A 144,179-nucleotide genomic window follows, 5' to 3' on the forward strand; every position below is an offset into this window, starting at 1 on the left:
ATTAAATGAATACATCTAATTACATCCTCTCTTGAACATTTTTATTAAAAGTTTATGTATTTAGAGTAGCTTATTATTCAGGCTAGCAATAATTTTTGCCCTTCTTTGTTCTAGTATCCCTGGGAGTGTGACAGTTCTACATGAGATAGTACATCAAGGCTGCAAAGGCATGGGCAGAGGCTGGAGGAAGCTTAGGGTCTTTGAGGGTTCTTGGTATAGGTGCAGAGGCTACAGAACCTTATATAATCCTTGAGGTAATCTCATTAGCCTGGCCACCAGAAACTCCTTGAGATAAGATTCCTGGTCTTGAATTGGCCAAAATGGCCCCAAAGCAGTGAATCATGGCATAGCTTCAAAATCTAAAACCTAGATTGTCACTGCAGAACATAAAGACAATTCTTGCGATAGAGGCAGCCATTCTGTCACCAGAACTTGGAGCTGGGTTGAATACCCACATCGTTCAGGGTCTGGCAGATCTGGGTTATGAACCGGTTATTGTGGAGCAGGGAGAGGATGGAGGAGGTCAGACTGCTGACAGTCATCACATTTACAAAGTTGGACACCTTGGGCACAGTGGCAGATGGCTCTTGACAGGTTCAAGATATTCATCTTTGCAGGATAGGGCAAATGCCTTCCTGTTTCTCATCCCCAGGTGATAGGTTATAACCAAAAAAAACCCCAAAACCAAAATCCAAGCAAGCAAAGAAGAGAGACCAGCAGATCTGATGTTGGTTAAAGCATGTAGCAGACCTTCAGTATTCCAGATTCTTATAGTCCATCATGACAAGGGCTGGGCTCTTTCTAAGAGATGGCACCACCCCTCAAAAGCCGCCTTGATAGCCAGTGTTAGTTCTGCGGAGTTGCTAATGCTGCTAGTGCTGCTGTTCTTGGACCTCCGGTATCAGCTGCACCAGCAGAGAGTGCAGCGTGTTAATTCAGAAGACATTGGTATTGTTCATAAAGAAAAAACACAGGCTGGGTTCGGTGGCAAAGGTGCTTGGCCAGGTTTACTGGCCACAAAGCACAGTACTAGTGCCCTGGCTCAACGGTTACGGGTACACAAACATGTGTATGCTTGTGACAAAGGTACCAGCTCAATCAACATAACAGGATGCTGTCCCCTAGGCTAGCACAAAAATGCCGCTCCTATGGCTAGATTGTCGGGCTCAACGGGTAGTGATCAATGGCCCCATTGATAGATCACTCAACGGGTAGATCACTCAACGGGTAGTGATCAATGGCTCCATGTCTAGTTGGCAGCCGGTATCAAGTGGAGTGCCCCAAGGGTCGGTCCTGGGGCCGGTTTTATTCAATATCTTCATAAATGATCTGGAGGATGGTGTGGATTGCACTCTCAGCAAATTTGCGGATGATACTAAACTGGGAGGAGTGGTAGATACGCTGGAGGGGAGGGATAGGATACAGAAGGACCTAGACCAATTGGAAGATTGGGCCAAAAGGAATCTGATGAGGTTCAATAAGGATAAGTGCAGGGTCCTGCACTTAGGACGGAAGAACCCAATGCACAGCTACAGACTAGGGACCGAATGGCTAGGCAGCAGTTCTGCGGAAAAGGACCTAGGGGTGACAGTGGACGAGAAGCTGGATATGAGTCAGCAGTGTGCCCTTGTTGCCAAGAAGGCCAATGGCATTTTGGGATGTATAAGTAGGGGCATAGCGAGCAGATCGAGGGACGTGATCGTTCCCCTCTATTCGACATTGGTGAGGCCTCATCTGGAGTACTGTGTCCAGTTTTGGGCCCCATACCTCAAGAAGGATGTGGATAAATTGGAGAGAGTCCAGCGAAGGGCAACGAAAATTATTAGGGGACTGGAACACATGACTTATGAGGAGAGGCTGAGGGAGCTGGGATTGTTTAGCCTGCAGAAGAGAAGAATGAGGGGGGATTTGATAGCTGCTTTCAACTACCTGAAAGGGGGTTCCAAAGAGGATGGCTCTAGACTGTTCTCAATGGTAGCAGATGACAGAACGAGGAGTAATGGTCTCAAGTTGCAGTGGGGGAGGTTTAGGTTGGATATTAGGAAAAACTTTTTCACTAAGAGGGTGGTGAAACACTGGAATGAGTTACCTAGGGAGGTGGTAGAATCTCCTTCCTTAGAGGTTTTTAAGGTCAGGCTTGACAAAGCCCTGGCTGGGATGATTTAACTGGGAATTGGTCCTGCTTTGAGCAGGGGGTTGGACTAGATGACCTTCTGGGGTCCCTTCCAACCCTGATATTCTATGATTCTATGATTCTATGACTCAAGAGGGGTTGGGAGCTGATTGGCCATCACCAGGCTACCAGTAGACAATAGTAGTGTGGGCTGCTAGGGAAAGGGGAAGGGGACCCAGACCCTCCCAAGTCTATCCTTCTCCATATTGGAGAGGGGTCCAGACCTGATAATTTTGCATAGATTCAGGTGACAGAGAAAGGACTGGTGATAAGGAGACCAGAGTTGGCAAGGTGACAGAAGCCAGGAGAACTATCCTTTTTCTTGCCAGCATTCGGTCAGGATGGGGATTCCACCTGTACCAGTTCATCTTTAATATCATTATTTAGGCTGATTTAGAAATAACACTGGGTGCGGGGGGGAGGGGCTTATTCAATTTTGTGTCTACCACCAAGTGTCAGAATGTCTAAGGAGACTGCAGTTTGGACATCTTGTTAACCAGTGTGGCGAGAAATACCGCTGGCTTAAGAGCTAGTCTGATGACTCTTCCCACCAATCAGGCAGTCTGATCAATTAGGCAGCCTACTACAGGCCAGCGGTGCTCATAGGTTGCTTGGAGACTGGCTGTGCTGCAGGCCCTGATTCCTGACAGCTCCCACCCTATTTCAGTGGTGATGTGAGTTTTCATAGCTTGTGAAGCTTTGTGAGGAAAGTGTAAAAAACATAAAATATTGTATTTTAAAATGTTTCTTCATAAGTAAAGGCATATATTACAGACCAGATTCTCCTCTCACAAACACTGCTGTAAGTCAGCAATTATTTCACTGATGTCAGAATGTTAGTGGTTTAAAAGTGGTGTACATGAAAGAATAATTGAGCTTCACATCTCTTAATCTTGAAATGCCCTGTTAATTATTTCTGGATAACTTAGATCATCAGAGAGTACCCTTAAAAAAGGCCCAGCTGGAATAAATTGTAGACTCACTTGTCTTCCAACTACATTATAAAAGGAAACAAAAAATGAATAAAATGTAATTTTCAAAGTGTGGTTTTGATTATGCCATTGCGTGTACATTCCTTATTTGGTGGTTTGGTCTAGCAATCGTTGCTGAAGTGTGATGAACACTTTGCGGTAGAAATATCAAGTATCTGCTGCACCCATAGGAGATATTACGATTTAAGGTATAAAGAAAAAAGATTTGATTTTCCAAGTCTGTGAACTTTTGAAATTCAATACACATTGGAATCTATGTATGTACAAGGGCCATTGATTTTATCTTGTTCATTGTTCACAGCCAGTATCAGAAAACCCACTACTGCAAATGCAGTGCCTGATTCTGCTCTCACTTAAAGTCAGGAGGAACTCAACCTAAGTCAAAGAACCTAACTAAAATTATATTGAATAGATATAAATGAGATCAGAATTGGGCTGATAGCCTTTGAAGCAATAAAGATATTGTACTCTCCTCTCTTTCTCCAAAAGACAAAACGAGATGACCAAGACCATCTGCAATCAGGGTTTCTCCTGATCCTGAAGGGACTGTTACTGGTGTTTGGCAAGAGCTTCCAGGTTTGGGTGTCTCCTCCTAATATGGCTAATTAATATTAATTATTTGTTAAATTTTTGTTCACTAAGGACAAATTTTTGAAAGGTGCTTGCTCTCAGCCCATCATAATTTTGCAGGCACTATTTTGCACCTGCAATTAATGTTCTCTAGCCAAAATCTTCTCTTATATAGGCCTTGATTCAACAAATTTTTAGTACACCCATAGTTTTAAGAACATGAATACTCTCTTGACTGTCTAAAAGTGTTATATGAAAGCTAGATATTAAGTACCCTTCTGAACTTGGGCCATAATTATTAATCCTGGGCACAAAGGGGACTTTCTGGAAGACTCTTCAAGAGACCAGCTGAGATATTCCAAGCAGCTGAAGGGACTTAGGTGCCCAATTAATTTCAGTGGGATCTGGGTGCTTAACTTCCTTCAGCTCCTTGGAAAATTCCAGTGACTACATATTGATACACAGCTGCATTCCTGGGACAGCATGTGCACTGGAAGGGAATCTGTAGAGTTGTAAAGCAGAATAAATGGCTCTATATCAGTAATGGGCAATCTGCAGCCCGTCAGGGTAATCCGCTGGTGGGCCCCCAGGCAGTTTGTTTACATTTGTATGGCCGCCCACAGCTCCCAGTGGCCATGATTCGCCATTCCCAGCCAATGGGAGCTGCGGGAAGCGGCGTGGGCCTCAGCGGTTATCCTGACAGGCTGCAGGTTGCCCACCACTGCTCTATACGCTGGAGGTAGCATGAGGGGTAGATCTTCCCCTTCCCATTTAGAGGTGCAGTATTTGCTCTCTAGTGTAACCCTTGGACAAAGAGCCAATGTAAAGGGGCTCCTCCATACCACTCATATCTTCTTTAATGTCAATAGCACTGCTGATGGTATTATGACTCAGGAAGCACAAGCAATGGGATTCTGGCTGTCCCCTGTGCAGGTGTGCAAGGGCTCCCTGCCTCCTCTGTTCCCTTACACACCCTCAGGGAGAGCCAGAAGCTACCTGTGATGATGTTGAAGCCTTGCCAGTAATTCCTCATATGTAAAGATGACTTTTTCCTTAATCTTCAAAGTCTCTTTGCACTCATGCCTACTCCACTGAGATCTGTCTCTGCTCACCATAGCACGCACAGTGTAAATACATAAATAATTTCAATTCCACAGAAGAAATGGAGCACTCCAGGCAGTGCCATTTTCAGATGATAGCTGCACTTCTCAAGTAGATTAAAACACTCAGACTTCAGGTTTAAACGTGACACGCTAGCACACCTGAGATCCCAGGGTAAAAAAAAATGCTATGCAAGAGTTAGCTTTTATTATTATTATTGATTACACAATTACCCAGCATTGCACTACCACAGAGTCCTGCTGCTTTAATCTGGGTAACATTGCAGGCTCATTAGTGTGGCATTCACTCTGTGATGCCGTCCAAAGTTGGTGGTAAGCATGTAATCAGAAAATGATATCTAGTCACAAAGTAGTAAGTGATCCAAAACGATGGGTGGGTGCAAAGCTTTATTATTTGGCTTAAAGGAGACCAGTTATCTTCACAGGTATGTATGTGCAGCTCTCACTGACAGCTGCATGCATCTAAAATTTGTCCCACAAGTTCAAGAGAGAGATCACGTTTCAGGGGCTAAGCACACAAATGAAGTTAAATCATTCATAGAAAGTTAATATTTTAAAGCACTAAGCTTCACAACCACCCTCCCCCATGAGCTGTCAGAGTAAGTATTATTCCCATTTTTCATACTGCAACTGAGAAGTTAAGCAGCTTGCTCAAGGCCACAGCAAATGCCAGTGTCAAAGCCTGGATCTGCTCTTAGGGTACATATATGCAGCACAAAACCAAAACAGAATACAGTATTGAGTCTCAAAGCCCAGTCAGCTGATTCAAGCTAGTCTTGAAAGGCTAAAAATAGCAGTGTACAAGTTCAGGCTTGGGTTAGAGCTCAGGCTCTGAGACCCTCCACCTCACTGGGTTTCAGAGCCTGAGCTCCAGCCTGAGCCCAAACATCTACACTGACATTTTTAGCCCCCTCAAGCCTGAGTCAGTTGATCTGAGACTCGCTGGAGCTGGGTGTGGGTTTTGCTATATAGACACACCCTTAGGGCTGGTCTACATTATGTCATTAGATCGACATTCCCTACATTGCGTCGAATTTATAATGTGCTTGTCTACACTTCAGAGCCCTTCCTGCCGACCTAAAGGGCTTTTAAAATGGATGCCTGTACTCCACCTCAATGAGAGGAGTAGTACTAGATTCGACCTTTCCAGGTTGAATTAGGGGTAATGTAGACACAGAACAGTGTATTTCAACTTGTTTGGCCTCCGGGAGGTGTCCCAGAGTGCTCCAATGTGTCTGCAGTGGACAGCACTTTCAACTCCACTGCACTTCAGCCAGGTAAACAGGAAAAGCCCCAGGAACTTTTGAACTTCATTTCCTGTTTGATCAGCATGGAGAGCTCACTACCACAGTTGTCCATGGCTGCCCAGGTACGCAAATGTGCTCCAGTGTGGAGCATACAGGAGACACTGGATCTGATTGCTGTGTGGGAAGAAGAGTCTGTGCAGGAAGAGCTCTGAATCAGCAGTGCTATGGCATCTGCTCTAGTAACCCAGGCTTAGGCACGAAAATGATTGTTTGCTGTTGCTTTCAGAGAGGGTGGGAGGGAGGGAGGAAGGAAGGAGCCAAGTGCATCATGGAGGGCGGACAATATGTACCCAAAACACCTCACAAAAATGTTTTTGTCCCTTCAGGCATTGGAAGACTAACCCAGAATTTCAATCCGGAGCAGGAACTGTGGGATAGCTGCACACAGTGCATCGCTCCATGAGTCGATGCTACTCATGGTAGTGGAGATGCTCCACTGACGGAATGTACATAGTGAGGACATCCACCATTGATTTTGTAAAATCTGAGGCTACAGGTCTATTTCAATAAATTTGAACTAATTTTATAGTGTAGACAAGCCCTTAGTTACACTGGTGAATCAGTGGAGTTACACTGGATTAACACAAGTGTAACTCTGATCGGACTCTAAACTAGAGCTGGCTGAGAATTTCTGACCAAACTCTTTTTTCAAAACTGACCCATTTTTTCATAAATGTATTGTTTTGACTGAACTTTAGTCAATAAAATTTCTCAGGTGCAGGATGTAATTTCTGGTCAAAATCAGAGAAAGACAGACCGATCAACCACAGAATATCAAGTACCCTGGCAGTTAAGGCATTCACCTGTGATGTAGAAGAGCCAGGCCCATCTATGTTTTGTCTGATTCAAGGCAGTGGTAAGACTCATTTGGAATTCTGTGTAACATTCTGGTCACACACGTTCAGGAAAGATTAATTAAAACTGGAACAGATGCAGAGAAGAGCTACTAGGATGATCAGGGGAACAAATGGCCTAACTGATGGGAGGAGATTGGAAGATCATGGCTTGTTTAGGCTAATAAAAAGATGGCTCAGAAGAAGGGCTGTCATGCGATTAAAAAAATTAATTGCAATTAATCACACTGTAAAATAATAGAATAGCATTTATTTATATATTTTTGGATGTTTTCTACATTTTCAAATATATAATTTCAATTACAACATAGAATACAAAGTGCACACTGCTCAGCTTATATTTATTTTTTATTACAAGTATTTGCACTGTAAAAAACCAAAAATAGTATTTTTCAGTTCATCTAATACAAGTACTGTAGTGTAATCTTTTTATCATGAAAGGTTTCAGAGTAGCAGCCATGTTAGTCTGTATTCGCAAAAAGAAAAGGAGTACTTGTGGCACCTTAGAGACTAACCAATTTATTTGAGCATAAGCTTTCGTGAGCTACAGCTCACTTCATCGAATGTAGCTCACGAAAGCTTATGCTCAAATAAATTTGTTAGTCTCTAAGGTGCCACAAGTACTCCTTTTCTTTTTATCATGAAAGTTGAACTTACAAATGTAGAATTATGTAGAAGTCCACTCAGTCCTACTTCTTGTTCAGCCAATCTCTCAGACAAACAAATTTGTTTAGAGTTGCAGGAGATAATGCTGTCTGTTTCTTGTTTACAATGTTACCTGAAAGTGACATTGAGGATTCTCATGGCATTGTTGTAGTTGGTGTCGCAAGATATTTACTTTCCAGATGTGCTAAAGATTCATATGTCCCTTCATGCTTCAACCACCATTCCAGGGTACATGTGTCCATGCTGATGACGGTTTCTGCTCAATAACAATCCAAAGCAGTGTGGACTGATGATTGTTCATTTTCATTATCTGAGTCAGATCCCAGCAGAAGAAGGTTGATTTTCTTTTTTGGTGGTTTGGATTCTGTAGTTTCTACATCGGAGTGTTGCGATGACTTTTAAGACTTCTTTTAAGACTTCTGAAAGCATGCTCCACACCTCATCCACTTCAAATTCTTAAACCTTGGATTGAGTGCTGTAGCTATCTATAGAAATCTCACGTTGGTACCTTCTTTGCATTTTGTCAAATCTGCAGTGAAAGTGTTCTTAAAATGAACAACATGTGCTGGGTCATCATCCGAGACTGCTATAACATGAAATATATGGCAGAATGTGGGTAAAACAGAGCAGGGGACATACAATTCTCCCCCCAAGGTCGGTCTCAAATTTAATTAACACTTTTTTTCAACCAGTGTCATCAGCATGGAAGCATGTCCTCTGGAATGGTGACCAAAGTATGAAGTGGCATACGAATGTTTAGCATATCTGGCACGTAAATACCTCTCAATGCCATCTACAAAAGTGCCATGCAAATGCTTGTTCTCACTTTCTGGTGACATTATAAATAAGAAGAGGGCAGCATTATCTCCTGTAAATGTAAACAAACTTGTTTGTCTTAGCGATTGGCTGAACAAGAAGTAGTACTGAGTTGACCTGTGGGCTCTGAAGTTTTACATTGTTTTGTTTTTGAGTGCAGTTATGTAACAAAAAAAATTCAAAATTTGTAAGTTGCACTTTCACGACAAAGAGATTGCACTGCACTACTTGTATGAGGTGAATTGAAAAACACAATTTCTTTTATCATTTTTTACAGTGCAAAAATATTTATAATAAAAATAATATACACTTTTATTTCAATTACAACACAAAATACAACATATATGGAAATGTATAAAAACATCCAAAATATTTAAATTTCTATTAGTATTTTATTGTTTAACAGTGCGATTAAAACTGCAATTAAATCGTGATTAATTTTTTTGAGTTAATCACGTGTGTTAACTATGATTAATCGACAGCCCTACTCAGAAGGTATATGATGCAGTGGGGGGGGTAAACACAGTGGAGGGTGAAGAACTGTTTAAACTAAAAGACAATGTTGATACAAGGCCTAAGGGGTTTAAAATGGCCATGAACAAACTCAGACTGCAAACTGGAAGAAGGTTTGTATCCATCAGATGAGTGAGGTTCTGTAACAGCCTCCCAATGGGAGTTGTGGGGGCAAACTACTAAATTAGTTTTTAGATTGAGCTGGACAAATTTATGAGTGTGATTGTATGATGGGGTTGTTTGTGGTGGTAGGGGCCAGGACTCAATAACCCTGGGGCTCACTTCCAGTTTTTGTCTGACATTCCTGAAGCTCATACTTCAAGATTTCAGCTGGCCAGTGGCAAAGGTCAGAAAGGGATTTCCACCTTCCACTTGCCATCTTCCAAGTATTCTGAAAGGGTTTTTTTTAAATCTCCTTCCCCTGAAGCATCAGGGATCACTACCGCTGGAGATGGGAGATTGCGGGAGAGCCACGACTTTGTGGTGGCACTGAGCAGTCTCTCTCTCAGGTGCTTGGCTTCCTGGTTTTTGTTCGCATGCTCAGGGTCTAACTGATCAACATATGTGGTGTCAGGAAGGACTGTCCCCCCAAGTCAGATTGGCAGTGACCTGGGAGTGGGGGGCGGTTCACCTTCCTCTGCTGCATGTGGGTGCAGGTCACTTGTCAGAATTATCTGGATCTCTCTCACTTAATCATTTCCCTGCCATTGTGGGGGCCACAGGCACTGGTGCACCACAGTCCCTCCTATTCTCTGCCTGTGTCACATAATAGTCTAGTATCCTCTACTAGTATGCAATACTTAGGGCCAAGTTCAGTTGTTGTGTTTAGTGTGGGGGTGCTGGTGTTGGTGGTCTGTGGTATACAGGAGGTCAGACTAGATGATCTGGTGGTCCCTTCTGTCCTTAAACTCAATGGCTCTATATAAAGTGTAACCAAAGCTTCTGAAGAACAACAGCACAGTAGCAGTTCTGGTTGCCAGCTTGAAAACAATAGAAATGTTAATGAACAACATCTTCCTTCTAGTCCTTTTTCTTTGAACAAAATGCTGTGATGAATGTGCAGTTGTTACATAATCATCTAAGAATTCTGAGATTAATCAGGTTATGAATATTGTATGGGAACTGATCAGTGAAGTGAAGTTATTGTATCCTGGGTTATGACTTTCCAGTATGAATGCATTCTTCTAGCTTTATTGGGAGCTGTGGAGGGGGAAAAAAAAAAAAGCAGGAGGCAACATGTTCCACAGATAAGAACATCCTGGCATTGAAAGACAGTAGGTGGGAGGAGAGAAGTTATTGACTCCAAGAATCCTATAGCCTATCTCTGGCAAAGAAGCAAACCTTGTTTTGCTAGGCTAGGAGCCTGGAGATGAAAGGACATAGGACAGTTAATAACAAGATTGTAGTTTCATAGCTACATGAATCTCAGTAGCACAGTCTAAAAATGTCATCAGATAAGTGGTTACTATTATAGTTACTAGAGCTGGCTGAAATGAAAATGTGTCCTTTACATCAGTATATTTTGCAGAAAATATATACCATTTTTCATTCAATTTTTTATTTTTGGCAGAATTTGTCAGTTTTCTGATTAAATGAAAACCAAAAATCATTTGCGGTTTTTTGTTTTTAATTTCTCCCCTCTCTCACCCTTTTCCTCTGCCCTTTTTTTGTTCTCACTGGAACGGAGGAATAAGACAATAGTGTTAGAGCTGAAACATACATTTTCAGATAACTCAAAGTTTTCCAGTTTTTTGGCAAACCATGAAAACCAAAATGTTTTACAGTTTTCTGTGAAAATTTTCATTTTGGTCAAAAAAGCTATTCATTGAAAAAATCATTCAACAAAAAAGCTTTAACCAGCTCTGACACTGCTTTTCTATATATCTTTAGCATGTATGTGTGAACTGTTGTAAATCTAGGAAACAAAAAGGCCTAATAAATAATAAATAAAATAATAATAATACCACCTAGTGCTTACATAGCACTTTTCATCTGTATATACCAAAGTGCATTACAAAGGATGTCAGTATCATTATCCCTAGAAGAAGAAAGAAGAAAGTGAGGCAGAAAGCAGTAAAGTGACTTCCTAAGATCACCCAGCTGACCCGCAGAAGAGCCAGGAGTTGAAGCCAGGTCTCCTGAATCCTAGACCTGTGCCCTTTACAATAGGCTTCCCTGCCTAACAATGGTCAGTGTAGGATAGTAGGGTAAAATCCCACTAGCCACCAATTGAACAAATTGTGGGGCAAAAACATCAAAAAGTATTGTGGAATGGGCCTGAGAACTAGAAGCAACATCAACTATACCTATAAAGTTCAGACTAAAAAGTCTGCTGCTCATTTGTGGAGAAGAACACAGAATCAGAATGTGATTTCGAACTGGGGAAGCAGTAATCAGAGTAGCGGCTTTAGCTCAATCAGAAAATTAGTTATGAAGGATTATTATAGTAAAAAGTAGCAATGGACTTTTTCAGACAACATCATTATGACAATTTTAACTTAAGGATGGTGGAATCTTTATCATCAGAAACCTCATTACTCTATTACAAGCCTAAGGTGCTGCGAAGCACCACATGCCACCTATTGTCTACAGGACATCATTGGGGACCTCTGTGAATCCTGCTATCCATTGGCCTCCATTCTATCATAAATTTTCATTTTAATTCTCTTCTCCTTGTGATAGGTGAAGTCCAGTGTTATATTAGTATCCTCTCAGACTTCAAGATATCCATCCCCTTGGTTTGCTTTCTTATCCACTTGCTTGTTCTCTTTCTTTCCACATAGTACATTATTCTATGCTTTGCAGTTCAGCCTTTTTTACCTCCATCTGCTTGCTAAGTGTCCAAGTGTATTCCCCACCTGCCATGGCTGGCAAGTCCACCATTCATCAATAAATAGTCCCCTAATGGACAGAATAGTGAAAATATAACAAGATCAATACCATACTTCCATCCAGTAGTGACATGAGCTGCTGGTATCAAAGCTAGTGAACACCTGGCCAAGACACTGTATGTTTTTCCTTGTCTTTTTCTAAATAAACAAAGGAATACCTTTTTTGAACTACTCCTTCTTTATTGACAGGTTTCAGAGTAGCAGCCGTGTTAGTCTGTATTCGCAAAAAGAAAAGGAGGACTTGTAGCACCTTACACCACGGCATGCATCCGATGAAGTGAGCTGTAGCTCACGAAAGCTCATGCTCAAATAAATTGGTTAGTCTCTAAGGTGCCACAAGTACTCCTTTTCTTTCTTCCTTCTTTATTGCCTTTCTTTCTTTTCTTCATGTTGGATGATTTCTCTTTCATGTTCCGGTACTAATGCCAAAGATTGAGTTGATTGTATATTGTACTTGGTTCTTCAAATCCCTCCTCAAAACTCACTTCTTTCAATTAGCCTTTCATCTTAGATTTTCAGCCCTGCCCCTTTTTACAAATCTAAATTGTTCCCAGTATTAGCTAAAACATGAGAAACTAAAAAGATATATATGTAGCAGTAAGTATTTTTCACAAACTTCACTGTTGTTACAGAGTAGCAGCCATGCTAGTCTGTATCCGCAAAAAGAAAAGGAGGACTTGTGGCACCTTACAGAATAACAATTTATTTGAGCATAAGCTTTCGTGAGCTACAGCTCACTTTATCGGATGCAAGTAGTGGAAAATACAGTGGGGAGATTTTATATACACAGAGAACATGAAACAATGGGTGTTACCATAAACACTGTAACAAGAGTGATCAGGTAAGGTGAGCTATTACCAGCAGGAGAGTGGTGGGGGGGGGGTGGAAACCTTTTGTAGTGATAATCATGGTGGGCCATTTCCAGCAGTTGACAAGAACATCTGGGGGGGTGGGGAGGAGGAATAAACTTGGAGAAATAGTTTTACTTTGTATAATGACATATCCACTCCCAGTCTTTATTCAAGTCTAAGTTAATTGTATCCAGTTTGCAAATTAATTCCAATTCAGCAGTCTCTCCTTGGAGTCTGTTTTTGAAGTTTTTTTGTTGAAGAATTGCCACTTTTAGGTCTGTAATTGAGTGACCAAAGAGATTGAAGTGTTCTCCGACCGGTTTTTGAATGTTATAATTCTTGATGTCTGATTTGTGTCCATTTATTCTTTTACGTAGAGACTGTCCAGTTTGGCCAATGTACATGACAGAGGGGCATTGCTGGCACATGACATATATCACATTTACTTACAGTAGAACAGAAGAATGGCCATACTGGGTCAGACCAATGGTCCATCTAGCCCAGTTTCCTGTCTTCCAACAATGGCCAATGCCAGATGCTTCACAGGGAATGAACACTGCAATCAAAGGACAATCATAAAGTGATACATACCTGTCGTCCAGTCCCAGCACTCAGAGATATGAATGCCGGGTTGCATCTGTGACCATCTTGGCAAATAACCATTGATAGAGCTATCCTCCATGAACTTATCTAATTCTTTTTTTAAATCCCGTTATAGTTTTGGGCGTTCACAACATCATCTGGCAATGAATTCCACAGATTGACTGTATGTTGTGTGAAGTAGTTCTTTCTTATGTTTGTTTTAAACCTGCTGCCTATTAATTTCATTTGGTGACCCCTACTTCTTGTGTTATGACAAGTAAATAACACTTCCTTATTTACTTTCTCCACACTAGTGATAATTTTATAGACTTCTATAATATCCTCCCTTAGTCACCACTTTTCCAAGCTGAAAATACCAGTCTTATTAATCTCTCCTCATATGGAAGCTGTTCCATAGCCCTAATCATTTTTGTTTCCCTTTTCTGTACCTTTTCCAATTCCAATTTATCTTTTTGTGATGAGGTGGCCATATCTGCATGCAGCATTCAAGATGTGGGCATACTATGGATTTATATAGACAATATGATATTTTCTGCCTTATTATCTATCCCTATTCTAATGATTCTCAACATTCTTTTAGCTTTTTTGATGAAAACATCCACTCAATGTGCAGCAGCAGAGAACTATCCACAATGACTCCAATATCTCTTTCTTGAATGGTAAAAGCTTGCAGATTTGTGGTTTCAGGATCGGACTCCTGAGTCATATTAGGATCCATATGTAAATCCGTGGTAGAGCTCATCCTTGAATTGAGGGATCGCCAATCAACCAAAAGCTAATTTAGATGGCATTGTTTTATATGTATAGTAGGATTATGCTTTCCAGTATGCATTACTTTGCATTTATCAGCATTGAATTTCATCTGCCTTTTTGTTGTCCTGACACACAGTTTTGTCAGATCCCTTTGTAACTCTTTACAGTCCATTTTGGATTTAACTATTTTGTAACATCTACAAACTTTGCCACTTCACTGTTTATCCCTTTTTCCAGATCATTTATAAATATGTTGAATAGCACTGACCCCAAAACAGATCCTTGGGGCATCCAGCTATTTACCTCTCTCCACTGTGAACACTGACCATCTATAGATTCCTACCCTTTGTTTCCTATCTTTTAACCACTTTCTGAACCATTAGAGGATCTTCCCTTTTATCCCTGGACTGCTTACTTTTGCTTAAGTGCCTTTGATGATGCACCTTGTCAAAGGCTGCCCTTGGAGCCTTTTGTAAAAATTGGTGTCACATTAGCTATCCTCCAGTCATCTGGCACAGAAGCCAATTTAAGAGATAGGTTACACACTACAGTTAGTAGTTCTGTAATTTCATATTTGAGTTCCTTCAGAATTCTTGGGTGAATATCATCTGGCCCTGGTGACTTATTATTGTTTAATTTATCAGTTTGTTACAAAACCTCCTCTATTGACACCTCGATCTGGGACATTTTCTCAGATTTGTCAGTGAAAAAGAATGGTTCAGATGTGGGAATCTCCATCACAACTTCTGCAGTGAAGACCGATGCGCAGAATTCATTTAGCTTCTCTGTAATGGACTTGTCTTCCTTGAGTGCTCCTTTAGTATCTCAATACTGGCCCCACTGATTGCTTGGCAGGCTTCCTGCTTCTCCTAAACTCTTTAACTTAAAAATTAACATAAAAAACATTTTAAGTCTTTTGTTAGCTGCTTTTCAAGTTCTTTTCTGGCCTGCTTAATTATATTTTTGCACTTCACTTGCCAGAGTTTATTCTTCTTTCTCTTTTCCTCAGTAGGATTTGACTTCCAATTTTTAAAGGATGCCTTTTTGCTTCTAATCATCTCTTTTACTCTGTTGTTTAGCTGCTGTGGCTTTTTTTGGTCCTCATATAATTTTTTAATTTGAGATATACATTTCATTTGAGTTTCTATTATGGTGTTTTTAAAAAGTTTCCATACAGCTTGCAGGTATTTCACTCTTGTGAGTGTTCCTTTTAATTTCAAGCTGCCTCAATTTTGTATAGTTCCCCTTTGTGAATTTAAATGCTACTGTGGTGGGCTTCTTTGGTATTTTTCACCCTACACTGATGGTTAAATTAATTACATTATGGCCACCACTACCGAACAGTTCAGTTATATTCACCTTTTGGACCAGACCCTGTGCTCACTTAGCCTAAATCAATTATTCAGTAGCACTTCTTCCTGCAAGTTGTCCAAATGACTTTAATTGAACTAATCATGGGAGTAAATGCTCAACACAAGCACTGCAGAATATGTTCCTTAGATAGGTTCTTCTGAGCAGGAACTTAATTTCTTCTAAGTGCCAAGTGCACCTATGGTGCTGCGTGAATAACACAGAACTAATAGGGAGATGTGGTCGTTTTTTGAAAATGTCTTCAGCTATTTGGAAAAAAAATCAAACATGACTTTTTAGGTTACTACAAAATTTAAGTTCCCTACAGGTATTCTGGTGGCACCTTCACTAATGTGGCAGGTTGAGTTATACTAGATAAGGGGAACTGTAAAATACAATTCTGACTTCCTCAAATAATACAAGACAAGCAAAGTATCAGACTTTCTCAAACATAGGGTGTAGAATGTAATTACCCCTAAGGCTACTGAAGAAAAATGGGAGGAAAGATTTTCCTTTTAAATTGAAGTCTTGAAGTCAGAAAGCATTTTCTGTGTATGGAAATGTCTTTTAACATAGCTCTGCCAGGTAGAAAATGAACTTTATTTTGAGTGACAGTCTGCTATTTTCTTCTCGGAAATCTTCAGTCTAACTCCATTTCATGGCATGTCGACTCTCTATATGATTACTCCAATATTCAGGTGCAGAGAAGTAAATGTTTCATGAAAGCGATGTCCCTGTCAGTAGTATGCATATCATCTGGCCTCCTGAGCTGTCAGTGAACAGATTGTAGAATTACCATCAGAATACAGGAGCTCATAGCTGCAGGCAGTAAATGGAGAGTCGGTAAGCATATGTCACCAGCATGATATTTTAGCTTCCTATGAATTTGTAAAGTGGAAATAAGCCAGCAATACTGCCGCAACTGCTAACTGTTCTGACTACCCATGTTTCCACATTACACCATATGTTCACAAAATTTGCCACAAAAGGAATAAAAACTGCTTTCCACTTTTCTGAAATATAACATTACTGGATGCTTCAGAGCTGTGTTTGGCTTGATGGAATTTACTTTTTAAGATGGCACAGGGTTTCTATGAAAGTCCACCTAGGAAACTAGGACTAGTTGCCAGCATGGGGGGAGGGAGGATTAGACATCTGGTTCTGTCATGTAGGAAGGAAGGTGCTAGTTATATGTGGGTTTCACAGTCAACTTTTTAATTTGATTCCATATGCAATTTGATAGCCACAGCTGTGTGAATGGATGGACTGCTATCAACATTTGCTATCTGTTTTTGCTCCTACCCTTGGTGAGTTCTGTCTCCCAAATGTTGCAACATTGTTTAGTTACCTTGTTTTTAATTGAAGAGGAGGACTTACGAGAAACAATGGGAGGCTTTTATCTTAAATGTCAGTCCCTCATTTAAAAATATGTAGGTTTTCACTCTTTTTTTTTATTTTTCAATGTATGGGAAAACTGTAATAAAGCAATTTCACCAGACCTTAACCCACTGTAAAACAGGTAAGCAGGTTACCTCATATCACCAGTACATACTATTGTTTGTTATTATTTCACTTTTATATTTCAGTAGTGCCTACAAGCCAACCCAATCAAGGCCCCATTGTGCGAGGTGCTGTACAAACATCTAGAAAGTGACAGTCGCTACTCCCAAGAGATGAAGCGTTGTGCCAGGGGCTATACTGTTAGCAAGTGAGACAATGTCATTTTCTATATGCTGTGTTTTGTCACGAAAGATGAGCCTGAGGTGAAATATGCCCTAGCACAACATACAACTGCTCATTGTCTCTTAGGAGACATGGAATATGACAATGAATGTAATTTTTGTAATAACTCATCCAATAAACAAATTTATGGACATTTCCTTGGCTAAAACCGAATAAATAGGAGCAACCTCAGGTGACCTTCATATTTGGAGGCCTCATACCCAACGCGGATACCTAATGTGAGAAATTAATATAATCTTGGTCAGTTATTACCTCTAATGTCCCATTAGTCCCTGGTCCATAAGAGGCCAGACTTGATTTCCTTCTGGGCATGTTGCAAAAGCCATTTATCTGATAAAGCATTTGGGAACAGTGCACCTATTCTGCCCCTGAATAAAATTATGTTCCTAGGAGGTGAAAAAGCTGTTGGTTTGATTTATTGCCTGGCCAAATTAATTTGTTCCCTGTATGTCACTATTGTAATGCTGCTTGATGATCATTATAGGTCTAATTTTTAGTTTTCCCATGAGAAAGGGTCCCCTGTCCTTTGCAAAACACTCACCTGAGGCCTGACAAACTCACTACACCAAATACAGGTCTTAGTCTTTATGGATAAATATTGTGTAATATTTAAAGTACCTACAAAAAGCTCATAACTTGTCAAGATCCATAATCATCGTGTGATGTATGTATGGGTAATATTTAAGGAATAATTTATGTATATTAAAAGTATGCTTTAGGGACTTGGAGTAAAAATTAGTGATCAGGGAATAACGTGTCTCTCTGATGGTCCATTCAGGCTGGAGGGAGTTCATCACCCCACCCTGGGTAGCCAATGATGCAGTGCAAAGCTTAATTGTAGAGCCTTGCACAATACCAAAACTTTCAATAGAAAGCCATCAGAGGCACCTGCAAACAGTCAAAACCACTTGAAGGTAAAAAAGGAACAGTGCAAGCCAGGGGTTTGCCCTGCCTCTGAATATAAACAAAAGACTGTTTCAGTATAACACAGAGGAGACAGAGTTACTCTGCATCCATTCAGAGGAAATCCCTGAGGAGTAGGGCTGTTTTCATGAATGTTTGGATCCTGGTTCTTGTGAAACCAGCTAGCTCTGCAACTTTGAGGGGGAAAGTCTACTTTATTAGATAGGAAAGTTAACATTAATAAGTGTAGATCCAGGTTTGTGTTTTATGATTTTGTTTTGTATTATAACCAATTGTTTCCATCACTTTCTCTCCTTTCTAGTTAAATCTGTCTTAAATAAACCTACTTTTGTTTTATTATAAGTGCTCACAAGTGCTGTGTAGTTTACAGGAGCTTTGATTTAAGGTACATTGCATCTTGGGGGGCAGAGGATCTGGAATTTCTGTGAGTAGCCACTGTGCGGGGCTGAATATCACAGGGGAACACTTCAACGGGACTCACGGACAGGGGTGCACCTCTTGTAAACCTGCATATGCAAACTGGGTTGGCATAGCCCAGAGGAGAGTGCTTGAGTGGCTGAAAGGCTGGTGGTGTTAAGAGAGTTAACACCCAGCTAGGCACAGGCAAGATTCCCTCATAATAGAGGCAGGAGATAACAAGGTGACTCACAGTCTTGGGTGCCCTAAGAACCATCATAGTACCTAGACCTCTTGTATGGCATTTTATATTGTTGAAATCTAGATACATTAATTATCCTTTAAATCTAGTATATGTTGGCATCCTTTCATCTGGGAGAGATGGTAGAAATTGCAGCCTATCATGTAGATGGTTTGCAATGTTTCATGTGACTGAATAGGCCAATCCGAGATTTTCATGATCTTTGGCAGTTATTGCAAATGTACATATCTTGGTTGGGAGCTGCTTGCTTCCTATGGCTCTTTTCTCTTCATGCTTTAGGAGGCAGCTCCTGTCATGGACTTAGATACCCTGATGGAGACAATGGCACCACTAGTTACGATCACTTGTCAAGATTTCCCATTGGTCAGGATCAATTCCAAATTCCTTCATATCTCGCTTGCATGTGTCTTTATAGTGAAGCTTTGGATGTCCTGTTCTTGTTCCCTCTGATAGCTCCCCATATAGCATGTCCTTGGGTGTGTGTCTGTCTTCCAGCCTACTCAGATGGCCCAGCCAGCGCAGTCGTCTTTGCTGTCACAGCTGGTAAATTTGCCATTTGAAGAACCTCTCCATTGGGGACTTTATCTTGCCATTTTGTGTTGAGTATGCCATGTAAACAACTTCGGTGGAAACTGTTCAACCTTTTCTCCTGATGAGCATCTGTTGTCCATGTTTCCCCACCATACATAAGAGTACTGAGGACGCAAGCTTGGTACACTAGCATGTTGGTCTTGATGGTAAGCTTTGAGTTGTTCCATACTCTTTTAGTTCGTCTGCTAAAGGTGGTTGCAGCCTTTCCAATGTGAACATTGAGTTCTTCATCCAGTGAGAGGTTGAAGGTCACTGTAGAACCTAAATCGCTGAACTAGATCTAGATACTTGAATAAAAATATGCAAGGCCCATATGGACACCTAAACCAATTAAATTCAATTTAAAAAATTAACCAAAAAAAGGACCTTTTATTGATCTTTTATGGAAATTTCCGCATTCAAATTTGGGTTTTTTTCTCCGACACTGAACAACCTATGGTAAATGAGTGTACCAAATTTCAAGGTTCTACTCAATGGCAATATGGAAAGGCAGCATTGTGCTTACAGTGTACTTGCTCACTTTCAGCAATTTTCTTGGCTGCAGTCAGATAAATAGGGCTGGGGACATCTAATCACCTTCATTATTCCAAACTGAAAGCCTCCTGCACCTTAATATGGATAGAAGGAAGCTTCTCCATCTGCTATGACTGGCAAGTTCATGGTTGAAGTTTGATAAAAATGACTGGCAAACTTTACACTTTATTTAAATGTCAGCTTTCAATTTTGGGGTTGGTTTTCTGTTTTGTAGTGTATGATGAATGAAAAAACACCCAGATTACAATATTCTAATTCAATCAGAACATGGAAACTAATTGTCAGTGTGAGTCATCCATTACAAACATGTGTATTATATAGACAAATCACATGGTTTTGGTTCTGGTTTCCTATTGGCAAACAAGGACACTGAACTTCAAAAAGGCAGATTTCAACTAACTCAGAGAAATAGTAGGCCTGGTCCCATGGAGAGATCAGTTAGGAAGAAAAGGAGTCAAAGGGAGCTGGCAATTCCTAAAAGATGTAATAGAGGCTCAACGTCAAGCTATTCTGATGCAGAGGAAAGATAAGAGGAGCCATAGGAAATCAACGTGGCTGCACAAGGAGCGTTTTAGCTAACCAAAAGGGATACATACAGGAAATGGAAGGAGGGGCAGGTCACTAAGGAAATATACATGGGAATAGCACGAGCATGTGGGACAAAACCATGAAAGCCAAGGCAAGGATTGAGTTACAACTGGCAAGGAATGCTGGAGACAACAAGAAGAGGTTCTACAAATATGTCAGACAAAAAAGAAAGGTCAGGGAGGGTGTGGGTCTTCTGCTCAATGGAGAAGGTGAACTTGTAATGGAAGATAAAGCGGAGCTGCTCAATGCCTACTTTCTTTCAATCTTCACACAAAAAGCAACATGTGACTGGATGACTAGTGAAGTTATCATGGACAATATAGGGGAAGAGATACAGATCAGGGTAAGCAAAGAACACGTCAGAGATCCTCTGGCTAATTTGGATTAATTTAAATAATCAGAACCTGATGCTATTCACCCCAGGGTGCTGAAGGAATTAGCTGAAGAAATCTCGGCACCACTGGCAATAATATTTGAAAACTCATGGATGACATCCCAGAAGACCAGAGAAGGGCTAACATGGTGCCCATCTTTAAAAAGGAGGAAAAAGAGAAGCCAGGGAACCATAGACCAGTCAGCCTGACTTTGATACCTGGGAAACTACTAGAACAATGTATAAAACATTCAATTTGCAAATACCTGGAGGATGAAGGGGTGATCACTAGCAGCCAGCACAGACTTACAAAGAACAAATCATGTCACACCAGCTTGATTTCCTTCTTTGACAAGTTGATTGGTTTGGTGGATGGGGGAATGCAGTGGACATAATGTACATGGACTTTAGCAAGGCTTTTAACACAGTCCACATGACATTCTGATAAGGAAGCTGGAGAAATGCAGGCTTGGTAGAACTACTATTAATCATAGAATCATAGAATATCAGGGTTGGAAGGGACCCCAGAAGGTCATCTAGTCCAACCCCCTGCTCGAAGCAGGACCAATTCCCAGTTAAATCATCCCAGCCAGGGCTTTGTCAAGCCTGACCTTAAAAACCTCTAAGGAAGGAGATTCTACCACCTCCCTAGGTAACGCATTCCAGTGTTTCACCACTCTCTTAGTGAAAAAGTTTTTCCTAATATCCAATCTAAACCTCCCCCACTGCAACTTGAGACCATTACTCCTCGTTCTGTCATCTGCTACCATTGAGAACAGTCTAGAGCCATCCTCTTTGGAACCCCCTTTCAGGTAGTTGAAAGCAGCTATCAAATCCCCCCTCATTCTTCTCTTCTGCAGGCTAAACAATCCCAGCTCCCTCAGCCTCTCCTCATAAGTCATGTGTTCCAGTCCCCTAATCATTTTTGTTGCCCTTCGCTGGACTCTCTCCAATTTATCCACATCCTTCTTGAAGTGTGGGGCCCAAAACTGGACACAGTACTCCAGATGAGGCCTCACCAATGTCGAATAGAGGGGAACGATCACGTCCCTCGATCTGCTCGCTATGCCCCTACTTATACATCCCAAAATGCCATTGGCCTTCTTGGCAACAAGGGCACACTGCTGACTCATATCCAGCTTCTCGTCCACTGTCACCCCTAGGTCCTTTTCCGCAGGATACATTATTGGATAAACAACCACAAACAACTATTAATGGAGCGATGAGACAGGGGATGGATTAATGGAATAAGCTGGGAATGGGCAACAGGGGACGGATCACTTGATGATTACCTGCTCTGTTCATTCCCTCTGAAGCACCTGGCATTGGCCACTGCCAGAAGACAGGATACTGGGTGAGATGGACCTTTGCTCTGACTCACTATGGCCGTTCTTATGATGTCATATTGGAAGGAGGTCTCAAGAGGGGTTCGACAGGAATCTGTTCTGGGTCTGGTGTTATTTAACATCTTTATTAAAATGATCTGGATGTAGAAATAGAGAGCACACTGAACAAATTTTCAGATGAGACTAACCGGGGGGATGTTGCAGGGGGGTTGCAAACACTTTGAAGGATAGAACTAAAATTCAAAGAGAGTTTGATAAATTAGAGAATTGGTTATAGACAACAAAATGAAACTCAAAGACAAATGTAAGGTGCTACACTTAGGGAAGAAAAACCAAATGCACAAATACAGAACGGGGAATAACTGGCTTTTCAGCAGCTCTGCTAAGAAGAATCTGGGAGTAGTGATCAATCTCAAGTGCAACATGAGTCAACAATGTGATACTGTTGCAAAAAAAAAAAAAAGCAAATGCAATTTTGGATTGCATTAACAGAGGTCTACCATGCAAATCATGGGAGGTGATAGCACTGCTCTACTCAGTGCTGGTTAGGCCTCAGCTGGAGTACCATGTCTAATTTTGGTCACTGCTATATAGAAAGGATGTAGAGAAGCTAGAAGGGATCCAGAGGCAAGTGACAAAAATGCTCAAAGGGATGGAATGCAAGCAATATGAGCAAAGGCTGAAGGAACTGAGTATGTTTAGTTTGGAAAAGAGGAGATTAAGGAGAGACATCATAGCTACCATAAAAGAGATGGAGAAAAATTGTTCTCTCTTGCCACAGAGGACAGGACAAGAGGCAATGGGTTCAAACTACATATAGCAGATTTAGATTAAATCTCAGGAAAAACTTCTAAACTGTAAGAACAGTTGGGCAATGGAATAGATTGCCTCGGGAGGATGTGAAAGCTCCTGCACTGGGGATTTTCAAAAGAAGGCTGGATAGCCATCTGTCCTGGATAGTTTAGACAACAAATGCTGCATAGCCATCTATCCTGGATGGTTTAGACAACAAATGCTGAATCTTTGCTGGGGGTTAGACTCACTAGACCTTTGTGGTCCCTTTTAATCCGATGGTTCAATGATCATGGAGAAGTGATGGTGGTCTGGGCAATGTCTTTTGACCACACCCAAAAATAGCAATATGCAGACTTGTGAGGAGGGGAAATAAAGTTTCTTTCCATCTTCTCTTCCCTCACATCTCCCTCCTCCTTCCTTGCTTCTACCTCTTTTCCACTCGTGTGGAAGCTTATCCTTGGTTGAGGTTTTAGAGGTCAATCTTCAGCTGTGCTGAGTATGGGTCCAGCTCAGCCATGAAAGATGATGGCAACAGGTGGCTCTACTCTCCCTTTCTACCTCCCCAGATCCTGGTGGAGACGGACTGAACCAGCATTTGCTGCAAGTTTGAGCACCCAGCTGTCTCATACCTATTACTGTCCTCCAGCCCCTGACATGCCCCCCCCCCCATACCAGTGGGCTGCAAGGGGCTTTCACAGAGACAGCTACATAGGTTTTACCCCACCTTAGGAATCCCCCACACCAGGCTGATGAGTCATGAGGCATTTAATGCTTGGCATACCAGGAGCAGATCTACTGAGTAAGAAGGTGCCTTTTTAAAATGGTCTCTTTTCAGAGAAGAACTTCACTTTATGTCTGAGTTGGTTTTTAATTATACAAATACAAATAAAACTTTGGAAACATCTGTTTCTGTTTGTATACACTATAAACCAATTCTGTAAAAGAGAAATCTGCAAAAGAATTTGCTACCAAGGCTGAGATCCTCATTTGCCAAGTTCTAGCTGGGATCTAATCCTATGGCTGTATAATAAATCCTGAAAATGATGTTTATACTAGAAATACGAACAGAACTTTATCCATAATTGCAACATGTTACTATAAATATACATGTTTGCACAACGTATACATGCAATGTATCCACATACATACGCCATATGTAGTGTTTTTATTAGTCACAAGGCACTTAATGTTTGACATATTTTATAAGTAAAAATGCTGTAGCCCTGAACACATTTTAACACTGACAATAATAAAATTATAGCTATATTTATTGTGACAGCTCCACACAGCTGTCACCCTTGATGATGATGTATTGATACAATACGTTAGAGGAGCGAGCATTTGGCTGATGTCTCTCTCAAAAGATAGAAGAACTGCTCCAGTAGCAGATTTGCTTTAATTAAGAAAAAAAGATTAAAGGAGAGAGAAGCAAAAGCACGGGTGACAAATCTATTGCAATGGCACTCCTTCTGGCAAAGGTGCAATCTTTCTAACCCCCATTGCTTTCTAGTAACTCAGAGAAAGAAAAAGAGACATTCAGGTGCTACTTGCACACATTATTCCTGTACCATATCAATGAAAGGAGATACTTCCATTGCAGTATGATTAAAATTCCCTTAGGGAAATTGTCATTATTGTCAATCTAAATCCTTCCCCCTGACCCCACCCCGCCCTCAGCATATTTACTAAGATAAATGTGTCTTTTTTAAAGGGATATTGTCAAGGTTTTTTAAAAGTAATCATGGAAATATTTTTCAGTTTGCGAACAACATAATGATGTATATCTGACTGTCCGTCGGCCCCTCCAATGCACTTGTGCCAACGAGCAGCAGGATAGTAAAATATGCTAACATCCTGATTTCCAAGGAAGGAAACAGGCTTGTAGCTAGCCAGGTAAACAGAAAAAGGAAAGTTGACAGGAGACAAAAATATATGGGGGATGTCTGGGGCATTCCAAAATGTGTGTGTGTGTGTGTGTGTGCGTGCACACGTGCAAAACAAGAAGTAATAGTAACTAATAATTAACCTCTCAGGTATATTTCTGGAGCTCTAGATGGGTGAAATTCATTCCAATGCAAGATGCTTCCACAGTGTTACCAACCATTTTGATTTTATCATGAGTCTTGTGATATTTGGTGTTTGTTCTTAAAGCTCCAGCTACAGGAGTCCAGTGATTCCATGAGAATCTTACGTTTTTAATAAATGAAAGCTGAGTTTCTACCCCACATATGGAAAACCTCTCCCCCCATTAACTCTAAAACAAAAAGACATAACTTAAAAAACTTTTTTAAAAAATCGCAATTTTTAAACCAATGACATGATTTTTTTGATCTGACTCGTGATTTTTAGAATGCTTGGGGTTGGCAGTACTGCCTGCACAATGCTCTGTATACTGATTAACCCCTGAATGTAGGGGTATAGGGACCAGGAGGCCAGCACAGAACTTGAAGTTGCCCTCATTGGAACTTTAAAAATGTTTAAGCCCCAGTTATCTTGAAACTCAGCCAGCACAGAACCCACTTGGGCACACCTCATGTGCCCAGCCAAAGGAGTTGAAGGCAGAATTGCATGGTCTTCTCATTGATCTTTTGAAACACTGGGGGGCACATGGAAAAGACTATATGTTATTATTTTTAAAATCAAATTATTTGTATACAGATCTCACAGTTTGGGGAGTGGGGTTGACTCCTGATGTTTGAAAGTTTGGAGTTGGCAATGCTGTATACGGTGCATTTTATATTTCACTCACAAAACTCAGCAATGGGAACAATTTATATAGCCTTGAAATGTGACACTCTCAGGAGCCTCTGCATTTCCCATCCAGGCTACCCCAAAGTAGAGGATTAAACCAAGAGGATCTGCAAGACAGGAAGGTCTATGCTTTTCCCCCCCGCCCTTCCCCCCATTGTTGCTGGGTAAAAACCCCAAGGGGAGCACAGAGCATGGAGACTTTATGAAATTATACACAGATTTCCTTCTCTAAGTTAGAATTTTGCTGGAATTGTTCCCTTTTCTCCTCCTTCATTCCTTTCCACCTCAGTGCATTAAAGTGAGGTACTCTTATTGATAATCATGTTTATCAAGGTAATGCCTCAGGAGGAGAAATGCCCCAATTTCAGTCCTGTTCAGAGTGGAAAAGGAGTACGTGCAGTTTGTCTGTGAGATGCAGCAGGTTACCAGAACACTAAAGACTTAGCCAAGTCCCCAACACAACACTCTCCCACTACACCAAACTCTGTGGGACCCATGCATGCCCTGCCGCCTCTGCACGAATCTCCCCACCCCAGCTGAACCTCTAGACATCTAAAATTCCCACTCTTTCTGATGGAAACTCTCCCAGACAAACTCACAGACCTAAAAGCTCCCCCAGGTCCCTCTCCCTCCGAAGCAGAAGGGATAGATCACTTATATATTTTCCTTTCAATCCCTCTTGTACTTATTTCTTTTGACCTCCCAGAACAATTGGAAAAAATCACAGAACCCACATTCATTCCCAAAAGAACAAAAACACACGAGAATCCATGGAGCTCCCAGCACCACCTTCCCAATTCTCACCATTGGACAAATCTTCACAGCATGCCTGATTTAGGGATTCCCCTGCACCTATTACTCTTTCCATACCATCACCCCCATGCACATGCAGGCTGCGTCTATGCGTGCAGCTGGAGGGTGCGATTCCCAGCTCACCTAGACATACCCATGCTACTGTTCCAGCCAGTGTGCTAATAATCGCAGCGTAGCTAAGGTAGCATGGGCGGCTCTGAGCAGTGGCCTGAGCTAGACTGAGTCCAGGCTGGTTTGTACTCAGGGTGGCTAGCCCACACCCCCCATGCCATTGCCCATGCGACTGTGACTATACGACAATTTCTGAGCTAGCATGAGGATGTACACTCGATCTGGGATTCACACCCTTAACTCTCTTCCCTTCCTATGTCACCTTTTAAATATGTTCTTTGGTTTTTTCTTCTGTTTTTTCCCTCTCTCCCAGACGTGGCCTTGTGTCTCCATAGCCACAAGAGTGCACTCAGCCACTCTGCTCCAACTATGCTTCACTGCTGAGTCCTTTCTGGGCAGGCAGCAAAGGGCTTCATCTGCCTCTCAGGCACCGTGCTGACCTTATTGCCAACTTCACAGCGCTAGGTGTTGTACTGATAGGATGACATCACACTGCAGAGCTGAGGTGCTCCTGTGCTCTCTCTTTTCTTTCTCTGAGATTTAGGCAATAGTGTATATAATGAGTATTGGCACTGAATTCACTTTCTCCAAGTCTCCCTTTACTGCCTTTAAACAGATGCTCCTTATGTTTGCAATGGGATTAACATTGGCAATACTTTACTGATTAAAAAAAAATTAAAAACCCAAAGTGAAATCCTGTTCCCTTTGCAATCCGTGGAGCCAGGACTTCATTCTCAAATTTTAAAACCGCACCCACCATGCCATATATAAAGGTACCTTATGTTATTAAAATTCTTACATCAAAGGGTTAATTTCAGCTTCTTGTGCTTTGGTAGTCAGGATGGATCTGATTCTTCATTTACAGTGGTGTGAATCCCAGGGACTTCTATGGAAGTACAAGAGATTATGCTGGTGTAAAATTAATGGGAAGGAAGTGTCAGACTCAAAGTTTATACTGAAATCTAGCATTTTGTACAAACTGGATTGTTACAAAATCAGACACATGTAGTATGAGGGCATTTTTATTGCTTTTTTCTATATAGTTTGGCAGCAACAAGCTAACATTTCCCACAGATGTTGATTAAATGAGCCATATGATTGCAGAACCTAATATTTAGAAAGGGCATAACAGAGAGAGATAGCAATTGCCCTTAGTGAAATGAGGGGGTTAATTTCTAAACCAGCCACACACAGGAATTAACTAGCGAAAATGTCTTCTGCTCTCTCCACACACATAGCTTTTGCAATATTACAAAAGCTATGTTAATATCATCAAGGTTGCAAAGGCAAGCACTCAAAAATTGGAACTCCTAGATTCAAGGCTGCCTGTGCAATCTTTTCCAGCCCCTTTGTACACAGACATTATAACAGTCTTTAATTACACAGTCACATACTATTTCTCCCACAAGACTCCAGCTCTCCATAGAATAGACTGTGGTCTGGGAATGAGTCACGATTATGTAGTGAATTAACCTGTTGTCTATAGGATCCTCTCATTTCTTACAGAAGCTGGAAGGTGCACAGACAGTGAGATAGAGGGCTGCAGGAAGGGAAAAGATGGTCTTGTGAGTAAGTTGAATGCTACCCTGGAGAATCAGAGTCTATCCCTGCATATGCCACAGAGTTCCAGTGTGACGCTGGTCAAGTCACTTAAACCAATCCTTTTGCAGGTGACCACTAACTCATGTACTGGGTGCCTAATCTGACACATCTGGGTCCAGATTGGCAGAACTGCTGAGCACTTAAAACTGCAACTGAAGTCCTTGGGAGGTCTGTGTTGAACATATACAGAGACATAAAAATGCTAAGTGTTCTGCATGCATATTCACATGGGGACTGAACTTAATTCTGTCATCTCCTAACTTTTGATTGCTTGATTTTGCAACATTAACTTTCTTTCATTTTTTGTTTGCTGCTTTTTAAAAAAGCAAACCGAAAAGAGCCAAAATTTCATCATGTGGAACCATATTGACACTCACATGAGATGGAACCCGTAGATCCACAGCACAGTCCTTGCCACTTGTGTTACTGAAGTAAGTGGGAACAGTAGTAGGCTGTTATTGTCTGTGCAAACTAGTCACTAGAGAAGGGTGAGATTCACATTTTCCCATTGTGTTCACAGCTATTTGTTGGACAGCAGAGGAATATAGAGACTCAGGAATCTTAGATTCAATTCCAGGTTCTGGAGTGGAGTGTGAGTAGGGCTCACAGAACCTTCTGCTACTTCTGCCCCTCCCCCCTGTACTCCTATCCCTTCTGCCTCCACCCCTTCCCTGGCTCCAGCTCCTGTCTTCCCATACTCCTCTCTCCCCACCAATTGTGGTTTCTGCCTGTTTCCCTTCCTGCTGCTCTTCACCCCTCTGCTTTCAAGTCAGCCCACTTCTCCTTCTCCACACTGTCTGGGCGAAACAAATGGTGGGAAGGGGAGTGGACCTTGAGAGCACATGTGAAACAGTTTCTTAGATCTCATTTCTGGTACACAGCACCACAGTGAGCCATGAGAGCTCAGAGGAGCAACTGAAGGGAAAGTCCTGCTCAGTCCCTCTAGCTGTGGAGGGTAGCACGCTCAGTTAGTCTCTGGTGATGGTATATATTCAGTCTGGTTGCATGGGGGCGCGGCGTGAGCATTTGGGGATGGAGCATTTTCAGCGTACACAGAATCTGTAGAAAATAACTCACAACTCTACTGAGCAAACCTCAGTTTTTTAGCGACTTCTAACATGGCCAAATTTGGGTAAACTTTTTTTTATGGAAGATAGGAAAAGGCACATCTATGGCACCACGGCTACCTATATACCAAATTTCAAGTCCTAGCTTCAAAGCATTGAGACTCCAGAGCTTGTCAATGAAATCCTATAAGAAAATTTCAAATATGGGCCACACAGCTTACGTTCCCCCGCCTGTATTTTCTGAAACAACTGAACTGTTTTAGCTGAAACTTTCAAAATAGATTTGTCCTAAAGCAGACACCTGGCATGGAAAATTTCAGTGCAAACAGTTAAAGTTTTGCAACATTATAAGCAACTGAAAACAGTGTCATAATGAAGTGTTTGGCAACGTTAATTATAGATGTTGCTACCAGCTCTGCCTGGAGAGAGAGCAGCAGGATGAAAAGAATATCCAGGTCACAAAGTGAAGCATTTAAAAATCATGAAATGATGGTGTCAGCACAATCTGCCCATTTGTGTCTGAGTTCTTTAGCTGAAGGTGAGATCAGAATGAGGCAGCAGGCCTGTGAAAAAATTAATAGGTAAATAGTGGAGATCTGCCAGGGCAGTTTCTTGACAGAGAATACAACTTTTCCCTTACTGATTTTTTTCTTTTCCATTTGATAAACATTGATTTTGTTCTTGTGGTTCTTACAGAGAACAATTTATATTGGCTCTTTTGTTCTTGCTTCTTGTCTATCCATTTGCCTTGTATATTTGAGGAAATGAAAACTGTTCTGAGCGTAGGGCTTGTTTATTAGCATGTGCTCCCCCTCCTGGCTCTGAGGCAGCACAGCCCTAACCATTGTAGGCCCTACAGAAAATGGCTTCTGACATGTTAAAAAGCATTTTTAAAGTCTAGTTTTATGTTTTATTAATAATACCTTAGTTCATAAAAAACAAAATAATTTAAAAACTGACAAATTAATTGTGCTCTTTGTTTACATAGCTTTTATTTGTCTCAGCTTAGCCATAAAAATAGAACAGTCATTTTCATATTAAGGTTCTCATGAATTGGGCCAAAATAAATCTGATGAGGTTCAACAAGGACAAGTGCAGAGTCCTGCACTTAGGATGGAAGAATCCAATGCACCGCTACAGACTAGGGACCGAATGGCTAGGCAGCAGTTCTGCAGAGAAGGACCTTGGGTGACAGTGGGCGAGAAGCTGGATCTGAGTCGACAGTGCGGCCTTGTTGCCAAGAAGGCCAATGGCATTTTGGGGTGTATAAATAGGGGCATTGCCAGCAGATTGAGGGATGTGATCGTTTCCCTCTATTCAACATTGGTGAGGCCTCATCTGGAGTACTGTGTCCAGTTTTGGGCCCCACACTACAAGAAGGATGAGGAAAAATTGGAGAGAGTCCAGCGAAGGGCAACAAAAATGATTAGGGGACTGGAACACATGAGTTATGAGGCGAGGCTGAGGGAACTGGGATTGTTTAGTCTACGGAAGAGAAGAATGAGGGGGGATTTGATAGCTGCTTTTAACTACCTGAAAGGTGGATCCAAAGAGGATGGATCTAGACTATTCTCAGTGATAGCAGATGACAGGACAAGGAGTAATGGTCTCAAGTTGCAGTGGGGGGAGGTTTAGGTTGGATATTAGGAAAAACTTTTTCACTAGGAGGGTGGTGAAATACTGGAATGCGTTACCTAGGGAGGTGGTGGAATCCCCTTCCTTAGAAGTTTTTAAGGTCAGGCTTGACAAAGCCCTGGCTGGGATGATTTAGTTGGGATTGGTCCTGCTCTGGGCAGGGGGTTGGACTAGATGGCCTCCAGAGGTCCCTTCCAACTCTGTGATTCTATAATTAATTCAACGTTGCAATCTTTGGGTTCCAAGCACTGAATGCGTGTTTATTTCCTGGGGGGAAACAACTGATATTGTTCAGAGATTTTTAAGACCAGAAGGGTCAATTATGATCACCTAGCATGACTTCCTGTGTAACACAGGCCAAAGAAACTCCTCCAGTAATTTCGGCATCAAGCCGATATCTTCTGTTTAGTCTGTGTTGATTAAACAAAAATGAAGGAAATATTTCTGTTTGTAGGTTTAGTAAAATCTAGGGCTGTCAAGCGATTCAAAAATTAATCGTGATTAATCACATTGTTAAACAATAATAGAATACTATTTTTTTAAATATTTGATGTTTTCTACATTTTCAAATATTTTTATTTCAATTACAGCACAGAATACAACGTGAACAGTGCTCACTTTATTTTTGGTTACAAATATTTGCACTGTAAAAAAACAAAAGAAATAGTATTTTTCAATTCACCTAATAGAAGTACTATAGTGCAATCTCTTTATCATGAAAGTTGAACTTACAAATACAGAACTGTGTGCAAGAAAACCTGCATTCAAAAATAAAACCATGTAAAATGTTAGAGCCTGCAAGTCTACTCAGTCCTACTTCTTGTTCAGCCAATCGCTCAGACAAACAAGTTTGTTTACATTGGCAGGAGATAATGCTGCCTGCTTCTTGTTTACGTCACCTGAAAATGAGAACAGGCATTCTCATGGCACTGTTGTAGATGGCATTGCAATATATTTACTTGCCAGATGCACTAAAGATTCATATGTCCCTTTGTGCTTCAACCACCATTCCAGGGGACATGGGTCCATGCTGATGACGGGTTCTGCTTGATAACAATACAAAGCAGTGTGGACCGACGCATGTTCACTTTCATTATCTGAGTGAGATGCCACCAGCAGAAGCTTGTTTTTCTTTTTTGGTGGTTCAGGTTCTGTAGTTTCTGCATTGGAGTGTTGGTCTTTTAAGACTTCTGAAAGCATGCTCCACACCTCATCCCTCTCAGATTTTGGAAGGCACTTCAGATTCTTAAACCTTGGGTCAAGTGCCGTAGCTATCTTTAGAAATTTCACATTGGTACCATCTTTGCATTTTGTCAGATCTGCAGTGAAAGTGTTCTTAAAATGAACAACATGTGTTAGGTCATCATCCGAGACTGCTATAACATGAAATATATGGCAGAATGGGGGTAAAACACAGAGCAGGGGACATATAATTCAAGGAGTTCAGTCACAAATTTAATGAACACATTTTTTTTAATGAGCACTATCAGCATGGAAGCATGATCTCTGGAATGGTGGCCAAAGCATGCAGGTGCATATGAATATTTAGCATATCTCGCACATAAATACCTTGTAGTGCTGGCTATAAAAGTGCCATGCAAATGCCTGTTCTCACTTTCTGGTGACATTGTAAACAAGAAGAGGGCAGCGTTATCTCCCGTAAATGTAAACAAACTTGTTTGTCTTAGCAATTGGCTGAACAAGAAGTAGAACTGAGTGGACTTGTAGGCTCTGAAGTTTTACATTGTTTTGTTTTTGAGTGCACTTATGTAACAAAAAAAATCTACAATTATAAATTAGATTTTCACAACAAAGAGATTGCACTACAGTACTTGTATGAGGTGAATTGAAAAAATACTATTTCTTTTGTTTATCATTTTATAGTACAAATATTTTGTAATAAAAATAATAACTTTGATTTCAATTACAACATGGAATACAATATATATGTAGAAAAACATCCAAAATATTTAATAAATTTCAATTGTTATTTACTGCTTAACAGTGTGATTAAAACTGTGATTAATCATGATTAATTTTTTTAATTGCAATTTATTTTTTGAGTTAATTGCATGAGTTAACTGCAATTAATCGACAGCCCTAGTAAAGTCTTGTCTTTACAAATACTGAAGTTATGGTTGCCAATTTTAGCTGGACATATTCCTTGAGGTTCCACCACATGACATAAACTTTAATTGGATATTAATCTTTAATTCCTGAAGACTCCAGAACAATCCAGGAGTGTTAGGAACCCTAACTAAAGTTGAGGCTGAATAAAACCTAACAATGTTAAAACAAAAAAACTAAAAATGAACTCTCTATGAAAGCCGGAGGGTTTGGGAGCAGACAAATAAAAATAAGGGACATTGGGCCAGGTTTTGGTTCCTGCTACAGCTTCTTAAACTGGTCCTTTCACGGTGTATAGGTACCATATAAAGGGAGCAGAGCAGCGTCCCAGGGCAATTCTCTAAGCACTAGGGCAGCTAAAGACTGGTAGATGTGGCCCTACTGTGCCTGCTTTGCAGCTCGTGTGAGGAGTGAGAGGGGTGTGCTGGGGTTGAGGATAGGGGCAGGACAGGAAGCAGCCTAAGTGCTTTATGCTCCAGCTATTCTGGGATGTGGACCCCATCCAGTGATGTCATTAGGAGCTTCTAGATGATCAGCTCTTTTGAAAATCAGGCCACTAGTTTAGGCTCCTAAATAAGGGCAGAAGGGACCATTATTATATGTAATCCGACCTCCTGAATAACACAGGCCAAAGAAGTTCATCCAATTAATTAATAGGGATAATCGAGCACTATGAGGTTAATTTTGATAACTGCATATTTTAAAACGATATATTAATTTTTGTTTAATCACAGAGCACTACCTACATGTACCGTAATTCCCTGTATACCTGCAGGTGCATTAGATGCAACAGAGTAAAATGCATGTATCGATTACGGTACTGCAGTACAGACACTAATAGCACTGGGAGTATTGCCGAGTCACACCACCCTAAGGGAAGCTCTGGCATGCAGAGCGCACATGCTGCAATGTCCCTTTTGATGGTGCAGTGTACTGAGTTTTGTGTGTCTGTCTGGCTCTGCAGTCTGACGTGGAGGGAGGCAGATGTATGGTATTACACAGATCCAATCATTATCCCAGCCCTCACTGAGACCTCAGTGTGAGTTTTATTTAAGTAAATAAACAGGATTTGACTGTGAAAGGAGATAGAAACATTAGGAAGAAAATTAGTCAGTGATTTTTATTAGTCTGACCCCCAGCATGGTTATTAAGCTCTTCACCAGGAAATCCTTAGATGAATAACACCCCAATAGCAAAAACCACAGCAGAGGTGCTATTAAGAACTTTCCTTTTTGTGATTCTTATTGTTTCATTATATTGGCTTCTCAAGTTACTCAGCTTTGTTCCAGACAGACAATCAAAGCTTTGTCTCTCCAAGACTGGCTTCCATGATGTCAGCCTATGTCATAAATATAAAGGGAAGGGTAAACCCCTTTGAAATCCCTCCTGGCCAGGGGAAAGCTCCTCTCACCTGTAAAGGGTTAAGAAGCTAAAGGTAACCTCGCTGGCACCTGACCAAAATGACCAATGAGGAGACAAGATACTTTCAAAAGCTGGGAGGAGGGAGAGAAACAAAGGGTTTGTGTGTCTGTCTGTATGCTGCGCTTGCCAGGGACAGAACAGGAATGGAGTCTTAGAACTTTTAGTAAGTAATCTAGCTAGGTATGTGTTAGATTATGATTTCTTTAAATGGCTGAGAAAAGAATTGTGCTGAATAGAATAACTATTTCTGTCTGTGTATCTTTTTTGTAACTTAAGGTTTTGCCTAGAGGGGTTCTCTATGTTTTTGAATCTAATTACCCTGTAAGATATATACCATCCTGATTTTACAGGGGGGATTTCTTTATTTCTATTTACTTCTATTTTTTATTAAAAGTCTTCTTGTAAAACACTGAATGCTTTTTCATTGTTCTCAGATCCAAGGGTTTGGGTTTGTGGTCACCTATGCAAATTGGTGAGGTTTTTTATCCAACATTTCCCAGGAAAGGGGGGGTGCAAGTGTTGGGAGGATTGTTCATTGTTCTTAAGATCCAAGGGTCTGGGTCTGTAGTCACCTAGGCAAATTGGTGAGGCTTTTTACCAAACCTTGTCCAGGAAGTGGGGTGCAAGGTTTTGGGAAGTATTTTGGGGGGAAGGACGCGTCCAAACAGCTCTTCCCCAGTAACCAGTATTAGTTTGGTGGTGGTAGCGGCCATTCCAAGGATAACGGGGGTAATATTTTGTACCTTGGGGAAGTTTTGACCTAAGCTGGTAAAGATAAGCTTAGGAGGTTTTTCATGCAGGTCCCCACATCTGTACCCTAGAGTTCAGAGTGGGGGAGGAACCTTGACATGGTGGCACAGTGGTGGGATTAACCTGAAATCATTTTGAGATCCAGTTGAGATTTTTTGAACTAGAAATACAGATTTTAAAAAGGAATTTTTAGGAAGTCCAGAAGGCAGCTTTGAAACTGAAAGCAGCTTGGTTTCTCTCTGCTTTGTGGCCAAGCAGAGACAAAAGGGGATTATCTTGTGAATTGCAGGTTTTCTTGCCTGGAGGCAGGGTACTTAACTCCTGCAGGGAAATTCACAGTCTTCCAACCCAGAGGTTTTTTTTTTTTTCTTTTCTTCCTAAAAGTAAATAGGGGGTGTGTGCTCTACCCATTTGCCTGGAGACAAAAGTGGCAGGGTTTTTTTTTAGGATTTTGATTTTTTTTTGTTTTACAAGGAGCACAGGTTTGAAAAGAAATTTTTTTTTTCTTTGGGCTGGGTAAGCAGTTTTCCAAGTAGTTGGAGGTTTTTTGCTTTAATTTGGGCCCAGAGCAGAGACAAGGGAATTGTCTTTTTCTGTAGGCTGACAATCACTATCAGAGAATAGGTATTCTATTCCAGCACAGCAAAATTTTACAGCCAAGTTTTGTTTGTTTATTTCTAAACCTCGGGTGTAAAGTTAGTTAAAAACAGAGAGGTTAGAATGGCCAAATCCTCAGCTCGACTACAGCTGGAATTAGCCAAATTTCAGGCTGAGGAAAAACAAAGGGAACATGAAAGACAGATAGAACTCATGCGGCTGAAGGAGGAGGAGAAGGAAAAAGAGAGGAAGCATGTGGAGGAGATGGAGAGGATAAAGGCCCAGCAGAATATACCAACAAACCCTAGCAATCCTTCTCCAGGTACCACTTCCCATCCCAGAAAGTTCCCCACCTACAAGGCAGGTGATGATACTGAGGCCTTCTTAGAAAACTTCGAAAGGGCCTGCCTTGGGTACAACATCTCTACTGACCAATACATGGTAGAGCTGAGGCCGCAGCTCAGTGGACCCTTAGCTGAGGTGGCAGCTGAAATGCCTAAAGAACACATGAACAAGTATGAACTGTTTAAATCCAGGGCGAGAGTCAGAATGGGGATAACACCCGAGCAGTCTCGTCGGAGGTTCAGAGCCCTAAGGTGGAAACCAGACATGTCATTTACCCGACATGCCTACCACATTGTAAAACATTGGGATGCCTGGATATCAGGAGCAAGTGTTGAATCTCCAGTAAATTTGCCCTTCCTAATGCAAATGGAACAATTCTTAGAGGGTGTTCCTGAGGAAATAGAAAGATACATCCTAGATGGGAAACCCAAAACTGTAATTGAGGCAGGAGAGATTGGAGCCAGATGGGTGGAGGTGGCAGAGAAGAAGAAAACTGGTCGCAGTTGGAGCGGAGACCAGAAGGGACCACCCCAGACCACACCCTATTACCGGGGGCCGCCCAAAGCCCCACCTACCTCCCAAAGAACCCTCCAGACCCCTTATCGTCCCACCACCCCGTTCTCCAGCAACCCTCCTCGCCCCAGTGACCCGTCAGCTGGACGATGTTTTAAGTGTAACGAGCTGGGGCATGTAAAGGCCAACTGCCCCAAGAACCCCAACAGATTACAGTTCATTGCACCGGAATCACACCAGAGGTCCACAGGCCCAGATACCTCCCAGATACCCTTGGAGCGGAGGGAAACTGTGAGTGTGGGTGGGAAGAAGGTCACCGCGTGGAGGGACACCGGAGCACAAGTGTCAGCTATCCATGCTTCCTTAGTGGACCCCAATTTAATCAACCCAGAGATCCAAGTGACGATTCAACCCTTCAAGTCCAACTCTTTCAATTTGCCTACAGCCAAGTTGCCTGTCCAGTACAAGGGCTGGTCAGGAATGTGGACTTTTGCAGTCTATGATGATTATCCCATCCCCATGCTGTTGGGGGAAGACTTGGCCAATCATGTGAAGCAGGCCAAGAGGGTGGGAATGGTCACCCGCAACCAGGCTAAACAAGCCGTGAGGCCTAGCTCTGTTCCGGAAACTTCTATCAGGACCCAGTCAGAGGTGATGGACCTGGACCCCAGGCCATTGTCTGCAACAGCAGTAGTGGATCCAGTCCCAGAGACCCAGACGGAACCAGTCCCAGAACCGGAACCAGCCGAACAACCAACACCAGACCCCGTGTCAGCACTGAATCCAGTGCTTGCAACCTCAACACCAGAGGGCCCCACCGAACCTGAACTGGCAGCAGCCGATAACCCTACACAAGAGGCTCAGCCGGAGCCTGAATCCCAACATAGTGCACCAGCGGAGAGCGGTTCACAGTCAACAGAAACAGCTCCATCCCCTATATCGCTTCCAGAGGGACCAAGCCTAGGTCCACAATCCCATGAGGAACTGATGTCTCCAGCATCAAGGGAACAGTTCCAGACCGAACAGGAAGCAGATGAAAGCCTCCAGAGAGCTTGGACGGCGGCACGGAGCAACCCACCGCCTCTCAGCTCTTCTAATCGATCCAGGTTTGTTGTAGAAAGAGGACTTTTATACAAGGAAACTCTTTCTGGGGGACACCAGGAAGACTGGCATCCTCAGAGACAGTTGGTAGTTCCAACTAAATACCGGGCCAAGCTCTTGAGCTTAGCCCATGATCACCCTAGTGGCCATGCTGGGGTGAACAGGACCAAAGACCGTTTGGGGGGGTCATTCCACTGGGAGGGAATGGGCAAGGATGTTTCTACCTATGTCCAGTCTTGTGAGGTGTGCCAAAGAGTGGGAAAACCCCAAGACCAGGTCAAAGCTCCTCTCCAGCCACTCCCCATCATTGAAGTTCCATTTCAGCGAGTAGCTGTGGATATTCTGGGTCCTTTTCCGAAAAAGACACCCAGAGGAAAGCAGTACATACTGACTTTCATGGATTTTGCCACCCGATGGCCGGAAGCAGTAGCTCTAAGCAACACCAGGGCTAAAAGTGTGTGCCAGGCACTAGCAGACATTTTTGCCAGGGTAGGTTGGCCCTCCGACATCCTCACAGATGCAGGGACTAATTTCCTGGCAGGAACTATGAAAAACCTTTGGGAAGCTCATGGGGTAAATCACTTGGTTGCCACTCCTTACCATCATCAAACAAATGGCATGGTGGAGAAGTTTAATGGAACTTTGGGGGCCATGATACGTAAATTCGTAAATGAGCACTCCAATGATTGGGACCTAGTATTGCAGCAGTTGCTCTTTGCCTACAGAGCTGTACCACATCCCAGTTTAGGGTTTTCCCCATTTGAACTTGTATATGGCCGTGAGGTTAAGGGGCCATTGCAGTTGGTGAAGCAGCAATGGGAGGGATTTACACCTTCTCCAGGAACTAACATTCTGGACTTTATAACCAACCTACAAAACACCCTCCGAACCTCTTTAGCCCTTGCTAGAGAAAACTTACAGGATGCTCAAAAAGAGCAAAAAGCCTGGTATGATAAACATGCCAGAGAGCGTTCCTTCAAAGTAGGAGACCAGGTCATGGTCTTAAAGGCGCTCCAGGCCCATAAAATGGAAGCATCGTGGGAAGGGCCATTCGTGGTCCAGGAGCGCCTGGGAGCTGTTAATTATCTCATAGCATTCCCCACCTCCAACCGAAAGCCTAAGGTGTATCATATTAATTCTCTAAAGCCCTTTTATTCCAGAGAATTAAAGGTTTGTCAGTTTACAGCCCAGGGAGGAGACGACGCTGAGTGGCCTGAAGGTGTCTACTACGAAGGGAAATGTGCTGGTGGTGTGGAAGAGGTGAACCTCTCCATGACCCTTGGGCGTATGCAGCGACAGCAGATCCAGGAGCTGTGCACTAGCTACGCGCCAACGTTCTCAGCCACCCCAGGACTGACTGAACGGGCATACCACTCCATTGACACAGGTAATGCTCACCCAATTAGGGTCCAACCTTACCGGGTGTCTCCTCAAGCTAAAACTGCTATAGAACGGGAGATCCAGGATATGTTACAGATGGGGGTAATCCGCCCCTCTGAAAGTGCATGGGCATCTCCAGTGGTTCTAGTTCCCAAACCAGATGGGGAAATACGTTTTTGCGTGGACTACCGTAAGCTAAATGCTGTAACTCGCCCAGACAACTATCCCATGCCACGCACAGATGAACTATTAGAGAAACTGGGAAGGGCCCAGTTCATCTCTACCTTGGACTTAACCAAGGGGTACTGGCAGGTACCGCTAGATGAATCTGCCAAGGAAAGGTCAGCCTTCATCACACATCTCGGGCTGTATGAATTTAATGTACTCCCTTTCGGGCTGCGAAATGCACCCGCCACTTTCCAAAGACTTGTAGATGGTCTCCTAGCGGGATTAGGAGAATATGCAGTCGCCTACCTTGACGATGTGGCCATATTTTCGGATTCCTGGGCAGACCACCTGGAACATCTACAAAAAGTCCTTGAGCGCATAAGGGAGGCAGGACTAACTGTTAAGGCTAAGAAGTGTCAAATAGGCCTAAACAGAGTGACTTACCTTGGACACCAGGTGGGTCAAGGAACTATCAGCCCCCTACAGGCCAAAGTGGATGCTATCCAAAAGTGGCCTGTCCCAAAGTCAAAGAAACAGGTTCAATCCTTCTTAGGCTTGGCCGGTTATTACAGACGATTTGTACCGCACTACAGCCAAATCGCTGCCCCACTGACAGACCTAACCAAAAAGAAACAGCCAAATGCTGTTCAGTGGACCGGAAAGTGTCAGAAGGCCTTTAACAAGCTTAAAGCGACACTCATGTCTGACCCTGTACTAAGGGCCCCAGACTTTGACAAACCGTTCCTAGTAACCACAGATGCATCCGAGCGTGGTGTGGGAGCAGTTTTAATGCAGAAAGGACCTGATCAAGAATTCCACCCTGTAGTGTTTCTCAGCAAAAAACTGTCTGAGAGGGAAAGCAACTGGTCAGTCACTGAAAAAGAATGTTATGCCATTGTCTACGCTCTGGAAAAGCTACGCCCATATGTTTGGGGACGGCGTTTCCACCTGCAAACCGACCATGCTGCACTAAAGTGGCTTCACACCGTCAAAGAAACTAACAGAAAACTTCTTCGGTGGAGTTTAGCTCTCCAAGATTTTGATTTCGACATCCAACACATCTCAGGAGCTTCTAACAAAGTGGCTGATGCACTCTCCCGTGAAAGTTTCCCAGAATCAACTGGTTAAAATCGTCCTTGAGATGTGGAAAATATTGTTAGTCTTTATGTACTTGGTAGTATATTTAGAGATGCATGTGTCTTATTAACTCTGTTTTCCTAGAGCTCCAGGAAGAAATCCCAGCCAGTGTTTCACCCTAGCTGAGATTTGGGGGGCGTGTCATAAATATAAAGGGAAGGGTAAACCCCTTTGAAATCCCTCCTGGCCAGGGGAAAGCTCCTCTCACCTGTAAAGGGTTAAGAAGCTAAAGGTAACCTCGCTGGCACCTGACCAAAATGACCAATGAGGAGACAAGATACTTTCAAAAGCTGGGAGGAGGGAGAGAAACAAAGGGTTTGTGTGTCTGTCTGTATGCTGCGCTTGCCAGGGACAGAACAGGAATGGAGTCTTAGAACTTTTAGTAAGTAATCTAGCTAGGTATGTGTTAGATTATGATTTCTTTAAATGGCTGAGAAAAGAATTGTGCTGAATAGAATAACTATTTCTGTCTGTGTATCTTTTTTGTAACTTAAGGTTTTGCCTAGAGGGGTTCTCTATGTTTTTGAATCTAATTACCCTGTAAGATATATACCATCCTGATTTTACAGGGGGGATTTCTTTATTTCTATTTACTTCTATTTTTTATTAAAAGTCTTCTTGTAAAACACTGAATGCTTTTTCATTGTTCTCAGATCCAAGGGTTTGGGTTTGTGGTCACCTATGCAAATTGGTGAGGTTTTTTATCCAACATTTCCCAGGAAAGGGGGGGTGTAAGTGTTGGGAGGATTGTTCATTGTTCTTAAGATCCAAGGGTCTGGGTCTGTAGTCACCTAGGCAAATTGGTGAGGCTTTTTACCAAACCTTGTCCAGGAAGTGGGGTGCAAGGTTTTGGGAAGTATTTTGGGGGGGAAGGACGCGTCCAAACAGCTCTTCCCCAGTAACCAGTATTAGTTTGGTGGTGGTAGCGGCCATTCCAAGGATAACGGGGGTAATATTTTGTACCTTGGGGAAGTTTTGACCTAAGCTGGTAAAGATAAGCTTAGGAGGTTTTTCATGCAGGTCCCCACATCTGTACCCTAGAGTTCAGAGTGGGGGAGGAACCTTGACAGCCTACAACAACAGAAATATGGGAAAACAACTAAAACTCATGTTTTAAATCCCAGTAATATTTCCTTCTGCCTGATTGATTTTAATATGATCAGTTAGAATGTACAAAATGCTATTATATTCCTGAAATGAAGAAAAATCAAGTTTTTTCTAAGATTTGCTTGTCCATTAATATATGAAAATGTTAATGATTTGAGAATAAAAGCATTTTCTCTGACATAGGAGAGATGTGATCTAGTGGTCTCAGTGTAGCTCTGGGAATTGCTGTGATTAGTTGTATTACAGTACCACCCCGTGTTGCAGGACTGCTGTATAAAAGAGAGATGTTTATATTGTAAAGCACTTAGACTAGTGCTGTATAAGTGGAATCCTGTGTTTTTCCCAAAGGTGAATAGCAAAATAAAATAAAAAATACCTATCAATTGAACAGCTTACCCTGCTGGGGCAGCTCCTATAGCTCCTGTCCTGCAGGACTGGCGTTTGCTGCCTGCTCTGGATGTTGCAACGTGATGCACAGGGTTGCATTGCCATTCACTCAACTGTGCTCCACCCACCCTCCCAGTCGTGAGAGAGGGGTGATTGGGCCAAACCTGAGTGGCACTGCGACCCCGTGTGCCAGGTCGTAATGTCCAGAGCAGGGAGCCAGGCCCAGTCCTGTGGGGCAGGAGCTTCCACTGCCAGGTGAGTGCAGGGGTGGGCTTACTTTGCAAACCCTCCCCCCAGCCAGTTCTCTCATCCCCTGGGGCAGAACCCAACTTGTCACAGCCTCCCACAATAAAATAAAACAAAATAAAATGAAAAATTATTAAAAATGAAAAGAATTTCACAGGGTTGGCCATATAAGAACAAGGTATTATTGTGGAGAGATATGTAAACAGTTAATAGATCAGGTGCCAATAGATGGCACTCAAGAATATGCAGCATTGTTCTTGCATTTTCCAGGACCAATAAAGCATGCAGCTCATAACACCTTGGGCACATAGACACCATACTGTAAACCTGGGACCGTGGGACCTGGGCTTGTGGACTTGGTTTTTCCAAGCCTGTGCATGAGCATCCACACTGCATTGTAAACAATTGATTGACCTGGGTCTCACATCTGTGCTAAATACGTCCATACTGCACTACTGCTTGAGCTGCGTCGACACTACAAAATGACAGGGCTTGGACCCAAGTCAAAGTGGGTCTTGGACTCTGACTCATACTCCGAGCAGGGTCCTAAGAGGTGGGGCTCAAACCTGAGTCAGAGTCTGGGCTTAGAGTGCAGTGTAGACATACCCCTGGAGGCCCCATGGTGCTGGATGTTCTACAAACATGAGACAATCCCATTCTCAAGCAATTTTTATTCTGTGGCCCCAATCCTATAATCCTATCCTTGCTGGCAGGATGCCAGAACTGTGAGGCTCTGCTTGAGCAGGTCAGACTGCAGGATTAGAGCCAGATTTAAAACAAGATGCAAAAGGGGAGTATAACAAATGGTTGAAAGGAATAAGGAGGCTAAGAGTAACAGTGAGAGGAAGACATGGTTACAGTGATGACCTACGTACATAGCTAACTAGCTATGTAGACAACTGGTAACTCCTGACTGCTAATGTGAGCTCTGACATTGACTCCTTCCACAGGTAATTCATGGTTCATTCCTGCCAGGTGTTGAGTTCCTCCTGGGATGTTGTAGAACACCTTCACCCAAAGTCAGTGGGAGCTAAGAATGGTCATCATCTTTCAGGAGGCACTCACAACTTGCAGGATTGGGCCCTCATCCATTCTGTCTCAATTTCTCCATCTGTAAAATTAATTATTTCACGGGGTATGGGTGGGATTAATTAATGCTATTAAAGTGCAAAGTATTACCATATGCTTTATAAAATACTTTGATATCTTCACAATATTCTGTGGGGGCTCTCACATTTACCTCTCCTCTTTTCTTTCTCTCTGATATTTTAAAAACCACTCATTCAAGTCTCCAATCCAGACACAGAGAAGACTGACAGAGAAAGGGAAAAAAACCAGGCAGCCCCTGTCTTGAAAATGCATTAGCAATTCTAAAAACTCTGCATTGAAAGAAACCATAGTGTGCCGGAGCAAAGTGTAGGACTAAATGCCACTCTTGTCCACTTCAGCAGAAGCAACTGTACCAACTAGAGTGACTGCTAAATTACCTGGCATTTAGACACCAGGACCTTCGATAGCAAACCAACTGGATAGCAGAAAAAGAAAGCTCATTTGTCAAACATGAACCCGTTTTTTGTTTGTTTGTTTTTCTGTGAACAAAGTCAGGAAAAAGTATGACAGAAGAACCAGGCCATTTTGTAATAATATGAACTTCTGTGACTACCTGCAGAAGGATTGCCTGGAGTGCTCCCACCCTTGCCCTAGATGTAATTCAGAAAAATGTGGGCTAGTATTCCACTGTAATAGGAAATGGGTTTACAACAGGTTTGGGAATGAAACTAGAGATGTTAGCAGGACGTTCTCATTTTTTGTCCCTGAATAAAGCATTGTTCTTATATTGCCACCAAGTTTAGAAATAATTGAACCAAACAGTGTGGGTTTTTTTTCCTAAAAGGTGAATTTGCTTTTGGAGAAGACGCTGGAGTGACATTGTTGAAAACTAGTTCTCTCTTTATTGAATACTGGTACTGCAAACGTAGCCTCTGCACACCCTTTTTAATCCTATTCCATCAAGGTGTCCTATCCCTCAGTTTTAGGGGTGAAAGTCATTTATTCTCCATTGGCAAAATTCACCGCAATGCATTCAGTTCTACTTTAGGCCTAATTTTTCCCATTAACTTCACAGTCAGAATACTATGGGCTATGTTTGCATCTGCACTTTTTTCCCCTTAAAAGTGGTAAAGTCTGATAAATCCTTTATTGGGGGACTGTGTCGTGCACTGCACAGAGGTAGCCTTGACTTAAAGTTTACCTATGCCCCTGATGCTATAGGCAGATGCAATGTAAGACAGGACTATGGTTGATTCAACAAGGGGTCTTAAGCACATGAGCAGTACCATTTTCTTCTGTATAATAATATAATACAGATTATAACACAACACACAGCGGGAGGAAAGTATCTTTCAATGGACTACTCACAAGTTAAAGTTCCCAAATTATTTTGCAGTTAATAGGTTATTGATGGTCTCAGATCTCTAGAGGTACACCATGATAAAAAATTGCTAAAAGGAAAAATTGAGAATATGTTGACTGCTTATATTGAAGAAAAAGCAAAGGAAGAAACTGTTATCAATACCAATCAACTTTGGAGACTGAAATCCTGTGCTATTCTGAAGAGAGGAATTTATCTCCCCACCCCCACCACTAGTAGTATTATATACACAGAAATCTTGGTCCCTGATTAACCCCTGAGTAAAGAGTAACCTTCACCTAGACAGCTCTGCTTTCAAAAGAGTTAGCTGCTGTAACCAGAGCCTGTTCAATTATTCCTCTTCAAAGAGAACAGGCAACCAAGAATGTCAGGTTCAGAGAAGGGGCTATAATTTCGAAGCAACTTCCTGTTTGGAGATTTTTTGATCTCTCAGTGTAGTGAATGGAAGGAAATGGCACGAAGGAGATACTTTTCCCATCTGTGTGCTATGTTATTATTTGTAATTACATAATTTTACAAATGAAGGTGATTTTCTGCTTTTGCCTTCTTATAGGTTACAACTTAGAAGACTCTTGATACATATTTATCAGCCAACTGTCTCTGGCCAAGTTGCACATGCCAAATGTATGCTTTATAGTATGTGTTATACAGAGCAGCATTGTTCTCCGCCAAAATCAGCGTCCTTTACTACCGTATATATCTGATGATGCAGGGTATTGATTTCCTAACCCATTTAAGATACTATAAACCAACTGCTAGTATGTAGTGGCTTCCTGTTCTTATAACGTTTATTTTGTCTTTTGGGCACTGAAAAGGATTTTTTCACATGTTGGCATAAGAAGACCCAAAGTTTGACCTTTGTCTCTCCATTTGAGAATGTGCCCTGGCACAAATAACCATTTCAGTCGAACACCCCGATGATTAAGGTCTGGAAAGAAATGTCTGGATTTAAAATCTTATTTTACTTTAGTTTTGATAGGTAGTCCATACAAAACTTTAGGCTTCTAGAGTCTGAAATTCAGTTCTTGAAGAAAAAAAAAACTTTATCAAAAGATATACTATATATAGCCTCAAAAAACAAAAATTATTCCCCTAAAAGATGAACACTCCACAGCTTTGAGCAAACTAACTAGCTTAATCTTTACTGACATGGATGAGCACTACACAAGTAGTCTCACTGAAGCCAGTGCATCTACTCACATAAGCAAGGGCTCACTAGTGCCAGTCGGGGCTCTGCAATCTAGCCCTTCATGACCACTTATCCTTACGGGCCAGATTTTGACATCCCTGCCCATACTGAATGAAGACTAGAACTGTGTGAATAACTGATTTTTTGGTTCACTGTACTGGGCAATCCAAGAAAAAGAAAATCTTGATCAACCCAAACTGAAATATTTTGTTCAAGTTTTTTAACTTTTTAAAAATAAAACTTGAATATAAAAAAGTAATTTTCAATTGAAAAATAAAAATATTTTGTTTCAAAACTGTCAAAATAAAATATTTTTTTTTTGGAATTTTTTATTGAAACAATTTGACTAACTGGACACAGATTAGCAAAATGTTTCAGTTGGATTAGCAAAATGTTCCAATCTCCATTTTTTAGTTGAAAAAAAATTCTGCTGAAAACTGTCAGAGTTCTAGTCAGAATTAATTATGGAGTAAGATACTATTCAGTATAAAAGTATCAGAATCTGGTCCTTGCTGATCCATTCACATTTAGTGGGTCTTTTCAATTATGTTTACATCGCCAAGAAGTTACCCTTATTTTAAGTGTTTAAATTTTCCAGGTTTATAGTTTGTCTCTTAGTTCTGCTCATATGCTCACGTGTGCTTAGAGTCCATTTCCCCTCTTTCTATGTGGCTACTATTTTTAAATAAAACAATCTTCACAAAGCAGGGAAAAACCAAAAATAAAACTTACTCACATAGTCTAACACAAACACTAGCCACAGAAATAGACAGATAGAACCAAAGTTGAAAAATCAGGAATAATAAAAGAAATGAAGTGACTATTATGTCTTGCCCCCAGTCTCTGTCTTGAAAAATGCATATGCTGTTTATGTACTTTGCAGTAAACACACATTCTAACCCTCAGTTCTTTCTCAGGGATGGGCAAATTTAGCCTTTAACCTAAGTACCCACTGGATAACCCTGAGCCTTTGCTTCCACTTCCAGAAAAGCCTTTATCCAGACATTCTTAACAGACTTCCGCTTTCCCTCAGGAACACTTCTAGAATGTGCAACCTGTGAGTTTCCTTGGCAACTAGCATGCTGCAAGTATAGTATTATGGCACATACCTATTAAGCTTCATAGATTTAGCCACACACACACACAAAACAAACAAACAAAAAAAACACTTCAGGATGGATACCAGGCCTGGCAGTCCAGCACTAAAAAATACAATAACCCATAAAGATTATAGGATGCTGTCAGGGAAGGGGACACTGTAGTGTCTTTAGGTGAGTTGTGTGAACAGAGAGAGCCATGTGGAGTTCTCCATGGGTTCAGATAATTTGGCTAAACAGCTAAACTGTAAAGCATCCCCATCCTCAGATTTCTATTGTTTTATTGGGTTGAGACTGTTTTACAATGAGGCATTACACACACACACAGTGGCTATGTTAAGGCTTACAAGTTTTGTAGTGTTAATTTGAATTTGGCCCAGGATGTCCAGGTCATGAGAATCCATAAAGCTTTGTGTATGCTTGGCTTTCCTGAAGGGGGACAGATTTCCGCTGTTGTGCCATAACAGCAGTAACCATTAGTAACTCTCAGCCCCATCTTCTCTCCTCTCACATTGGCTGCCTAGGTTCTGATTTAAAGTCACATACATCCTCAACTGGTTTCTATCTCAGTAACCTGCCACGTCCCTGCGCACTTTAGAAAGGAGAATGGAAGCAGTCTTGAATGGCACAGTGGCAGGATGAATATGTGTTGCACCACTGAGCAGCCAGACTATTTGGTCATGTACAGCTCTCTCAGGGTCATCTGGTGCCTGCTCCCATTCCTTGAGGGCCAAGTCATGCTGAGTAAGAGCAGCCCCAAAATGAATGGAGACCTCTGCCATCTGGGCCATCAATTGTTGAAACATCTGGCAGCTGGATCCCTTATGAGTGCTGACACCTGCATGCTTCAGCCTGTCCAGATTACAGAATGGGGATTTTAGGCATGCAGGATCTGACACTGTTCCCGGTGCCACTTCTGAAGGAGCACCCATATAGTCCACACTGTTATACCACCAAAATCCAATCTGCTAGTCATTCTTCTCAATTTAACTTTAATGTCTTTAAATGGATCAGACACCACCATGAATATAAAATAACAAAATAATCAAGTTAGCACTGTGAGAGGGTCCTTATGAACTGCTGCCAGTACACTCCATTTGTGGGTGGAGTATCAAGCTAACTGCAACTGCTGCCACTTGACAAGTCTTTTGAACTCTACTTCATAGAATTAGAGCGGACTGAATAATTGTTTTTTCCATTTGGTGGACAAACTAAAAAAATCTGAAAAATAAAATTTCGCATTTCAAGCCAAAACTGATTTTTTTTCTTCGTTTTTTTCCCCACTGAAACAAAACACTGAGGGGGGGGGAATCATTTGGGTTCGATAAAACATATTAAAGTGTTTCCAAAACATTTAGAAACAAAATGGCCTCTTTCTAAATAAAAATTTAAATAGTTCATTTTAAAAATGTTGAAACAAACGGTTTAGAGATTTTTTAAAAAATCCTCATTTATTTGGCTGAAACTATTTGCTGAATTTGACCCATATTCACAAATAGTTTCAATTCCCAAAACTTCATTTTTCAGTGAATTTTCTATTCAAATGAAAAAAATTTGCTCTTCTGTACATAGAATCACCTAGATCTTAAATGTGCTTGAAGATCTTAAACCACATGCAATTACTGCAGTTTGTAAAGCTCCACATACATGGGCTTAGCCACTTCATTCTTAAGGTGACCTGGTGTGTGTGTGCCCGTGCCCGTGCATGTAATAACATGCAATGAGTTATGTTTGCTCTGTCCCTTCAAACTTTTGTCCACAAATGAAACACATCAAAGACGGGTGTCCAGGTACATCCACATGCACATTTCAAACATGCTACATTTTGATCTACAGTTGGATTCATAAAGTGATTTGCAAAAAAAAAAAAAAAAAATAGGTCTTCCAAATTTCTTGCGAAGCAAAATTCAGAGCTCTCAAAAACTACATGCAACTACGGTGTATATTTTTGCATCCCCTTCTCTCATCCTTACAGTTGTTTACAAGTGAATTTATTTATTTTGAAAAAGAGGCCTTTCTGAAACTCCAGACAGTTTTGACATAAAATACAGAAACAAAGTAGCAACCAGAAATCAATTACAAAACAAAGCTCTAAATATAATCAATAGAAAATAAACCCCCCAATAAAACAATGCACTTCATAAGAATATATGTATAAAGAAACATTATTAAAATGCCTAGGAACTTATGTACTATTTACTATCAAGTTATGACAATCTAATATGTATAATTTCTAAATACAATTGGATTAATCAGTGCCAGACAACACTATATTATAGTGGTTACACTGATTTATCAAGATGCTAAACCTTCAAATATCTGGCTTCTGAGAAAAATAATCTAAGTTGGAATATTTTTCTCTTCAATTTACTCATTGTGCTTTTATTTGGGCTCTTTCCTCCTTGTGAAAAATGTAGACGGAAAAGAATACTGCACTGTAGCTGAAAAGCACCATTTCAAGCACCTCACTGCAGCAGTCATTCTGAAATGGAGTTAGGCTTGTTTATCAGGCTTGCAGGGTCATGCTGAGTGACCTATTCCCCTCTGGTTCCACTTAAAACTCAAATTTTCTCCATGAAGATAACATGCTCTTCTCACATTTGGTTACCTGGTCCCCCAAAGGATTTTATTTTTCATAATGTAATTGTAACCTTTGTTTAAGAACTTTTTTCCTCGTCATAAATTCTTTTAACATGATATATTTCTTTGAAGAGAGGAAAACCTTTGGCTATTAAAATATCTTACAGTGCCAGTTCACTGGAAGCTCACTTTGGTGTGATACAAATGGGTATATTAGTCAATCATCCAAAGAATGACTTTTGTTTTAATTTTGTTTGTATTTTGTGTGGGTATATATACACATTCACACAGAGTATTATATATAAGGAGGAGGTCTGTGTTTGAAAGAAAAAAATAAACAGATTTGTACTTTCACAGTTTCAAAGCAAAGAGATCTATTTAACCAAAAGTGCAATTAAATATATATTTGGAAGGTTTTGAAATCGCACTTAGCAAAATGGCAAACATTTACATGTGGAATTCTGAGAAACAGCTCTATCCATTTTATGATTACAAGGGAAAGTATTATTTTCCCATTGAAGGCAGTCTGAAAGAACTCCTAAAAATACAGGGCCAGGATCTTTTATCTGGTATAAACTGGCATCAGGCGAGTGTCTGACTGACAGTGGTACATCAATAACATATTCCTGTTTATTTGATAGCAATAAAAGAATATTAGATATGTATCTGAGAAAGTGCTTTCTGCTTACAGTGCTGGGGGAATGTCAAGTCACCTAACATATTCCTGCTGTAATACCCCTTTCAGAGGCCTGATTGGCATGTATGGAATGCAAGGATTAGTGGTGTAAACTACAGCAAATCCTGTGTTTAAGGAGGGCAGAGACTATTTAAATAGGATGAAGTTCTATGCCAGTGGAGGCTGGGAGTTAGATAAATAAATAAATAAGATGTCTTCTCCAATCTTTTCTTCTTAAATCTTGTAACTGATTCCCAATAAACTGACAACTATGTCCACTATGTCTGAGGGAACATTGTATTTATACTTCTTTTTAACCACCTTAGACCTTCTCTTCCCATATACAATAGACAAAAAGAATACAATGTATCACATTGCACTTCATTTTATCATAATTTTTCATAAGAGAAATAAGCACATTATCATATCTGTCTCCAAAAAAATGCAAGAAAGAAAGAAATTTCAAGCAGTGGGCCTATTCGTGAGAAAAAAATCACACATAGGGATTAATAATCTTCTGTGCCAACATAAAACCTTTCATCCCAACAAACCCCCACAAAATACTTTACAAACCAGAAACTATCTTCAGAGACGCCGAGCTAATGAAATCAATTATAGTTGCACTAGAGAAAAATGGGGGGTGGGGGGAAGAGGAAATAATTTCAAATTGACCCCAAATTGACATTTTTCAAAATATTTGCCAAGTCAAAAAAATTGTTTTGGGTTGAATAAAACAGTTTCAGGTTGAGTTAAATAACCTTTTTTAAAATTATTTTGAGCCTTTTAAAGCTTTTTAAAAAATAAAATTGAAGGGAATTTCTAAACAAGATTTGCGTCAAATTGAAAAATGGAAACATTTTATTTGGAAAAATTTTAAAAATGAAATGTTTCATTTATTTCACCCCAACAGAAACAATTTGGCAAAACCAACACAACTTTGTGAAATGTTGCAGAGTTGGCAAATCTGCATTTTTCACCAAAAGAAAGTTTTGTCCAAAAATTTTCACTCAGCACCTCTTGGGGTCACACAGAGGGCATCTACACTGTGATAAAAGATCTGTGACACAGGTGTGGCTGACTTGGGTTCATGAATTCAGGCTGCAGGGCTATAACATTTCAATGTAGACATTCAGGCTCGGGCTGGAGCTTGGCTTTGAGACTCTGCAAGGGAGTTCAATAACAGCCCTTCTTGGTATCTGGTTTTATTAACACAGAATTCCAAAATGGACACCAAAAGTCTTCCACCCAGGCTTAAGCTGGGCACAGCGCTTCCTCCCTGAGGTACTGTCCCTTCCTTAGTACTCTGAGCAGCTGGAGAAGATGCAAGGGCTAGCCTCCTTTATCCTTCTGGGGAGTGGCAACTTCCAGCTGATACTTTCTATCCAGCCTTAACTTTCTTCCTCTAGGACCACTACAGGAGACACTCTCTCACTCTGCAGTCCCCCTTTGGCTGTCCATAGACCTGTCTGTCTTTCTACCCCCTCGCAGGCTTGGCTTAGTCACATGACCACCTGTCTCATGACCTGATTCATTCTCGTCATCTGGGGAGGCAAATCAACTGTGGCACAGGCAGCCTGAGACCTATTTCCCTTTAGAAGAGCCAGACACCCTGTGACACAGACCTTGGTAAAGAAACTGCTGGAATGTTCCACAGTAATGAGACAAGACAAGTGCAGCAACACTATTGTGAGTTTAATCGTGAGGGCTCCTAGAGATTTTGGTATGTTTTTTGTGTTGTTTGTTTGGGTTGGATTTTTACTATTGTTTAAATCTAAATAAATCCAAATGCAAATAAACAGAATATGCTAGTGTTTGAGACCATTCCTACACAATACTCTACGACTATACCTAAAAGGAATAGTTCAGAAAAATGAAAATCCATCTTCTGCACCCTAACTCACATTCAGATTTCATGCTGCACCAACTGCTGTAGTATCTCAGAGAATCCCTCACTTCGATGATTTTTCTTGGAATTTTAAAATTATCCAGTTTTTTATTTTTCTACTCCCTCCAATACACTGTTGTAACCCACTTGTCTGTTGGTCAATGTGTATTATGCCTGATCCGCCCAAAGATATGAGTGCATGACTCTTTAGCTCAAAAGAGCTGCAGCAACTTGTGCTTTTAGCTCTTGAAGGTCCCAGTTCAGACCCTGATGTGTTAACCAATATGGTGGCCATCACAATCCATCTGAGGTACTTCTATGTCCCCCATTACCATAGTATCTGACCCCTGTGGAGATAAAGGAAGAAGGAGGCATGCCTCATGGCCCTATTTCACCCCGGGGTGTTTGCTACTTCCCACCACCCAACACAGATGTAATGAGGTTAAGTGGTGTCCGTATAAAACAAGGAAGAACTACTGATTATTCCTCAAGAAAGGCTTTTAATGATTTCCGACTATAATAACAGCATAAACGAAACAAGAAAAGGAAAACCAAAAACCAGCACTGAATAAGGACCATTTTTGAGTTCCTGAACAGTGACTCTACATATGTTGGCAGGACAATAAAAGCCCCGAAGACAAGCATAAGTAAAGCTATTATTCACCAGCCCTATATTCCTGGTGTAAAACTATTTTAAAGGCAACATAAAGCTGACGAACGACAGCGCTACATGCATTTGCTATGACTACGTAAAAGACAAGCAATAATACATGCAAAGCTATTATGCATCAGCCATTTACTATTGATTTTGTACTACAGTATCGATACAACTATGATCTATTCGGCTCGAGCAACCAGACTTCTTTACTCTATAGACTTACCCTGCATTCGTCCGAAAAATAGGTTACCCTTCAGTCAGCCGCTTTCCGCACTTGCCAGGTACAGACAGTCAAGAAGTGCACCTCCCTTCAGTTCAGGAGGTGTGGGTCAGGTATGACCAAAAAAACCACACATACTCCCATGCCTTCGTCCTTTTTATCTGGTCTGACGGCCGTGTTTTAGAACAGACCAACCAATCAGGGTGGGCCACATTGTTTGTGTGGTTGCCCTAATTGTATAATTGATGCGTATTTAATTTTTATGTCCAATTGTTTGTTGTTTGTATAATTGAGGCCTATTTATTTTCTGTAGACAATTAGAACTTGAATGTGGGTAATTTTGGATTGATATGTACAAAGGAGTCCGGATAAATTGCTATCTGGTCACCTCGCTTCCTGATCACAAGTCACAAGCTTAAGTTTTATTTTTGCAAGACTTGCATTTTGCAGTATACGGAAGTTTGAGGCCTAACATTTACAATACTTCTATTTTATTCCAGCTTGACAAGACAGTTCACTTTATTCATAACCACCTCACAATTTTTAAAGTATTTATCCTCACAGGCAAGGAAGTAATATGTCCATTTTACAGATGAAGAACTGAGACACCAAGAAACTTTCCCAAGATTCACTTGGTCTTCCAGGCCCTAAGACAGTGCACTAATCATTGTACAATCCTTTTCCTCCTTACAAAACCCCTGTATCCAGGCAGCCAGCTTTCCTACCCAGAGAGGAAAGTCCCGCTTGTCCTCTCCTCCCAGAAGCCCCTCAATAGTCTTACAAAATAAAACCTACTTTTAAAAATAGAAAATCAAATCTTTTCTTTCATATTTGTTGACAGTTCTTAAGGACTTTTAGTTCTCCTTCTCCACTACATTTATTCACACATATGGGATCAGATGCTCCATGGGTATAAATTAGCATATTACCATTGACCTACTGAGGATCTGGCCCATTTACTTGCCTGTCCTTTTCTGTTGGAAATATTACATAAAGTAATAGAGAGGCATTTTCATAGATTCATAGATTTTAAGAGCAGAATGGATCATTATGATCACCTACTCTGACCTTCTGCATAACACAGACCATAAAACCTCACCCAGTAATTTCTGCATCAAGCCCATAAATTGATTTAGACTTCACGTGATGGAAAATCAACTATATCCCTCAGCAAGTTGATGCAATCATTAATTACCCTCACTGTTAAAAATGTACACCTTATTTCCAGTCTGCATTTGTCTATCTTCAGCTTCCAGCCATTGGATCTCATCACGCATTTTCTGTTGGATCATAAAACCATCTACTATCAGATGTATTTTCCCTAGGTAGGCACTTGTAGACCATGCTCAAGTCACCTCTTAGCCTTCTCTTGAAAAAACTACATTGATTGTGTTTCTTAAATCTCTCACTATACAGCATATGTTCCTGAAGCTCTTTTCTGGACTTTTTTCCAATTTATCAACCTACTTTTTAAGTATGGACACCAGAACTGGACACAGTTTAAAAAATTGATCTAATTAATGCTATATATAAAACCAATACCACTCCGTGCACCTGCTTGATGTTCTCCTGCTTACACCGGATCACATCCACCCTCTTTTTCAGAGAAGCAGAAGCATTTACTGAATTTATTGAATGTAAAAAGGCTCCCCCTTGTGTGAAATGCTTCCCAGGCTTGCAGTAACAATCCTAGGACCTAATTCTGTGATTGCAATGGGGGTTAAGGGCTTTCAATACATTTGAGGAGGCACTCATAATCTTTACAGGATCAGGACCCAATTTACCCAACTGAACAGGTGGCAGATGGGTGCTGTGCAGATTTTCAAATACTTACCTTACATGACAAGCCAAACGCACCACAGTTTAGGCCAGGAAGTTCACAGAACAACCCCTTTTAAATACTTACTTTAAAGAAAATCTTTCATGAAGAAACATTTGTAACCTAAAAGTCAACATATTTAATAAATGAACAGTGACACTAATAATATTAGCATAGAGAGACTGGCAGAGTGATAGAAAAACAGGTATTTGCAGGTGTTTGAATAAAGCTTCAGTTCATACTGTCTTCAAATGCAGCACTAGAAGAAGAGGCTTTTGTTCATCTATGTTTCCCTTTTAATAAGCTCATCATGTTTAATGTTGCACCATTACATAGATCTTATTTTGCATAAATACATGGTGATTATAGCTGTATAACCTTGGCAACGCAGTGTCCTCTTGAAGCAGCCTGAAATGGAATGGAAATGCAGATTATGCCACATAACTGCCCTACTGGGAGCAATATTTTATTATGTTTTATTCCCTTTCCATAAAATTAAACTAAAATGAAGGTAATTTGGGTTCTACTGAACCTATGATAAGCTACGGAGAAGGAGATCCTTAAATCGTTATGTACGCATGCGTGCACATGCATGCATAGACAGAAGACTGACAAAATCATCAGCTCACACGGTCATCTAAATTCGGTATTTGGATCCCACCCTCTGAACCCAAAGGCTCTAGAGGCAAATAGAGACTTTTATAAAACAGAATCATAATTTATGTTAAAGATGTGATGCCAAATCTCAGATGCCAGGAAATGCAAACATAGTCCTTAGTTTATGGCCGTGTGAAAAATGATGCACAGAAAAGAGTGGAGGGCCAGATCTTCAGCTAATGTAAATCCATTGATATCAGTGGTACTACACCTGTTTACACTAACTGAGGATTCCTCCAGAGTCTCTCAATCTGCGCATTAGGACTATTGTAAGGATTTATGGTAATCTCAGTGATAATCTCATCTTTCATTTAATAACAAAAAATAAAGGCCCTTTTTATTAAGAAGGTGGGGCCTGAGTCTGGTCTCATATCACTTTTTAGAAAATCCTTTCATACTTCCAGGATATATTATTTGACTGAACTGAATCTTGGCCTGTTCTGTATAACAGAATGAGGCACCACCCTTCTGTGACTATGTCAGTACCACACTATTTGGGAGAGATCACTTTTTTGTCAATGCCTAGTCAGAAACAAGATGCAAATGCTTCATAGGGTTTGATACTGCATCCTCAAAGCATACAAAACTGTGTGTGAGTTTCAAGAGTTTTGTCTGTGTGAGGCATATGGAGATAAGTCCCGTACTGTGCCACAGAGCTTAAAGAGGAAAAACGTGAAAAGGCTGGCCTATGAATCAGTGGCATAATCTCTAAGAAACTGCTGAGGAATAGATCCCTGTAACTTGGGAAGCACATAGCTGTAACTTCACCAGTGACTGGATGGTGCCTTTATTCCTCAGCACTGTAACTGAAAGAGTGCTTCATTAGTATGTAAACCCATTAATCTTGTATTTCGTATATGATTTCCCTCTTGATTTGAACATCTGGCTGGAAGGCACATCTCTAATTAGAACAGACATGTTATTCCGGAATTAAAATAAACATCAAAACATATTTCTTTTTCTTTCAGCTCGCTTTTCTCATGCTACCTGAGTTGTAATAATCATGGCTGAAACTTGTCAAATCCCAATGGAGCTAACATTTCATTAAGAGAGGGGAATGGAATAGTATAATTCAATACACATTTATGGGCTAATCCTCCACAGGGTTGTATTACTTCTAGATCATGGGAAACCAAACAAGACTCTAGCATAACAGTGTCATGCCAGTTACAACCCAAACATCTTTAAATAACAAACTTCTGTTTAAAGCCAAGCTGTTTAGCACAAATATTGCTTTTGGTGGCATTAAAGAACAAATCTCTAACCTAAAATGACATTGAGGTTAAAATTATGCTCTGGATCTTGAAATAAATCACTTGCTGGGCTAGTCCTATAACGTGCTTCAAGTGGAGTGCCGATATGCTAACAGAGGAAGAGCTCATCTGCCTCAAGACGAGACAAAAAAGACTGGCTTTATTTAGTTCCCCAAAAGGAAACAAAGGTAGATGAACTATGGCAACATCTGAAAAAAAGGGGGCAACTTTTCCTGAACACTGATGTATTGAAGGGTTGTCAACCAATTTTTTTTCCAGTGGAAGAATACCCTCTCCATCTACCAAAGTCTGGGGCCTTGCATATTCTAGATTGCAACACTAACACAGCGAAAATGACACTGATAGCATTCTAAGACACTTCAGAATGACTCCTTGAGCACACCTGAAATTTGTGGAAATCAGTCTCACTGTCACATTTTGTAAGTCCTCTGAAAGATATCCATCCTGAAGGGTCACCATAAATATGCCCCCGGTCTTCCATTTGTTCTCTTACCATTACATGCTAGATACCATAGAGCATGCTAGTATCCAGAATCTTTAATCCCCCACCCTCCACACATGATACATTCCACTGTCCCTCTTTCTTCTTCTGCGAGGGTGAAATTTACCTAGCTGCACAAGGCCCTCTACATTGATTAAACCCTGGGTGACCTGGGAGGAGGAAAGCAAGCACAGTAGATATGGAACAGCCACAAGGATTCCAGGAGCATCTACACAGGTGTTCTGAATAGGTCGGTGTAGCAGAAAATATTGGGGATGGGATACGAGTCTCATGCTTGTGCAGATCCAGGGTACCATACCCCACACAGAAGAAGTATGGAGAGGCATAGGATAGGGGAGAGGGAGGAGTTTAACCCTCATCTTCTCCACACAAATCCCTATTTGTCTGGCTTTGTCCCGGGAGGGGAGAACATCACCCTCTGGTATGTGAATCTGTCATGCATGCTCACACTGGGATGAAACAAAATGAATGAATAAATGCATCAGGGAAGTTTTCACTGTCACAAAGTCAGAGATGGAAAAAATTATCACAATAAGTGTAGGAAACTAGAAAGGATGGCAACCAAGCTGAAAAGGAAATAAGCCACCTATTATGTCCATAAAGAGAAAGTAAATAAAACACTTGACCTTTCATGAACTGAACAGTATGGGCAGAACATATATTTACCTTTTGATTACATGGAAATCTGTTGAACATGTGACTCAGATTCATATATGGTTGCAGGCAGGTGTACCTGTTTCTACTGAAAACATATGCTCTTTGGGAAAAACACCCAATTCTACCATAATAGTGGAGTATAAATATTTCCTTTTGGTTGGTGTGCCATGGCAAATGCAGTTAAACTTCCATTGTAATTGAGCTTCTGATTTGTTTATGGCTCAAACTCTGCTTACCTTTTTAATGCAATAATTCAGTTACAGTGCTGGAGACTTAAAATTTCACTTGCTTCCTCCAGGACAGGTTGAATTTTAAGGCTCAAAGGCTGTACTATAGTGAAATGTCTTGCATGCCTAAGGCTAGCCTTATAGTCTGATCCTGCCCCATTGAAATCAGTGGAAGTTTTGCCATTTTTACTATTAGTAATGTAATGCCAACAGGGATGTGTTAATTACTTTACAGATGCATGAAGATGAGAAGTTTATAATCTAAATAGACTACATACAAACTAGGCACAGGAGTAGGAGAAAAGGAGTAGCAATGTGCTGAACACAGTTTATGCTTTAGACAGGGGGTCATGCTTTATTTGTTGCCCCCACATGTACACATACTCCATGCTTTGTTTTGACAGGTGTTTTAGAAAGTGATCGTGCTCCAAGAATTGACGTTCCAAAATATATAAATAAAAGTTGTTCCTGATGAGTGGATTTTAGATTTAGGGAAGGGTGAATTGAAACTAATACTGAACCCTAATTATGAAGATCATTGAAATACTTGTTGCAAGCTGCTGTTTGATGTAGATGGCCTCCAAAGTATCAGTTAATGTATTTATAATCAGTTAAGGTATTAATAACTAAAGAAAATATTGTCACCTTGAGACATTGCAAGATAACAAACCCTATGGTAATAATAAAAATAACTTTTTTAGCCATAGTGGGACATAGTCTGCTTCTAGTTACACCACTGTAAAGGCAGAATAACTCCACTGAAATTACCAGATTAACTCTGGTTTTCCCATAGTGTAACTGAGGGTGTATTTTAAAAGAATGGGATAGCCTCACCTCCTTCCCTTATGGTGTTGGTCCTGCCTCCTTTGTGCTGCTAAAGAATGCCAACCACATTGTCCCTTTTATTTGCCTCTCAACTATTTTTCTTCCAGATCCTATCACCATGCATGGGATACCCTTCTAGACCTGGTGCATAAAGCCACCTCCCTCTCCACTTTCAAATCCCTTCTGAAGAGCCACTCTTTTCATGATGTCTACAAGAAACTAGCTGGTTAAGACATGATCTAAAGCCCCCTGAAGTCAATGGAAAGACTTTAGTTGATTTTAGTGAGCTTTGGACCATATTACTTATCTGTTTTGCTTATTTATCTCATGAGCGAATTGGAAGTGAAGGGAAGAAGTTGAATGTTGAGGCAAGGATTCAACAAGGACACTAAAATTGAAGCTGGGAATTGGTACTGGAGAAAGAGGGGACATCTGAATTGTGGAGGGTTGATGGAGAACAAGATCACTTGGCTAATATATTGTCTACTTTATTTGGGAAGCATGTAGCACATTGTGAGCTCTATGGCAATCTAAATAATGATGCATGGTTTATGAAGTCTTTACTAGTCAGTTATAAAGAACCGTTCAAGGGACTATAGAATGTTATTATGGTACTTTGATTTCTTTAGTAATGCTGTAGCTTTGTTTCAGAAAAACTCAGTGAAATGGGGATGGAAGTCTGATTGGTTTCATTTTCTGAATATTTCTTTGTATTATTCACACATTTATTGCTGTAATTTTGAAATACTACAAAAGTATTTTGAAATCAATCAGCATCCACTCCGCAAAGTATAGGAGGAATAAGATGGGTGAGGTAATATATTTTATTGGACCAACTGTGAGAGACACAAACTTTTGAGCTACATAGATCTTCTTCAGGTACTCAAATATACTCAGAGTGTCACAGCTAAATACAACATGGAACAGATTGTTTAGTATATATTTCAAGGGACCATTCAAGGTGAAGTAGCTGTTAACACTCCTCCAGTCAGAGTGGGAAAAGGCATCTGGGGCACGGAGTTGTTAGTGGGTTATAGCATCAAGAAGTGTGATTAAGACAGATGCACCTCAGTGGTTGGGGCACTCACCTGAGCAGTGGAAGACCAAGTTCATGTCCACATCAGGCAGAGGAAGGAATTGAATCTGGGTTTCCCACAGCCAGCGTGAGTGCCCTCACCACTGGACTAGTGGCTATAAGGGAAGCACCACCATCTTGTCTGCCTTCAGCTGTGCTTTGTCCTATTAGGCAGCATTTGAGCATGTCTACTGCTTTGAGCCCTACAGGGAAGATAAGTAGGCATTCCTTCATCTCATGAATCCCACAAGGGCTTGGCCAAGAGTTAGGCAACAAGCTGCTTGGCAGTGTCAGGATTTAGGCAGTTTAGCACATGCCCACCAGCAGAAATTTAGGTGCCATGGGACTTTGGGCACTTACAGGGTAGATGGCAGTTGAGCAGGGTTTTTGTGAATGCCAGTGATGCCTAAATGTAGGCAGATAGGTGCCTAAATCCCCATTGTGAACCTAGCACTAAGGACCTGATCCAAACACTGTTCAAGTCAGTGAAAAGACTCCCATTCTTTTCATAGGCTCTGGGTCAGGCCCTCAGATGGGTGCTGGGGTGAGGCTAGAGTAGGGATTCAGCCTGTTCACATTCCCTATCACATAAAGGCCAATATCCATTAATTGACTATGATGGTAATTTGCAGCCTGAGCTAAATCAAGGAAAATAATGGACTTCAGTATCAATAATCTGTTGGCATTTTCTTTTCAAATGATGTGGCTTTTCCCCACCTCTCTTTTCACTAAGGTGTATGTAACAGATTATTTCTACTGAGGGTAAAAATGTTTCAAGGGTCAAGCTATAATTCCAGCAGGATTTCAATAGGAGTTAGCACCCATAAATTAGTTGGCTGACTGAGGTGACAGAATATATCAATATAATTTTAATTGTGATATTAAAATACAGCCATATTTCCACAGAAGGTAATGTTTTATTTTATCAGTACACAAACAATTTGACTTTTCCTCCCTTTTTCTTGAATTTGGAATTACCTCATTAGTCAGGCTCAGAGACTCTTTATATTTTCTTACTTTCACTCCCAGAGTCATGATCACCTCTCTGGCCAAGGAACACTAGAAGTGTTCCTGCCCCTTTGAAGTCTGTCAGTGCTGTCATTTAATTGGCTTTCTAGGTGTTTCTTACCCTTCTGGTGCTAGAAGTACTGCCTTTCAAAACTACAAGCAACCCAGGAAGAGAGAAACAGAAAACGGTAACAAAAGAACTGGGGGGTCTCCTGTGTTGTGGTACAAAGTGCAACCCTGATTAAGTGCTACAATCAGGGCTTTGGAGCTGTGCTCTGGCTCCGCTCCAGCTCCAGGCTGAAACATGCAGCTCCACTGCTCCGGAGCTGCTCTGCTCCCCAGCTCTGACTCTGCTCCAAAGCCCTGGCTACAATCTTACATTTCCAGTAGTGTAACCATGGATGGTGACATTGCAAGTTCTGGGTTCTCTTGCTCTGTGACCTTAGGCTAACATCTCTGTGCCCCAATTTTCCATATGTAAAATAAGGATGATGCTAACGATCTCACAGGGATGTTGAGGTGTAATTATTAATTGTACAACACACTTGTGGTACTCAGATGCAAGTCAATATAAAAGCAAAGTACTATTATACAGTACCTATCAGTTGTACCCATGCACAGTAATTCCTGTGGGCCTCCTTGTGCCCACAATATCACACACAGCCCTTCTGCAGCTCTGTCTGAGGAGGTAGACTGTATTTTCTAAATATATACCTCAGCAATTGCTTACACCTTCCTCAGTCTCTCTTGAGAAACTTTACACATCCTCTGGCCTTGTCTTCACTATTAAAAGGTGTTTTACCTGAGGGTAATTTAATAATATAGGTCTACACTTACGCTGGAGGCATTACTTCCAGCTTGAGTAGAAATACCCACACTGGCTTGATCAGAATTGGTGTGCTAAAAACAGAAGCATAGCTCCAGCAGCACAAATGGTGGAAAGGACTAGGTGCCTGCGTATGTACCTATGGTCTTGGACAGGATCTTATTCAGGGTGTCTAGCCTGTCCCACTGCTCACACTGCCAGGGTTACATTCTATTTTTAGTGTGCTAGCTTGATCAGAGCAAGCATGTGTATGTCGACCCAAGATGGAAGTTATACCTCCAGCTCCACTCTGGACATAGCTTGCACATGCTAGGGTATCCTGAGGTAAAAACACAGAGAATACAAGGCCTTTTGTCTTACTGCAAGGTGAAACTCAGGCAAAGATATAATGCTGACCTCAACAAGTATACATCCCAATAAAACTAAAGTACCTGGTCTTCAGTGTTTTTTCTTTGGGACAGTTTATGAATATTGGGAAAAAAATGAACCTTTTTTTAGCAGTGAGAATTAGATCTCAGAGTGCACCAGTTAGTAGCCAGCCTAGTAAACAACTCTATGGCCAGAGTCTCTTAAGTCAAATAGTTTTTAGGCAATTTTACTGAAATAGAAAAATTATTAAATAAAGGTAAAATAAATATGAATCTGCAGTTAAGATTGCATGAAGCTTAGTTACAGAGTAGTCTAATCACATCTGCACAACAATTCCTTCTTAGTCACTCTTCTCAAACGGTCTGGCCATTTGCTCTGTGACTCTGCCCTGTGTTCTGCAAGGTGTATCAATATAACTGGAGAACTTTACCTTTATAATCATGTTTGGGCCTGATTCTTTCCTATTCTCTGCCTGTGGCATGTAATAGTCTAGTCTCCTTTCAGCTGTAATACTTGGGTCTAATTTTGGTTGTTGGGTTCAGTGTGAGAGTGCTTGTTGTTCTCACCTGTGTTGTACAGGATGTCAGACTAGATCAGGAGTGGCCAACCTGAGTCTGAGAAGGAGCCAGAATTTACTAATGTACATTGACAGAGAGCCACAGTAATATGTGAGCAGCCTCCCATCAGCTCCCCCACCCCACTCCCAGTGCCCACTGGCAGCTCCACTGCTCAGTGCCTCCCTGTCCCTCCCTGCACCTTCTGATCAGCTGTTTTGTGGCATGCAGGGGGCTTGGGGGTGAGGGGGAAGCAAGGGTATAGCAGGCTCAGAGGAGGGGGCAGGAAGGGGTGAAGTGGGGGCAGGGCCTGTGGCAGAGCCAGGGTTGAGCACTGAACACCCCCCAGCACATAGAAAGGTCGGCGCCTATACAAGGAGCCACATATTAACTTCTGAAGAGCTGCACGTGGCTCCAGAGCCACAGGTTGGCCACCTCTGGACTAGATGATCTTGTGCTCCCTTCTGGCCTTGAACTCTGACTTTCTTTTTTCCCAGCCACATTATTTCTCCCCAGACGATCCACTCAAATGTTATTCCAACTACTCTCTGGTTGCGAAAGTTCCCACTCCTAGAGTTGTTCCTTGTGTTGCAAAGAAGCCAGGACCAGATAAGGAAGGGCTATCTATTTAGATATTAACAACACTTTCTCAAACACAGGACTCACATATCTGCTGTTAATGGCCTGTTAAGGTGAAAGGCACTATTAAGTGAAATTAATATTGAGCTACATGTGCATGGGGTTCATTCTGCTCTCACACTAGTCTTACAGTAGTGTAACTCCTTTAGTTTCACTAGAAGTACTCTTGATTTACATCAGGAGAGAAGGCTCAGACTCCTGGTATCTGCAGTGGCTGTGTAACCCCTTGTGTCATAAATATAAAGGGAAGGGTAAACCCCTTTGAAATCCCTCCTGGCCAGGGGAAAGCTCCTCTCACCTGTAAAGGGTTAAGAAGCTAAAGGTAACCTCGCTGGCACCTGACCAAAATGACCAATGAGGAGACGAGATACTTTCAAAAGCTGGGAGGAGGGAGAGAAACAAAGGGTCTGTGTCTGTCTGTATGCTGGTCTTTACCGGGGATAGACCAGGAATGGAGTCTTAGAACTTTTAGTAAGTAATCTAGCTAGGTATGCGTTAGATTACGATTTCTTTAAATGGCTGAGAAAAGAATTGGGCTGAATAAAATAACTATTTCTGTCTGTATCTTTTTTGTAACTTAAGGTTTTGCCTAGAAGGATTCTCTATGTTTTGAATCTAATTACCCTGTAAGGTATCTACTATCCTGATTTTAGAGAGGGGATTTCTTTACTTCTATTTACTCCTATTTCTATTAAAAAAAGTCTTCTTGTAAGAAAACGTAATGCTTTTTCATTGTTCTCAGATCCAAGGGTTTGGGTCTGTGGTCACCTATGCAAATCAGTGAGGCTTTTTATCCAACATTTCCCAGGAAAGGGCGGGGTGCAAGTATTGGGAGGATTGTTCATTGTTCTTAAGATCCAAGGGTCTGGATCTGTAGTCACCTAGGCAAATTGGTGAGGCTTTTTACCAAACCTTGTCCAGGAAGTGTGGTGCAAGGTTTTGGGAAGTATTTGGGGGGAAAGATGTTTCCAAACAGCTGTTCCCCAGTAACCAGTATTTGTTTGGTGGTGGTAGTGGCCAATCCAAGGACAAAGGGTGGAATATTTTGTACCTTGGGGAACTTTTTGACCTAAGCTGGTAAAGATAAGCTTAGGAGGTTTTCATGCAGGTCCCCACATCTGTACCCTAGAGTTCAGAGTGGGGGAGGAACCTTGACACCTTGTAAGGAGGACACTGACATGTCATGAGCACCTCCTGTCAGTTGGGTGCGATGCGAATATGTACACACTCTCTCTCTGCTCCTGGTGTCCCCTGTTGGCTGTTAACCTCATGAGGTGGGTGTTCAGTGAAATGGCCCTCTATATTGAGAGTCAGTCAATATACACAAACTCCTTCCTAGGTAAAATGTCCAAAAGAGCCTGTCCCTGTGCCCTTGTTAAAGTCTTTAGCCCTTTGCAGGATATTCCCACCCTGTGCTTGGGCTTTGGCCATTTCACCAGTGGCCAATGGGGGGACCCAGGCCCTCCAGCTACTCTGGGTCCCTACCCAGGCACCCTATAAATAGCAGCCACATGCTGCTTTCTTTAGTAGTTGCTGCTGCTATTCCATAGGCCACTTCCCACATAGCCCCTTCCTCTTCACCCTTACCTCAGGGTGATCGTCCTTGAGTTCTCGGTCTGTTTCCTGCTTGAGCAAGGTCTCTCCCAGGCCTCTTCACCTGGACAGTTTCACAGCCTTCCAGTCCTTCCTCATCCTTCTGGTCCCAGTCAGCAACTGACCTTCTCTGCCCCTGCAGCATCTTTTATCTGATCCTACTGTGCTCTGATAGGCTGCAGAGAAGCAACCATTCTCTGCAAGCCTGAAGGACTCTCCTTCACTGCTCCCTTTATGGGGCCAGTGTGGTAGAACCATTAGGCCTCTTGCAGTGGGCCTTAAAGGTCCTGGTACATCCTGTCATGCCCCTGCTGTAAGTTTCCATCTCAGTAAAGTTATTTAGTAACTGCAAGAAAGATTAAACTATTGATCCAAGTCTACAACCATATAGGGGGTTAGGAAAAGATATTTAGTGGTTCTGCACTGTAAGGCTTTTGACTCACCCATCCCTTATTCTTTCCCTTTACTGGGCTGGTGATAGGGTCCATGGGTGATCTAGCAGATCCAAGATGATTAGAGCCCTTTCATACCCTCCCTATTTCTAACTTGGTATTGTGGAAGGGAAAGTGTCTTCCTTACCCCATCCATCTTATTTAATCTCTTTCCTGGGCCAAGGTCTGCCAGTGAGCTATACATTTCCTCATTTAAACTGAGGATAACTTTCTGCCCCTTGTGCTCTCAAGGCAAGTAAAGCTGGTCCTTATAACATCCACACTTCAATCTTATAAAGAGTCTCTTCAGTGAGTTGGAGGGCTGCCCTAGTCTGAGGCACAAAATAGAGGCAACCTGGCCCCAACAATCCCATAATGCTGCTGGTGAGCGTTTTCCTCTTTGCTCCCTTTTACTTTGGCATACATTTTGTGGGATGGAGTACTGTGAGAAGGTAACCTTTAAAAACCCAGACATTCTGCACTGAGAGATTTTTAGCCAAGCAGATTGGAGAACAGATCCTCTTGCTTTCTTTCACAGGTGTTGTCCTGGTATCTCCAGTCCAGTTGGGAGCATGTGGGAAAGCAGAGGGTCAGAAGTCTCATGCCTATTCAGTTTTTGGTCTGATTGGTTTTCGTATTAACTGACGCCAGCTGCAGTGGTGGACAACTGCTTACTAGAAATGGGACTGATACCACCAACTCCTACCAAATAGAAATAAGGATAGGGGAGCGATGAGTTGGTCCAAATTCAAACTGGTGACCAATTCTCAATTCTTCCCTGAGCCATCCGATCCAGCTATACTCTTACATTCCTTTCTTTCCTAAGCCTGTTTTCTTTTTCACACTATCAAAAGAACAGTTATATGAACAAGCATGGCTAATATATCTAAGTTAATATTTCAAACATGTTACTTCTCTGCCTTAAAAAAATATCAATGAAAAGATGCTGGGGTTTTTTATTTGATTTTTTAATTGAGGCAAAATACAGTTTCTGCTTCTAACGCTGGATACCTTTGTCACGACTGATGAATGCACATTTAGTCTGCGTTCACATTCTCTGCTTGGAAGAACACAGCCATAAACTCAGTTACACGCTGTGCTTTCCTAGTCTTTTAGAAAAAATGTTACTGGGTTATTTTTAAAGTAAAAATATACATTTCTGAATTTAGTAGATTTTATAAATGTAAAGCTATACTCAGAAATCACATGGTCCTGAGCCTGTATCAACATAACTTTGATCCAAGAGTGACAGTGAGACCACTGTTAATTGATTTTTAAAAGTAGCATAGGAAAAGTGCCTCCAGAAACTATAAGACACATGCTTCTTTCCACCAGATTCTGGTATTTTCAGAATGTATTACATGCAAAATACAGGACAACAAATAATCCCCTAAAGTGCACTGCTAAAAATCACAAATCTTAAACCAGGGACAAATTCTGTCCCTGGGTGTCTTACGCCAGGCAGCAAAATTTTGCCTTGTAAAGACTAAAGCTGGGATGAGGCATAATGTGGGTATGGTGGGAAGGAGAAGTTACCCTTTAGTATGAATTTTCTATAAGTTTGTTTCTGTGTTTTATAATCAGTAAATGTTTTTTCTTTCCACAGATTTTTAAAAAGACTAATTTGTGGAAACAATAAATATCGCTGCCAATATCTGCCTGCATTTTCTCTGCAATTTTCTGCAGTAAATGGGCCTTAATCCCACAATTTTCCCAGCAATTTCCTCATGGCCTTGCTCATTACAGTACTAAAATTGTTATCTGATGATTTTCTTCAGATGCAATATAATTGCATCTTTGAAAAGGTAAGAACGAACAATTGTGAGCTTCAATCATCTTAGCTTTTAAGCTTACAACTATCTAAAGATGTTTATAAAGTTTTCGCTCTGCCATTTTTTCAGATACTTAACTCTTAAAGTTCTTGTTTAATTAGTGTTTACTTTAAAAGCAAGATCTTGAACTTGCATCTACAGTATTAACAACTTTGCCATCTGCATAGCACAGTTTTAAGAATATTTCCTTTTAAGCTTTAGTTCACCAAATACAATGTGGGGGGGGGGGGGGGGAGTTTTAAGTATTACACAGCTTTCTTGCCCTGATTTTTCTGTTTGATTTGGATCCTTATTTTGAAGGAATTATTCAAGCAGGCTAGTAATCTACACTACAATACCCTAAAGAAAGAGGTTGTGTGGGTGGGTGGCCTTGGGGATGCTAGAGGGGCTTAGAGCACAGTGTGTGGACCACTCCTTTCAGTCAAATTAGTCCATGAGACCATTTCAGGAGGTCAGGAAGCTGTAACATTGCATTACATTTCTGTTTTCATTAAGGCATTAGCTGCTTTGTTATGCAAACTGCAGGTTGAGAGATTTCAATTAATGATTATTATGAGGTCTACTAATATTGACTGCAGTCTCTACTATTGATTACCAGCACTAATAAAATCCCCCAAGCCTACAGTGCAGGTTTTTGAGAAGGAGATACATTCTGCTCCTGACAAACTTACTCCCCTATCATTAAAATTAATGGTGATTGTGTATCTGATGGCAGGTGGACATGCATTTTTGCTGGATTCATGGACAGTTTCCCTACAATGACTCCTACAATTATTCCTTGGCTAAATAATTCATAGCTCTCCTACAAAAGCAATAATCATGCTTATTTTTAAGATAAGGGATTGGTCCTGCTTTGGGCAGGGGGTTGGACTAGATGACCTCCCAAGGTCCCTTCCAACCCTGATATTCTATGATTCTATTCTATAATATAAAGAAAGAGGCACAGTAAAAATAGGATAGTGGAGATGCACCATCAATGCTTAATGCTCATAGATAATCTATTTGTCATCTTGACATTAACAACATAATCAAAGATTTTGTTTGGCTGGTTGGTGGCTATTTATTTATTTTGCACATCTGACTAAACGTTCCTTCCAGCATTACAGCTGTTCAGTGAATTGCATGAAGTGAAAGCTTTCAAGTACACAGGATTAACATAGAAGGGCAGACCTCAAGAATAAGTTCATTGTGTGAAATATTTGGTAGTTGAAAGGCCATAGCTAAAATTAAGTAACACCACATCTTGAGAGAATGAGGGATTTGCAGAAATAGCCCCATACATCTGAAGATGCGACAGGGCAAACTAAGCAAACCCAGAAAAAAAAAGTAGAAAGCATTAACTCACAGCACTGTCAAGAAAAAACAAGTGCACTATGAACCTGATCTGAAGCCCATAGGAATCTATCCCTAGTCGTGAGTGCTTTTTGGATGTGGTTCTACCACTTCAGTTAAAAAAAGGATTAACCTGAATGGTGATTAGCTTCTGTTTTAATTTCAGTTAAAGACCCTCTAACAGGTTGTGCTCACCACTATGGTGTCTCCTGCTGGCTGCTCTGGGAATTAGCTCCATCCATTAGCAGGGCACTCGCCTCTTGTGGTGTCTCAATTTCCATTGCTGCTTCTCCACCATCTCTGCTATCTTGGGGGGGACCTGCATCACTCCCAGACCACAGTATCCTCTTCAGGGCACAGCCAGAGGGCTGTGCCCCAACTCCATTCTCTCCCCCATTCCAGGGGAACCGGCAGACCTTCACCTGGCCTCTCACCACAGTGGTGAACTGCAGCCCCTCGTCCAGCCCCTCACTCAGGGACAAACTACAGTCCTTTGACTGGCCACTTCTCTTAGCAGCCAGTGGGACAAAGGGGAGGGCCAGGCCCACCTGTTTCTCTAGGTCAAGACTCAGGGACCCTAAGCTGGTAGCCACTCAAAGCCTCTCCTTCCCCTCTGCCGCTACCTGCTTTCCCTGGGTCACTTCCCTGTGGCCCCAGCACCTACTCAGCCCCTGTATCAAAGCCAGTCTGGGAGCCAGCCAGGCTGAAGTTCTACTTGCTCCCCTGACCAGCACTGCTCTGTCCCAGATACATCTCTCTACAGGGAGCCAGTCCTTCTCCCTCAAGCTCCAGGGAAAGGCTGAGCTCCTACCTGCCCTGCAGCCCTTCTTATAGGGCCTGGCCCTGACTGGCTGCTTCTAAGCCTTCCTCTGGTTGGCTGGGTTCTGTGCAGCCACTCCAAGGGCTGCTGTTAACCCTTTGCCAGCCAGTGAGGGCCAGCTGCTGTGTCACAGACCCATTCCATCTTAAAGAAGCCTCATGACTGCTGGCCCATTGAAGCTCTGCAGGCTCTTCCCTGTTCTGAGAGTCATTTTGGATTCAGTTGGGTACTTTTTTCCCAAGTGTCTGACTGCCCAGCCTGATCACCATATGTGGCAATTAGGTTTATAGGATTGATGCTGGGAGAATAATTGGGTAGGAACATGCTTGGTGAATCCCCTGCACCCCACAATATTCTCAGCAGCGAAGAATTTCAGTGATGTGGCCTGAAAATATGGGGCTTTCCATGGCTGACAGCTTGATACCAAAAGTTAAACAGAAAGGAGCCATTTAGAGCATGTAGCCAGAAGATACTTTCACTTTTGCCACTATGAAAGACAAATGAAGACAGAGAGCAATCTTCAGCAACAAGAGGTAGGCAGGGGCCCTTCCATCTACAGATACTTTCAGAGTTATGACTGGTGTTGCTTATCCATAGCACAGAATTTAACAAGAAAGAGGACTTGTCCTTCATAGTGCTGGGTGAATAACTGATTTATTGGTTTGATCTGAAATGTTTGATTCAGGTTTTTTTAAAGGTCTAAATTAAAAAAATAGTGGAAGGAGGAACAGCCTACTTATAACCTTTCCCCCAGTGGCTAGGGATAGAGGTAGGAGACTAGGGTTCAATTCACCTTTCGCTTCATGATCAGAAGCAGTTTGCACTTTGGTCTCCTACAAGAGTTCTCTAACAACTGAATGATGGGATATTCTGTGCCAGGGCACTCTCTGTTGAAGCTGTTCCACTTCTTATAAATCAAATCATCATTAGAGCAGGAAAAGCGAGTGAAACTGAGTTTACATCCCAGTGGTAAAGCATTCACTTAAGATGTAGAAGATTCAGATCCCTGCTCAGGTGACTATTCCATGGATGGCATCTAAGTCTCGGGGAAGGGTGGGGAACTTAGCCAAAACTATTCAGATTTGCAAATAACATTGAGTTGACTGAAGCCGTACTTTTTGGAGAATAAACTAGTCATCCAGAAAAAATCACCCATCTCTAGTCCTGAGTCACAGACACTGAGGAATGCTCCAGCTAAGCTCTTTTAGGAATGACATAGCATTTAGTTATGGACACTGGGAGGAACACTATATTCACTATTTTAGATATTGCACGGTCTGATTTAACTCATACCACCATCAGTTCTTCCAGATGATTCTGGGCCTAATGTGGTAAACCCTTAATGTGGAACTTCTGTTGACTTCAGCTGAAGTTTTATGCATGTGGAGAGTTTGTGGTATCAGATTCCATTGTCAAAACACAGGGCAGGCCATTTGTTTGTCCACAGTGGAGAAACCCCTCTAGTGGGAAGGAGAAATAAATGAAGAGCAAAAAGCTGTAACATACAGAAGCTAAGAAGCTCTTTTCACAAGCTATCTTTCTTTTGACAGCTCCCCAACTTGGGGCTTGATCCAAAGCCCATTCCACTGATTTCAATGCATTTTTAGATCAGGTTCTTGGAGCATTTCTTATCTTGCTCTGGCTTTGAGGCTTCTGCTATAGGTTTACCTTTTCCCCCGAATAGGAAAGCAAAGCTAGCAACTACACCGACACATCTTGTGCTGCTCAGAAGGTTGTAGCTATACTGTGATGAGACCTAAATACAGCTTTGTACTCCGGTATTACTTTTTTAAAAGCGTTTGTTTAAAGGAATAAATGCTAAATATATTTATTTCCCTGGTTTTTTGTTGATTTGGGGGGGGGGCTTTGATGGTGGGGTCTCATTCCTATATATTTTTAAAAACACTATCTTATTTTCTAATTTTGCAAGATAATTTTAAGTCCCAGGCTGCTCTCCCATTTGCTAAGCTTAAACCTGGAGCAGAATTTTACTGACTGTGATATGGAGAAAAAAAAACCTAGATGAGACAGAATTTATGAGGGGAATACAGGTAACTACCATATGGTGCAACAATAATAATATCTGAACAGGTTTATTCATTTTAAGAAACAGAAAATAATTCATACGCATACCAATTGAAAAAGGAATACTTTTCTGCTCACAAGATTTTTCAGTACCTATATCTGCTTTAAAACAAAATGGTGGTATGGTGTGAATGTATTGCTCTCTGTATATACAGTAGGGACATATTACAGAAATTGGAAAGAAACTGCCTGGAAAGTCTGGGGTTTTTTTATATTAAGTTCCTTTCAACTCCCTTTGCAATCAGTGTATATGAGACTCTTGCATGCTCCAGAAGGTAATAGAGTGACTTTTGTTAAGACATACATCTATTAAGTTTCTCCAGTACTAAAGACCATGATTATTATTTCAAGCTTTCCATGAAAATTGTGTTCCAGGTTACTTAACTCAGGAGGAAGCTTTATTTTACTACTGACAATCTTATTGAGAAAACCATTTCTACAACTCCTCCTGCTCCTCCTTGTTCTTACATTTATCATTTTCACCACCATCTCTCTTCTCCAAACATATGGTGAAGCTAAAAATGCCCATCGTTTAAAAATTGCATGAAGTTTTACTCTTGAAGGCTACCTCTGGCCGTTTTGTGATTCATGTACCTAAGTGTGAATGTTCTAAAGAGGTCTCTGTGGCACCAGGGCAGCCTAATTTATTGGGCTTGCCTCCCTTATTTTTCAGACGATCCATGTTTATGGGTCTACTTCTGAGTGAGGTTCTTTGTTGGTGTATTTTTTTTAAACTAGCCCAAATATCGGCCCAGAGATTCCCTTCATATAGACTAGATCTCTCCCAGCCCATGTGAATGGGATGAAGTGCAGTCTCTGTGGTCCCAGTCCCCTCTACTTGTCCCTACTGGAAGCCATCCTGCTGTGGCTTGGTGAAGAAGGGGCTCAGAAAAGTTCTGGGGTTAATACTGGAGAGCAGAGGGTTGGAATAGGGATATGATCACTCTCCATGGCATTTTCTCCATATTACCTTCCAGATTTCTGTGTAGTAATCCAGGAAGAGATTCATAGCTCAGAAGTGAGCAATATAATAATCTAATCTGACCTCCTGTATAGTCCTGTACAGACCATAGGACTTCCCTGAGTTAATTCCTGTTTGAACTAGACTATCTCTTGTAGAAAAAAGTCCAATCTTGCTTTAAAAATAGCTAGTGATGGAGAATCCACTGCAACCATTGGTAAATCGTTAAATAGGTGTGCCTTATTTCCGGTCTGAAACTTTATTATTATTAAACTAAATTATTTCCGGTCTGAAACTTTCAACTTCCAGCCATCGGATTGCGTTATACCTTTCTCTGTTAAATTAAAGAGTCCATTTTGTTACCCATATAGGCACTTACAGATTGTAATCAAGTCACTCCTTAATGGTCCCTTTGCTCAACTGACTATAATGAGCTCCTTGAGTCTATTACTATAAGGCCTATTTTCTAATCCTTTAATCATTCTCGTGGCTTTTCTCAGAACCCTCTCCAATTTATCAACATCCTTCTGTGGACACCAGAAGTGGACACAATATTCCAGTTGTGGTCCTATCAGTGCCAAATACAGAGGTAATATAATCTCCTTGCTCTTATTGGAGATTTCCCTGTTTATACATCCAGCAATCACATTAGATCTCTGTGCTACAGCCTCGCAGTGGGAGCTCCCATTCAGCTGGTTATCCAACATGAACTCAAGTGTTTTTCTGAGTAACTACTTCCCAGGATAGTTTTCCCCCAACCCTACCCCACATACTTTATTTTTAGCTGTATAACTTTGCATTTGGCCATAGTCAAACATGTATTATTTCCTAGCACGCAGTTTACAAAGCGATCCAGATTGGTCTGTGTCAGTGACCTGTCCTCTGCTAGTGGTAACAGCTTCTAGGGAAACTTTAGTGCCATGGGGGAAGTAAGCCAGAAAAGCAGAGTACATTCAAAAGTGGTCTAGGAAGAAAGGTCCTGCTTACTCAAATCTGGGAGAGTCCTCCAATTGTCAGAATCTGAAGCATTGAAAAAAATCTTTCTTCATGCTTGTGGCTATCCAAAGAAGATGTACGTGAGTTGCTAAATTAATTTCTGGTGTAATACCATCCATTTCAGTGGAATTACACCTGAAATAAATTTGGTCCAGGCAAGCCACTTTTTTATTTTCCTTCTAGGCCTCCATAAGCCTTTAATTAGCTTTGTTTAATAGGTGACTACAAATCTGGGCCTTTACTATTAGGATTATTTAAGTTGAATAGCTGTTTTGTAGCTAAATGAAGATTAAGTAGAAATTAGATTTTAAAATGCATTATCAGAACAGTTTTTATAAAACCTGTCATTCTTCATCTCTCCCTGTTACTAGAGACTGAGCAGTGACTCTCAGTGGGTGCTGTCATTTTACTAAAATCTTTAAGCAGGAAATCTAGTCTGATTGTGTAATTAATAGTAGGAAATACAGCTGAGCATCTAAATTCATGAGGAAGTCAGGAATTGTTCAAAGTTGTAATGTTATGTTATTATTAATAATAATTTGATTACATGAACAGCAATTATATATATTGGCTTCCTGTTTAATTTTATTCTATTTAACATGCAATTAAATGTATTAAATTTATAATTTATTCTTTGAAATTAGATGTATGGCAATAATCACAAAATTTCTTATGGCCCGTTTCAGTTTTTCTGTGAAAAAGGATTATCACCTTCTTTTCTTTTTTTAATTCGCTAATTAAAATTTTCAGATACAGCATACTTGAAATAGAATGGTCCATGTCTGTTTTCTGTCTTTCAAGGGATTTTCTACTGGTGAAGGTATGTTGGTGATGATGACTTCCCAGCTACATGCATTTGGGGTGGATTTAAAATGCAGAGCTAGACCCTCTGCTATGGTGCCTTTTTGTGCCATTCAAATGTAGAAAGCATACCAGTGGAGAGAGAAGATATGTTGGGGCAGACAAGGGATTGTCAGAAATCAGGTGGGACAGAACATAGGGTCACTATACTGAATGTGAATTTGTGCAAGGTCTCTTTGGTTCTTTAGGTATCTTACATCAGTGGTGTAAATTGGAGCTGCTTCTAGGCTGCTCAAACTGATGCCTGACTAGACTGGTGCAGCTGCAACCAGCTCTCTAAAGTTTCCCCACCCTCCCTTGTGTTGAGTACTGCTGGGTGGTGAGTGCTACATTCTTCTTTTACCTCAAGTATCCCCATTCAGAAGTGCTTCTCAATAAATTAGGCTGAGCATACAGTGTTCTGTATGTTTCCTTCACTCATTTCTAGAGTTGCTCACAAAAACTGCAGAAAAGTTGACATTTTTCTCTTCCCCCCCAACGCTGTCGTAATTTGAGATTTTAGCAACATCGTCAACATTTCAAAATTCAGAACATGTTAACTAACTCTACTCCTTTCTCTCCCAACAAGGAAATAATAACCCACTCATCTAGGCCAAATCATTCCTGACTGCACAGAAGCCAGGACAGCACTTTGTACGTTTATAGGGCCTTTTCTCCAACGATGCTTTACAAACTTTAATGAATTAAATCTCATAAGACCATAAGCAAGATAGGAACTGTACTGTATGCCAATTTTCCAGATGGGTAAACCGAGGCAGAGATGATTTGACATGTTCATTGTCACATATCAAGCCAGTGGCAGAGTTTTGAATAGAACTCACATCCTATCTCCCAAGTCTCTGCTTTAACCACTAGGAAGAGTTCGATCTCAAACAGATAGAGGACAATATAGCTCAAAATTGAGTTCTTTAACATGCAACTGATTCTCTAGAGCACTATTACCTTTCTCTAGTCTTTTATGCTTCAATATTCTCTGAAGATAAAAATCACCTTTCATTAAGTAATCACCTTTTGTGTATGTGCATTAGTACCATGATAACTGTGTTTTTAAATTTTATTTTCTGAGCCAAATTATTGGGTATTTGCATAACTTTGGAGTTCCACAAATAAATAATTAAAAATAAAACCCTACAAGCAAAACCAAAAATATTTATTCTGTGTCTTTCTTTTAAAGAGCAAAAATGATGGCCCAGATTGTGGATAATCCGTGTTCTTGTTCAAGGCACTTAATGGTGGGCGGGAGTTGAGGGCAGGGGAGGGCTGACTTTACCCTGCCCTTGCACCAAAGGACATACACTATTGGTTGGGGCAGAGCACGTTTTTCCTTGGAGCAGGGAGAAAGCAGGAAGTAGATTATGACTCTGAATCACAGTCTGCTTCCCAGACTGCTCCTGAAGCAATGTGATAATGTATTGCCCCTCACACAGGGCTTCTCGCAAAACCATCATTTAGCTCTATATGTTTTTGTTTGCTAGACTGGCAACTTTCTTAACATTTGACAGTTTATTTTCCCCTTCTAAAAATATTCCCATCATAGATCTAGGCTTTTAAAATTACACAAATAACCAAACTGTTGTTAGGGGCCTGTAACAGGGTGGCCTTTCCCTTTAAGAGTCAGAAGCCTTCGCACCATTTAGACCTGTTCAATCGGCCCTACCCCACTACACCTGTGCAGGGTTGGACTTCCGAGAAAGGAAGCCTAGCAGTGAGGGGTGGAGGGAGTAGAGCAGGTGTCCATTCTATGGTGGTGTGGGCAAAGATCTTATCAGGGACCACAGCTTGCCTGAAAACCCTGGGTAAGGGGAGAAGGCACCAGCTCATGGGTGGTGAAATTGAAGTCTGTGAACTGGAGTTGGTGCTGGGACAGTTTATTGCAAGTGGGGTTAGCCTGCAAAGAAGGAGCCTAACATCTAGGTCCAGCTGAGCCAAAGATTTCATTGTTTTGCTATTTTCTTTTAGACATCAAGTGACAGGCTCTGAGGCCCTGAAAGGGGCTGGACTCTGTTATCTGATTTGCCAGAGGGCCTCGTCGTTCCTATGGCCAGAGAAGAGAAGACATGAAGGGATACAAAGGTGCAGTTGCTTCAATACCACTTTCAGCCATGGGGTGGCAGGTTGGGATGGCACCTCTGTGCAAACTACCCCAACACCTTCTGTTTTTTAGCATTTCCTCTTGTACAATTGTGATTGTCTCTGCCAGCTGACACCTATTTAGTAAGTACTGCACATCCAGCAGCTACATGCACAGTAATTCTAAGGTCTTACTCCATGGACCAAAGTTCACTTCAAATTCAATGCATCTCTCTGTGCTCCTAATCTGCTCCAGGCTACTTTGTGAAAAACATATGTCTATTAAGGGTGTGGGGAATTATGTGTGTGTCAGGCCCCAGAGCAGTTATTCCTTATCCCACATTGGTCCAAATGACTACAAAGCAAATCTGAGAAGTTAATCCAACTAGGTGTTGGGGTAGCAACAGCTACACAGTGTGGAGAGACAGCAGGGAGGATCAGAAGCATGCAATCAAGAGACAGCAAGGTTGAAGTGCTGAGGGTGCGCCATCCTCATCTACTGTAATAAAAATGACAAAGGATCATGGAGGCTGCTGGATGATGGGCACTTCTGCTGCATTCTTTTGTGTTCTGTCTTATTTACTTCTGCACTCTGCTACTTGGTATTTTACTATATTACCAGAATATAGGTGTGCCTGGTGTCCCCTGGTGCAGCTCTTCAGAGCAGTGTTCTGGGCCCTCAGAGGGCCTGCACCTGATCTTGAATTGGCAGCTGTCTGGTTTCTACAGCAAGGGGTCTGGCAAGTAGCCAACACTCCAGCAAGGATTGATGGTTGGGGAAACAGCACATATGTGAGAGCTCATAGCCTGATCCTCCCACAGCCGAATATGCAGCTGTCTAAGGACGCTCTGCGGAAATACAGAATGCTGAGTAATCCTGCCTTATATTTAATCTCTGCTCATTTTTCCACTCGGCAGGCAAGATTCTATTTCCTCTGTACAAACACACAGAATTTGGCCCTATTTTATTGCCATGGAGTGCCACCATCGATTGAGTCTCATCCCTCCACATACAGTCTCATCCCTCCTACTGTTATTTTGGTGAAACATGTTGGCCTTATATACTGGTTTAGGAAGCAATTCACAGGACAGTTTTATTTTATTCAAGCCATGCTCTCTGGATTAGAATTGGTTCTGCGTGAGCTTTGGTTGATCCATCACAACCCATCTCAATAGAGATTTTTTTCTTTAATTTTAAATACTAATTAATTATTTTTTGTGATAATGTGAGCTGTTAGAAAGTTTCAAAATACATTGCTAATTTTAGCTTATTTTCACATTTGACAAAGTACTAACCTTAACATCCAATTCTATTTGGAAAAGTGACTAAATGGTATTGCAGGAGTTCATGTTTATTGTCCATCAGTATCATCTCCATATCAATTATGCTCATTTTCGCAAGTAAGAAGTTATGCCCTGCTGCTTACTCTACAATGTGAAAGTCAAACTGGGTTAATCATTACTCATTTTTATTGTAATACTTAGAGGTTCTACTTGAAATCAGAATGCCATTGTTGTAAGCATGGTACATAGCTTCAACAGCTTAGAAATGCTCTTCATCTCCACTAATGAAGGTTGAGCAAGCCAATTTATTTTCTATTATGCTTGCCAATGTGCTGTTAATGACACTCAACCCCATTACCTTCAATGGGTTTGCACAGGTATAACAGACTGGCCTTCTCTTTGGAATTAATTCTGTTGATGCTATATGAGAAGTAACAGAATTCAGCTCACTATCTCTTGACTGTCTTTGCTTTGCAGAATGAACAGGAGTGGAAAGTACCAGTAGAAGAAATGTATTTTTTCACTAATGTATGAAGATGTGATTTTGGGTACAAGCAGGAAGCATATCTGCAAGTTAGAAGGTGCCATTTTACACAATTATTTTTCAGAATAAAACCAGATTTTAAATGAGTTGACAAGGCTACAGAATTATTCAAGTGGTGTTCATATGCTTTATTCATATGCTTTATATTGCATATTCATATGCTTTATTCATACGCTTTATATTGCAGCATTTGACTTTGTTTCTCCCTTGGATGGGGAGCGATGCACTGGAGAGGAGATATGGATCTTAGTTAGATATTCTGTGTCCCTTCACATGTGCAGAGAGCAGGGCAGGGCAACTTAGCTAAAAGGACCCAGAAATATCCAGACAAGCGTGTGGCCATTACTAGGTATGCTCAGTAGTTGTTTCTGTGGCTGTGCAGTAAGTTTTCATTGCTGGCAGTCCACCTGGCTGGTCACATTCTAGACACCCTCTGAGAGCTGAACCAATCAGAGTGCAATGGGGAAAGCTTATAAATATAGGAGTCAAAACTAGCCCTGTGGTCCATCTGGACTCAGCAGCTGATCTTCTCAGGACCAAGAGATGTATCGGCTGTGCAGGCTGGGTCCCAACCCCTTTACCATGCTTGGATACAGATCTATTCTAGCCTTATTTACTAGAGAATCCATCCATTAGGGTAATGTTTGGTCCACAATAGTGTGTTCTGTGGACCTAGAGGGAGAGTTGGGGGGAGTATTTGTTACCACTAGAAGGTACAGAGCCTGTGAAACTTACACTTGGCTATCAGCTAATTGCACTAAATTGGGATTTTGTCTCAGTAAGAATTAGGCAGCACTTAGCGAGGTGAGGGTTAATGAATTCTTGCCCTTGGGTAGCTGGGCTTATGGGCAGAAGATGGTGCCCTATAGAGTGAGAACCTTAGTGATCCAGGGAATGGATCTTTTATTTGCTGATCCCAATTCCTGTACCACTGTGGATACAGGCTGCAGACTTCTGATTGACCAGCAACTGGGAGGACCAGTCTGCTATTAACCAAAGGGGTGGAATGATGCCAGATGCAGAGATCCCCAGATGGTTTGTTGTTGACCAGGTTCTGAAGCATTTGAAAGGATTGGGATGCTGCCATTTCTCAAGCTCCAAAGATGGTGTCACACATGATATACTACGGTCACAGTATAACGAGTGAGAAGCCATCTCCAAGAGAAGATCAAAGGGGAATGTGTTTTGATGCATGTGCTAAAGTATAGAAGATGTTATGTTGAAACCTCATATTTGAATGTTTGTATCTGAAACAAAAGGGGGGAAAGTCTGTGTAAGAAACATGCGTTTATTCTTTAATAGCTTTGTGTAGCAGGGTGCTTAGAGGGCCAGGCGGTCTACTGGCTGGCGTGTCTGACCTCCTGCTCCCTTGTTTCCCTGGTCAAGGTGCCTTAGTCTTTCAGGCGGGGGGGTAGAGGGGACTGAGACCCTTTCACTCCACCAAGTCCCAGGCCAGGGCCCTGTGAGAGTCAAGACCTGAAGGGGAGAACTCCAAACAGGATTCTAAATTCACTGCCCTGGGCTACTTCCTACCAGTGTCCCTTCAGTTTGGGGCATGGCTCCTATAGTCCAATTTGCTGGGGTGGGTTGCCTCTCATGAATTTTGGGTGGTGCCATAGTCCCAGGCTCCTTCAGGCTGGGCAGCTGTAGTTTGGTGAAGCCAAACTCCACAATGTCTCTGAGCTGCAGTCACCTTGGTTGCCAGAGGCTCCTAGGTCTCCTCCACAGTCTCCCTTGGCTGTAGGGTTACCAGGTGTCTCGTTTTCGACTGGAATGCCCGGTCAAAAAAGGACTCTGGAGGCTCTGGTCAGCAGCACAGCAGGGCTATGGTCAGCTCCCTGACTGCTGTGGCTCCAAACGCTCCCGGAAGCAGCGGCATGTCCCCAGCTCCTATGCGTACGGGAAACCAGGGGGCTCCACGTGCTGCTCCCACCCCAAGCGCCGGCTCTGCAGCTCCCATTGGCCGGGAACCATGGCCAATCGGCGCTGCAGGGGCAGCGCCTGCGGACAGGGTAGCACATGGAGCTGGCTGCACCTCCACGTAGGAGCCGGAGCGGGGACATGCTGCTGCTTCTGGGAGCTGCTTGAGGTAAATGCCACCCGGAGTCTGCACCCCGATCCCCTCCCACGCCCCAATCCCTTGCCCCAGCCCTGATCCCCCTCCTGCCCTCCAAACCCCTCAGCCCAAGCCTGAAGCACCCTGGGGTGGAAAGGAGTTTCCTTGCTCCTAGGGGTGCCTTTTCTTAGCTGGAGCTGCCCAGCAGAGCAGACTTCACCTTGGCCAGGAGGCCACTCTTGTTATACATACAATAGCCCTAAGGTTCAACTCTGTGTAATGCTTTCTGAAAAGTCCTGAAAAGACAGAACTCTGGCCTGTGCTTTAGCAAAGAGTTAAGCTGAGATGCAGGAAGAGGGGAAGTGTATAGTTATACAGAATATCATCTGAGCATCTTCTGCCCCATTACAGTAGCTTCACTGAAGAAGATAAAATGAAAAATGAATTGCCATAATACATGTGGGGTGTCATTTGGTTGGCAGTTCTGCACAGACAGGTAGGAGAACCTCATCTTTCTTGTTTTTATTTTCAAACCTGACTCTGTAGAGCAGTTGTTCTTGGCACAAATTGCATCATGTGGGACTCTTTCAAGCTCTATTTCTATACTGACAATTATGTTTTCTCCATTACTAATTAATCTCTTCTGTGCTAGAGATTGGGGACATCTATTTAATTTACTGCTTGATCCTGCTTATAAAGAAGTCAAAGGTAAAAGTGCCAGTGACTTCTGTGGGGCCAGGAGCTGGCAGTTAATATTTAGTCATGCTTGAAAATAAAAAATGAGAAGAAGTGGTCCCCTATGTCTCTGGTTACAACAGCAACTACTAGTGCTGGCATTTCTCTTCTTTAATTTCTATTCTAGCTATATTGCTGGACAACTAACCTGCATGTGAGTGACACTGCAATTTGTTATAGGCTTTGCAAAAATGTAGTAAATGTACTGCATGAATTTGCATCAAAAGCTCCAGGATTTGCCAAATTCCAGACATTTTGGCAGATATATCAGCTTTACTGTGAAAACGGACTTTTGAGCAGCCCCTTATAAATTATCATTGTCACACACTGGAACAGAAACGCAGGACAATACTGCTTACTGTAAAAGAGCAAACGCAAACAAAGTAGAGATGTCTATTTAAAGAAGAGCATTGGATAGCAACAGGCAAACCCAAAACAGTACCAAGTTCAACTCTTAAGTTGAACACAGAAGTTTGGTGGTTGATCCACATCTCCTAGTTCAGCAAAATGAGGCTCGAAATCTGATGAGAACAACTTTTCTCATGGGGTGAAATCCTGGCCTCATTTCATACTGAAATCAGTGGGAGTTTTGCCATTGACTTTAATGAGGCCAGGATTTCACCCATGAATTTTTGTCACCTGTACTAACTAGCAAAGCATTTGATGCATTGTTCATCAGCATAGTATCTAAGCACCTCTGTACCACCTGAGTACTTGGTCTTAGTCAGAATCAGAAAGTGAAGAAAGACAGGAAAAAGTGAAAATAATAGTGAAAATTACACAGATATTTTTAAACCCCAAAGTATTCAGATGAGGTTCATTTCAAGTTTTGGGCAAAGGTTTCTCTGATGGAGGGAAGTTTTTATTTTATCCATACTAGGTTGCCATTCCATCTTGTCCATCCATACTATTACGTGAAATTCACAAAAGAAAACATCTAAACAAAGAAATGTGAAACAATTGTTATACTTCAGATGTGTGTTGCTGCTTTAAAAATGTACAGTCACTTTGCCATGAGAGAAAGGATCAAGGTAAGTAAAGAAAGAGGGAGATAGTTTCTAAAACAAAGTCATCAGCATATATGTCTGGTTCTGAACTGGTTTCCACTTTCAGTAAGTACCTGAATTAATCTTCATTATCAGTCCACCAGACAACAGGCGGAACATTATTCTCTAGGTACTACAGGAAAACCTGAAGTGCAGACTGCATGATGGTTCCCTATGAGAGTTAGAGCCATGAGAGGCATGCCAGTTTTTGGCTAACAAATATTTTCAGCAGTGATCTAGCCTGGCAGTTGTTATTGCTTAATTTTTTCCAGTGTGTCCTTTGATTATAGGATCTTACCATTAGACAGAGCACATTTATATAGGGGAGGAGGGACCAGATTACAGACAATGATTGACTCTGACAGGGGAAGTTTAAAGCAAGAAGTAAAATGTGATAAACAATATTCATCACTGCATAGGGGAGCCTGGCTAAAAGCTTTCTGTCACCATTAATAATACTGTTTAGTTTTCAGCCTGCCCATTTATTGCATTACTGTAGTGGCAGATGTAAAATACTGCAAGGAGCAAACAACTCTCAGTATGTACTACCTGTAAAAACCTGTTCTCTGACTGAAGATATTTTAAACTTCCTGAAGATAGCCATGTGAATATTAACTTGCACAATGGTGACACACTGTTTATAATATGCTATCTTGTGACATGTTGTACATCACTGTGGATACACATCTTTACAATGTGTTAATTCACAAGAGAAATGCCAGCTATCACATCCCAAACCAATATTTACATTCCTTTAGAAGTTGACATTGTATCTATTGCTACTTCTACTTAGTTCTTAGAGGGCTTGATTCAGCACCCATTGAAATGGGTGGGGCCATATAATGTTTTTAATTTGAAGATCTAAAAGTCCTTTACAAAGTATAGTAAGTATCATTATACCCATATTGGTCCTGATCCATTAAAGCACTTAAGCACATGCTTAAATGTAAGCATGTGAGAAGACCTAATTGGTATCAATGGTACCACTGCCAGGTTTAAAGTAAAATACATCCTTATGAGCTTTGAGAGCTTGGCCAATCTGAACCATAGATGGATGAAGTGTCTAGAATCCTCAGACAACACTCATACAGTATCTCAAGCATAATGCACTGGCAGACATTAGTCATTTTATATCTACCTATAATATATCGGGAAACCTGTAAAGTAGGCAGCTATCCCACTACAGTGCTTACGAGGTTTCGTTATAAATACCACACGTCCCATAAATTATGCTGCCTATTAATATGAGTACTTTATCTTAAATCTATGATAGAACATACAAATATAACACTGCATTAGTTTGACATTACAGCTAAAGTAAGGATATTTTAATGTGCTGTAATGTCCTATTGCTATACACACAGTCTTCAGAATTAACATATTAGAAAAGTACTGCAAAGTATTTAAGAAAACTATAGCAAATAGTCTTAGGGCTATTGATGGCTATTTTAATCTAGAAGGTTTTTGCTTCAGTGAAATCTGGGCTGCCTTCATGTATTACCTCGGTCTCTCTCTCTCACACACTCAAACCCACCCACACACACACGGAACTAACAAAAGACACCAAGACTAAAGCAATCCTAGATGGAGATTACTTGCTTTCTACTAATTAACAATGAAAAACATGATTGTGATGACGATTTGAGGAATCTGTCTGGATGATTTATGAATTCTGTGTGAGTTTACGAACTCTCTGTATGTATCTTTACCAGACTTCAGACTCCATTTTGGACATGGGATTCTTTACCTTCTTTGTTGTTCTGTTACCTCCATTCTGGACTAAAATCTAAAAGTTTGGTGGTAAAGGGAGAAGAAAAGAGGGTTGTTGTCTTAAGTGCACAAGAATTGAAAGGTAATCCCTCTAGAAAATACTGACTCCCCACCAGAGAACTGGTTTATCAGGTGAGAGGTTCCTAACAATGAAGTTGCCAGGGAGGTGTCTGGGATCACCTGGGGAGGATGATCCAGGGGTCACCTGACAGAGGGACTAGAGTTTATAAAGAGCAGGAACTGATCTATTTGCTCTCTGACTTCAGTCATTTTTCACAAGTTTAAGGTGAGCGAGGATGCTGTAGGAGCTGGATGAGACACAGATGGTCTCCCAAGGGATGGGTGAGCTGGAGAAGGGAAATGCATGTGGGGTTTACTATTTTTGTATGGCTCTGTGTATTTCTTGTGTGATTAAGTAAAGAGTAACAGTGTGTTAGAATCTGTGCAAAGTGTCTCTGTGTGTTATGTGCTACATTTACCAATGTGGCCCCTCAAGAGGTAAACCAGAAGGCTCACACCAGTGGTGGGATTCTGGGAGAGGGTGTGTTTAAGCCACAGGGGGAGTTAGGATGCAGCACTGGTTTCAGAGGCAAGGTACTTGGGCACAAGGTGACAGCTCTCAGGGGTGCCAGGCAGAAGGCCTGCATTCTGAGGGTGTGCCTAAAGACCTGAACAGTGCCTGGACTCTGTTGAGGCTCTGGAGGTTTAAAACAGCTGGAGATACAGAGGCTGGGATTCCCCTCACACCAATCTGGTGAGTGGCCAAGACGGGGTGTTTGACCAGATCGGTGACAATGATTTTACATTTTAGGGAGCCCACATTAACATACAAACAGAGCTATAACAAACAATAGTAACAGTAACTATGTTAGAAGTTTCAGAGTAACAGCCGTGTTAGTCTGTGCTGTAGCTCACGAAAGCTTATGCTCAAATAAATTGGTTAGTCTCTAAGGTGCCACAAGTACTCCTTTTCTTTTTATGTTAGAAGTTGCAATTCTGGCACTGTTGAAATGAGATAGTAAGATTTCCTTTTGAATAAAAGTGGAGCCTTCATAGTGATAGCAAGATAAATTCAATCTAATAAAGTATATGCCAGAGAATACTCAACTCATAAAACACTGTCAAAGTAGAACCAAATGACAAAGTAACCCAACACCCCTCAATTATTACTCAAAATATACCTACATGTTATCTAAGAATGCCTGGTAAAATTCCATGAAGACCTATTGCTCTGTCACTAAAATAGCTTTCTGAATGTTATCCATAATGTGTGCATATACTGAGATGCAGAATTTGAACAAACATTTACATCCATATGAACAACAGAGACTATTTATTTATAACATACTCAAATACAGCAAAACTGTACTTCCACTGAACTACAATAAAAGTTGTAAATTGTTTCAGTATTACAGTCAGCTTATAATGAACTTGTGTTTTATGGGGGGGAGGGGCAGGAATAGCTACGTTGTATAAGCAGAATCTACTTATTTTGTTGTTGTTTGGTGTTTCCTCTGCGTGTTATTCGATTATAAGCAATATAAGAGGCCAATGGTGAAATCCACTTCACCAGCCTAAAGCTCAGATAGCGTAACTGGATCCTCTACAGCAGAAATGTGAGTGAATTAGGAAGGTAAAATCCACATCCCTTCGCTTCAGTGCCAGGATATGCAACACAGCTCCCCACTACTCAGCACTGCTACACTAGCCGCAGCCCCTCTGTGCCATCTCGGTGACACAGATGCCACATAAAGTTGGACTTTTTGGAACCTCACAATCCAGCCCCTCACAGCTCTCCACACTAGTATATGCAGGATGGGTACTCCTGGAGGAATTCTGTGCCACTGAGCATGCACGGAATTCATGTCTCCTGCAGATTTCTTTGCTTCCCTGCAGAAAAAATGACTTTTTGACAGGGAAGCAAAGGGAAGCCACAAGAGCAGTCATACAATCCTCCCCAGCAGTATGTTTTGGGTGTCCAGGACAGCCAGCAGAGAGGTAAATCACTATGAGGTGGGTGGGGGGACTAGGAAACACCTGGCTTGTGGCTCCTATCCTGCGCCGGGCCCAGCTGCTAGTCCCGGCTGGGCTGGGAAGGTCGGGACTTCCTCTTCCCCTGTATGGCATCTGGGGCAGGGTCACCGCCACCCCCATATTTCTCCCCTGTCTCCAGGAAGCTCTGCAAACTTCACCCTCCTCCCCCCGTGCTTCCTGAACCCATCACTCCTCAGCTGCAGGGGGAGGGATTACTGTACAGGGAGCTGCTCCCACATCCACCCAATCCCCGTGCATCCAGACCCCCTCATGCCCAGGCCCTTCTGCCGAGCCGAACCCCCCAACACCCAGAACCCCCCCCAACAAGCCACACTCGCCCTGCACCTGGACCACCCCAACAAGCCACCAGCATCCAGATCCCCACCCTAACAAGCCCCAACCAGCTGCACCTGGATCCCCACCCCACTGAGCCCCACTCCCCCACATCTGGAACCCTCCCCACCGCACTGAGCTTCACACACCCAGACCCCCATGCCAAGCTCTATCCCCCCACACCCAGACTCCCTGTAATGAGCCCCAACCACCTTCACCTGGACCCTCCTGCAGAATCCCATTACCGTTGCACCCAGAATCCCCCCAACAAGTCCCTGTGCATCCAGATCCCCCACACACCCGGATCTCCCACTGAGCCACCCACACCCAGATTGCCCCACACGCAACCCTCAACCCACACCTGTATCCCACCACACTAAGCCCCTCCACACTTGGATCAAGCCTTGCTGAGCCTGCCTGCCCACACCTGGGGTGCCTGGCATGGAGGGGTAGGGCCTCGGGGTATTTCTGGAGCAGGCTCATTCCTTGCACTGTGTCAGGGTTGGGTGTAGCCTCACCACTGAGTCCGTGTCCTAGGGGGGAGCTGCACAGTGATCTCCCACCTCTGTGCAGCCAGTGGCCTGTGGTCCCCAATGCCATAGTGAAACCTCCACATTTATTTGACAAATAAAATTTGCAGAATTTTAAAATCCTGTGAGCAGAATTTTTAATTTTTTGGCACAGAATGTCCTCAAGAGTAGATGGGCAAAGTGATCCCCTTCTGTAATCCAATCAGATACCGTTTTGAAGCTAATACACCCACAGTCCCCAACTCCCATTTGGAATTTAATTCTTTGGAGGGCCTTGTGTGGCCTTCCATACCACATGTGAATTGTTTGTTTATAAGTTGTTGTTTTTTTATGGAGCTCATTACTGTTGTATCTCAAAACCTCATAAACATAGAATAATTTAGCCTCATAACTCCCCTGTGAGGTGGGGAAGTATTATTACTTTACAAATGGGGAACTGAAAGATTGATGGCCTAATCGAAAAGCCCACTGAAATCAATGGGAATCTTCCCATTGATTTCAATTAACTTAAATCTGACCCTAAGTGACTTGCCGTAGGTCATAAATGAAAACTATGGCAAAAGTCCCTGGAAACATCATGTAGCAGGTCCTCAAGGAATCCATTTTGAAGCACTTGGAGGAGAGGAAGGTGATCAGGAACAGTCAACATGGATTCACCAGGGCAAGTCATCCCTGACCAACCTGATTGCCTTCTATGATGAGATAACTGGCACTATGGATATGGGGAAAGCAGTGGAAATGATATACCTTGACTTTAGGAAAGCTTTTGATATGCTCTCTCACAGTATTCTTGCCAGCAAGTTACAAAAGTATGGATTGGATGAATGGACTATAAGGTGGATAGAAAGTGGCTAGATTGTTGGGCTCAACAGGTAGTAATCCATGGCTCAGTGTCTAGGTGGCAGCTGGTATCAAGCAGAGTGCCCCAGGGGTTGGTCCTGTGGCCAGTTTTGTTCAACATCTTCATTAATGATCTGGATGATTGAATGGATTGCACCCTCAGCAAGTTCGCAGATGACACTAAGGGCTTGGCTACTCTTACATATTATAGCGCTCTAACTTGCTGGCTCAGGGGTGTGAAAAATCACCCCCCTGCGTACAGCAAGTCAGAGCGCTTTAGAACACTAGTGTAAACAGGCTCTGAGCACTGGAAGCCAGGCTCCCAGCACTCTGAGCTAATCCCCTCATGGAGATGGATGACCAGGAGCGCTGGGAGACCTCTCTCCCAGTGCTCATGCACAACCACACTCGCACTTTAAAGCACTGCGCGGGAGCACTCCCGCGACAACGCTTTGAAGTTTCCAGTGTAGCCATGCCCTAAGCTGAGGGGAGAGGTAGATACGCTAGAGGCTAGGGAAAGGGTCCAGATTGAAATAGATAAATTGGAGGATTGGGCCAAAAGAAATCTGATGAGGTTCAACAAGGACAAGTGCAGAGTCCTGCACTTAGGACGGAAGAATCCCATGCACCGCTACAGGCTGGGGACCGACTGGCTAAGCAGCAGCTCTGCAGAAAAGGACCTGGGGATTACAGTGGACGAGAAACTGGATATGAGTCAGCAGTGTGCTCTTGTTTCCAAGAAGGCTAATAGTATATTGGGTGGCATTAGTAGGAGTATTGCCAGCAGATCTAGGGAAGTGATTATTCCCCTCTATTTGGCACTGGTGAGGCCACATCTGGAGTATTGCATCCAGTTTTGGGGCCCCCACTACAGAAAGGATGTGGACAAATTGGAGAGAGTCCAGCAGAGGGCAATGAAAATGATTAGTGGGTTGGGGCACATGACTTATGAGGAGAGGCGGAGGGAACTGGGCTTATTTAGTCTGCAGAAGAGAAGAGTGAGGGAGGAGTTGATAGCAGCCTTCAACTACCTGAAGGGGGGTTCCAAAGAGGATGGAGCTAGGCTGTTGTCAGTGGTTGCAGATGACAGAACAAGGAGCAATGGTCTCAAGTTGCAGTGGGGGAGGTCTAGGTTGGATATTAGGAAAACACTATTTCACTAGGAGGGTGGTGAAGCAGCGGAATGGGTTACCTAGGGCAGTGGTGGAATCTCCATCCTTAGAGGTTTTTAAAGCCTGTCTTAACAGAGCCCTGGCTGGGATGATTTAGTTGGGGTTGGTCCTGCTTTGAGCAGGGGCTTGGGCTAGATGACCTCCTGAGGTCTCTTCCAACCCTAATCTTCTGATTCTATGACATTGGGCTTGTAAGGTGAATCTCTGTCATTTTGAGACCTTTGAATGGAAAGAACTGTGAAAAGGCAACATTTATTATCACAAAGTAGATTAAGAGAAAAATGTGTTTTGCACATAATTTAACCATGATTTGATATGTTTAATGGTTTTAATTGGGAGTTTTTGCCCATTCCAATCAACAATTTCCAATCAATAAAAAAAATCCACATAATTAAATATTGTAATTCTGGATTATCTTTAATAGTGAGAGACCATGTCTTCATCTTTAAAGCATTGGAATATTGTGTTATGATTATGTCACAATCAATCTATATTTGTTTCAACTGAATAATACTGTATTGGTCTCCTTTCCTCATGACTGAAGACCGTTAGGTAAGTCTTTGCAAACTCTACCCAGCTAATTCTAAATATTTCTTTATTCCCCTGCCATGAGATTTGTAGAGCTAAACAGTTTTTAAACTTTAGTTTTGTTTTTAATGCTTTAAATAAAATCTTGATTTAGGGGTTTTTTTTATCTCCTTACCTATATTTTTGCAATTCTTATAAGTAATCCAAACCTATTTTATTATGCACACACACATACACACATTCTCCCTCCTATTGGCTCTGTCTATGTAATACATGCATAAAACTTGCAGTTTAAAGCTGCAAATTCTGAAATAACTGTGAGAGAAAAATCACATAATGATATTAATTATATCTTTCACAAGTCTGTTTTATAAAGTACCTATTATTCTGTGGCCTAGCTTGATTTCTTATCATTCACTGACCAGTCTGGTAAAGTCACAGACAAACTTTGGCAGAGGTGTAACTTGATAATTAAAAAGTATGTTATCTCTTGCCAGCTTGTTATAGCCAAGTGTAAACTGAACGCTAGCTTTCCCTAATCCCATCAACCCAGTCTGTAGGAAGGGTCAGGGGTCAGTAACTGCTTCTAAAAACACTGTTCAATTGAATCCAAACAAGCTCTTACCTACTAAGCAGCTGCTCACAAACAATTCTGAATCTGTGCTCATTACCAATTGTGAAAGTCTCCTGTTGCAAGAAAAGCTGGGTTTTGAATAGACCCCTAATGCACCAGTAAGTCTGCATTTGATAGGCTACGATCTAAAGTCATCAAATTATTATTTTTCCAAGCACAAAGTTTTGGAAACCAGTTAAAAACTAGCTGGCATATGCTCTGATTCTGACAAGAAATGATACATGTTGATTTAAAAAACAAAACAAAACAAATTTGTACAAGAAGTAAACCTTCTAGCAATCAGAGTAAATGTAATAACATCTAGAATTACAAAAGAGGATATAAAATGTTTGCTTGTCAGCGTCTACCAGGGAAATTTGTGCATGTATGTATTGGAGGGAAAGGGGCTTGTAAACTGAATACTACTATCCAAACACTTTAGTGGTTAACATGGATTAGAGAAACATTTTTTTGTTTCCTGACCAGGGTTAGCTTTACTATAATTATTTATTATTATTGTTATGCTGTTATATTACCATATTGCCATAAGAGGGCCAGGAAATGGTACTGCTAAAAGAAGGAGCAGACATGAGACACCCTGAATGTGTGAAAGGGAATTTCTACCTTTTGTACAGATTAAACACCGCACATGAAAGCAGGACAGGTTTGAGCAAGTGAAGATTTATTCACTGGTTTTCACTAAAGTAGAAATATTTCTTTTTTAAACAAGGAAAAAATGTTGTCAGTGGTTATCTATAAAATCAGATTTCCATATAATCAAATAAGGTACAGGACCTCCACAGTTATAAATTAGTGACTGATTCCTACTTCCACTTACTTCCGTGGGAACTTGGTAAAGCCACCTGTGTATTTCTATTTTTTTTAATTAAAGAGAAATTAATTTGTTTCTCTGTTCTAATCAACCTCCTGCTTTTAACTGTATTTCTTGTTGAATAGTGAGAGATGTCCCTGAGAAAACCAGAAAATTTGAAATGTGAAAATCCAGGAGTAACTCACTTGCAATGAGGATTAGGTACAGCTCAGCACTTGGGACAGTTAGTCAAAAGGTTTATGTGCCTGTGACTCAGAGAATCACTCTCTGGCCCCAGGATCTCCCCATCTCCTTCCACTTACTCCAGAGGGATGTACATTTTGCTTGCCTTTTCCTGGTGCATCTTACTTCCCCCTCTGTGCCAACTGTGCTTTAGCTGCACTGGATAGTCGACTGGGGTATGGAGAAAGGAGAGTCAGAATCAAGAGAGCTGCCTACATTGTGACCCATGATATGGGTATCCCATGCAGAGGAGTAAGGAAGTGCCTTATGCCTCTTTGTTTCCTTGTGTTGAGTGCATAATACACACTACAATTGTGCCTTTAATCTTTTGTATATATCATGTCCCTGGAACCTGTAAATCAAATAGTGCTTCTCTTTCTGCACTGTTTTGCTTTTGCTTTCCATCCGCAAATCTCAAAGCAGTTTACTGAGCTGGCTAAGCACCCTGAGACAAATATACTAGGCAACTTGCCCAAGCTCAAGCTAAGAAAAGAATGTAGCTGTGCTGACTCCCAGCTCTGCTTTCAACCCACTGGCCCTTAGCTGTTCCTCTACCACAGGGGTTCTCAAACTTCATGGCAAAGTGACCCACTTCTGACAACAAAAATGACTACACGCCCCCGGCTGGAGGGACCGAAGCCTGAGTCTTGCCATCCTATGAGGAGGGGCGCAAAGCCAAAACCAAAGCCCCGCCCCCCAGGCAGGGGGACCAAAGCCAAAGGGCTTCAACCCCATGCAGAGGGCCTGGATCCTGAGCCCCGCCACCCAGAGCTGAAGCCCTCAGGCTACAGGTTTGGTCCCAGGTGGCAGGGCTTCGAAGCCCTGGGGACCACATTAAAACCGGCTCACGACTCCCAACCTACAGTCTGAGAACCTCTGCGCTACCACATACATTCCAGCTGGTTTTCTGATGTTAATGCCATGATGAATTTTACAATAAATACAGCTTTATAAAAGTTGAACAAAAAATTGCTATAAATACGTTATATCTGATCTATGACACTGACCTATAGTCAAAGTTTTATCTGGAGACATAAGAATATAAAAATATCTATTTGTGAGTGATGGAGAGGGAGATGGGAGTTGGTGGGGGGCACAGTTCTTTGGATTCCAGAGGCAGCACTGGTATATAGTATATGACAGGAATTGCCATGTTAAGTAAATGTGCTTAATTGAAATGGGGATTCATTAGTGTCAAGCATTTGTGTGAGAGGAAGGAGGGTCCAGTGGTTAGGGCACTAGCCTATGACTTGGATTCCATTCCTAGCTGTGTCACAGATTTCTTGTATGATATTGGGCAAGTCACTTAGTTTTTCTGGCCCTCAGTTTCCCATCTGAAAATTGGAAATAGTTATACTCCCCTACCTCACAGAGATGTTGTGAAGATAAATACCTTAAGGACTGTGAGGTGCTCAGATGCTATAGGGTAATGGGAGCCATATATGTACCTTAGATAGGTAGTGTGTATGTATGCACGTGCTGTTGAGTTGCTTGCTTACTTTCAGGTGCCATCAGCCTCCATAGTAATGTTTATTTTTCTGGGGACTTTGCATGTTGCCTTTTTTAACATACTCCTTGAAGAGCAGGGACAAGAGCACTGTCAAGGTCTGAGCCTTCCCTCTTCACTATCGTCTCGCTGTCCACCTTCCCTTACTGAATTTCCCCCTACCCTCCCCCCACACTAGAGGTGCCTTCGTTACCCATGTTAGCAGCCAGCCATTCAGATATACTCCAGCCGTGAATTTGCCCCAATGGGTTTTGCTTTCAATACAGCATACCATTGTGCAAGCCAATGAACACAATTGCTAACTTTCAAAATATCATCCCTAGTGGTAGCATTGGGCAGCCTATGTGAAGTGAGTTTGTTGTCTCAGTCCACTTCCCGGTGGATTAAAGTTCACATTATTAAAAACACCACCATAAATGGCAAGATCAGCAGAGGCTAAAGATGAATGAGCTAGGGAGAATGAGCTAACCTCTCACTCTCAGAGTATGTCTACACTGCAGTTGGACATGTCATTTCCAGCTCAAGAAGACATACTCATGCTAGCTCTGAATGAGGTAATGGAATAAAAATAAGGTTATCAAAGTTCATGTTCCCCAAAAGAGGATGCTGCAGGGGAAGGAGGGAGGAGCTGGGGGGCATAGTTGGGGGTGCTTGAGATGACACCTGTGGCAGGGATCCTTACTGGAAGTAGGGGGCAGTGTCTTATAGAATCATAGAATATTAGGGTTAGAAGAGACCTCAGAAGGTCATTTAGTCCAATCCCCTGTTCAAAGCAGGACCAATCCCCAACTAAATCATCCTATCATGGTGGCTGGCACTAAATCTTCCTATCATGGTGGCTGGCACAAGCCGAGGATGCAACTACAGTCGTCAGTCAGCGCTTCCCTGCAGGACACCCTACCCAAGCTGAGAGCTGGGGCCTCCGTGGTTGGGATCCTGCAGCTGTGGCTTGCAGGGGAATGGATCATCAGTTACAAATGCAGAGGAGGGACCAATCGGGAAGCGGACCAATCGGGGCTCTTTCTGAGTTGCAGCATGTCTGCTCTGCAAAAACCCCGGGCACTGCCTGTTATTTGAAAATCCCATCTGGACAGAGAAAGGAGGCTCAAAAAAGAGTCTCTGTCTGGGAAAACCCAGACACACGGTAACACTAATTAAAAACAGAAGCATAGCCACAGCGGTGCCGGTAGCAGGTGTAGCTAGCTGCCCTGAGTACAAGCCATCTGAGATCATAGGCATATACTCAAAGTGGCCAGCCCCTCCTGCCTCTTAGGCTGCTGCAGCCAGATTTCTATTTTTAGCGTAAAAAGAAAAGGAGTACTTGTGACACCTTAGAGACTAACCAACTTATTTGAGCATGAGCTTTCGTGAGCTACAGCTCACTTCATCGGATGCATACCGTGGAAACTGCAGCGTGTTACCTTAATCAGAGCTAGCACCGGTATATCTCTTCAAGTTTGCAATTACACCTTCCAGTTTCAGTGTGGACATTCCCTTAGAGATGGCTCTGCCAAGGGCCGGATGGGTGAACACTGGTGGAGCTATTTGCTTCTGCACTCTGCATAATGACACTAAAGATGTCAAGCTCCAGGGCTGACTGAAAAGCACCTTTCACCAGAATTCACACGATATCAGAAGCATTCATGTATCACTTCTCATCTTTGTTATTCATTTTATGGATAACAGCTGCAGAGTCAGCATATTTTATTATTATTTAGAACATTAAAAAATCAAATTCCCTTTTAATAGCATTACAAAATATGCAATTTTCATTGACAGGAAATAACAACATTTAAGAATCAAGTCCTCATAGGATTATTTTTTTTAAGAAAAAACATGTGTTTCCCATATCACCTGTGCAGTCCTTTGCTTTAGCTTTGTCTTCAGGTGTCCGTTAAACTTAAATATTTCTGTTTTCGGTGAGCATGGAAAGCCAATGGGTTATCTAGTACAAGATCCCCCTATTTAAGTGTGGAGCCAAATTCTGCTCTCATTGACAGCGGTGTAAATCCAGAATAACTCAATTGGCTTCAGTGTGGGGACTCCAGATTTTCACCAATATAACTGAGGGAAAAATTTGGCTTGTTAAGTTTATCTTCTACTGTTGAGCTGTTTATAGGTAACTTCTGTTTAAAATCGAAGTTGAACTTTTCCAAGTGGCTCTCTACATAAATCAGCATCCAAGTACATCTGGTCTCATAAAAATACCTTATTTTCTAGGCTCTGTTAATCTTTATTTGAATGTTACTCTTTGTTTGGCTTCAAATCCTAAATAACAGCAACTTACTAACAGCATGGGCTTAATTTAAAACTAACAATGACAGTTTAAGACCCCCTGAAAAAGGGTTAACAGTAGAACATACAGTACAGTATCTGCTTAAAAAAATAAGCCCTTAAATCATTTTAAGTTTAAAAGAAGTTTTCTTTGCCTCCCTCCCCCTCCTTTTTTTTATGTGAGGCCATCCTAACTGTAAGAGAAAGTTTATTCAGGTGGTATGAATCAGACCCGGGGCTCACTGAGGCAAACTATAGCCTCAGAAAGCACAGCAGGCTCTAACTCTCACAGGGATGTGCCACTAAAAGAAGCATAACAAAAACCAGAGAAGAACAGGCCTGCAGTAATCTCCTTGCCCTAGCCAAAAAAACACGGGTGAAGGAAAGCTGCCCTCTCATTATGGATTTGGTCTCAAGGTTAGAATTAGACCCTTAGGGTAAGCAGCTGTCAATTAGAGATAACTCCAACCAATGCTGTCTGAAATCTTGGACTTATCTCCTAGCAACTCCCCTTCTTTCAGGGCAACAACCCTTAGCTCTGCCTTCAGCTCAAGAGTCATCCTGAAGACAGTGAAATAACCTTTTCAATTTGGGCAGATGCATAAAGAATTCAGCTTCTAGAGCCTGCGTGAAGTCTGTGTGACATTTGACTGAAGATGGGTTTTAATCTAGGCCAATTCTATATTTGTTTTGTTTTTAAAATGGCAGATGTTGAGATTTAGATGATTTACTAAAAAGTGTTCTCAGAGAATGCCTACGAATTCACTTGGATTTTTGCAAGTATCCCTTTGCTTAAAGATATGCACAGCTATCGTGTTTGTATATCTGCCGGTGCATCTCCCATTTGCATTGCCTTTTACATCAAGAGAAATTTGCCAACGATGGAGAATTAAGAGTGGCCATGGTTACAGCAGGAACTCTGGGGCTCTCTTTATCTAATGTGGCAGGGTATATAGAAAGCTGACAAGCATAAATCCTATTAGGAAAAGCACAAGGTTATGCACCCTTTATATAGGGAACACCACAGAATTTAAGGGGAAAGTGTAAATGATACCAAAAGCCACATCTATTTCTGGAGCGTTCCATTCATTAGAATTTTAGATCCATAGTGTTTATCTTTCCTAATCTCAGATTGCCTGGTGAACGGACTAAAAGAGAGAGAGGGTGATAGCGGAAAAATAAGGGGGGAAAAAGAGCTTGTCTTTGATTCAGTTGGGGTCCATATTCACAAAGGGATCACTCAGAAATTTTGTACAAATTTCACGAGCAGAATGTAAGCGCAATGAGGGGCCTAATAAAGTCACTTGTCCTTTAATCAAAGATTCAGCTCAACATGAGTCCTTTGTGAGACAACAGCATCATTCTCCACCCAGGCTAACCTCTGAACGCAGAGCAGCTTTCTGAAGTGACGCATACAGATCAAGCCTCATCTTTCTTTATCTCGTTTGAGAAATATGATTGTCTGATCCATTTTAAAAACAAAGAAAACATTTTTTTGAAAATTGCCTGTGGTAAGCAAGGGGATGTTTGCATGAGTACTGGCAGCCCCTCTAGAAGAGATAAAAAGCAGATGGGCTGACATGATGGAACGGGTGCAGCTCCATTCTGCATTTGGTGCGACTGTGCATAAAAATGGCTGACATTTGTATGCTAGTGAATACATGTAAGCAGGTATGGGCTTGTTACTATACATAATGACAGTTCCAGGTTTCCTCGGACTTTATCAGTCCCACATAAATGTACATACATTATTTTTACCTTACCTATATCCATTTTAGAGTAGAATTTCTCAAGATTTTTAAAGGTTTGTCTTTATTTTATCATTTGTAAACAACAGACAATTTCAGGAAGGAAACATAGGATCTGGGAGTTTGGAAATACCTTTTTTATTATTTGGTCAATGGAGCTGATGTCCATTATTTTAAAAATAATAGTGTATAAGATTATTGAATATTGAGAGAGAAAATATTAGAATTCATGATACCTATCTAGTGTCTAATTCTGTTGTCTTTATTCACACTGAGTAGTATCTTACTTTCTGAATAAGACCCATTGACTTGAGAATCTGGCCCTTAATAATTAGGAAACAATATCGCTTCCTGTTTAAAATTCTGAAAACATTTCCAAATGGTATGGTGACGCTTTACATAAAAGGCCACAAAGAAATACAAATAAGAATGGCCAAACAGAAAGTGAACATAAAAATAAAGAAGCTAATTCAACACATTTTTACTCTGGAGTTACATCAGTATAAATCATTTTTACAGCTGCTTAAAACAGTGTTACATTGTTGTGGTGAATCAATCCCCAAATTCTTAAGAGTCCAATTTAATTGTCTTCCATCTTCATTTATTAAGTGCCTATCACTATAGATTGCTGCTTATTACCTCAAACAGCACAAAAGATATTATTTTAAGAGGCTACCAAGGAAAGGGCTCAATCCTACATTCCTGGCTGATATCACTGGGAGTTTTGGGTATATAAGGTATCAAGCGGGATATTACTTGACACTGGATAATCAGAAATGGTAACATTTTACTATACAATGAAAAGCTTAGAATGGGAATCAGAGGGGGGGAAATAAAAAGGGAAAAAGGAAGAGGAGTTAAAAATACACTTTGTAAATGTTTAAAATTAAAATGACCAGATATAGAAATATCAAATATAATTTAGAATATTTTGTTTGTTTTGATTTAACTGATAGCTTATTTCTGACATATGCCTGATATGCAGCCATCAGGCGGATCCCTAAGATGTGTCTGAAATTAACCTCTTCACCACCCCCACCCACACAAAGGTAAATGTGTGTTTTGCATTATAGGATAATGGATTTACCTAGGGAACCTTCTCTCTTCAGTCAAAGAATTCTTTCAGTCACAAAATCTTGCAGATCATTACCATTCTACTTTTCGCTGCAGAATAACACAAAATCCTGTAGACTTTATAGGCTATTGGGCTCTAATGGACTTCAGTGAGTTTTACTACTGTGTTTTGCACTTCTTCCCTGTTCAACATAACCTATAAGAATATGCTTAACTTTAAGCACACGCTTAAGTGCTTTGTGGAATAGATGCTTAGAAAACAGGCCTACATGGTTTGCTGAACTGAAACATAATTAGGACTGATGGTTCAAATTTAATATCTCCATATAAACAATATAAGCAAATATTGTTCTACAGCAAAGATCATGATCATCAGAGATGGTAAAAAACAGGCTGAAAAATGAAAATGTTGTTTTTCAAAAAAATTGTGAAAAAATGTCTCTCTCCATTTTTTTCAATTGTTTGGTGGGAAATTTGTTGCCCCGTCACACTTCCCCCGCCCCCCATCCCCCTGATTTTCCTTTCTGTAAGTTGGACATCTTTGGAGAAGTTATAGAATATCAAAGGATAAATGAAAATAAAATTTTAAAAGTGAACAAAAAAGAAAAAAAAGCCTGAACATAATTTATTTTATTTTAGTCAGTGGCAAAACGGCTGATGGGGGTGGGAGAATAGAAAAAAAGGGGAGAAAGGGAGAAACGAGGGATTTGATTACGATGTGTAAGTACCTTCCCATAGAGAAAATTCCAGAGGGCTCTTTAATCTAGTAGAGAAAGTCATAACAAGAACCAACATCTGGATGTTAAGTGGCTTCAGTGCAGGCTAGCTCTGCAAGTAATTACCTCGGGTTCCAGGTGGGTTTGTACTGCCTTGCCTGTACTAAAGTGCATGTGGCTTCACTGCTGCCAGTTTCCAAACTGACTAGATTAAAGATGACTTGGGTAGGTCTACATGAGCTGCAGTGTAAATACACACACTGGAGGATATGTTTTAGTCAAACACAAGTTATTGAACTCATTACAGGGGTAACAGGGTGAAATTCTTTGCCTTGTACTATAAACAAAATCAAACCAGATGATCTAGTGGTCCCTTCTGGCCTTAACAACAACAAAAATCCATGAATTTATGAAACAGGAAGTTCTGTAATTTCAAAGATTTTACATTCTGAAATTTTGAACACTCCATTTTCTGAAAAAAATATTTCATTGAACAAAAATTTTACTTCCTTTCAAAGGCTGCAAAACTTCAAAATTTTTCTTTTTATTGTATTTATTTATTTACTTATTCTGCAAAGCTGTTCTTCCTTTTTTTTTTTAGCCAGCGCTAATGATCATGTCCATGGGACAGTTTGCATGAGTTAAACCAAAAGGACTTCTTTCTGTGAGATCAGATCTGTGAACTTATTTTGATTTATTTGCAAACAATGCCTATGAATTCTTGACTAATTCTGTCTTTTTAGCACACCGGAAATGCCCACTTACCTCATTGTGAAATTGGGGTGTGCCAGGAGTGCAGCAATGGTCATCTCATGAAAATGTATTTGCATTCCTAATCTGGTGTACAAATTCAAACAAGAGGCAGTCTGTGTGAAGACTATGGGCCCAATTTAGCACAGAATTTTATTGAAGTAAGTGCAGTGCCAGCCATTTACAACAAGTATAAATGTGGTGCTATGTATACAATGAACACCCATATTCCTGTGGAATACATTTATACTTGTCAAAATTGCACATGTTAAGTAGACTGAATGACTTTAAAACTAGACTAAATGCAATTTTCAGTTGCAAAATACTATATGTACTCAACACCAATCAATTTCGCATCTGTATAGTATCTTGGTGGTCTTTATCTCAAACCTGGACATTGCTTAAAAAAAAAATTATATTAAGCGCAGAGTTTTAAAGAATTCACTTAATAAGCGTGCATAACAGAAATTGGCTAGTATCCAACATACCAGGATGCCTGTGACCACATTCAAAAACACCCTCTTAAACTCGATCACAGATACGATTTTTCTCGTTCTTCCTTTAGTTAAAACTAATACTCACATTTTTTTAAAATGCTAGTTTTCTCTTTGCTCCTATTGTTATTTCAGTGGTGGTTAGTATACCCCTGTTTCATGGCGCTCACTGGTGTCTTGCTGTGTTTCATTTAACTTGCATAGCATCTGCAGCAATTAGCTGTTCATGCCTCTATTTGCTTTCCTGTTTTGTGCATTCCCTTTCATGTATCAGATGTTTGCAAGTTTTCCATTAGACATTTCCTGCTTCTAATAGATTTTTGCAAGGATTTTGCTTTGAGCTATGGAGGCTCCAATTTGTACTGAAATGCTTGGTTTTATTTTGGGGCTAGCGATAGTGGTTTTCCCCTCTCCCTCTTTCTTTCTAGAAAACATTTCAGTCATTTTGGAGAAAAATATATTTCTTGGCAAAAAAGTGAATATGGATCCTGCACTCAATGTCATGACTTGATCACATCCCATTTGTCAGAGTATACTTCTAAAATAAAAGCCCTAAATCCATACATGTAATTCCACTCAGTTAATGGCTGCAAATAAGTGGCAAAATTTATGCATGACATTTTTAAATGCAGTTTTGTACCTCAACTTATTCATGTCACCTTCTTTGCCTAGTTTTTTTATTTTAAATAATGGCTTTCTGTGCTGGGTTTAACAGACAAACAAGTATCTTTAATTAGCTTTTGAAATGAAAATATATACACCCTTAAAATATTTCAAATAAGTATCAGCACTGAGAGATGGCTGTCAAAATTAACAGTAAGGGCATAACTGTTGCACTGAAATTTATACATGAAAAGTGGATTTTATTTTACAAAACTGTTTGATATGTTTATGAAGTTAAATAGATATGGCACCAATCTTTTAATCCTCTCATCCATATTACACCAGCAAAACAACATATCCTCATATACCACGGCAGCCAAAGACAGTGTCCTGGTGTTTATGTAATAATGTGTTATCTGTCATCCCTTCATTCACACAGTGTGAACATTACTAGATTTTCGTTTTGTTCATAGAATAACCAAACCAAGGACTTGAAATCATTAAAGGAAACTGTCAATTCATAATACATCATGTGTACTTTGAATTTAGAAATGAGTTGAACGTTTCAGAGTTTTATTTATTAAGGTCAGCCCTGGATTTGAATTGAAAATGCAGGGGAGCAGGGATGGAGGAGGGCTGCTGACTCAGGAAACCTGCTGGGACTTTGTGGCCTACTGCTAGGCAACAGCCCATCCCCAATACAGCAAACATACGACCACAAAATGAATGACCTCATCTACAAATCAGCTATTTGATATGCAGATCGGACTGCAACCCTCTTCAAATACAGCTCTGCTCCGGCAGCAGGTGCAGCATAAAAGTACATGGCCTTTCCCTATTTTGAAAGCCAGGACAGGTTTGCGTTCTCTCCTTCTGGTCCACAGTAATTCTTGAAGCACCATTATCTTCATTTTTTATTTAGATCTTCCATTTAAAGAAAGCATGGCTCATCCTTTATGTCCCTTTTCATGCCCCTAACCTTAGGTCAAGACAAGAAGAGGTAGGATTAAGAAGCTGCTTTAGCAATTTTAATTATTTCTTCAACATCTTAATACAAAGCTAAAATAAGAAGAGTAACACCACAAAATACATCTGCAATTTTTAATGTGCTTTTCATTAAATAAGACAGGTATCTTTGCAAATGATGATTGAAACATCCTTTTCTAAAATGGCACTCATCTTTCCATTTGCATAGTAACCACTGCATTTACAGAGAAGGAATTCTATTTGTGTAGCTATTTTCTAACTCAAGTCTGTATAAATTGGTATTTCTGCTGTCTGATAATTAAACTCAATGCTGTTTTGGGGCTAACTTGATAAAGAATGATAGCATGTTGGGTCATAGAATTAAGCCATTTTTCAGCTGTGAGGTAAAAGAATAAAGAGCTACTATCCTTGACTATGAACCAGTCCTGAGTCTCTTAGTGGGCCTCAATGAGTAATAAAACACAAGAACGCAATATAATTTGTATTGTCTGTGGTTGCAGGTTATGTCCTGAACTATTACTATTTATGTCATAAACTATTACAGCTTTATAGCTATGCTGCTGGTATTAACTAAATGAAAGGATTATTTGTTCTAAATCTTGTAGTCTATATGATAGCTTATGTTAAATTCATCAAGAGCCATTGACGAAAAAGGAGCTAGAAATGCTGCAGGTCTAACAGACACCAATCTACAGTGCAACATGGGGGAAAAGCAAGATATTGTGTGGTGTATGTTCCTTCCGAGCTTCTACCACATGCTATTGTAGTGGGTAACTGAATATCTCCAACACTGCAAGATGTATTCAGCTGCTGAACCCTAAGGAAGGTCTAAATCTTTGGACTGTTTGTTAGGGAAAATATGACTAAAGAGATATTTACAGTTTTGTTCTGTGGTTTAAGGTGTGCTGTAGTTATAGGTGGTCAGAAATATGCTGTCGAAATCTATTAGTTTCCACAAAACTTTCATCAGGAAGGTTTTTGGATGTGAGAGAAATTCTATAGGAATTTTGTCAGGAACTGGTGTAGGAGATGGAAGACTCAGGTTCATGCCCCAGTTCTGCCTGATTTGGAGCATGCACACACATTACTGCCCCAAACAGAATTGTCATCCTCTGGTCAGCTTTTACTGTAATACTTTGTTTGCATCCATGTCTGAATTCAAATAGAAATGCACTCACAATGAGGTAGGTATTATCAGATTTATCCAGTCTAGTAAATTATTTCCCAAATACTTCTGCAATTAATTCCTAGTGATCTGTAGCTTGTTAATAAGCAGGTTTCAGAGTAGCAGCTGTGTTAATCTGTATTCGCAAAAAGAAAAGGAGTACTTGTGGCACCTTAGAGACTAACAAATGTATTTGAGCATAAGCTTGTGTGAGCTAAGGTGCCACAAGTACTCCTTTTCTTTTTGTTAATAAGCAGTTTCTTATGAGAATTAAATATTTGAAATTCAACCTGGTTTGATTGATCAGAGGATACGTGGCATATTTTTGCTTATTGTCTGGATGAACATCAGTCTTTAAACCAGATCTGCAGTGCAAACACTTCTGATTGTGAATTCAGTTTGCTTTGAATGAATATTCTGAAATATTTGCTTCAAAGTTACCGATTTGACAAACGTTCCTGACTGTAAACTCATTTGCTTGAATACTTATGGAAAGTAAACACAACTGGGGGCAAATATTATTAAAACAATTTAGTGTATACACTCAAATGAATATTAGTGAACATTTTTTGTGATATTTTCCTAATTCAGTCAAGTATGATGCTACCTCTAGACATAACTGTTACAAAATATTTTGGATTTAAGTGTTGTTGGCTTATTTCTGAACTGATCTATACATGTTCCTTTGTCCCCAAGATCTCCTACCAGGACAGAGGACCATGTTAAAATGCTGCCAAACCCCAGATCTTTCTGCTGAGTGAGATAAAATTAGGGACAAATAAGAGCGGTCTTATCTTTTGGGATTTACTATCACTCAGTTTGCATGGGCACTGGAAAACCATGTGTTGGGGCTATGGCTCCTTGGGCCTCCTCAGCAGACATGGCCTTGCCCTGCTAGTATAATACAGGAGGTGACAAGCATGCCCCCCCGTGGAAGGAATACGTAGAAACTGGCACTTCCTCTGCAGCAGTGTTTTGGCTCTCGCTTGAGAGGGTCTGTGATTAGGCAATCGATCATGGGGCAGTAGGGAAAGAAGGATCCTTTTTCTCTTGCCAGTGAGACAGGATTTAATCTTGGTAAGGGACTGCGCCATTACACTACTTGGATGTGTACTTGGGCTTCTGTATGTTTGTGTGAGGTACCTCTGAGAGCAGTTCTGGTCACTTAGCAACCATTTAGATTACATCTCTCCTGCTCAAAAAGGGCCAGTTGCCGTGAGTGCTCTTGTACATAGGAGTCATGGCCCACTTTGAGAAATCTGGCCATTGCCACTGCAGAGACCATCTTTGGGCTGCAAACTACTAGTGTGTTCCTGGGGAAGATTCACTTTCTATTTTTGTATGCTGCATTCTTTTACCTCACTACATAATTCTAAAAATAGTTTGGTTTCCCCTTATTCACACAAGGCCCTCAATTCACCTCTTTGAGATGCTCATAGCCACACATGCTGTGGTACCTTGGAGGCACTCAAGGCATTCCCTTGTAAAATCCCCATTCACTTCCCTAGATAGCACCCTCTATGGCTATTTTCACCTGTACTACCTTTAGCCTTAACAACTTATCCCTGATTATCCAGTATCACAGCTGGCTCTGGAATTTAAAATTCCCTATCGCTCAGTCCCATGGGTAGCTGACTAATAATAGCACTGAATGCTGCCTCTTCTGTCAGGTATAGAGGCATACTTACCCTTTACCTCTTAAGTCCTTTAAAAATCTATCTGGAAGACAGAGAAGAGAAATTCCAACTCTTGGGGAACTTCATTCTGACCCATAAGCATTAGAGAACTTTCTGATTAACCAGAGTTGGAATCTGTCATCTCAATCTCTTTTTATTTCTCTCTCTCTCTCTCTCTCTCTCTCTCTCTCTCTCAATAGGATTTAAATAAAGAAGTAAATGGAGACTAGGCATCTATACACATCACCAGAGGCAGTATACCCTTCTCTCCCCTCCCCTTCCAGCAGCATGACTCCAGCTGTTGGAGAGAGCTCTTGGTACGGAAGGCATCTTCAGTGAAGATTGTGCACTTTGACAGGGCTAGGTAATAAGAAGTGATTAAAAATCATTTCTGAGTCAGCTCAGTGGCATCTGTTAAGATTTTTAGCCTTTCCCCCTTGGGAGATCACAATGCACTTTCTCCCGGCCCTGCCTCACAAGAGGCGGCAGCTGCCGCTGCTGTCCCTGAGCCTGAGACGAGTTGGGGGTGGTGCCCAGGCCCTGCTGGAACAATTTGAAAGAAGGAAATTGTTCCAGTCTGGTTGAAATGCAAACAGAGAAACCCCAGGAAAATCCTGATGTGTGGGGCGTGGGGAGGGGGGGAGCGGGAATCACAGATCATATAGTATTTGGCCTATCTTCTATCGCCAAATGCATCCCACTAAAGGAAGGAAGCACAGAGAATGAACTCTTGCAAGAATATGATCCACCACACAGTGCTGCTGCAACTTTAACCCCTTCATAGCATGTTTCTGGGCAGTAATTTGAACTGAATGCTTTTGCAAAGCAGTAGATTGTAGGCTGTACCTTGAAATCCTACAAGCACTGGAGAAGCATATTTCTTTGGTGGTGTGTGCAGAAAATGCTCTGGTTGAAACAAGTGTGTCTTTGCTTTTGCTCTAGTTTTTTGAAGGGAAACATTATTAAAGCAGCGTGGAGATGTATTTTCAGCCCTGTAGCCTTGAAAGAGTTATTACAAATCAGAGGATAAAATGTCAATGATGCTTGATGCAGAGAAATGTGCAGAGTTAGCAGATAAGGATGCTGAGCCGGTAGCACCAAGCACTTGCCCCTCAACACTGTGAAATTCTGGGTTTCAGTATCCAGCCCTGAAGCAGGTCCTGCTTGAGGCGTTGGGCCAGACTGTGGTGCTCAACTATCGGCCAGCACTGGGCACAGAACACAACTTATTCCTGGGGGAATTCTGCACCCAAAAAAATAAAATTTCTGCACACATTTTAAAATTCTGCATATTTTCTTTGTCAAAATAAGAATATAATATAATTATAACAATATAATTGCATCAGTTTCAATTATTTTGGTAATTTATTTCAAAATACCTGTCAGCAAGTATGTCTGCAACAATACAGACAACAAAAAAGATTCAAGAACTGTTTTTTTTTGACAAACAGATTCTTTACTAGGTATATTAATACAGAACTTTGATTGATAATTCATTCATTTAAACTAAAATATAGAAACATATTTCCCGCATCCCTCAGAATCATTGCAAAGGCTTGGAGGAGTCAGGGGTAACTTAGGAGCTGAGGAAGAGGGAAGCAATTGCTGGGAAGGAGCCTGGGAGTGAACCTGGAGGGTTGTTTGGTGTGAGAACTATGGAACAGGGGCTTGGGGAGGGAGGGGAAGCAGGAGTTTAAATTTGTCCACTTTTGAAGGGGCGTATTAGAGCAGCGGCCAGGGCTGGAGCAGTGGCTGAGGCTGGGGCTGGCTGGGTCAGCGGCTGGGGCTGGGGCAGCAAACAGCGGTCAGCGGCTGCGGCTGGAGCAGCAGCTGGGGCTAGAGCAGATATACATACTTTTAGATGAATATTGGGGGGAGCTGTGCCCCGATTGCCCCCCCCCCGGTGCATGCCCATGGCAGGGAAGGTTTGTTGGGGAGCCTCCTGCGTGCAGACTCTAGCCTCTCCCATTCAGTCAGACACATCTGTCCCATCCCTGTGTGTCCCTACACCCTCCCTCCCCCTGTATGTCCCTGCACCCCACTCTGCTACCCCCTGCTTCCCCTGTGGCCCTGTACTCCCACTCCCATTCAGCCCCTAGCTCAATGCTGTCACCCCGCTAGCACCTGGGCCCCCAATCCAGTCCGTCCCTCCCACTAGCCCTTCTGAACCCCAGTCTATATGACCCTCCAGCAGCCCCATGTGACCTGCTCTGTCCATCCCCCTCATATCCTGTCCCTCCTCTCCTGGCCCCATGAGAAGAATGCTTTGAGGAAGGGAGCCACTGCCCTATCTCTCTCCGTGGCTAGCTGATTTGGCCTGAAGCCCTCTCTTCTGGCAACACAGCAGCCCCTGGGGAGGGGTGGGGTGTGAATTGTGGCGCCTCCCCAGCAGAATATATTTTCTGTGGGGGGAAAGAAAATCTGTGGGGGACATGAATTGTGTGTGTGCGTAGTGGTGCAGAATTCCCCCAGGAGTAACAGCTGCACCACCCAGGAGAGCATTGGGGGGAATTGTGCCCAAGCTTGCCAGCTTTCTGGGAGAGTGAGCAGGCTGCATCATACTTTGTTGCAGTCCACTCCCGTACCAAGAGAGCTCATGGTCTGACCTCCACCTCATCCCTCCCACCCCTGGGGGCACATGAAGAAAACAGTCTCTGCATAGTCCATCAATGGCTATTAGTCAAGATGGTCAGGGACACAAACCCTGCTCCGGGTGTCACTAAACCTCCAACTGCCTGAAGCTGGGGCTGGACAACAGGGGATAGATCACTCGAAATTGCTCTGTTCTGTTCATTCCCTCTGAAGCATCTGGCACCAGCCACTATCAGAGACAGGCTACTGGACTAGATGCATCACTAGTCTGACCCAGTATGGCCATTCTTGTTCCTGTGAATGCAGGAACTGTGATTGTCCAATGTCCTAGAGTTTGCCCCCTGCCCTCCCTGCACTCATTCAGCAGGAATAATCTGGCTCCTTGGGTCAGAAAAAGCAAAAACACACCCTAATTTCTAACTCTAAACAAGGAAGTTCTCTCTAAGGCCTGGTCTACACTAGAAAGTGTTTGCCAGGATAGCTATATTAGCAAACTCTCTTACTGGAGATGCAGATTGAGTTCTGCTATAGTTTATACCAGTTCCCAAAACAAAATAAGCTATTCTGGCAAAAGGCATTTTTGCTGGTATAACTGCATTTACACTAGGGCATTTTCTGGGACAACTGTGTTGTTTAGGGGTGGTGGGTTTTTTTCACACTCTTAACTGACATAGCTATGCCAGCAAAACTTTGAAGTGTAAACTATTCTTAAGAAACCTACCATGAATCTGAAAAACTGCATTAAAAGACAATAAAACATGCTGTTCTGCCAGGCCTGAAGATGGTCAATATTTTTACTCATTGGTTACTCTACTTCTAATAAAAAGAAAAGGAGTACTTGTGGCACCTTAGAGACTAACAAATTTATTTGAGCATAAGCTTTCGTGAACTACAGCTCACTTCATCGGATGCATTCAGTGAGCTTATGAAAGCTTATGCTCAAATAAATTTGTTAGTCTCTAAGGTGCCACAAGTACTCCTTTTCTTTTTGCGAATACAGACTAACACGGCTGCTACTCTGAAACCTATTTACTTCTAATGTGAATTGTGTTACATTTATTTTTCTATAGCACTTGAGAGAACAATTAAGTGTAACCTGGAGTAAACATTAAACAAGGGATACCCCCCTTTGTCTTCTCTCTAGCTGTATATTTAAATAATTACTTTATTTTAACAAGTCAAGTTGCATTTCCACCAGCTGCCCCTCAGCAGAAACCCTCAAGGATGTGCAAAGCAATAATAATTGCAAAAATAGTAAATCCAGAGACCTCTAGATCTCCTCAAAGATTAGATGTCATGCTGTTGCACTTCTATAACCTCACACTTTCATGCAGATTAACAGGAAGATAATATGCATATAAATTGTCCCTGCCATGCGAGTTATGAATGGGATGGGTTTGGCTCGCTGAAATGGTAGATTTGCTTACAGCATAAAGAAAAGACCAAAAATTCAGAGGATAATATGCTGGTCTCAGTTACTCTGGAGTAAATCTGGAGTTATTTGGATGAACTCAATGGAGTTATATGGCTTAAAACAGTGTGAGCACAGAACAAGGCTTAGAGCCCATTCTAAATAGCCTATGCCCTGGCAGTCATTAAAATGTCAAATATCCCTCTTTAGAACACAAATCACAACACAGATGTTTTTTCTTACATTTAATTGTAGGCCCATCATCTTGTAGTATCTTCACATATGACGTTATCATGTCATTTGCCAGGCAGTTTTCTGGTGCAAAGTGTTGTCACATTACATGGGCTAGCATTGTAACCAAAGGAACAGATCTCATCCAAATTGCTTGCATGTTAAGCAGCAGATGGGGATGGCTAGAATAAAGGATTAGCAATTCTTCCATCCTTAGCCCACCCCTCCCCCTCTCCCAGCTGGCTGTTTAAAAAAAAAAAGATGCCATATACCCTTAGTACAAAGACAAATGATTCTCACACCCTGAGGCTTTCCTTGATTCAGTATCGGCCTTAACTACTTTTCCAACCTTTTCACTTACATTGCTGTGACTTTAGTTTTTACATATAATGGCTGAGTCTGGAAGAACAATTGACAATATATATAAGCAAAAGTACTCTCATACCATAAATTATGACATTTTTATTAAAGTTCTATAGCCTGATTCTATTTAATATGCATATACACCTATGAAATAATGTGGTTCCAATCAGTTCATTGTTTTGGTCACTGACCTCTATGCCTGTCAGATTAGACATGGCCTACAATTATTCATAAAATAGAACAGCAGCATAGAGAGGCACATGAGGCATCATTACACACTGGCCATTGACCATCTGCAGTAGTTAAATTTACTATGAGATGATTAAGCACATGTAGGTTGGCAGAACTCAAGCTCATGTGAGTGATTTCCCAGCCCCAGTGTAAAGGACATAGCAAATAGTGTAGCAATGGTGTAGTAAATGACCACACTCAGTAGATCATAAGCTTTGTAATGATACCTTACAAGAGACCTTTTGCATGAAGCATATTCCAGTTACATTATATTCACGCTCATTAGCATATTTTTATAAAATCATATAGAGTGAATCACACCATCTACACTGAACATTCCAGCTTTCCCTGCTAGTTAAATACACAGGAAATCAAAATATGGCTTTGAAGAAACATTCTTTTTTTTCATTTAGCCTCTGGAGTCAGAGATGAGATAGTCATATGTTCACATGACAGTAGTTCATGTGCTGAAGTATGTGTTTCATAGTAAAGCAGCAGTTACAAAGAAACATGGGAAAAGTATTTTTGCAGAAGCAGTAAAAAAGATTGGTCATTTAAAGTAGAATCTAGTGGAAGTAAAATATATCTAAAATTGTACTGAAGACTCTTTGGAATTTACTCTCTCTGAATGCATGCAAGGATATAGGCAATGCTATTACTTTAAGTCAGTTTTAAGGCCTTTTTAAAGTCTTTCTGTTACAATAAACAACTTCTCTTCTCAAATGTAATTTGTCTGTAATTCCCTGTTGTTGATTGTATAGACAGTGTGTTATTAACTTGCCTAGAATTTAAAAATGTGTATTTAAGTTGGATAGAAGACATCAACTTTCGCAACTAGAAATATCACCCCCCCAACCCTCCCCACCCCAACCAAACTAATCCTACCACTTTTTTATTTTGAGAGATTTTTCTTGGAGAGTCACACTTTTCAAAGGCAAATAGAAAATGAGGAGCTGACTTAGAACCAAATTCTGGCCTAATTTAAACTCTATGCAGTGGTGTAAATGTAGGCAGGAACATAAGAATCACCATAGCAGATCAAACCAGTGGCCCATCGAGTCTAGTTTCCTGTCTGTGACAAGTGGCCACCAGTATAGCATGTTTCAGGGGAAGATGCATGGAACTCCACAGTGGCTATTTATGGAATAACCTTCCCATACAAGAGTTTAAAGGATATAGCTACAGTATTTAAAATACAATACAATATCACAAATTGAGTGTGTAGAAATTATGAATTAAGCATTTAATCTAGAGACACTTTTTTCTTTCATACATCACTTAAAGCACTTACTTTATTCAAACTGTGAAATGACTTAAATTTTATGGCTTTTCTCATGCAATATGATCTGCACAGTGTCACGCAAGTCACTGGGTTTCCGTGTAGACACTGTGGACTACTCCTGCAGAGCATCTTTTAGGATCAGGACTCAACTGTTGATTTTCATATTAACTCCTGTTTCTTTATGGATATAATAACATATCATGTAATAAGCCTTGCATTCTAAATCAACTATAGTCACGGCCATTTCCTTCTGGCTCTATTTCTTGCTCTTGCAAAGTTCAAACTGAAGTCAATGGAGTTTCAGATTAGTAAAGTTTTGGCTCCTAAGAAAGTATAAATGCTTTACAAAGGGCTTGTCTAGCACATGTGAACTGTCATCACAATGATAAACACTACTTAGCGCTCAGTGTAGACACAGTCTGTGGTGTTTAATATTGTGTCAGCTGGTCACGGTTAACCCTAAAGTCCAGAGTTTACCATGGCAAGCTGATAGCGTTGTTAAACATGATTAGTGAGATTTCCAAAGTCAAACATGGGACTTTAACCACACAACTCCTAATGAAGTTAATGACAGCAGTGTGGTTCAGGAAAATGTTTTTAAAAGTGAAAGATAAGGTGGGTGAGGTAGTGTCTTTTATTGGACCATCTTCTGTGGGTGAAAAAGACAAGCTTTTGAACTACACAGAAATATACTTTTTTTTTAAGGTTTTACCCTAAATCCCCTAGTCAGCTTTGAAAAATCTCAACCCACATATTCTTGTCTACAGAGGGTCTTTAACATTGTGCTAAATTAAGTTTTCTAACATAATGTAGTTTTTCACTGTCAACAAAACCAAGGAGGGCACTGCAGTACAAGGTGACAAGCTTCCAGACCCAGAGAACAGTTGCAGATTAGCAGAAATGTCTTTTGTAAACAGGTTCTTGCAAAGACCAGGGCTGTTAATTGTTATTGTGATGCATAAATGGTTTAATTGAGTTAATCATCACAAAATGTTTATCTCTGTTTACTGAGATAAAATGTCAAAAGCTTGTTGACAGCAATTGGAATTACAGTAGGCAATCTTGACAATAGAAGCCAATTTATCACAATGTATTGCTGTTTGGATGTGCTTATGGTCAGATAAAACAATGTTGGTTATCTCTTAAGTGTCCATTTTGCCTTGGAGAATGAATATCCCAAAGTACTTAAACAGTTTTTTTTCCCTGGTTCCCACTGGCTGTAGAGAGAGGTTGAAGAAAGGGCAAATGCAGATTAATTTCCCTTCTTCATGGAAGGACAATTAGCATGGGCCTAAGCCTTCATAACATAGAAATATGCAGGTCTTTTCTTTGCATATTCCCCATAGCAGCCTATGTGTGCACTGGTTCTAAGGGGGAAAGCCGGGTAGTTAGTCTAGCACTACATACTCTGCAAGCTGCAAAAGGGTATAACTGAGCAAATAAATGATTTTGTGGTTTGGGGACTGACCTGAAAAATCCAAAATACATTCAGTTCATCTTCACCCAAAACTTTCTTTTTCCCTCACCAAAATGCAAAAACCAAAACAAAAATTTGTTTTGAAACAACATTTTGTTTAGCAAATGTTGATTAAAAACCAAATATGAAAATGGTTCACTGCAAAAATGTTGAAACAAAACATTTCAACATTTTTTAAACAATCAGTTTTCCCCAATTTTCTCCAGATTCGACCTGAATTCAATAATGATGTCAGGACATCGATAAATGCACTTTTTTTGGGGGGTGGGGGGGGGTCAGATTTCTTATTCTTAAAAAAAATATTGTTGCACTCTAAATACAGGGTCTGCTCATGCACTTTTAACTCCACTGACCCCTAGCCTTCTGTTGCCTGTTCCACAAGAAATATATGTATGCTGGAGTTCAATAAGGGGCGTGTGTTCAAAGGCCAGATCAAGATGATTTGGAATGATGGTAATTAACCACTGGAACAATTTACCAAGAGTTGTGGTGGATTTGCTACTGACAAATTTTAAATAATGATTGGATGTTTTTTCTAAAAGATCTGCTCTACGAATTATTTTGGAGATGTTCTATGGCCTGTGTTATACACTAGGTCAGTCTAGATGACCACAGTGGTCTCCTCTGGTCTTGGAGTCTATGATGAGGTTCTCAAATGGGGATTTGAACTGTACATGCATCTGAACAAGAACTTTATTACATCTCCCAGATCTCATCTGATCCCCCTTTGTGCATTTAGAATCAAGTCCCCAAGACCTAGGGATAGAAGTGGCTGCCATAAGCGCAGAGCTAACTATTTCAGCAACCATGGGGTAACCATTCTGATGGATTAAAAGAGGGCTCTGAACTGCAGGATCTAGCCCTGGAGCCCTCAAACTACAAATTTGAAACCTGTTTATGACAGGTTTCAGAGTGGTAGCTGTGTTAGTCTGTATCAGCAAAAATAATGGGGAGTCCTTGTGCCACCTTAGAGACTAACAAATTTATCTGGGCATAAGCTTTTGTGGGCTAGCACCCACTTCATCAGATGCATGGAGTGAAAATACAAGAGCAGGTATAAATACATGAAAGGATCTGACCTGGGTTCCCAGTGGTGGTAGAGCCTGTTGAACCCAAATTTGCAGCCTTTTCAACCTATGCCTAATTCCTTCCACATTGCTATCATATTGTGTGTGCACACAAGTTGCCTGGGTGGGTTGCTTTTACAATAGATTCAGCAGATTGGCTGTCTAGTCAACTGAGATAGGGTAATGCCAAATGTAGCAACTCAACATGAAACACCACATACCAAGTAAGATTACAAAATAAAATCCAGTGCACATATGATAACTTTAATATTACTGTTATTTACTATTTATATTTGCAATAGCATCCACAGTGTGCTAGTCAATGTACAAAAACAGGTCCTGTTATCTAAATAAACAAAAAAATTGCACTGGGGATTTTGCTATTTCTAAGGCACTCAAATCCTATGGTGATGGTTGGTAGAATAAAGATTTATGATAGATACTTAGGCAAACAAAATACAAGCAAAATATCTGAGATGATATTAGGTATGCATCTTGTTAGCTATAATTTTTCCTTCATCCTTCTCCACCCCTCCTCTCTAACTACCACTGACAGGGAAAGAATGTAATACTTTGTATTTATAAAGCACTTTATAAATATCATTGAGACCTCAATCCTGCAAAGTCCATTGGAAATACTGGCCCCATTGAAATCAATGGCAAAACCCTAATTGATTTAAATGGAGTCAATATTTCTTCTACAGTGTGTATAGTTAAGTATATGCATAAATATTTGTAGGATTAGAGCCTTAATCATGCCTCACAACACCAGTATGCAGTACATAGATGTAAGCAGGGTCAGAATGTGCTCTTCCTTGACATCTAGTGATAAGCTGGGGGGGGGGAAGACTTCAGGACAGACAATATTTGCATAAACACACCTACTCTACCTAGGTATTCAGCAGATGGAGCTGCTTTGCTAAAGATCAATTTTGGCTGGTGTTGGATTACAAATATACTTGGGTATCTAAGTACCAGTTTTAGGCACCACTGTGATTCATAACCCCCGCACCCTTGCCATTTGGCTTCACCTAACCCTATAGATGCCTAAATTCATGTGGTGCCTACATTTTTGGTTTAAAAGTTCCCAAGGTGCCTAAGTTTCTGTCTGCACTGCAACCTTGCTTTAGGTGTCTGGATGACTATCTCCCACCTAAGCCCCATTGCAATCTTCACACCGGAGAAGATGGTCAAAGTGGTGCCTATATCACCCGTGGGGGCTGGGGCCTGATCTGGTGGGTGTGCTCAGAGGTCACCTACCGAATTGGGTCTCATTCAAAATCTAGGTGTAGGAGGTGATGCCAGTGCTGTCATCCACCTTATAACTTTTAGCCCAGTGGTTAGAGCACTCACCCAGGATGTGGAAGACTCAGGTTTAATTCTGTCTGACAGTGAGAAAGCGTTTGAATAGGGGTCTCCAAGCTCCCAGGCGATTGCACAAGCTACTGACCTATGGGATACTGTGAGATTGTGCACCTTCAGTCTCTCATGCCGAAGCTGTTCCACTCTAGGTAAACAGTGAACAAGTTAATGGAGCAGGGGGACTGGATGCTGGGTCTCCCATCTTCCAAGTGAATGCCCTGATACCAGCCTATAGAATCATTCTCACACACACACACTTTCTCTCACTCTCTCTTTGGCCCAGTGACTCTAAGTGTTTCTCCAAAGTGGAACAGCTTCAACAGGAGAGACTGAGAGAACCCCGCATCAGATTATCCAATATCTCAGTGGTTAAAGAACTCTTCTGAGAGGTGGCAGAGGCCCCCAGTCAAAACCTTTCTCCTCCTCAGGCAAAAAGGGGAATAGAAATTCAGTCTCCCACTGCTGGGCTTCAAGTTATAAGGTGATCAGAGCCTCCTCCTTCAGCTGTTTTGCACAGAGTGAGGCAGATGCCTAACCCATTCTCACAAGAAACAACTTGGATGCCTAAGCTCCAGGAGAGTGGTTTACACTTGTGGATCGCTAACAGAGAGAAGCATCTCCTAGGAGAACCTAGGAAACATACACCTCTCTCATCAACATCTCCCATTGGCTAGCTTAGGCGGCTCCCCAACTAGCATGCTGGCTTCTGTGGATTACGTTCTTAGATAATCTTTCCCCATTCATTGTATAGGGAGCCTAGATGCCCATAGGTGCCGACTCCATGGGTGCTCAAGGGCTGGAGCACCCATGGACAAAAATTATCAGGTGCTTAGTATCCACTGGATGCCAAGCTCCCTTTTCTCTCCCGCCCCACCCCCCCAGTGCCTCCCGCCCACCAGTGACCCTGGTGATAAATTGCTGACTCTCCTTCCCTCCCAGCATCTCCTGCCCGCCACTCTTCTGCAATGTGCAGGAGGCTCTAGAAGGAAGCAGGAGGAGTGGGGATGGGGTGTACTCAGGGGAGCAGTGGAACTGGGTGGGAAGAGGCTGAGCGGGGGTGGGAGGGGGCAGGGGTGGGGCCCTGGGGAAAGGGGTGGAGTGGGGTGGGGTCAGGGGTGGGAAGAAGCAGGTTTGGGGTGGGGGCTTCAGCAAAGGGGTGGAATGGGGGCAGGGCCTGTGGCTGAGCAGGGGAATACCCCCGGGGAAAGCTGGAAGCTGGTGCCTGTGTAGGAGTCTAATTTATGCTTTGTGGATGTCAGTGTTATTCCAGTTATTCTCTAGGCATCTAAAAATTAGATGTTGCAAGGTGGATCATTCACAACACCCAAGTCCCTTTGTGGATCCAGACCTTAGTGACTTGTTCAAAGTCACACATCACATCCATGTCAGAACAAGGACTGGAACTCAGCTCTCCAGAGGATGAGGTCTATGTCTAATCTCCTGCACCACTGAGCCTTACAGGCTTGCTGTGCAAGCTGGCTATGTTTCAATTTCTCCATCTAAAAAATGGATGTAATGATAGTCCCCTAATTACCTTACAAGGGTATCCCCACACACCATGCCCTTATGTTAACCAGCACAGTTAACCATCCCCATTGCAGGTGACAGTGTCTTAGGAGCTATGTTTTACTGAAAAGAAACATCAAGAGATTTGGTTGTATTTGTCCAAATTCATCCACCAGTATAAAAGTCTATTCCACAGCACAGTTTGCAACCGGCAGGTCCCAAAGTTCAGGATAGAGTCCATTTATACAATTACACCTTTTGAAACAGTGAACTTATAATGCAACCTCACATAATCATCCTTGTTCATTAGAACAGTTAACTCTGAAGAGGGCTGTATTATAGCAAATTATAAAATCATCCCAATTAGCACTGATATAACATTATATGTGTTTCAAATGCTGTACAAATCTTAATAGGATTTAATCTAGCATATGGCAGCAAGTAACAAGGCCTAAAAAGCATTTACAGTACTGGTAAGATTAGACTTGGACTGCATGAGATCTAACAATAAACAGTGCTTTAGAGCTTCAGCCAATTGTCTGCAGGGGGCAGGAAAGATTTTTTTCCCCCGGTGCACAATTGGCCAGATATATTTTGGATTTTTTTTTCTTTTTTTTGCCTTTCTCTGAAGCACCAGGGATTGGGTACCCGCTGGAGGTGGGACACAGATTGGGTGGCCCAGTGCTCTGAAGTGGTACAGAGAATCAGAGTGGCTAGATCCAGCATGGACAGTTAGTCTTCAGCAGGCTAGCACAGGGTAAATTCACATCCCAGTTTGCTGCCAACTAATTGTTTATTAAAATTAAACTCGATGAAACAACAATGCTGGAGGAGGACTTTAAAAATTAGACATCTGGATTTTACTGTAGCCCAATACATCTCTTAAGAAATGCAGAAGTATGATTAGTCAAGGAGATGAAGACGTAGTGCCATTTATGTTTACTTAATTTTAACACCCCTCCCCCCAGAATGTTCAGGCTATAACACTTGCCTTTGGTTTTCTGCGAAATAGAAATGGAGATCATTTCGCCACATGCTTTGGGGTCTCTTCATCCACCAGATGTGAACATAATTCTCCTTAAGGTGACTGAGAGTCACGAATACATAACAAGAGGAGAACGTGCCCCTTAGTAGGAATCCAGCCACTCAAGCCAGCAGAATGCTTGTACTCTGTGAACACATACTTTCTATTCTTACATCACCATCAGTGATCTCATTTTTAATCACTGAAACATAAATGTGTGAAAAACCAGCAGTTTTAAAATACAATAAAATAACCAAAAATGGGGATGAGTCCTTTTTGTGAAAACCTCCTCTTCACAGAAAGTATCACTGCTAGAAGATCAAGGATGAAATCCTGGCCTCACTGAACTCAGTATTAGTTTTACCATTGACTTCACCAGAGCCAGTATTTCATTCCCAGGCTTCTGGAAACTGAACTGTTAAAATCCTCAGCCATTCCCTCTAAAAGATTTTGGTTTTGTTGTTTTCCTTGGAATTTACATTATCTTAAGTATTCATATCAACAAGAAACATTATACTTAATTGAAGTCACTGGGATTACTCATATGCTTATAGTTAAACATGTGCTGATTAGTGCCGTGGTCCCCTGAAAAAGTTTCCTGCACAAAAATATTTAACTTGCAGACCTTTGCCATGTTTTCTGACTTTGAAAAAAAAAAACAGCAACAAATATTTAAATTTGTTTTTTTGCAAAAACTGGCTCCTTCGGGTTGCCCTGAATTTTAAGATTACGTTGGCATTAATTACACCTACGGGGTCATTTTTCTCTTTTGAAGTAATAGAGGTCAAGCAGGAGAGTAAGACTGGAAGGGGAGGGTAGTGCTTGGACTAGAGAGCAGCAGGACTTTTAGGGGATTACTTACATGGTAAAATTAAGCACCTGGTGGAATAGGGCCTAAAATCAGCTCATCAAAGAATTTGAGAATCTCTGATCTCAATTGCAAAATGGTTCAAAAATTTTTCAGATGTGACATGATAGTGAACGTTCTCAAGTAAAACCAAGTAGCTATCTACAGCTATATTGCCTCCAGATGGATGGAATATCCCCCTTTTGTATGAGGTGGCACATTAACAACAGTTGGATTGTTATTCTCTTTAAAATTACAAATCTTTCTGCACTAGCAAATTCCATGAATGTGGCCCTCTGCTTTGTCCAGAGACTGAACTTTCTCAGTGGTAGAAAGAAGTGCTGGAATGCAGTCGTGTCAGAGAATGTTGCCCAAGGAAAAGGATGATAAAGAAAAGTACTGACACTTTAGGTTAAACAATTTGCTTTCCTTTCCCCTTCAGGGAGTAGTTTGTAAGGCACATACCTGTTGAGAGGGTGCCTGTACATTGGCATGCTATTTTTAGAGTCACAGATTTAGTTTGTGTGATTTTTCCTTCTGCACTATTGGCTAACACTATGTCATGTGAGACATAGAAAATGGGTTTCTCCAACCAACAAAAAGAGGGGGGAGATTATTCATACAAAAAATTAAAGATCTTAGGTCTGATTCTCAGCACTTCATGAGTTAAACTTAAATATAAGGCAACAGCTGAGGATTTCCCTTTTGGAGGGGGGATCCTCAACAGGTGGAGGGCTTGCACATATAGTTCCAGGGTGGGCTGGGGAGCAGGGAAGGGGCCAGAATGGTGAAGTGAGGTTGGGAGAGCTGGGGCCAGCGCATCATGTGTTGCTGGAATCTCCAGCAGCGGAGTGCCTCTTTGGAAGCAGTTATCTGCCAGTGTAAAGTAAGTTAGTCTTGAAGCTGCTGTAATTATTATGATAGTTCCAGGAGTACGTACACTTTGCGACATGCTTTCCAAGCAGTACAACTCCAACCAGTGCTGGACACTGGTTTGACCCCTCCTCCCCCTCCACACCCCGATGTTCTCCAGGACTGAGGAAGGGAGAGAGTGGTGACATAAAGCCATATCCCTCCCCGTCCCCCTTTTCTCAAGTATTCTGGCATCTTGACCTTTATTTCTGATCAAGTCCCCTGTGGAGGGGAGGGAGAGAAAAAATAAACCCTCTTAATAACACATGCTGAATTATTTGGACCAGAGCGAGTCCTATTCTGCATACAGAGATCCACTATTCTTTTTCCTATCCAAGAATAACATTTTTCAGCAACAGGGGATTACATGGACTGTATTTCACTATTCTGGCAAATATACCAGCCAATAAATGAAAAGGCTTAGTAAGCAGGGCACTATGAAGCCAACAGTAGTAAATCAACACAAAGGTTAATGTGGCCTGAAGCCACAGTAACTTTTATGTGGTGACCTCTCTGCAACCTCCCTTTGAGAGGTTTTGGGGATATGAGGTGCTGGGAAGCCCTGACAATACTGCTCCTATGGAGACAGCCATTGCCAGGGAGCGTGGAGATACAGGGTCTCTGGAAGATCCCTCAAGACTGGCAGATTAATCTGGGGGTAAAATCCCTCTCTTCTCCAAAGCCCAGTCTCCCACTGGATGAAGTTCTGTATGGGTCACTTTACTGAGCTTTCCTTCTCAACCCACAGGGGTCTCTTGTGACTTTCCCAGGGGTTTATCTTCCCCATATTGTTGGCATGTATTATTTTCAGTGGTTGATTTAAAAATAAATTGCAATCATTTCCTTTTCAAATGGCAACATGAACCAGGATCATGAACTGTTCTTATAGAGAATGCCCAAATGCTATCCTTCATTAAGAAAGCCCTATAGGAATAACATGCAAACTGGATAGAGCTCCTGTAAATCCAATAGTCTGGGCAGAAATACCATACTTTCTTTATAATCTCTCCTGAATATATTGAGGTACCGTCTAGGAACCCTAGTCATGAAGCAGGACTCCACTGTGTTGGATGCTATATAAACAGTGCTATAATATCACTCCTAAGTAAACCTTCCTGTTCTTTAAAGTGTCTTAGGTCGCTGGTTTTATTTTTTTAAATGCCTCTATAGCAACATTTTCAAATTGATCCGAACAGGAGGTACCTATTGTAATGGGCTGTATTTTTCTCCTGGGAAAATTCAATTGTATTGTTAATTCCTTATGAAACTTTTGTACATTTGGACATTGAACAGTTCACAATCCTAGAACTGATTGTTAATGAGAAAAGCTGTGTCACTCAATTTGTAGAAGTAAGTCATCATCTTCTTTTGTGGTGATATTTTTGCTGACTGAGCAGCATTCTTCCTGGAATTTATTTTCTCTCTTGTTAAATGATTAAGATGATGGTTTATTGCACAAGACCACAGGAAAAAAACAACGACAATGTATTTTACATTTATTACAAAACAGTTTTGCAGTTCTGCTGAAGTTTGGTTCAGGAGGCTGTAGAAGCAGAGCAGTCATACAAGACCATTCAGTGAGTTCAGGCTAGTAGGGAAAGTACAAGGGCAGAAGAAAATCCCGAATAAATTAATATTAGCAAAAGGGGTTAAGGGAAATAGGAAGGACATTTGCAAATATAAGGCAGAAAAAAAATACTATAGTGCAAGCAGGTCCAATAATAAATGTGGAGGAGCTGATACAATTATATTTACTTAGATTGTAAATGCTTTGAGGCAAGGATCATCTTTTGTGCTCTGTGTCTGTAGAAGAGAATATAACAAAATGGGGTCCTGGGCCTTGACTAGGACTCCTAGGGGCCATTCTAATACCCTTAATGATATGGTAAAGAGACTACTTGGGAAATTTGAACACACTCAGATCAGCCAGTTCAGATGACAGCTAATTTGTTAATAATGTAGTATAACAAATGTAATGGAGCAGGGAGCTGGGCAGCTCTAGGAAGACTGAAGAGACGTAAATGTAGTACCAATTTTCAGAAAAGGGAGGGGGAAAGAGTGAGCCTGATGTAACGCATGATCAGACCAGATCATGTCAGAGTGTATTCAGGCCAATTCACTTATGTATTAGATCAAAGAGATTGTTAAATGTATAAGTGTTTTGGGTGTTTAAACTTCATAAAACTAATGGGATGTTACATGCATTGTTTTTACTTATCTGTGTCCTGTCGTAATGTAATAGCAAACATTTACATTGTAAATATCCCTGTAACTAAATAACTCATCCAACATCAAAGAAGCTTTGTGGAATGGTAATGAAGGACTTTATCAGAATGGACATGGGATGACCGGAGGTCAAAGACTCAAAGTGCATTCCTCTCTCAATGTCATAAAAGGAAAGTGCATTCCTCACATTAACGTCATCAAACGTCATCTGATGTGAGAAGAAGATACGAGAATGGATTCAGTGAAAGATCCTTCATCTCTGAACTGTTTGGACTCTTAGAGGGAAGTGTACCAGATGCAAACCAGAGATCCCCAGAGACAATCTGGATACCCTGAAAGACTTTTGGGAAACTGGCAGTTTATTACATCACTGCCACCATTTGGAGTTACAAACTGTGATTCATCGATGTACATATATTTTACCTGCTTTCACCTCTCAATAACTCTCATTTTTTTTTATCTCATAAATCTTTAGTTAGTTTTTATAGAATTGGCTGTCAGCGTTGTCTTTGATGTAAGATCTAGAGTACCAAATGATGTGGGGTAAGTGTGCAAAACCTAATGTAGTGTGATTTTTGGTTTAAGTGATCTTTTATCACAAAGTCCAATTTGTCTGGGTGGCAAGCAGGGCTGGAGAGTCCAAGGGGACTGTCTGTGACTCTGTGACTGGTATAGTGGTGCAGGAGTTCACATTTGTTACTGGCTTGGTGGTATGTTCGAATTATAGAACATGTCACAAGCTTTGGATATCTGCTAGGGTGACCAAATGACAAGAACAAAATATCGGGACACTTTGGGGGGCAGCCACAGGCTCACTCCCCCACCAGGACTGGCTCTAGGTTTTTTGCCACCCTAAGCAACAACAACAACAACAAAAAAAGCCGGAGAGCCGCCAAAGCAAAATATCTGGACAAATGGCGTCCCAACCATACATCAGTCGGGACGCGGGACAAACAACTAAATATCGGGACAGTCCTGATTTTATCAGGACGTCTGGTTACCCTAATATCTGCCCTGTTTCTGTCAGTCTGCCTTGAGGTAGGCACTCTCAGTTGTGAGCCACTCCAAACAGCACGACACCTGACAATTACCACCTGGTAATGCTAACATCTACCCCTTGTAAAAGAAAGGAACAAATATTGGGGGACACCCCTGGAAAAAAAGAAATGAGGCTCTGCTCCTGCTCCTGACTGCACACAGGATGGCCTCTGTGCTCACCTTCAACAGGATTTCTTGCAGGTTCAGGCAAAGCCAATTGCAGCATTGTGGCCTAAGCACCCACAGAATTAGGAAATGAAGAGTGACATACAGCATAGATTTACAAAGAATAACTACACAGACTAAATTATATATTTAAATATTCATGGATGAAGGGAACCCTCTGGGTATGATATATACAGATTTTAGCAAAATCCATGAGAGACAGTGTCATATGATATCTTACTGCCAAGGGCCCTGATTCATGAAAGCACTTAAGCACATGCTCAACTCTCCTTCCCAAATAAGGGCCAAATTAATTTCAATTGGCTTGGATAAAAACAGAAGGGACAGATATTTAAAGGTATTTAGGTGGACCAAGATTGGGAAGAAGTTGCTTTAGAAAATGCCACTAGGTGCCTATTTGCATCTTTAGCTGCCTAAATACCTTCAAAAATCCCAAATCAGTTTTAAATCCACATATCTCAAGGTCCATAAATAAAGAGGAATGAGAAATGGCAAAGAATTGACCTGTGAAAGGTGTACTGTGGCCAGACAGATTGGTGACCACTGTTAAATATGATTTTACAACTGCATTAATTAGCTAGAATTGGGGGTAAATGGCATCTTAGCAGAGAACTATTACAAAGGGACCAATAGAACTTGAAGGGACTAATCAGATATTTGTAGAGCACTTGGTACATGAAAAGTTCTTTGCATAAATTTTTATTGATTTTTTTAAAAAAATCGAACACATAAATGAGAAGCAAACACTTACGATATTTAACTAAATAAAATCTAAGATCTGTCTACAGACAATGCAGGGTATATAAGTGAAACAAACAAGGATATTTCACTTGATACCTATAATCATATTTTTTTTAGTTTTCCATATTTTGTTTGTGTGTGTGTAAACTCTTTATATCTTTAATGGGACAGAACTAAGAATAGTTGTCTGTAGGAGAGCAGGAATTGTTGGGGTTTCCATCATGTATTTTTATGTTCAGACAAGCTGGATGGGAAAGGAAGAATCTCTAAGGGTGTCTAGTAGATTCATCAGGTGAAAATACTTAACATTTTACACTGCTAACTCTTCATTTGAAATTGGATGGGAAGGAAGAAAGTCAAAATCTATCATTTATTTTCATTTGATCATCCACATCCTCATCACTTTACAGATCCCATGCATTCCCCTTTCAAAGACATATCTTGTATTTACTCTGCAATTGTAGTATATTGATTGTGGACTACTGAGTTCAGTACAGGTGACTGAAACTAAGTAAACCGCTGGGTGAGTGATAACTAACCATGTTTAATCTCTTGGCTCCAGTGGCGGATTAGCTATTGTGCCAACGGGGCCCCGGAAAATTAGGGGCTCTGGAAAAAATGGGCACCCCCACACCCTAGCCCACTCTACCATCCCAGTGCTCCTGCCAGGGAGCGGGGTCAGGGACTTGCCCCACTCCACCTGCCTGGCGCTCCTGCCAGGGAGGGGGGCAAGCTGCCACACCCCGACCCCACTCCCCGGCAGGAGTGTGGGGAAGGGGAGCAGCGGGGACTGCAGGGGGAAGGGGCTCCCACTTGTTCTGGCCCAAAGCCCCACAAAAGCTTAATCCATCTCTGCTTGGCTCCAAAATGAAATCTCATAGCTCATTTCAACTATTTTGGTTAGGATACTCAGTCAAGAGTACACAATATTTTGTCTTTTAGTACAACAGTAGAATATGAACATCCAGTTATGGTTGAGATTATGATTTCATTTACACCAATAAATAACTGAAATAACTGCTATGGATTCAATGCAATTATTCTGGATTTACATCTGTGTAACCGAGAGCATAATTTAGTATGGTGTCTTTATTTAGATGTAAATATACAGCCACATTTACTTTGTATTGTTGTTTTTCAGTGACTGATTATATTGCTTACACATTATTAACATCTGTGATGATCCCCATGCCCTCAAGACATTAGGTGAATTAAGTCCCTTATGACTTTTTAATGCAATATTCCAGATAACGTATTGGAACCTAAATTTTCAAAAATTTCCACTAATTTTTGGTGCCTCTGTAGTTTGGGCATTCAGCTAAAGATGCTTAAGTCTCTAAGGTACCACAAGTACTCCTTTTCTTTTTGCGAATACAGACTAACACGGCTGTTACTCTGAAAGTTATCTGGGTGTAACTAAAATATGTAGGCATTTCAATTTGGACACACAAATTCTGAGGCACTGAAAATTAGTACTTTTGAAAATGTAGGCCATGATATCAAATGATATCTAATGCTGCAGCTGGCCTCATTCAGAGGAAAATAATACAACCTCTGAATGTTTTCTTATTAAATCGGCACAAGAAATCAGATACTTGACCTGCGCAAGGACTGTTTACAGGCTTTTACAGAGCACATTTTTACAGAGCATATGTACCACGTACATATGCCAATTCAGATATGGTCCATAAAAATCAAAGTTATTGAAAGATTAAGCAACTCTAATTATCTGAATAAAGATGCTTGAACTGATCTCTAGTTGCATCTTCTTCCTTTCACCAAAAAGATAAAATTATAGTTCTCCTTTTGTTTGTGTGCTAGTTTATAATGTCCAGTCATAACTTCGTTATTTTCACCACTGACTGGTTTTTTGAGGTGGTCAAATGCTCAAAATAAAATTGTCAATTAAAGTGACAGTTTTTGCCTTTACTTTGCAAATAACATTCAATTAATAGCATTGTGCCACCTTAGTTGAAGACCCAAACCAAAAAAAAATGAATGAATTCTTAAATGAAAAATAGCAAAATTGGTGAAACAGCATATTAAATTAACCACATTCAATCATTTCTCCATTTCTTGATCTTTTTTAAGAGTGGAAAACCATATTTCAGCGAAGGATTTGTTTGAAAAAACACTCATTTGGCAAATATACAGATGTTTTATGCTTTATGGTTAACTGCACTGTAGGTTATCTAATCTCAAAGCAGTGGTATGCACCTTAAGAAGTTATCAACTAGGCCAGTCACCTCAGGGTAAACTTGATTTTGCTCTCAAAGAAAGATTGTGATAATGACAAAGATTTGACAATTAACATACAGTAAGGTTCAGAGCAGAGGTGACTGGCTGTTTGAAAAGAGCTGTGGCATGCAGTTTATGACATCCTTTATTTTAACACTGCTCAGTATATCCTGTAAAATGCTTTAAGCCAGTTTATTTCTTTGTTAATGGCTTGTGATTGCAATCAGGCATGCCCCACAGACAGCTTCACACTTCCGTGTGAGGTATTATTTGATAAAAACCTTAATCGATAAATCTAATTTCTTCTCTTGCCAGATACAGTTACAAAATGTGTTTCCAATTTAGGTATAGATCAATTTTCCTGGTACGTCAAATAACCTGTAAGAATCTTAAAGCTTTGTACCAAGCTAGCATTCAAAATCCATATGACTGTGCTTTAAACCTAGCATTAAAAAAAAAATGCAGTGAATCCATCTTTCCCAGGAATTTTTAAGGATGAATGAACAAAGGCTGCAGAATTCAATGAGTGAAAATACACAATGCAGAGTGGGGCCTCCAGAACCTCTCTCCAGAAGCCCATTTTTAAAATGTCATACATTATTAAATTGCTACAATGATTTACCAATTAAATAATGTATTTTTGATTTAAGACTGGTGTTTGGACAGTCAGAGAACATATTATGACAAAAATAGGGGTTTCTGCAAAAGTCAGTATGTAAAAGAAATGATGTCATAAATCCTATGAATTGTACCTTGGGTAAATGTTAATATTAGTCCAGATCATCCTAGGACACATGCAGAAATTAAAGCTGGTTGGAAATTGAAATTTCCATCCCACAGGAAATGTTGATGTTTCACTTTTTTTTTTGTCCTAAATCCGGATAAAAAGTAAAAATAGTGAAATTTTTCACAAAATGAAAAATTCTGAAAAAAATTGGTACAAAAACATTGAGTTGGTTTGGTTTGTTGAACTGAATTGAAACATTTTGGTTTCTCTTGGTTTCACATTAATCTGTGTCCCGCTGAGCTGCCAGGGGTCTCATAGGAGTTATAGTTCAGTCCCTCATGTTTCCATTTTCCTCTATGGCTGGGCTCCCCGGATGGACATCTCCCATGTTGCACTGTGGTCTTTCTGCTGGTTGAACTGACACAGCACATCATGACCATAAGAGACTTGTGGGCACAAGGCACCCAAACTACAACTCACATGGGGCTCCACAACAGGTCAAGTGGACAGAGATTAATGTTGAACTGACCCGAAATGAAGTATTTTGGTTCTCTTAGCCAAACCAAAATGTTTTGATTCAGGTGAACTCAATTCAAACAAAATATTTCACTTTTACTTTCCCAAATGCAAACCGAAAATTTTTGAAAAACACAAAAAAAATCCTTTTGGAAAATTTTGGTTTTTTGTAGAAAATGAGTTTTCCATCGAAAAAACATTTTGACATAACAATCTGAGCAGTTCTAAGAGAAATGAGATTTCTGTGATATCTGTCGCTATCACGGGGAAAGTCGGGGGATCTCTTTACAAAATGATTGTCATCTGACCTACTTACCACATGATTTAAAGTTATAATACAGATAGGATTTAGCCCTCATATTCATGCTTTTCTATGGCACTCATCACTACAGTATCTGAGCTCTCCCTAAAAATTAATGTCTTGACCCTCACAACTCTCTTGTGAAGGAGCGTAAGTATTCTTACCATATCTTAGGGTGATGTCTACACTACGAAATTAGGTCAATTTTACAGAAGTCAATTTTTAGAAATCAATTTTATACAGTTGATTGCGTATGTCCACACTAAGCGCATTAAGTCAGCGGAGTGCATCCTCACTACAATGGCTAGCATCGACTTATGGAGCGGTGCACTGTGGGTAGCTATCCCACAGTTCCCGCAGTCTCCGCCGCCCATTGGAATTTTGGGTTAAGCTCCCAATGCCTGATGGGGCAAAAAGATTGTCACAGGTGGTTTTGGGTACATGTCATCAGTCGCCCCTCCTCCGTGAAAGCAACGGCAGACAATCGTTTTGCGCCTTTTTTCCGTGCAGACGCCATACCATCACTGCTGCTCTTGTGTCCTGGGTGCTGCTGTCAGCAGACGGTGCAGTACGACTGCTAACCATTATCACCGCTTCCTCTGCAACTCTGCTCTCCTGCTCTTGTAAATGAGCTCAGTCCCAATAGCAAATTTCTCCATGTCGTAGTCATCCACTGCTTCCACTGCAACTCTGCTCTCCTGGTGCCATGAATCCACCTCACAGGTCCTCTCGTTGTTCTGTATAAATATGTATTTTTGTGGCATCCGTCGTCATCCACCGCTTCCACTGCAACTCTGCTCTCCTGCAGATGCCATACCATGGCAAGCATGGAGCCCACTCAGCTCACTGCTACTATTGTGGGCATTGTAAATGTAACCCTTCTGCCCGTCAGAGTTGGCAGCAACAAGGGCCGGGTTCAATATCTAGGGGATCCATTCCAATAACACAATGCAAACTGGCTCGAGCCCCCACCCAGTGACCTGGGACAAATATATACCACCCCCGCTGGGCGCCTCCAAGAGGCAATACTTCCCCTCTTGAAAGCACCTAGTCTGAGTGTAGCAAAAAGCCTTTTAATAACAGAGAGAAACAATGTGGCATTATGTTGGGGAAACACCACCAACAGGATTCATAACACAACCCATAAGCAAAAAACCCACCCCAAGCAAATTGGGGCATGCCTTTTCCCTTTGGTTCTTGAGTCCAGCAACCCCAAATCACCCAAAGTCCCAAAAGTCCAATGACCCAAAAGTCTCTGTCCCTGGTCAGGGCAGCCCCAGAGTTCAGAAGTTTATCTGCAGAGCTTTACCTCCCAACCTGGGTGGAAATGGGGGCGGGGGTAAAAGGCACCTTACATGATCTGAAGTTGACCACCCCACAGCTCCATAGGCCTTCGCTCCGCTCCACCAGCCACCCCACAAACTGCTTCGCTCCGCTCCGCTCCGTGGCCCACAAGCAGCTCCCGCCGTCCCACAAACTGCTCCATGTCCCACCAGCAGCTCCCGCCGTCCTATGAACTGCTCCACCAGCCTGTCCACAAGGCACTCCAGCCATCCCGCAAACTTCTCCACAATATATCTTCAGGCTCCCCCACTACTTAACACAATGCTCAGTGATTTCAGCTCTTTGGTGAATTCAGCTTGTAGTAGGGGAGCCTCAGTGCTGGTGCACCATTAGCCCAAAGTGAGCTCAGCAGCCTGTAACTAGACCCCTAATGAAATCAATATTAGCTCTGACATTCCACAGTGGAGAGAGGAGGAAGTGCAATTAGCATGTAAGGCCCTCACCAAGAGACCCATACCACCAAGTATTAATACTTGTCCCCAACCTCTCTCAATTCACAGAGTTTTGGAACCCATGACCCTTGCCTAGCAAGTGCTACTTAGTTGATGGTGAGTCCCTCCATCATAACAAAAGGCCAAGTACAGTTCCAAGCACAGTTCCCATAATCAGGGTAATAACAATTTATTCTTCCTGCCCCAATAACAGAGACACTGGGGATCCCACAGCAGCCAAAGTGACCATTTGGGCAGCTATGGCCTCATTCTAGGCGTGGTGGGTGTGCCTATGCAAATGAGATCGGCCCCTGAAGTTCTTTTCCACAACTTGCCACTCCTCACCACCAGATGTCAGGGTGGAGCTCATCCTGACACTGCTTACATAAACACCTCGCACATTATCCTGGAGTACATGCAGAACTGGGCTAAGAGACGCCAGCACGAGGACGATTTTGATAAGGACATGGACACAGACATTCCTGAAAGCGCAGAATGTGGCAATTGGGACATCATGGTGGCAGTGGCACTGGTTGATACAGTGGAACGCCGATTCTGGGCCCAGAAAACAAGCACAGACTGGTGGGACAGCGTGGTGTTGCAGGTATGGGATGATTCCCAGTGGCTGCGGAACTTTTGCATGCATAAGGCCACTTTCCTGGAAATCTGTGAGTTGCTTTCCCACACCCTGAAGTGCAGGAATACCAAGATGAGAGCTGCCCTGACAGTTGAGAAGCGAGTGGCGATAGCCCTGTGGAAGCTTGCAAAGCCTGACTGCTACCGGTCAGTCGGGTATCAATTCGGAGTGGGCAATTCTACTGAGGGGGCTGCTGTGATCCAAGTAGCCAGTGCAATCATTGACATTCTGTTATCAAGGGTAGTGACTCTGAGAAATGTGCAGGTCATAGTGGATGGCTTTGATGCAATGGGTTTCCCTAACTGTGGTGGGGCCATAGACCGAACGCCTATCTTGGCACCGGACTGCCTAGCCAACCAATACATAAACCGCAAGGGGTATTTCTCAATGGTACTGCAAGCACTGATGGATCACAAGGGACGTTTCACCGACATCAACGTGGGATGGCTGGGAAAGGTGCATGACGCTTGCATTTTTAGGACATTCAGGCTGTTTGAGCAGCTGCAAGAATGGACTTACTTCCCAGACCAGAAAATTACTGTTGGGGATGTTGAAATGCCAATAGTTATCCTTGGAGACCCAGCCTACTCCTTTCTCCCATGGCTCATGAAGCCATACACAGGCAGCCTGAACAGCAATAAGGAGCAGTTCAACTATAGGCTGAGAAGTGCAGAACGGTGGTAGAATGTGCATTTGGACATTTAAAAGCTTGCTGGCGCTGTTTGCTGACTAAGTCAGACCTCAGCATAACCAATATTCCCATTGTTATTGCTGCTTGCTGTATGCTCCATAATATCTGTGAGAGTAAGGGGGAGACGTTTATGGTTGAGGGAAATCGCCTGGCTGCAAATTTTGAACAGCCAGACACCAGGGTGATTAGAAGAGCACAGCAAGGCACACTGTGCATCAGAGAGGCTTTGAAAACTAGTTTCATGACTGGCCAGGCTTCGGTGTGACAGTTGTGTGTAATTCTTCTTGATGCAAACCCGCCCCCTTTGTTGATTTTAATTCCCTGTAAGCCAACCACCCTCCCCCCTTTGAAATAAAGTAACCATTGTTTTGAAACCATGCCTTCTTTCTCTATTCATTAAAAAAAAGTGGAGATAACTGACAAGGTAGCCTGGGTGGCGTGGGGTGGGGGAGGAAGTAAGGACAAGGCCACATTGCTTATTGCAGCCACACTACAAATCAAAACTGTTTGAATGACAGCCTTCTGTTGCTTGGGCCATCCTCTGAGTGAAGTGGCTGGGTGCCCGGAGCCTTCCTTCCCCTCCCCTCCCTACCCCTGCCCCCCTGCGTTCTTGGGCGTCTGGGTGAGGACGATACGGAACTTGGGGAGGAAGGTAGGCGGTTGTACAATGGATGCAGCGGGGTCTGTGCTCTTGTTGGCTTTCCTGCAGCTGCACCAGACTCTTCATCATGTCCATTTGCTCCCCCATTAGCCTTATCATCACCTCCTGCCTCCGCTCTTCGTGCTCCTGCCTCTACTCTTCACGCTCCTGCCTCTGCTCTTCTCGCTCACTTAATGTTTTCCTAACCTCTAACTCTGAATGCCTCCATGCTGTGCTCTATCAGTGCGGGAGGACTGCATGAGCCTGGAAAACATGTCATCGTAAGTGCGATTTTTTCGCCTTCTAATCTGAGATAACCTCAGGGAAGGAGATGATGGGGGAGCCTAGAAACATTTGCAGCTGGGGGGAGATAAAAAGGGAGAGTAAAATTTAAGATCATACATTTCTGAGAACAAAAGGGAGACTCTTTCACAGTAAATCAAGCAATTCTCAGCAGACAGCACATGTGCTTTAGGCACATGGTCGCATTTTGCCTTTTATATTGAGCGCCTGCCAGTATGGTGACACATCACACACGGCAGGGCAACAGAATTCGGTTTCTAGGCAGCCGTGGTAAGGCAAAGGGTACGCTGGGTTGGCTTCTTATGCATAACATGTGAGAATGGTTTCAAACTGCAGCGCCATCCTTTCCCATAGCAAGCAATGTGTTGGGTTTCACATTTAAAAGGAGGGTTATAGTTTTTGGGTGGATGTACAGCACACACCTCACTCCATTCCTCCGCGTAGCTATTCTCTGGGATGATTCCTTTTAGCCAACCGCAAACAGCCCAGCATGAATGAGGTCCTTTTACTGTTCCCTTACAAAAATTCCCCTATTTCAACCAGGTGACCATAAATAATATCACTCTCCTGAGGCTAACACAGAAAGATATAGACTGAAAGTTGCTTGAATGCGACCAAAACCCAGGACCATTTGCTGCCATGCTTTGTGCTCCAATGATTCCAGAATACTTTAGGAGTACCTTCAGGAGAGCTTCATGGAGATGTCCCTGGAGGATTCCTTCTCCATCCCCAGACACATTAACAGACTTTTCCAGAAGCTGTACTGGCTGCGAATGCATCCCAATTCTTCAGGGAAAATCAAACATTAAACACTATTGCTTTTAAACCCTGTACTGTAGTTACAAATGTGCACTCACCAGAGGTGCCATCTCCAGCTTCAGGGTCGGGGATCCCACCTTGGGAGGGTATTGGCTCCAGGGTGATGAAAAGGTCCTGGCTGCCGGGGAGAATGGATTCACCACTTGCCTGCTGCGCATTCTCCTCCTCTTCCTCCTCTTCCTCATCCACAAAATCCTCCTCCCTGTTGCATGAGAGTCCCCCCTTGCAGATGTTCATGGACAGTGGTGGGGTAGTGGTAGGGTGCCCTCCTAGAATGCCATGCAGCTGATCATAGAAGTGATATGTATGGGGCTCTGACCCAGAGTGGCTGTTTGCCTCCTTTGTCTTTTGGTAGGTTTGCCTCAGCTTCTTAACTTTCAAGCGGCACTGCTGTGTGTCCCTGTTGTAGCCTCTTTCCCACATGCTCTGTGCGATTTTGGCAAATATATTTGCATTTCTTCTTTTTGATCGGAGTTCTGCCTGCACAGATGCTTCTCCCCATACAGCAATCAGATCCAGTGTCTCCCGGTCGCTCCATGCTGGAGATCGTTTGCGATTCTGGGGGGACTGCATGGTCACCTGTGCTGCTGAGTTCGCCACTCTGACCAAACAGGAAATGAAATTCAAAAGTTCCCAGGGCTTTTCCTGTGTACCTGGCTAGTGCATCGGAGTTCAAATGCTGTCCAGAGCGGTCACAATGGAGCACTCTGGCATTCCCGGATGTCAATGCTGTCAATTTGCATCCACAATACCCCAAATTCGACCCAGCAAGGTCGATTTTAGCACTACTCCCCTCACGGGGGAGGGGTACAGAAGTTGATTTTAAGAGCCCTTTAAGCCAGCGGAACGGAGTTGGTTGTGTGGACGCATTCATTTTAAAATCAACCCAACGCAGCTAAATTCGACCTAATCCCGTAGTGTAGACCAGGCCTTAGATACTGGAAACAGAGGCACAGAGAGATAAATGACCTAATCCAAAACCTATTGAAGTCAATGGGGAGTGGTCCTAAATGACTTTCCTGTAGTCATTCATGTAGATTAGAGAGGAACTACTGTAAATTTTTATATACGTATATATAGTATTCCATTGTAATTCTTCATTTCCATGTGTATGTGACACTTGATTTCCCTCTGTCTTTCACTGGTGTTCAGTATGCATCATCCATTCACGTATATAGTACACAGGAAAGGATTAAAAAGGGTTTCTCATTATTTTTGAATTATTGCTAATTAAGAACAAATCTGGTCAAATGTGGAAATTAATATCAGAATAAATAAAAGACAAATAAAAATCGTTACTGCTGTGCGCAAATATAGTGAGACGTTATTTACCGTAACATTGTCCTGCACTTTGCTTTTTCTAGATGCATCATACGTTTTCAGATAATGCTGATAAACAAATAATTACAAGGAAAATAAAAGGTAAAATCATAATTCAGTTGCAACCATGCTCCAGCTGCAGGTTTGGGGCATGTTGGAATATCTCTAATGCACACTGGAGATACCACTGTCCATAACGTCCAAATGAACTGGAAATTTTTGCACATAGTATTAAACTTAAGCCTTCAAAAGCATATTAGTTTCTAGGGTGATCCTATTGCTCACAGAGGTCTTAAGAGCCCTTTTCTAGGACAGCAACTCATAATTTGGTGTCATATCTCCTCCTATATCTCTCCTAGAAAATACACTGCCCTTTAGGGTGATAGATACTTGCTTATTAGAGGGAAACAACACTATGATATTTTGGCATCTAGCGGCTTAAGTATCAAATGCAGAGAATTCAAGGACCTGCATTTTCTTGATAGAAGCCTGAGATTTTCTGTGGTTAACAATGTATTTGTCCTTGTGCGTTTCAAATATATTGTGAAGAGATTAGAGCTAAGGCTAAGATTTAGTCATGTGCATTTTTAGTAAAAGTCATGGACAGGTCACAGACAATAAACAAAAATTCACAGCCCCATGACCTGTTCATGACTTAGGGATGCCAGGGTTCCAGTTTTCAACTGGAACATCTGGTCGAAAAGGGACCCTCCCCAGCCTGGTGAAAATGAGCAAGTGAGTGAGGGTGGGGGAGAGCGAGCGACAGAGGGAGGGGGGATGGAGTGAGCTGGGTGGGACCTCGGAAAAGGGTCAGGGAAAGGGTGTTTGGTTTTGTGCGATTAGACTAAATCTTTGGTGTTCTGGGGAGTTCCGGGGGCGCAGCCATTGCTCTGGAGGGGGGTCTCCGGGGCACCCACTAGTACTGGAGGGGGATTCTGGGGTGCCTGCTGGTGCTCAGGGTAGGGGTGGCACAGGACGGTGGCTGCTGCTGCTGGCAGAGGACTACCCCTGGGCCTGCCAGCCGGGGACCACGGCAGATGCTGCTGGTGGGGGGCAACCCAGGATAGCCGCTTTTTGGAGTGGGGGGCGGTCCGGTGCGGCTGGCCCCAGGGTCACTCGAGCTGCTCAGGCTGCCCTGGGGTCAGTCGCACTTGCCAGCTGCAGAAGTCAGTGAGGTCCTGGAAAGTCACTCCATGACTTTGTGACAAACTTGCAGCCTTAGTTCTAGCCAATATGATACTTCATAGACATCCACAGTCATCCCAGAAAATTTATATGGCAAGATATAGAAAACATGATGAGCCAAATTCAGCCCTGGTGTAACAGCATTGACTTCAACTGGCATATAAAAGGAATTAATTTGGTTTCTTGTCTTTAAATAAGCTACTGAAACAACTCTTGTTAAGATCATATTTTGTAGCAAGGCATAATCTTGCAAGAAAGTGGAAATCCACATGGTGTTTAAACATGATGAGTAAAACTCTGGTCCCATTAAAGTTAATGGCAAAACTCCCACCAACTTCAATGAGGCCACAATTTCATCCTATAAGATCCTTGGCAAATGTGTAGTATTTTATATATTTTTGTGTACTTGTTTAGATGTATTTATTATTATTATACATTATTAATTATTTATACAGCACCATAATTTTGGTGTTCATGCCACTTCATAAAAACTGTAAGATAACAGATGCCTGCCCCAGTGAGCTCATTTGTGTTGGATTTCTTTCCATCCTCTTTCGTGTTAGACAATGTAAAGTATTTTGAACAGAAGACATTATCCCCAAGATACTCATGTGCATGATGCTGTATCCCGAAGTTGTGGCACTGAGAGCAAGGTATAGAGTGATACAAAATAAAAGCATTGATTGAGAGTATAAGACATACAAGTGGTGATCCCTTTTAATTAAATCTATGTTCCTAATTTGGGATTGTTTACCAACAACGCATTTTTGCAAGTAAGATTTCACTTTTTGTCCCATCCCTTTTGGATAAGTCCTATGAAATTTGTTAGACAAAATCTATCTATAGTATTTTTAACGATCATGTAGAATTTAAAAGAGAATAATCTCCTTGCTATAGAATTTGACAGGATGATGCAATAAAATAAAATAAAACAAAACAAAAACAAAAAACTTGAGAAATTTCATACCTTCAACTTCATTTTCTATTACATTCTATAGGTTTTTACAATAATTTTTTAAAAACTCCATTGGTTTCTTTTCTATTAATTGGACTTACCCAAAAAGGGAAGATATATGTGCCTTCTCACACATCAATCTGTAAAAGCTAAAGCATCAGAGTTAGATTAACTTTACAATTTTTAAAAAAGGGCTAGATGCTCAACTGGTGTAAACTGGGATAACTCCATGGGCATCAATAGAAAGAACTACACTGATTTACACAAGGTGAGGATCTGGTCCATAGTTTCTATGACTATGTAAATTAAGTTATTTTTTTTCTTATGAATGAGCAGTGGTGTCATATTATATGCAAGGTTGACAGGAAAATAAGACATTTGTAGTGAAATGGGTAAACTAATCACTTTTCCTGATGAGTATGTATTCTGGATGAACAGCTATATATGGACAAAAAGATCAGGAGTACTTGTGGCACCTTAGAGACTAACAAATTTGTTCATCTCTAAGATGCCACAAGTACTCCTATTCTTTTTGCTGATACAGACTAACACGGCTGCTACTCTGAAACCTATATATGGACAGAGAATCAAATTTCAGAGTTTCCAAAGAGGATAGTGAACATAAAGGGAGAGATGAAAACCACCTCCTGTATCAGATCACACAAATTTGCAGATAATTATCATGTTCAACCTTGTATGCTAACTTGGTTTCTTAGAGAATGATTTCTAGAGGCCTGTTTTAGATGTGATCCTCTGGGCTTCTAGCCAGAGGTTTCTTACATGGAAGTCATTAGCATACCTGAGAAATATTTTTTGTTGCATTTTATAGTCTACACAATACATTGAGGTTCCTTTTAAGTTACATGACACTTACAGTAATGTGAAACAATCCTCCTCCATCTAACAGCAGGACTTCGACAGCAGGACTTCAAAGGCAAACCACTGCTTCCCCTCCCAGCTCCACCCCATGTTCAGCAGCTCCTGGAAGCAGCTGGGTTGCTTTGAATTCAACTTTACTTGAGAGCTGTCTTATGGCTTCTAATGCAGCCTTTAAAGTAACATGGCAATGTGGCATGTTCAAAGGAGCCCTAGGAAGTGGTGTTGGGGGCAAGCAGGTAGGGAGAGGCCATAGAGGAGGAGGAGGAATGAAGGAAATAGGCTGATGATAGAGGATGCAGGAAGAAGAAGGAGCAATACAAGTTTTGGTTGCCTTTGCAAGTAATGCCAATATCACTCTATTCAGAATGTGCACCCAACCATCAGCTGATGAAAATCAGCCTAGCTCCCCTGAAGCCAGTAGAGTTTTCTGATTTACATCTGCTGACAATTTGGACCAGTGTATACTGGGGGAGATAATATTTTCCTCTGTTAACTTCCTCCCTCTCTGCCCCACTGTGGGTTGTAAGAGTTTCCTAGTTAGTGAAGGACCAGCAAAAGATTGTTTAGCACACAGCTGTGATAGCTACACAAAGTCCAACATGACCAGTCAGAATATGGTTGTGGACAATCAGTGATCTCGTTCATAATCCAGTATATGATAAAGCATCCCCTGCTGTGAGAATGTCATCAAATCAGGATCATATGTTTGGGCAAAAGCTTAATGTTGTGTGTGGTATTATATGTACCTGGACATTATAATTAATTCCAAACAGCTCAGTAAGTGGGAATCAATGCATAGATCTCTGAATGGAATAGATCATGCTGCTGTCTAATTGCAGCCTTGTTAGAAATTTGTTTTTATAAGAACCCTATAAGAATACTAACTGTATGTAATAATACATTCTGGAAGCCCAGCTAAAACAATACTGTGCATGCTATAAAAAGAAGAGAGACCTTTTTTAAGCAAAGAAAGAGATCTTTTAAATAGCAGAAATCGTAGCAAAACAAGTAAAGTTCCTCTCTGTATGCCAGCTGAAATGAAACTAGATTCCCTTAGACAGTTCTCTAGGAGAAAACAAACTTCAAACAGCCTTCACACAATGGTCCCTGGTGATACAGGCTTCACAAAAGTGGAATGAGAAACTCAGCAACAACAGAAATGGGGGATGCTTATAAATAAACTTTATCAAATCTTCCAACAAAAGTTAAGAATCCTGAACCAGGCAAGTAACACCAAACAAACCACTACATTTCAGAAGATGATTGTCAAACAGAGGGACCCAAGAGGTAATGAGACTCAAGAAATGAAGACAGATCCATCCATTCAAAGTTTTAAAGACCAAGTTCAGGAGGATAGGACAGCTGAATGGAAATCTGAATAAATGATAAGGAAAATAACAGGAAAGTCTAGAGTGCAGAAAATCAAAGAAACCAATATATATATTTATGCCTGCTCCATGAGATATTGTACCAGTATCACTATGTTCGTTAGGTGGTGTGACTTTTTACCAAAAGTTTACGAGTACAGCACCTAGTGTGGATGCAGTTATATCAGCATAAAGGTGATTAGTCCACTTCAGGACTAAGGTATACCAGTATAAGCACCTTTACACTGGCATAACTATATCCCCTCCCATAGAGAGGGGTTGTACAGCTTCAGCTACACCAGTAAAGTCTTGTGTGTGTTGACAAGGACTTAGCTGGTTAAATGAAAACTTATTAAACAGACAAATGATGCAAGGCAATATCTATCCTTGCTATAGAGATTATTTAAACCTACAGGCATATAAGGGAAAGATTCCCAGCTGGTGTAAGTTGTCATAGTAGTTTGACCTCAGTGAAGCTACACAAATTTGCGCAAGCTGTGGATCTGGCCCACAGTGTGTAGATAAGCTACTTCATAAGCCTGGATATAGCCTATCTTAGCCTTCCAGGCTAGGCAAACCACAGTAGACCACAAATATTGAATATGCCCCAAGCTGAGCTATCCATGTGAAAAGCTACCTCTGTGTTAGAAGGCCAAAAGGAAAGGAAAAGTTCCTGAGCAGGGAGCTGCCCTGTGGTATGTTAGGTAGTTTAAATGAACTCACATCATGCTGAATAGCTTACATTTCTATACATGCATGTGCGAAGTAGCTGCTGAGGTCAAAAAGTGAGCCCCTGACTTTGCCCTCATTGTTCCTTACTCGCTGAGCTGGAGGCAGTAGTTATACAGGTTTCAGAGTAGCAGCCGTGTTAGTCTGTATTCGCAAAAAGAAAAGGAGGACTTGTGGCACCTTAGAGACTAACCAATTTATTTGAACATAAGCTTTCGTGGGCTACAGCTCACTTATACAGTTGCTTCTGGTGTCTGTTTTAGTATTGTGCATGCATCTTAATAAAGTAAATTTGACTGTTGACTACAACAAGGAGAAAAATATATCTGCCTCCCCAGTGCCAATACTGTGCAGTGTCCCTGGGTTGAGATCACTCCATCTCCTCTCATTTCCATAGAGGACATAGCTCCTAGTCACTAGAAAGAGGATATTTCATTGTAAAATTGGCATCAGCCTTCATGGCTACAAAAACCTGAGTTTGTGGAACAGAAGCTACAGAGGCAATTTTTAAATTGTAGGACCCAGAGTTATTAATATTTTATAACTGGAAACACGTGAGACTGCTTTTCTGTTAGACTGTCATCTTGATTTTAAATGGTCTAATTACTTAATTCTCACAGAACTAGGTGTCAGGAGAGTTTGGCTTCTATCCCTGGTTCTGCTACAGACTTTCTCTATGACCTTGATTCTCTGTGTGCCTCAAATATGTTACCTGTGAAATGGAGGAAATAATACTTCAAAGGGATGTTGTAGGAATTAATTCATTCATTTTTGCAAAGTGCTTTGAAGTCCATTTGTAGAAACACAAGATATTTTTATTGTATAAGAAGCCATCCCTGAGGTTTGCCTTTTCCTTCAAACAAATTAAGATGTTCTTTTCTATTCAAGTTCTTATCCTGAGTCCATCAGTGTCATGAATGAATATCTCCCAGTAGCACATTGAGTAATGTGACCAGCATCTGTTAAGTGCGTGTTTTTTTAATTCCATCCTCACGTCCAGGGACAAAGGGTATGTGGAAGGGTTTTGTTTGTTTTAATTTATGTTTGAAGTGCTATAGGTTTCATTAGTAAAGATGAGGTCAAAGATGGTCAAACATCTGCTCAATGTGAGTGGCAGTCAAAAAAGCTGATAGAATGTTAGGAACCATTCAGAAAGGGATAAATAACAAGACAGAAAATATCATAATTCCTCTGTATAAATCCATGGTACCCCCACATCTTGAATACTGAGTGCAGATCGGGTCACCCTATCTCAAAAAATGTATATTGGAATTGGAAAAGGTACAGAGAAGGGCAACAAATATGACTGGGATATAGAACAGTTTCTGTATGAGGAGAGGTTAAAAAGATTGGGACTTCTCAGCTTGGAAAAGAGATGACTAAGGGAGGAAGTGACAGGAGCACCGGAACCTGTGTAGAAGTCGGGGGAGCAACCAGCAACAGAACTGGGGGTCCCACCCCCTGCTCCTCCTCTACTGCCCGAGGACTGCCCCCTGCTCCTCCTCTTCCCCCGAACCTAAAAGCCTACACTGCAATTAAACAACCCCTTGGCCTGAGGCCCACGAGCCTCAGTCAGCTGGCAAAGGCCAGCTGCGGGTTTTTAATTTCAATGTAGATGTACTGTAGGTGGGACACATGCCTTGTATGGACCTTCTGCATGTGGGGAACAGAATGGCAGAAAAATACTCCCTAAGATTTGTAGACTCTGAGAAAGAACATCTCCAATGCCCTTACTGACATTGATCCAGTTGGCTTACAGTTCATCACAAGTCTGAATGTATCCAACAGGTTTGGGTTGAAGAGCCATCTATTTAAAGAACAAGTTATGCTCAGTGCAGTATCTGGCACTTGATTCTAATCAATGAGAATTATGGGGAGACTGCAATTAATGAAGCCTCACAAAACCTCTGTGAGGGAGGTCAGTATGATTATCCCCATGATAGAATATTGTCATGCTTTCCCCCCCTAAGCACTGAAATAATCAACCTATCATGGGAGGGGTAGTTCAACTCACAAGGCATTTCAGTCATTAGCCTCTGCTGAAACTGCCAACATGGGTGACATCTGTGATTTTGTATTTTTGTGATATGGATGGCTATCCTCTAGGAACTAGACAAGACCCATAATAGCTCATTTCATATTAGCCACAATAATGCCAAAAGATAGAAAATGGCTGTCAGTAACTTCCAAACCATTATAATGGGAGTACTTGTGTATGGTAAACAGGGTTTGTTCCTGTGACAAATGACAGGGGGGAGTGGGGTAGCTCCCTTTTATGGACACCCAGCCAGCCACTTAGCTATAAAATCCCTCTTAGCCCTGGTCTACACTACAGGGTTAGGTAGAATTTAGCCGCGTTACGTCAATTTTATAATGAATGAGTCTACACAACCAACACCATTCCATTGACCTAAAGGGCTCTTAAAATCGACTTCTGTACTCCTCCCCGGAGAGGAGAGTAGCACTGAAATCGACTTTGCTGGGTCAAATTTGCGGTAGTGCAGATGCAAATCGAGGTTATTGGCCTCCGAGAGCTATCCCAGAGTGCTCCAATGTGACCACTCTGGACAGCACTTTCAAATCCGATGCACTAGCCAGGTACACAGGAAAAGCCCTAGGAACTTTTCAATTTCATTTCCTGTTTGGTCAGCATGGCGAGCTCAGCAGCACAGGTGACCATGCAATCCCCCCAGAATCGCAAACGAGCTCCAGCATGCAGTGAATGGGAGACACTGGATCTAATTGCTGTATGAGGAGAAGATTCTGTACAGGCAGAACTCCGATCAAAAAGAAGAAATGCTAATATATATGCTACAACAGGGATACACAGAAGTGCCACTTGAAAGTTAAGAAGCTGAGGCAAGCCTACCAAAAGACAAAGGAGGCAAACAGTCGCTCTGGGTCAGGGCCCCATACATGCCTCTTCTATGATCAGCTGCATGGCATTCTAGGAGGGGACCTACCATTACCCCACCACTGTCCGTGGACACCTGGAAGGGGGGAGTCTCATGCAACAGGGAGGAGGATTTTGTGGATGCGGTAGAGGAGGAGAAGGAGGAGAATACAGAGCAGGCAAGCAATGAATCTGTTCTCCCTGGCAGCCAGGACCTTTTCATAACCCTGGAGCCAATACCCTCCCAAGGTGGGATCCCCGACCCTGAAGGCGGAGAAGGCACCTCTGGTGAGTGCACATTTGTAACTACAATACAGGGTTTAAAAGCAATAGTGTTTAATGTTTGATTTGCCCTGAAGACTTGGGATGCATTTGTGGCCAGTACAGCTACTGGAAAAGTCTGTTAATGTGTCTGGGGATGGAGCGGGAATCCTCCAGGGACAGCTCTTTGCAGAAGGTTTCTGGGGAAGGCTGCCTTATTTCGTCCTCCACAGTAGGACACTTTACCACACCAAGCCAGTAGCAAGTAGTCTGGAATCATTGCAGCACAAAGCATGGCAGCGAATGGTCCTGGGTTTTGGTCGCATTCAAGCAACATTCAGTCCTTATCTTTCTATGTTAGCCTCAGGAGAGTGATATCATTCATGGTCACCTGGCTGAAATAGGGGAATTTTTGCAAGGGAACAGTAAAAGGACCCCGTTTATGCTGGGCTGTTTGCGCTTGGCTAAAAGGGATCATCCCATAGCTAAGTGGCGTGGGAAGGGGTGAAGGGATCATCCGAAATAGCCACATGGAGGGGCGTGGGGAGGTATGTGCTGCCCCTCCTTTTAAATGGCAAACCCAACCGGCCTTGCTTGCTATGGGAAAGGATGGTGCTGCAGTTTGAAACCATTCTCACATGTTATGCATGAGAAGCCAACCCAGCGTACCCTTTGCCTTTCCACAGCTGCCTGGAAACTGAATTCTGTTGCCCTGCCGTGTGTGATGTGTCACCATACTGGCAGGCGTTCAATATAAAAGGCAAAATGCGACCATGTGCCTAAAGCACATGTGCTGTCTGCTGCGAATTGCTTGATTCACTGTGAAAGAGTCTCCCTTTTGTTCTCAGAAATGTATCATCTTAAATTTTACTCTCCCTTTTTTTATCTCCCCCCAGCTGCAAATGTTTCTAGGCTGCCCCATTATCTCCTTCCCTGAGGTTATCTCAGATTAGAAGGCGAAAAAACCGCATTTGCCATGACATGTTTCCGAGCTCATGCAGTCCTCCCACATTGGTAGGACACAGCTGAATGCATGGACACATTCAGTGGCAGAGTCCAGGAAAGAATTAAGTGAGCACTATGAGAAGAGGCAGGACACAATGCTGAGGCTGGGGGAGCAAACGGACATGCTCAGGCATCTAGTGCAGCTGCAGGAAAGCCAACAAGAGCACAGACCACCACTGCATCCACTTTACAACCACCTGCCGAAGAACGCCGGGGGTGGAGACTCCGGGCACCCAGCCACTCCACTCCAGAGGATGGCCCGAGCAACAGAAGGCTGTCATTCAAACAGTTTTGATTTGTTGTGTGGCTACAATAAGCAAAGTGCCCTTGTCCTTCCCTCCTCCCCTCTTCCCCCACCCCACCCAGGCTACCTTATCAGTTGTCTCCCTTTTTTTAAAATTAATAAAGAAAGAATGCATGGTTTCAAAACAATAGTTACTTTATTTCCTTTGCCAGCTGTGATCGAAGGGGGGAGGGTAGTTGGTTTACAGCGAATTAAAATCAACAAAGGGGGCGGGTTTGCATCAAGGAGAAACACACATAACTGTCACACCGTAGCCTGGCCAGTCATGAAACTGGTTTTCAAAGCCTTTCTGATGCTCAGCGTGCCTACCTGTGCTCTCCGAATCACCCTGGTGTCTGACTGTTCAAAGTTTGTAACCAGGAGATTTCCCTCACCCTCCCAACTCACCATAAACGTCTCCCCCTTACTCTTACAGATATTATGGAGCACACAGCAAGCAGTAATAACAATGGGAATATTGGTTATGCTGAGGTCTAATCTAGTCAGCAAACAGCACCAGCGAGCTTTTAAATGTCCAAAGACACATTCTACCACCATTCTGCACTTCTCAGCCTATAGTTGAACTGCTCCTTACTACTGTCCAGGCTGCCTGCTTAGTGAGCCATGGGAGCAAGGGGTAGGCTGGGTCTCCAAGGATAACTATTGGCATTTCAACATTCCCAACAGTAATTTTCTGGTCTGGAAAGCAAGTCCATTCTTGCAGCTGCTCAAACAGCCTGGAGTTCCTAAAAATGCACCTTTCTTGCACCTTTCCCAGCCATCCCACGTTGATGTTGGTGAAACATCCCTTGTGATCCACCAGTGCTTGCAGTACCATTGAGAAATACCCCTTGCGATTTATGTATTGGTTGGCTAGGTGGTCCGGTGCCAAGATAGGGATATGCATTCGGTCTATGGCCCCACCACAGTTAGGGAAACCCACTGCAGCAAAGCCATCCACTATGACCTGCACATTTCTCAGAGTCACTACCCTTGATAGCAGAATGTCAGTGATTGCATTGGCTACTTGAATCAAAGCAGTCCCCACAGTAGATTTGCCCACTCCAGATTGATTCCCGACTGACCGGGAGCAGTCAGGCATTGCAAGCTTCCACAGGGCTATTGCCACTCACTTCTCAACTGTCAGGGCAGCTCTCATCTTGGTATTCCTGCACTTCAGGGTGGGGGAAAGCAACTCACAGAGTTCCAGGAAAGTGGCCTTACACATGCAAAAGTTTCGCAGCCACTGGGAATCATCCCATACCTGCAACACTATGCGGTCCCACCAGTCTGTACTTATTTGCTGGGCCCAGAATCGGCGTTCCACTGTATCAGCCAGCCCCACTGCCACCATGGTGTCCCAATTGCCACATTCCGTGCTTTCAGGAATGTCTGTGTCCATGTCCTCCTCACAATAGTCCTCTTGCTGCTGTCTCTTAGCCAGGTTCTGCACATACTGCAGTATAATGCATGAGGTGTTTACAATGCTCACTACAGCAGTGGTGAGCTGAGCGGGTTCCATGCTTGCCATCTATGGTATCTGCATGGGTAATCCAGGAAAAAAGGTGTGAAATGATTGTCTGCAGTTGCTTTCATGGAGGGAGGGAGGGGAGACTGACGACATGTACCCAAAACCACCCACAACAATGTTTTTGCCCCATCAGGTATTGGGAGCTTAACCCAGAATTCCAATGGGCAATGGAGACTGTGGGAACTGTGGGATAGCTACCCACAGTGCACTGCTTCATAAGTCGATGCTAGCCACGGTAGTGAGGATGCACTCTGCCAACTTAATGCACTTAGTGGGGACAAACACAATTGACTGTATAAAATAGATTTCTAAAAATCGACCTCTATAAAATTGACCTAATTTCGTAGTGTAGACATACCCTTAGTAGCTGTTCTCTATTTGCTTTACCTGTAAAGGGTTAAAAAAGACTATAGGTAAAAAGAAAGTAGTGGGCACCTGACCAAAAGAGCCAACGGGAAGGCTAGAACTTTTTAAAATTGGGAAAAAAATTCCCTTTGTCTGTCTGTCTGTTGATCTCCGGAGAGAGGAGACACAGAGCAGTAATGCTGTAAGAAGCTAAACCAGGTATGAAAAATCATCAAATCATATCTAGGAATTGCTTATCTGAAACCCCAGATATGTAAGTAGATCAGGAGATGTCTAGGAAGACGCAATTAGGATTATTTCTTTTATTTC

General features: G+C 41.7%; 1 protein-coding gene across 1 annotated transcript; it reads left to right on the forward strand.

Moving 5' to 3' along the window:
- Positions 1-37,076: 37,076 nt before the first annotated feature.
- On the forward strand, positions 37,077-78,289 carry LOC311518821 (uncharacterized protein). Its single transcript, XM_084624896.1, has 3 exons — positions 37,077-40,913; positions 76,310-76,423; positions 78,182-78,289. Exon 1 carries the CDS (start codon positions 37,226-37,228, stop codon positions 40,520-40,522), a length of 3,297 nt encoding a protein of 1,098 aa, XP_084481022.1. The 5' UTR covers positions 37,077-37,225; the 3' UTR covers positions 40,523-40,913; positions 76,310-76,423; positions 78,182-78,289.
- Positions 78,290-144,179: the final 65,890 nt, after the last annotated feature.

Source organism: Lepidochelys olivacea (genome assembly GCF_965140295.1).
Source record: "Lepidochelys olivacea isolate rLepOli2 genome assembly, chromosome: 3".
NCBI classification, from domain to species: Eukaryota; Metazoa; Chordata; order Testudines; family Cheloniidae; genus Lepidochelys; species Lepidochelys olivacea.

Excerpts from the sequence above, each read along its gene's own strand:
- LOC311518821 (XM_084624896.1), top strand. The coding sequence starts at position 37,226 with ATGTGGACTTTTGCAGTCTATGATGATTATCCCATCCCCATGCTGTTG.